We start from the raw sequence: 144179 nt of genomic DNA, 5'->3' as shown, positions 1-144179 counted from the left end.
GGGAGAAGGCTGTCAGCCTGAGGCCCAGAAGGGGGCTATGAGCCAGAGTCCACTGGGAAGCACAGAACTGACCCAACGACACAGAATCAGAGCAGGTCAAGAATCACCCTGCTGTGGACTGTGAGGGAGAGTAGTTGACAGCAGAGATACCCCCTTTTCATTCCAGATCTGTAAAGCAGCTATTCATTCATTCCTTCATGTTATTTTTTAATTTTTTTAAAGATTTTATTTATTTGACAGAGAGAGGTGCAGCAAGAGAGGGAACACAAGCAGAGGGAGTGGGAGAGGGAGAAGCAGGCTCCCCGCAGAGCAGGGAGCCCGGAACGGGGCTCGATCCCAGGACCCTGGGATCATGACCTGAGCAGAAGGCAGACGCCTAACGACTGAGCCACCCAGGCACCCCCATTCCTTCATTTTAAAGAAAGCTCTATGCTCAGCGTGGGGCTTGATGAAACAGCCTTTTAAACTAAACTGCCAAATGTTTTTTTTTTTTTAAAAAAGGTTATTGAGTTCTTCTTATGCAAGTTTACAAAACGCATATGGCAGGGCACCTGGGTGGCTCAGTTGGCTGGGCATTGGAATTTTGATTTTAGCCTGGGTTGTGGTCTTGGGGCTGGTGGGATTGGCCTGCCTCAGGCTCTGGCAGGGAATCTGCTTCTCTCTCTCTCTCCTTTTGCCCCTCCCCTCCACCCATGCTCTCGCTCTAAAATAAATAAATAACTCTTTAAAACAAAAACAAAAACAAAAAACCCAAAGTGCTTATAGAAAGCCAGACTTGGTGGAGAAGCTCGACACTGGAAATATATCCAGTTTGTTTTTACTTTTTTAACTGTAATTTATCTATCAAGAACGTACCATGTAGAAAATGACGTTATTCAAAACTTAATGTGAATTGGGAGATATATACCTAACTAAAGGCAATTGAAGCGATCAGACAGGAGTAGGAACACATAGAAATCATGGGACTAGCTGTGACTATTTAAATTAATTAAAACTAAATAAAATTAAAACTAAAAATTCAACCCCTCAGTTGCACTAGCCACATTTCAAGAGCTCAACAGCTACGTTTAGCTGATGGCTACCATACTGGCCAGCACAGATTATGGGCCATTTCTATGATCACAGAAAGTTCTACCAAACAGCACTGGACTGGAGTCAAAAACCAGGGAGTGGGGCGCTTGGGTGGCTCAGTCGGTTAATCAGCTGCCTTCAGCTCAGGTCATGATCCCAGGGTCCTGGGATCGAGCCCCGCATCAGGATCCCTGCTCAGTGGGAGGCCTGCTTCTCCCTCTTCCACTCCCCCTGCTTGTGTTCTCTCTCTCGCTGTGTCTCTCTGTCAAATAAATAAATAAAATCTTAAAAAAAAAAAAAAAAAAAAACCGAGGAGTGCTGCCAAAGGAAAATGTGGGTGGTTAAAAACAAACCCTCCCTGTAATACTAGGTATTGTGATAATAATTCCAAAGTGTGGCAGGAGTTTCAAATAGAGCATTTCATATAATCCCCATGGCAATCCACAACCACAACAATAATGCTACCGACATTTGTTGAAATCTTAGAGCGGGCCAGGCGCTAAGGACTCTGTTGTCAGCTCACTGGTCTTTACAAGAACCCGGTGAGGTTGGTATTCTTGTCCCTATTTAACAGATGAAGAAACTGTGGCAAAGGGCCTTTGTAACTTACCCACTGTTACCTGGCTTGTAAGGAATAGCTGGGATTCAAACTCAACTTTTTCTGGATTGTAATAATTAGAAAGAAGGCGTGGAAAGTACCTAACATACTCCATACGTGAGTAAAATTTGCCTTTAAGCCACTTTCTCCTAAGGCAGGTCTAACTCTTGGATTCTGTCACATAATTGTCTTTCTGGCTTAAGAAGGCGCTATGCCAGTTCTGATAGAGAAACAATGATACCCTGTTAGCCAGGATATGAGCCACTTCCTTCCCTCCAGAGCAAAATCTGCTGTCTGCACAAAGGAAATTGGTTTCTCAGAAGCACACCTTTGTAGAAACAAGTCTATTTGGGTGAAAATTTTGAAGTAAAATATTCTTAAGACAAAAATGAATACTAGCAGTATATATGGGAAAATGCTATTTTCTGTAGGTGGTGAGATTATGAAAAATTGTCTCGTTTTGTTCAGCTGTATTTTGCAACTTTTCTACATGAATATGTGTGATAAAATTTAAAAAAATCCAAAAGCCAGATACTGGCTTTTGAAAAACCAGTCAGATACTGTATCGTAAAAATCGTTACTTGATTAACAATATTTCAGGCTGTTTATTTTTAAAATTTGTTATTTTTTTAAAGATTTTATTTATTTATTTGACAGAGAGAGTGAGAGAGGGAACACAAGCAGGGGGAGTGTGAGAGGGAGAGGGAGAGGGAGAAGCAGGCTTCCCGCCGAGCAGGGAGCCTGACATGGGGCTCCACTGACCGAGCGGAAGGCGGTTGCTTAACTGACCGAGCCACCCAGGCGCCCGTTTGTTTATTTTTAAGTACTCTCTACACCCAACCTGGGCCTTGAACTTACAACAGCAAGATCAAAAGTCCCATGCTCCACATCAATTGAACCAGCCAGGCACCCCATTAGGCTTTTGATAATATAGCAAATACTTTAATACTAATAGCCAATAGAAACCTTTTGGTTGAATGCTAAATACTTGAATCAATAGCAGAGGCAGTGTGGCATTTAATTGTAAGGTTAAAAAGGGCAGTAAACAATGTACAGGTACTCACAGCCGCTCTGCAGGTGGGGACTCATTGTTTTGTATTCCAGGGCCCTGTAGATGGCTGCCTTATGTCCTCCAGTTCAAGACGAAGCAATAGTCTGGGCAATAAAACAAGAAAAGTCTATAAATCACACTAAAGCTTTTATCATCCTCAGCATCAAATGGTCTCTAAACATGAATAAGTTTGGTGTGAAGAAAGAATGAGAAAGAGGAGCTTTCCAAGCTATGGTATAGATGTTTGTCCTTCTCAGGTGGGACTCCTTATGCCGAAACGTTGTTACTGAGTATGTTGCAGGGGAGGCAGAAAAGAAAGAAGCTGAGATCATTGATTGTTAAGGTTCTTTTCTCCTATAATGTTCTAAGAATTTGTGATAGTTTTACTTTAGTAGTATATCGATATATAGTTTTAAAAAGTTATATTCATTCACGCATACATACATTTTAGAGTTTTCTTTAAACTTGGCTAGCTGCTGAAGGCTATCTTGATGTACTTTCAGTGAAAGCTGCAGGTGAGTCTACTGTCTCACCTGTCTATAGCCAAATAAAATGGTAGGCAAAAAAAGTTTTCAAATAACTAAGTATCCTGATGGAATACATTTTATAGACTTATTCCTTCTAATGGCAAAGAAAGGGGCTTTTTAAGTACAGAGATAACTCAGAGGCAGGATCAAGTGATGGTGTAGCACTAAAGAATCAAGAATTCACTCCTCATTCTCTCACTTCCCCACCCCTCAGGATTTTACTGGAAAGCAGAATCTGCTAACTTTAGAGTGTCATTTAAGTTAGTTGGCTACAATTTTAAAGCTAACCAAAAAGCCACACACACAAAAAAAAAACCCAACAAAACCCAAAACAAAAGACACGTGAATTCCCAGCAACCCACTGTCTAGGCAGGCAGTTGAAAATGAGAAAGAATGAACTGAAAAAGGGCAAACTGATTGATTCTGCAGGTGGTGTATGCAGTCCTCAGAAACAGAGAAATACTCAGGCTCGTTCGCTCTCGTTCCCTTCAAGAGGACAGACCTGGCAGGTTTAAAAAGGTTCAGGAGACTGAGTAGCTTGGTCAAGCAAAGAATTTTGTCAAAACATCAACAGAACCAGGGCTGTTTCCTGTTTGATTGCGGGCATTTTGAAGCAAACAGAATCCTGAAGTCAATTCACTTTAAAAAATTTTATAGGCATATATGTATATGAATTTTTTTGGTGCCTGCTGATGCCACATTTCCCCCCTTTGCCAACTGAATTGTCTTTGCAGATGTCTGGGAGCTACCTGTTTGTCTCCTCTATTCTGTTTTTCATAGTTAAATAACATCTCAAATAATTTTTCTCTTTGCTGGATGGAAATAACCAAGTTGGGTCACTGATTTGCTACTACAGCACGTTCATTATGGGTTTTGCACTGTGCTTCTAGTTTCATAAATAAGGCTGCATTTAGGCTTTGGTTTCTAGAATTCAGTTTACAGGTGCATCCTCCACACTGTTCTCACCCACTGGCTTTTCAGAAATGTCTGCTTTTTTTTTCTTTCAAGATTTTGTTTATTTATTTGAGAGAGAGAATGAGATAGAGAGAGCATGAGAGGGGGGAGGGTCAGAGGGAGAAGTAGACTCTCTGCTGAGCAGGGAGCCCGATGCAGGACTCGATCCTGGGACTCCAGGATTATGACCTAAGCTGAAGGTAGTCGCCCAACCAACTGAGCCACCCAGGTGCCCCAGGGATGTCTGCTTTGCTCAAATGTGCCCTGAGACCTGGGAAGCCTGGCTAGATGGATAAGCTACTCACACAGCTGTTTACATGGATTACCTAAAAAAGCAAATATCACATCTCATTTGCAAAATGAAAGAACTTCAAGAAATATAGGATTTAGATTCTTTTTTTTTCTTTTGGACTTTGCAAAGACTTGAGTTAATCACCATCTAGAGCTCATGGTACACAATCATCCATGGGAGGCCTTTTCTTGTTTTCCTTTATTATTTTCTTGTTTTATTTTTTCATTTCCCCACTTCATCTCCAGCATCAGCAGCCATTCTGTGCTTGGAAATACATGTATCCCCAAGTTGGATTTTATAATGCTGTTTTATGAATGTATGTGTATTCAGTCTGTATTGTTCAATGGCTCTTATTCTGTTTATTGCTTTTTTTCTGGGGGGGGGGGGTGCGGAAAGAGAGAGAGAGAGAGAATCTTAAGCAGGCTCCATGCACAGCAGGGAACCCGACGTGGGGCTCGATCTCACTGCCCTAAGATCATGACCTGACCGGAAATCAAGAGTTGGACACTTAACCAGCTGAGCCACCCAGGCGCCCGTGTTTATTGCTTTTTTTTACACAATGCTGTTTCTAAGTTCTTTCCATGTTCCTTTATGCACATGTAGCTAATTTCTTTGAACTGCTGCATAAGGTTCCATATTAGGTGTTCAATACTTTTAACACATCCACTCCTCTAGTGATAGATACCCAGACTGCCTCCAACTCCCTTGTATCACAAACAACCCTGTGATAAACACCTTTATACACGTCTCCTAATGAACCTGACTGAAGAGGGATTCCCGAGTCATCCATTGCATGTGCACATGTATGCAAGCACGTGTGCCCACAGAATGCTCATATCTAATTACAGTCATGCCTGCAGCACATGAAGGTTCTTGCTTCCCCACATCTTTGCCAAGATGGCCAAGTCATTGTCCGACTTTCTAATTTTTACAAATCTGTTGGGTGTGAGAGTAATTAGTCTTAATATGCAGTTCTCTGTTTACTTGTAACATTGAACGTCTCTTCAATTCTTCCGGGTCATTTGGCTTTCCACTTCTGAGAACTGGCTATTCATGGGCTCTGTTGATGTTTTGACAAAATTCTTTGCTTGACCAAACTACTCAGTCTACTGAACCTTCTCCTAGGCCCATTATATGCACTTCCTCGTAAAATCCAGTTTTAGCAAGGCTTCCCCCGCACCTCCCCCATATCTGATCTGGTTCCTCATCCTCCACTGCCCCCAGGTGATGTCTGTCTCCCTGGCCTGCCTTCAGCAAGAATCTTGGGACCTGGGGTTAGCAAGATGCCCCCTTACCCCTGACGTTTCCTCTTAGCAATTTTCCACCCCGACCCCACCACCCCCCCCCGGGCTACAAATTCCCACTTGGCCATGCTGTATTCCGAGTTGAGCCCAATTCCCCTTACTGTACAACCCCACGGCGGTCGTCCTCAGTACAGTCTGCCTTACTGTTTTTAACAAGTGTCACTGAGTACTTTTCTTTTTTAACAGTTTCTATTGGGTACTTTATTTGATTTGCCAGAGCTCCTTATATATGCTAGGTTTAAAAAGTTTTTATTTAAATTCCAGTTGGTTAACAGTGTAATAGTAGTTTCAGGTGTACAATATAGTGATTCAGCACTTCCATACAACACATGGTACTCATCACAGGTGCACTCCATAATCCCCATCACCTGTTTAACCCACCCCCCACCCACCTTCCCCTCTGGTTGCCATCAATTTGTTCTCTTAGAGTTAAGAATCTGTTTCTTGGTCTGCCTCTCCCTTCCCCTTTGCTCATTTGTTTTGTTTCTTAAATTCCACATATGGGTGAAATAATATATATGCTGGGTTTTAATTCTGTTGGTTTGAAATATAAATATTTTCTAAATATTTTCTTTCTGTCTGTCCTCTGTCTGCATAAGCTTGTCTACAACAGCCTTCACTGAACAGAAATCCTTAATTTTGGTGTGGCCAAACCTGCCAAAATTTTGTGTTATGGCTTGTGCTTTTTGGGTCTGATTTACAGAGTTCTTTCCATCCCAAAGTCTCAAATATATTCTACATGTTCTTCTATTAGCGTTATCATTTTATAGATTTCTAAGGGGTCACAAGTTACTTAAGAACGTGTGGTTATTATTATAGAGTACCCCTAACTTTGGGTAACATAGTACTGGCCGCCTGGTAGGAGCTTACCAAAGAAAGACTTTTCTATCTCCATCTTTTCTATCTCCATCTCAAGTCCTGCCTCTTTGGTGGTTAACCGAACGGTTGCTCTGGTACAGACTAGACAGCCCCTTCTGCTCTGGGCACCGGTGAGGCTGCTGCATACCCTCTCTCTCCCTTGTCCTGGCCACCATCACCTCATGCCGGGACTTGTGTGGCGGTTTCCTAACTGACCTCCTTGCTTGTAGGCTGGGCTTTTTCCTAGCCATTCTCAGCCCTCTTGTCAGAGTGACGGAGCTTAGTAAGTACCCAGTGAATGCTGGCTCTCATTACTATTACTATCATCATCGTGATTATTACAGAGTTTGGCACTTAAGAAAATAGTCATAAGTGAGAAACATGTTCAGCAGCGATGGTATGTGCGGTACCCAGTTAAGTGCTATCCAGAAAACCCGTGTTGCTTCAACCATGGTTTTTACCAATCTTTTTGCTTTACCAAGTTCAGACTAACAGCCTGTCTTTGCTCATTCTGTATCTGTTATGGTCCCAAGATCAGCATCCTGAACATATATCCCTGCTGTACAAAATATGAGTAGCTGGACATTAATCTCTGCAGGTTCTAGAAAATATCTTGAAAATTTTTTTTAATTCAGCCTCCGATTTGCTTTTTTTTTCATAGAAATCAAGTGTACTGTATCAAACTCCAGTTAGATGACAGAAACCATACAATAACTGGGACAGGGAAAGTTTAATATAAATTATATTAACTAAAAATGGAATTAACTACTATGGAGTAAAGAGGAGTCTAAAGAATGCAGGGATAGTGGGTATGGGGAGCTGTTGATGCTTTTAGGGCACTGTTACCTAACTCTTTATTTCATTATTGCTCCCCTATGGAGATTTTCTAGACTTTTTTTTCCTTTGTGCCTCCCTTCCATTAAATTTTAATACTGCAGATACACTGTATCTGCACACACCATGGTAATACCTGAGATTATTTCACACAACCCCCCCCCCAGAAGCACTTTTCACCCCCCGCCCCCTGAGGATGCCTGCTCTGGGGCTAGGGCTGCAGGCCCAAGGCCCAAGGAAGGAACACATTTAAAAGAGCCCTCCCACCCCCCCCCCCCGGAAGCCGGAGATGCTGAGACCTCACTGGAGAGGGTGTAGCGAGGTGCTGGAAGGCAGGTAGGGAAGCAGGAGATCACCTACTGGGGGTGCCTGTGAGACTTGCTGGAGGGCTAAGCACACCTGGAATTCTGGTGCCCATGGCTGCCACGCACCACAGGGGAAGGAAAGCCACCTCAGGACAGGGAAGAAAAGCACTTTTCCCTTGCAGTGGCCCTCCAGTGCTCTTTACTCACAAACCATCAGGCCAGCTACACAGGAGAAATGTTTACAGTTTCAGCTGCAGCATCACAAAGCAGGGCAGTGAAGGGTGGATTTGGAGCTGAGAAGAAATAGTTAACTAGAATATATATCAAAAGAAATTCTTTAAAAAAACCAAAACCTTTAATTTATTATGTAATCTCTGCCTCCAATGTGGGACTCGAACTCACAACCCCAAGATCAAGTGTTGCATGTTCGACCCGACTGAGCCAGCCAGGTGTCCCCAAAAAGAAATCCTTTTAAATTAAGGGTTCTAATTAAGTTCTGGCTATGATGCTTATGATGCCACGGTTTTACTATGTCATCATATATACACATAAAAAACACCCAGGAATTTGTAAAAACGCAGGGCATATCATCAGTAAAGCAATTTATTAATAGTATATGTTGTCATTTACGTGTGAATTTATGTCTTTGACCCACCATCAGTGGTATTTACAATTTGAGTTATTTTCTTGAGAATGAAAGTGAATGTCTGATCTATGTTCTTTCTCCAAACAATTCAGCCACAAAATGTTGACCAGCTGACACCAGTCTTGTCTTTTTGACAATAACATTTCTCAGGGTAATTCAATGGACATTTTGATTTAAACCTGCAGAGAGGTTGGCAAATGTATCAATTCATCAGGACCTTATTACTCTTAGGTGAACAGATGAATGGAGTTTCTGAATCACAAAACTAAGGTCTAAACCTCAGAGCAGAGGTACAAATCATTGAAACAAGGAAGCCTGGCCTAGCCAGTAAGACTTCCCTATTCACCATTTACTGTACCATCTAAGGGTAATGCCTGCAGCCAAAAGACAGAAAAATAGTGAATCAATGTCTTTGACCTTGTTTGAAATTTGCCCCCGTGCTAACTGCCTATGTAAGCCTGTAGCTGCATATCCTATAGATGTCATAAGTCATACTTCTAGTTGGGATTTGGCTGTGAAATGGCTTGCCGAAACAGAGTATGGCAATCAAGCTCTCTGGCATGCGGTTTCATTACCTTTTATAAAGGGAAAATGTTGGTAAAGATGATGTGAGTGATATGCTGAATAAGCACAAATTTCTGACCTAACCAAAATGCAACCTTATTTATTTTGGTCCCCACTGACTTTACATATATATAAAGTCAGGTGGTGGTCCAGGGGGAGAGCAAGGTCCTCTTTGTCTGCTCTGGGATGAAAATTCTGTTAGGCCCTTAAATTTTACAGCCACTCTGATGTCACAGACTATCAATTTCCATTATAAACACAGTCTCCATGCAGAAATTAGGTAAGTCTGAGCTATTAATCAAAACTCCAAATCTGATTTTAAGGACACAGCCTTTCCTCTCCTCCAGCACCCCCAGCAGCTTCACTCTGAAAGATTGCAGTGGGAAAAGGGAGGGATGTTGGCTGGCTCTTTCTCAGAACTTCTTGTCAAGTGAATGGAAGCCTCATTATGCTGGATGTCTTCTACATGCTCCTGAGACCCTCTCTCTACCATGGCCTGCCTTCCTCTCTGCCCAGGGAGGCTGGTCCTGTAGGAATGTGTTCCCTTCCCTTTAGCTTCCAGTTGGGTTTGGCTAATCAAAGTCTTCTGGGGGAAGACCAGAGGAAGGGAGAAGGGAGAAGAGCTGTTCATCCATTAGCTTTTTCCCAATGGGCTTGCCTCTGGCTGGCTGTGTCAAGGTCATTGCTCCTCTTACTGTGGTCTGCTCCGAATAGCTCTCCCTTTCCAAGCTCTGAAAAATCACTCCTTTAGGGCCAAAGGGTGTCAACCACGCTGCAGCTTCTAACTCCTACTTCCTAGACTATCCAGTGGGTTTCCACTATACCCCAGCAGCCCTTTGTAAATAGCCTCTTTGAAAAGAAACTCTCCTGAAATTATCCTAATTTAAGTGTGCCATCTGTTTCCTGTTGGGACCCTAACTAGAAAAAAACCCATCAAAATTCATATTGCATAGCAACACTTAAAGTCTAAAAAATCCATTGTCTCAGATGAACTCCCATCACAAAACTCACTCTCAAATCATTTGCCCCACAATATCATCCTCCAAAGTAGTTCAACAGCTACTGTACTGTACTGGGTCCATTCTCTGTTCAGAAAAGCCAGAGTTGGTGCATCTAGTGTCCTCCCGTGCATCTTTGCCTTTCTCTTTCAGGGTCTCTTACTGGTATCTCTCCCAGTGGAAGGAACACGGATCTGATTAGTTCCAGTATCTTCATGAATCAGTCTCCTGTATTTCCAGGAATACATGCATTGTAAAAGCGAAACCCAGGATAAAAACAGAAGCTCTGAAGGTAGACATTTCAGACTTTGACACCAGGGTAGGAGAAGGATTTTGAACTCCTCTATTCTGACCAAGAGGAGGCCTAATTTTCTCCTATCTTTGTTCTAACACGTGTCACCTGGAGCGGAACTTTAAAGTCCCTGCTTCAGCTTCGTTGCAGCTCTTCCAAGACTTTCCAGTATATCCGTTTTTCAAAATTCGTAGCCTGTATCAAGGAGAGCCTAGTGTTCAGTTCTGAAAGTACAAGAAATACCTAAAGATTGTTGGTCATTGTTTCATAGTGGCTGAGAAATCTTTCCTGTTGCCGCTTTTCTCACATCTTGCCTCTGATCAGCCCTGTCTCTTCAGCTGTACTTAAATGAAAGAAATCAAGACAACAACGTTCAGCAATCAGCGACCCTAAAATAGCAGGCTGCCGCCAGCCAGTTAAGCACACACTCGCACACAGGCAATCATTCAAATTTCGTACCTGGCAAATAAGGCTAACAATTTATACTTTGATCTGACTTAATTATTTGAAAAAAAACTGCTTTTCTGTGGCATAAATACAGATGCCAGTTCTGTCTTGTGGCCACATTTCTCACTAGAAAGTCACATTAATTGTAGGATTCCCTTACAAAGAAACTAGTAGAATGATTTCTTGTAAATGGTAAACTAACGAAAAGGTATCCACTAGTGCCTGTGGAGTTAAAAAAAAAAAAATATTGCCTCTGATTGAAATTAGATGGTTTCAGTCCATAAATATTTACTGAGTGTTCACCAGGTGCCAGACACTGTTTGCTGCAAAAAATAACAGTATTGAAGAAGGCAAACCAAGTCTCTGTCCACAGTGGTTGCATTCCAAGTGAGAAGGAGATAAGTAATAAACATGTAGATAAATAAATACAATTTCAGGAACTAAGTGCTATGAAGAAGATTAAATAGGGTAATATGGCAGATGGAACCTGAGGTGTGATGTGGTTACTTGGTGACATCTGAGTTGAGACCTGAAGGCTGAGAAAAGGGCAGCAGTGTGGCCTTCTAGGGAGGAGCTCTGCTAGCAAAGAAATAGTAAGTGCAAAGGGTCTGGGGTAGAAATGAACCTGGTATAGGGCACCTGGGTGGCTCAGTCAGTTAAGCGTCTGCCTTCAGCTCAGGTCATGATCTTGGGGTCCTGGGATCAAGTCCCACGCTGGGCTCCCCTGCTCTGCGGGGAGTCTGCTTCTCCTTTTCTTTTTGCCGCCCCACACCCCTTGTGCACTTTTTGTCTCGCTCTTTCTCAAATAGATAAGTAAGATCTTTAAAAAAAAAAAAAGAAAGAAAGAAATGTACCCAGTGTATTTAAGGGCAGAAAGATGGGCAGTGGGGCTGGGGCAGAGCAAGAGGTTGACTTAGAAGGGGAGGAGGAGATGAGGCTGAAGAGGGAGGCCCAGCCAGGTCAAAGATGGAGAGGAAATTTATGGAGGATTTAAAGCAGGGAAGCTGGGAAGTGATATAATCTAAATGATATTTTAAAAAGATAAGTCTGCTACTTTGTAGAGAATGGACTGTAGGAGGTTAAACATAGAAGTGGGGAGACAATAGCCCAGAGGAAACAATGGCAGGCGCCGCTGGCTTGGCCCAAGGTTTCAGCAAAGAGGACATACTGGCCCATACAGTGCTTCTGTGAAGATGAGGAAGTCTCCCCTTCCCTTTAGTGGCCCCAAATACCAGGTGGATTAAATGTGGGGTGTGGAGAAAAGAGGAGGCCAGATGACTGAGGCTTGCACCTGCATAATGGGGTGGACTGTGGTGAAATCACTAGCTCAGTTTTGATCACGCTCACTTAGAACACCATGAAGCGGGTGTACCCAGTTCCCAACAGGCAAACATTTATCACACTGACAAAGTCAAGTAGTTTGGCTAGGGGGGAAGTTACCACTTCAACCAGCACCGGAAACCTTATGCTGATGTCATGGAAATAGCATTTGTGAGATATCCAACCAATGTTGCCTTCCCAGTAAACTCTTGTACCCATGCCCCGCCCCCTCCCATTGAGTCAGTGGCATGCATTGAGTCACACAGAGAGAGAGAGAGAGGAAAAAAAAAAAAAAACCAAACAGCCAAGAATGGGTAAGTCATCATTTAGCTTTGAGTTTCAAAGTAGGATTTTAAAAAATTCATGGCAAGACAACAGTTTGAAATCAAGTGCTTTTGACTAGCAAAAGCCAGACTGTGTTGAAAGAAAAAAAAATGTAATTGTATCTTCCAATGAGGCAGAGCTTGGAGAACTGTCCCTGAGCAGATTGTAGATAGTGCCAGGAAGAACACAGGATATGACGTCAGAGTTGTTTTCCCATGAGAGGAAAGACAGATCAAGTTTAAGCAGCAGATGGGAAGTTGGAAGATTCAGAGGGTAGAAGCACAGGGTTGCCCCAGGTGAGTGGTGGGGGAGTCTTAAAGCTGAAGAGGTGTGTACCCTGCCTTCCATTTGGAACCAGGCCAACTACAGAGAAGTGGAAAGGCCGTGGTAGGCAACAAGAGGCCTTGTGATCATGCTTCCAGTTCCTGGGGTCTGTTGTGTTTTCCCTGGGAGAGAATGGCGGAAGGCTAACAGGAGGAATGCGCTGGAGGATGCCTGGCTTTGGGCCAAGAAGGTGCGAAGGTCTTTATCCCCACAGGCTATGGCAGGGACTGTGGCGGTCGGTAGAATGTGGAATCAGTGTAGGCCCAAAGCCTGGAGAGACCGATCTGACCAAAGGAAGCTGGGAAGGCCTGGATATTGGCAGACAGACTTTCCCTGCACCTTTCCTACAGCTTCCCTTCTACCTGGGAAGGGGAGAAGCCAGGGATGAATGACAAACCCTGAGGAAGGACTGAGTCGTTTACCAAGGGGGACTGTTTTAAACCTAAAGGGACTGAGCTGTGCTTAAGCAGCAGCATCAAGTGCTTTCCACCTACACCAGGAACAGGGTTTTTTTTTTAGCAAGAAGTCATTATAGACAATAAAGTGTTTTTGTTTTGTTTTGTTGGTATATCTAATTTTTAGTGCATACATTTCAAGACTGCTACATTAGGAAAGTCTGCATCTTTTTACTGAATGAGGAGAGCTCAGCTTGATGTACCTCAGCCCATAATGGGGAGAGGGGGAGACAGGAAAGAAGAGGGCAAGGGTTGACTGTCAACACTGGTTGTCTCCAGGGAAGGTAATTGGGGGACAGAGGAGGGAAAAAGACACATTTTTTTACTGTACACTTTTTGTACCTTTTGCATTTGTACCAGGCATGAGCATTAACTTTCAAAAAGTAAATTAAAATGGGAAAAAGAAAAGTTTCTGAAATGAAAAAAAAAAAATGCAGGGGTGCCTGGTTGGCTCTGTCGGTAAAGCATGCAACTCCTGATCTCAGGGCTGTGAGTTTGAGCCCCACGTTGGATTCAGAGCTTACTAAAAAATAAATAAATAAATAAACCAAAAAATGCAGATGCACAGAATCTGATAGTGAATGCTTGACAGCTGACATTAAGTATTTTTTAGCTTGCCAAGAATCTTCTCCATGCACCGTGTGGTTGTTCCTTTCATTTGCACTGATGCTGGTTTTGTAAGCTGTCCATCTTGGCTCTCCAGCTTGCCTATGCCATCCCTGCTTTGTACCCCAAACACATATCATACATCCAGTAGATAGGCCATCACTTCTAAAGGGGAAAACAACCCTACTGACCCAGTCTTGCCTAGATTGAGGCATGGAAAGGATTGATGAGGGGTATTTGTCCTCATGCTGGACATTTCTATTCCTTTGGCATCAAATAACAGTGTGGAAGCAGTGGAAAGAATTTGGGTACTGGAGTCAAACTCACCAGGACTGAGCCCTGCCAGCTTCGTTTTCTTGGGTGAGTCTTAAGTTTCTCCTTCCACACAGTAGAGTTGATACAAACCTCATTGGGCTATCTTAACACAATGCTACCAACCATTCTGATTACTCCCCAACCCCAGTCCAAGAGAACGGAGATTAATATTTGAAAGATCTTGCATCTGACCAGACTCTGCATACCTCTTCTTCCTACCCCCATTCTGTTGTCCCTACCTTGATAAACCCTATTAGTATCTCCTATGGTCTGGGCTCAGGGCTTTCATTTAAAATGAACTGGGCTATAATAAAGTCTGTTTGTCAGTGTCCCTTGCAACTAGACATTCCGTGTTCTATGGCCAATGGATTTCAGTATCAGTAGGGTGTGAGCCTCTCCTCACCCTTCCTTCTTCCCGCTGACTGCAAAGCAAACAAAAAGGGTGGAATTGGAGAAACTGCTGGACCAGGGTATGGAAGTCAAATCCTGAGGCAAGTAAAACTAGGAGCTAGAAAGAATCTTGGCTCTTGACACCTTGGTGCTCTATTCTAGCCTTATTAGTTTACCTGGATTTTTAGGTAAGAGAGCAATCAACCTGTTTCATGTTTACTGTTACTTGGACTTTTCCATCATTTGCAACCTAATCTAACGAATATAACAAAGTTGGATCATTCTAACTTCTTCCCCATACCAGTCCTGGGGGCTCTAAATGCTGGTGGTCAAATTACATGACTAAGCAGATCACGGCCAATACCTACTACCTTCTCCAACCTCACCTCGGTCCTCAGTGCTGCTTAGCAGTATGTCCAGTTCTTTCCAGTAGCCACTTCAAATCTTCGTGCTCTTCAAACTTTTCTCGCTTCCTTTTCCCATTTCCCTCTCAGCAGTTGACCTCTCCTTATTTCAGAGGGAAAAATACAAAAACCCATTAGATAAGACTTCCCCCCTCAATCACCCACCTCCAAGGTTACTCATGTCCGCACCCATTTTTTTTTCCTTTCCTCCAGTTACCATGAGATTAGCTTCTGAAGGCTAATTCCTCCCCTGTGCGAGGGATCCAGTCTCTTCCATCCTCCTCAGGGACTACCCTCCTACTGTCCACGATCTTCCTCCCTTATTCCACTGGCACCTTCCTTTCAGTTTCAAGCATCCTCAAGTAGTTCTCCTCTGCAAAACAAACACACAAAAACTTTCCTTCAGCCTTGCATTCCTGTTCAGGTTTCTCTGCTTTCCTGCTCCCCTCCCTCTTCCCTCTCTAACTCCCTTCCTTCACTTCTCTCCCTCTCCCTTCCTATCTCCTCCCCTCCACAGCCAAACTACTTGACGTTTCAAGGTCTCCACCTCTTCCTCCCTCAGGATCTTCTCAAACCTCCAGAGCATGGTCTCTGCTCCCACCACTCCATAAAAATGCTATTGTCAAGGTTACTAACACCTTCCTTGTAGCCAAATCCATGGATATTTCTCAGTCCTCAACTTGCTTTGCTCCTCAGTAATGTGACAAGGTTCACCACCCTTCCTTAATGCATTCTCTTCTCTTGGCTTCCATATCATTCATCTTTTTTCCCCCAGTGACATCTCTTTCTCAGTCTTTGTTATGTTTTTTTTTTTCTTTTACTCTACCCCATAAATGTTAATCTTCCTGTCTGTCTAGGTCATGGCTTCCTGGGAAGTTTCATTAACTTATTGGACCTCAGGCTGGTGATCCCCAAATCTTCATTACGCTCTCCAAGGTGGATCTCATTTTGGGGCTTTAGAGTCATACATTCAACAAGCCACAGAGCAGCATCATGGATATCTTATAGTGATCTCAAACTACCTTCATCCCCCACCCCCAGACCTGCTCTTCTGTTATTCCAATTCGGTAAATGAACAACCATCCGTCTAGTTGCCCAAGACAGTCATGGGTCCTCTTTAATCAATCATAAAGTCTTGCCAAGTTTACTCTTCAATGTGTTAAATATGTTTCAGATGCATCCACTTCTCACTTCTCTCCATTCTCACTGCTAATTCCCTCATGCAGTTCCCCATCGTCTCTCCCTGGGGCTATATTCTAAAACTTTCGCTCTGCTTCCAGTCTTGCACACCCGTTCTCTGCAGTATAGCTGAGTGATCTTTCAAAAGTGCAGATGTGCTCTTGGCATTCCCTGATTCCCTATGGCCATTAGGATAAAGCTTAATATCTTGGCTTTCTTACAAAAGCTGTCTGATATGTCTCCAGCCTGTGGCTTTGGCCTCTTCTCTTGCCATTTCCCTCCTTTTATTCTCCACTCGGCCACATTCAACTTCAGTTCCTCAAATACGTGCTACTCTCTATTGGTGCTGAGCCTCTGAACAGGCTAGGCTGTTCCCTCTGCTGGGAATCCTATTCCCACTGCCCTTACCTGTCACCCTCCCTCATCCTTGGCTACCTCCCCCTTCTTTCAGGTCCCTGATTGTTATCACTTTCATCTAGAGAGTCTTCTCTGACCTCCCAAGTTTGGTTCAGTACCCCTCCTATATGCTCTCTGCCAACCACAAAGACTGAGATATTTTTTCTGTCATAGCACTTACACATCACATTGTAATTGTTTATTTATCCACTTCCTTTTACTAGATTTTCGGCATTGTGAGGGTAGGGACTATGTCTATTTTACTCTTTATATCCCCAGTGTTTCTCGCTTACTAGATGCTCAAAATATTTTTAGTGAATACATGAATCCAAAGTAGGTACCTGGTATTCAATACATGTGTTCTTTTCTCAGTGGCTAAACTCATCTGACTAGTTAGGCAATTAAGAGATCTTCAGTGAAACAACTCTCATGGTGAGTGAAAAGAAAGAATCCCTCTCTTTAGACATTTTTATAATTACTAAGTTTAACAAAGCTCTGTAAATTGTGATGCTCATTCAGAGAAAAAGATCAAATTAAAATCAGCTCTTGCTTTCCAATTAAGCTGTCAACAGGCTTCCTTCTTTGAGGTTTCCCCAGGAGTCCCACAGAGTAAGGAGATACACAAAAGGTGTATCTTAACTGTTAGCATAGACCCTTATTACTTTCCTACTCCACTCAGGAGTGGAGTTCCTATCTCCTGTCTTGTGATCTTAAGTTGCTAGAAAATTAAAAAGAGCTCTCCATCATTCATGAAGGATGAAGGGTCCACTTCTGTTCAAATATTCAATGAATATTTAACTGCATGCTGACTATATGCAAGACACCCTCTTATTTGTCACAATCTCAGGTTTTATGAAGGATCAAACTTTTGTCTCCTGCAAGTATTTTATTCTCTCGCAGACCTCCCTTCAAGAGGGGAGCCCTTACTCTATTACCAACGGCCCCCTGGCCTTCAAGAAGCAGAATGAAATCAGAGAAATAGTTTCAGTCACGGTCATCCAAGTCCAAACCACATTACAGAGTTAAGACACCAAAAAGAATTTTGCTCTGAGCTGTTTTTCTAATCATATTGATCATGATGCATTGCACTACTTACACGCTCTGATCCAGTCATTCCAGATGGTCCCTAACTTACAATGGTTTGACTTAACAATTCTTTGACTTTATGATAGTTCAAAAGCGATATGCATTCAGTAGAAACTGTACTTTGAATTTTAAGTTTGGATCTTATTCCAGGCTATTGATGGACAGTTTGATCTCTTGTGATGCTGGGCAACAGCATCCCAGTCAGCCATCCCAGTCAGCAATTAAGAGGGTAAACAACCAATATACTTACAACCATTCTGTACCCATTCAACCATTCTATTTTTCACCTTCAGTATAGTATAGTATAGTATTCAATAAATAAAAGATATTCAAGACTTTATTATAAAATAAGCTTTGTTTCACCCAACTGTAGGCTCATGTAAGTGTTCTGAGCACATTTAAGGTATTTAAATACTAAATACCTAAGGTAGGCTGGGCTAGGCTAAGCTTTGATGTTCAGTAGTATTCAATGCATTTTCAACTTAAGATATTTTCAACTTATGATGGGTTTATTGGAATGCAACCCCATCGTAAATCAAGGAAGATCTGTATATATTAGCCCCTGATACATGTTTGCTGGTTCTAAAATAATTTTCTTCATGAGAAGATAACTGGTTCAGAAAGGACCAGAAATTTAGAGCTATTAAAAAACCAATTCCACTATCTCCAACTTCACTTAGAGAACTCATCTCCTGGAATTCTCCAAAAACATGGCATTACTTTGTTGGCACCCATATAAGTTGAGTTTGCTTAGAATTAATACCAGAAAACAAAAAGCCAATGTTGGCATTTCAGAAATGCTGTGTTAGCTGGAAATAAAGCATGCAAACAGAAGTAAATGAAAGAGGGCCTTAAAAGTCACGGAGTGTTTGCCAGCCAGGAAGATGATGTCACTGTGTAAGATTCCATTTTGTTTAATTATACCTAGTTCTCCAAATAAAGACTTCTATCACCTTTTCACATTAAGAGAAACTGTAAAAAAAAAAAAAAAAAAGCAAAGTCACAAAACATTTTCTGGAAAGGTTCTCTCACTTGTTTGTGTGTAAATCTTCTCTAGTGAATGCTGGGTCCTGTGATTACTGGTGTACTTCCAAATCAGACCAAGGGTATTTCAGAATCCAGCAGGTTGACTGGTAGCTCAAAGTGTCAGCCATTATGAGCAACGATAATGGCATATATCAAATTAATGTAATATTCTTAGTAAAAATTTAAACTACTACATGTCCTGCCCATTCTCTCATTCATGTCTCCCATTTTGTAGTATATCTCATGGGTGAGCAGGCTTAATGCATCATAATGAAGAAATACATAAAAAGGTTAAGATCAACTGTCTATTCAAATTCCCATCACAACCAAATATTTTTGCAGATCAAAAAGATATTCAAACTGTTGTCACAGATCAACATACAACTAAATTGCAATACAGGCTAATAGGGATAGTTCCTTGGAATCTGTTAGGGGATTTCAAATGTTGCATCACTGCACTGAATCTGTCCCCTCAAACTACATAGACCCTTTTCAGAAGTGTTTCAGCTATGAATAATTTGAAATATCCTTTTCATTAGCCATTGAATGACTTAAAAAATACTTAAACTGAAGATAATTTCAGAATTTCTTCAAGATTCTCTGGTTCTGTTATATTTCAAAGAGGCTACTGAGCTCTTCAACTTAAGTTTTATTAGTCTGGGACCATCTGCTCTGACAAGTCTCATTCCACACAAAGGACCAGCACCAAAGTCCTAAGGGATTAAGATGAAGTAGAATGAGTATTAATTCATTGATGCCAAAGAGTCGGATTATCTTGTTCCAATAGGTTAGCAGGTAATGAGATTCTTAACCACAGTAGAGCCAAGAAGCTAAACATAAAACTATGTTGCAAAATTGCAGGAAATGCTGGCTTCAGTATAAACGGGATCCTCTCCAAAAGCGGACAGCTTACCTCAGTATTTTTGAACTCCCCTCACTCAGTCTCTAGTTTATTTACAGCGAATAACTGCTCATTGTTACCTACTCTGATAAAAGAACATCTAAGGACTGGTATCTGGGGCCAGACTGGATTAAGGCTTGGACTCATGCCTTGTCTGAAGAATTCCTTGTGTTTGTGAAATTCCACCCAGACATTTTCAATCGTCCTTTTGTACTTAAAGAGGAATTAAAACACTCTGGTAAATAAATATGGCCATATTTGAAGTCAGTAGTAATAATGAAACCATAAAAGCACCTTTAAACAAACTCTTGATTATAAACTCTCAAACTTTTAACCTCCTATAGCACATGCCAAAGCAGTAAACGTTCTTTTAGTGCTTGTCTGCAAAAGGCCACGTCTCAAGAGTAGTGTCTGACTTTCGTTTCATCACATCACCGATATCATTTCAGAGCTATATTCGTTACCTCTGCAACAAGATACCAACTTTGCATAGTACACCTCATTCAGGAATTCTTGCTGTAGTTCTTCGAATATATTCAAACAAAAATATAATTAACATTTGCATTCATGCAGTGTGACTAATATAGAAATTACACTAACAAACTTGTTAGAATTTACACAGTCAACTGAACACTGTTTCTTTCAAAAAGTCATCGGAAGCAGTTTGGTGTGTGTGTGACAGAGAGGGACAGAGGGCTCCAAGAAGGTGCCAATCTCTTGATGTTGTGACTCCTTCCTATGGTTTCCACACCTGGACATGTGGATAATTACTATGACTTCTCATGAGGGATGCACACTAAATACTGACACCCCACCCCATCCCCAACCCTTATTTACACTCAACTCTGGAAGCAATCACTTTAGGGATCCTATCATGTTACTAAGATCCTAACATATTACTAAGGATTCCTCCCCTTACCCCTTTTCCCCTGTACCCGAGTCCATCCCTGCTGTGGGAGCTCTTACCTGCTGTAAACCCTTGATAGCCATTTTGTGGGAAATTCCTTCTTTTGTCCTTGTACAGCTGGGTACTACTGTCAACTCCCGTTTCTCTACCTAGGGACCTCTCCTTTGTGATTCAAGCTTTGGACAACTTTACGGGCACTTAAGAGTTTAGGTTCCCTCGTGGATTAAAAAAGATTTTGAGTTGCTTGGCAATATAGTAATTTTAACATTTTAATGAGATATTACAATCACCATTTCAAATAACTCATTTTCCAAAGGTCATTTGACAAAGAAGCCAACTGAAAATGAGGAGTATCTGAACGTGCTGCATTCCCACAGAGGTGTGGTATGGCAGAACAACTGTGCTAACTTGTTGAAAGAATTCTGAGGCAGATCATCCCCTACAATTGGGAATCAGTGTTTATAACACAACGATAGTTGATGTTCTGACTCTATTGCCACTTGTAATTTAAAAATAGTTGAAACTATTAAAGTGCAACATCGTTATCTCTGCTTCAACAAACAAAACTTGGAAATTTAACGGAATCTTGGTGACTTAAGTCCCTGAATTATGTGGACATAGGAAACAGAGGTTCTAGTATCAGATTTATCAGTCAGGAGCGACTTTGCCTGACTAGGCTTTGGTTTCTCAACTGTGACTTGATTGCCAAGATCCTTTCTAGTTTCATATTCTGTATTTTTATTAATAGTTACACAGTAACATGATATAGTGGAACTTCAGGAAATTCCAAGGTGGACAGATATTAATTTTCCCTTTCAATCTTGAATTGCTTCTTGCGCCCTTCCTACCAATGACAGGCGCTCAAGTCTGGATGACATACTTTTGGGCTGTAATCAATATTCCTTCTCTTTTCTCCAGGAGAATCCTTTTTGTTCTCTTCTGGCATCACCCCTGGGTTTCTTCTTGTTGCCCAGTCACCTACTTATTGTCACTTTTTGTGATGTCTCCACGTTTTCCATTTTTATCTTTTCAGCCAATAAAAACCATTTTCTGATCAAATAGCTTCTGGAACCTTCATTCTTTTGACTGTTTTTGTTAATGCTCCTACTTAGAAACTGTCTTGGTAGCTTAATGGTTCAGAGTTCTGTTTCCTACAATTGTCTAAGAAATAGTTTTTGAGCATCTATCACAGGCCAGGCACCATGATAGCTCATCAACTTGGGAAAGAATTCTTTCAGTGTGTTCTATCATTACAGTGGGGAAGGAGCAGATAGGACACCAGGAGCACAGACAACAAAAGCAAAAATAAACAAGTGGGACTATATCAAACCAAAACGCTTTTGCACAGCAAAGGAAAAAAATTAACAGACTGGAAAGGCAACCTGTGGAATGGGAGAATTTATTTGCAAACCGTATCTGATAAGGGCTTAATTTCCAAAATACATAAGAAACTTGTATGATTCAATAGTTAAAAAAACAAGTCGATTAGAAAATGGGCTAAGGACTTGAATAGCTATTTCTCTTAAGAAGATACACAAATGGCCAACAAGTACATGAGAAATGCTCAATGTCACTAATCATAGGGAAATGCAAATCAAAACCACAGGGAGATGTCATTTCACATCTGTCAGTTTGGCCTTTTTTTTTTTTAAGATGTTTTGTTTGAGAGAGATGGGGTGAGCAAGAGCACAGCAGTGGGGAGGGACGGAGGAAGAGGGAGAAGCAAGCTCCCCACTGAGCAGGGAGCCCAATGCAGGGTTCGATCCCAGGACCCTGGGATCATGACCTGAGCCGAAGGCAGATGCTTAACCGACTGAGCCACCCAGGATCTCCAGTCAGGTCGGCTAGTTTCAAAAAACAAGACAACAAAGCACTGGCAAGGATGTAGAGAAACTGGAACCCTTGCACACCGTTGGTGGGAATGCAAAATGGTGCAGCCACTATGGAACACAAGAAATTAAAAAAAAAAAAATTCCTCAAGAAATTAAAAATATAACTACTGTTTGATCCCACAATCCCATTTCTGGGTATTTACCCAAGAGAAATGAAATCAGGGTCTTGAAGAGATACCAGTACTCCCATGTTCACTGCAGCACTATTCATAAGAAACAAGATGTGGAAACAATCTAAAAGTCTAACAGGTGAATCGATAAAGAAAATATGGTATATACATACTCTGGAATACAATTCAGCCTTAAAAAATGAAATTTTGCAATATGCAATATGGATGAACCTTAAGGACTTATGTTTAGTGAAATAAGCCAGTCACAGAAAGACAGTCCTGCATGAATCCACCTGTATGAAGGAATGGTTCTATTTCCTGGATGTGAACTTCTCTGGTTGCAGGACTAGAAATGATCATGAGTTTTTGCATCAGTGAATTTGCTGCTACTTTCTAAGCAGCTGCCTGGAACTTATAACTGATCATGTTCCCCTTACTGAATAACCTGCTAAACACCTTTGTGCTAAACTGTTTGTGACTCACATTTAGCAAGTTTATAGGTCTTCATTAAGTCCATTCATGTACTCACACCACTTCTGGTTCTATCTTACTTTGTTATAATACCAAACCTTTGTTTTGTTGTTGTTCATTTAAAAAATTTTGCTATTGATGTTTTAATCTTAATTATAATTTTGGTTAGCTACCTTAAATCATTTTTTAAAAAATTATTAAAGAAATAGACTCCAAATCCCACTCAATGAAAAAGGGGGAAGGAGCAAACATGGTGGCTGCATACACAGGAATGGAGCAAGACTTCCAAGGTTCAAATTCCACCTCCTGTAGTCGTGAGCATGTGAACCTTGGGCAAGTTACCAGATAACGCTCTACCTGGTTTTTGTCGTGAAACGGAGACAAGAATTCCTACCTCACAGCGCACGTTTCAGCTTTAAATAATATACTTAAAATTGTGAATTTATAACAGTGCCTGACACATAACAAGTAGTCATGTTAGCTGTGAGGAATTTATCTTATGCTGTGGTTTAACTTTAACATACATAGCTGAGTTTACAATCTAATGTCAACCAAAACAGACCAGCATTCCCATCGTTATCATCTAACAGAATGTTTGGACATGATGCTTTAGAACAATTACTAGGAAAACTCTGATACTCTGAGATTTACTCCATTTTCTGCTGACAATATTATCAAAAATACAGGCATATTTCTTTAAGGGAAGCTGAATATTGATATCTGGACTTATAGGTTCAAGAATTCTTTGTTTTCCATAAACATCTGAATATTCAAAAAATTTTTAAAAATAAAACACAACTTGTGCTTTGCCACTGCCAGAAAGAATTTGAAGCAGCAAAATATTAAGATTCAAAGGACTTTTTTTTTTTTTTAAAGGCAAGAGCTACAGAAAAAGATGTACATGAAGAGAAGGGAGAAAAACTGAATCAGAATACATTGGTTAAAGGAAGTTACTGTAGTTGAAATCAGAACTTCATTTCCTCAGAGGGCAGCCAAACCAAAGAGCGAAACATGAGAGGTGTCCCAACTCTCTATTTAATGACAGGAAGTTTGCCATTCATCAGGAACACTTCTTGTTTCTAAGCCAACAGAGCGTGTATGGAGAACTTTGTTCATGACGGTTAAGAACTTTGACAGCAGCTTAAAAAAAAAGCAGAGACAGCTTACCTTTGGCAAGTACCCTGTCTAATAGGGGAGTCTCAACCTAATGTCCAAGGCTACGTTCCTGATTCCACAAGCAGTGCGCCCTACCCCTCAACTTTTCTTCTCATATCTCCACTTTAAATGGCAATTCTATTCTTCCAGTTGCTCAGGCCAAGTCATTCTTGACTCCTCTCCTTTGACACCCCATATCTATCTGCCAGCAAATATTGCCAGCTCTGTCTTCAAATATATCCAGGTTCTGGCCACTTTTCAAACCAGCTCCACCACCACCACTTTGACCCATGTCTCCATCATTTCCTTTTAGGGTTCCTGCAAGGGTCTAACTGGTCCCCCCATTATCACTTCAGTCTATTTTCATCTATAAAAACATGAGTTGGATCATGTCACTTCCCTGCTCAAAATCCTCCTATAGCTCCCATCTCACCCAGAATAAAAGCCAAGCCTCAGGAGGCACTCCATGATCTAGTTTCATCCCTTTTCCTCTCTGGTCTTACCTATGAACTCCTCCCTTTCACACTACATAGCTACACTGCCGTTTTGCCATTACAGCAATATTCCAAGCACACTTTTACTTCAAGACTATTGGAATTGCGATTCCCTCTGCCTAAATGTTCTTCTCCTAAGTGTGGCTTTCCCTTGCCCTCCTCTTTAATATTGCAAACATTCCACACACATCACCCATGATATTTTGTATCTCCCTTTCCTGCTTTATATGAACCTTCAGTGCTGTTCACTATCCATCATGCTGTGTCTTTTATTTTTCTTACTCACTTCTATCTTCCCCACTAAAATATAAGCTCCACGAGGGCAAGGATTTTTTTCCTGTTAAATCACCAAGTGTGGCTTGTTGTGTAGCAGATATTCAAATACCTGTTGCAAGAATGTGTAGATAAAATTTGAGGGCATGGTCTTAAAGTATACTTATTTCTGGAAGTGGGAGTGGGAGACAGAATAGTATAGTTCACTAAGCAGTATTTTGGTGATCTGATATGCCACAGGGTTAATGCTTGGAACATAAATATGAAAGAACGGATCATAGATCTCTTAGCCAGTGGTCTCTAAAGTGGGATAGCACAAGATGATCCATCAGGATGAGGGGCCCAAGTGTTTAAATTGATATGATAAATATAGTCCTAAGAAGTAACGGATGGATTTTCACTGGTGCCCTCACTCACTCAGTCTATGTGTCAGAAGATCATGCATCACCCATGGTTCTGGAGGTATCCTGAAGGAAGAGTAGAGTAGGAGTATTCATGTTAGATGTAATTATATACTTATTTACATTCTTATATATTCCTATCCTATTTTACATATACCAGAATATTCTTAAAATGGTAGAAGTGAGCGATGACAGCTTCAAGAAGATAGTCTGGTAGGACTCCTCCTTCTGGGTCTCTGCCCTGTCTCACTTCATGACCCTAATGTGTTTGATGAAGGGAAATTCCCTATACAAATTAAGGAACACTTAGATGGTAAAATCACTTTGATAAATGAGTTAAGCCATAAAGATGATCTTTCTTTCGAGTACATTTGGGAGACCTAAATACAACTTTTTCTCCTTGGCCAGAATACTGATATTCCCTCAATACAACTGAGTAACTAAAAGTGTTCCATTAAGCATCAGCAAAATGACAGAACCAATATTCAAAATGCTTGAACAGAAAAACACCTAATGATTTAAATTACCTGAGTTTTCAAAACTTGAATTTGATAGAAAATGAACCAGACTTTTCATAGTTGGGAGGAGAGGGGAACTGAGGCACTCTGGGAAGAACATGAACTTTTCATGGTCAGTGAAGCACTGTTTCAACGGTCTAGTATCCCACTCTTGCAGAGAGCCAACTCCCTAGCAGGACTTTACCAAAGCTTCAATTATTCAACCACTAAACAAAGTTCCTTTATTAAGAGGTAAGAGATGCTTTTTCAAGAGAACCAGAGATTTAAAGTGTTACATTAAATGCAAATTCTTCATCTATTTCAAGTGAATATTTTTGAAGTGGAGGGGGGGTAGATTTGTCCAAGAGTTTTCATTTCTAGTTTCCCATTCTCAGTTATGCAAAAACGAACTCACGGAGACAAATTCAAGTATCTATTTTGAAAAGTATTTACTTAGTTTGAATAAATTAATTGCAAATAAAAATTAGCTACAATATATAGCCTGAATAGAAATGACTAGAACAAATACAACACAGGACTTGATTTCCTTGCATTAGTCACAAAGCATGTGACTATCTAGAAAACTTCAAAATCAATTATATTTCTTTGAAAAGGGGATAACAGCAGTTACTGATACATCACAACTAGTAAACTTATAATACAAGTTTCCTGACATGCATTTCCTGAGTGAACCCAAATGATCATTTTTAAAAACAAGGAAATTTTGACAAGTTGAATTAAAGTAAAATAGTTCATGGCTTCTAAGCAACAGGTTTTGTTATTTTTTTTTAAACCAAAAGAAAATTCAGAACAGTATAGTAATAGTTATGATAAATTAAAGCTATACTACCACATACAAAAATTTGCTACAGTCAATTATTACACAACTTGTGAACTAAAGGAAAAACAAAAGATTAAAAAAAAGATTCTGTCTAATCTAAAAGTGTACTGATTTCTACAAGTGTCACAAAGGGTTTGATGTAGTGCAACTGTCTATACTTCCTTTGTGGTGCATTAAAAAAAGGGGAGGGGAGGGAGTGAAGAAACGTTTTCTTGCTTCTTTAAGCAAAGAACTTATTGGAATTAGAGAATAAACATACCATGCAAGTATGTTCCCCTACTTGGCTGTCACTAGTGCTCATCTGCCAACCAAACATTTCCTTGAGTCACATGGTGGCAACTCTCCTTAGGATTCAAAGCCCACAAAGTTAAGGCTGGTCTGTTAGGTTAAAAAAAAGGGGGGGGCACTATTGTCACTGAATCCTTTATATCTCTCCACATTTCTTAATGCCTGGAGAAGACCACAAACAGAATAATCAATTAAGTATTTCTTTTTCTAAAAGCAAATCAAGTCACTCTCCTCCTTGTTAATTTATGCTTTTCCTCATGAGAATGATTTTTTTTTTCCAGAAACAGTGAACAGATGAACCACAGTTTATATCTAAAAAATAAACTTGCCAAATGTTGCTGGTACTAAAAACAGATTAGTTATCATGGGAGAAAAATAGATAATCTAGATTAAATTGCATATTCAAAGGAGCATATAAAATGTTTCTTAGCATTAAGTTTTTGTTATATACTACACTTGAGAGAACATTAAGAAAAAAAACTTTCCTGATTATATTCAATGTGGTTAAAAACAAACAGCTCTTACACAATAATAATTAATATGAATTTGGTTTTACAAAGTATTTTAATTTACCAAATTCCATATTTAGAAGGGGGCAGGGAGAGAGGCTCTCTTGTCCTTCTAAGCTTGTAAATCCTTGAGCTATGCTCGCTAAACTACCATTCACACCGAAAGTGTGACACCATCGTTACCATGCTACTCTATCAAGAACATTCTAAGATTTTTCTATAATAAAGATAAATAGAAAAAAGTTAATATACATGTTGCTGTATTTTACAATGTTTGCAACAAACTGTAAACTAACATAGTTTGAACCAACAGTACCCTCAGTTATATAAAAACAATTTTCCAACACTGAGGATGGGTGATTCAAAAACACTAAAAGGAAGGCAACAAATTATAGATTGCATTTTTTATCCTCAAAATATATTTTCAAAACTCAGAATTCAAAGTCTGGTACTTTCAGAAATTCTTTTTCTTGAGTTTCCCAGATTTTTTGATCAGAAATTGTTACTACTTATTATAAATGTTTAAAAAAATTCTTCATCTTAATGCAAATGACCAGAGCAGAGAAACTGTGACATGGACAACAGGTTGGAAAACCCAACTCACTTAGCTTATAAATTTATAATGTAGTCCTGGAGGACAACTGTCTGTTAGTCTAGAGGTCCTTGGAAAATAAGTCTGATGTAGCCTTGTTCACCAGCCAACTGATGTGCACAAAAGGGGCAGGCTGCATGAAAAGTATGAGTACCATGAGGAAGCGGGATCTGGGACCAATAGGCAGTTGTCTTTTCTGAACACACATGCCCACATGGGCTGAACGCATGGGTTGGAGGGCCGGCGTCCACATAAAATCCAGCTTCACATCCAAGCCACAGAGGGACATAGGGACCAACAGACCTACACATGGGACATTCACGATCTTTTCCATCACGTTCTTCTTTGTTTCCCCAGTTATGATAGCCATGCACATGGCCGCAGTTTAGATACACCCATGGTTGTTTTTCATCGACAACATCTTTCCTCTTCATACTAGGAAATGCTAGGGTGTTGAACCCTACAGGGCACTGAGGTCGTGCTGCATTGATTTCCTGTCTTAAAGCTTCTAAATGCTTCACTGTAGGAGTGTGGGAAAGGCCTTCTGCAGTACGCCACAGCAATGTTGCACCACAGAGGTCAATTAATGAGCCATCTTGTAACTGATTGGTTTCAATTTCCACCTAGAAGAAACAAGGATCAAAAAACATTCAACACTGTGTTTTCAATTTTTACATGAGAGTTTTGGTCTTACACGTTCCTTACTCAAGAATCGAGATTTCCTATGATTGTTACTAAATATAAGAAACTCTAATGGCAGTCATGAAAAATACAAGTTTGAAAATCAAGGATAAAATATGGAGCAGGAACATATTTCTTTTCAGCCTTATAGTGAAGACTATTTATGATTAAAACATCTGGCTGCTCAGTAAGTCTAATATTTCCCATATACATCATGGTCAAAGAGATATAAATAGAAACTACACAGTGCTATTTAATTTAGGAAAGCTTAGGTTTTAAAATATATTAACATAATATGAAAGAACAAATTTTTAAAGTGTCCTGATTGAAACATTAAGATATTACCCTCTAGTATAATATTTAGCGATCAGTGTTTCTGATAGTCAGACTTAAGCACTCTGTGTCAACATTTGAGAGTTTTTGGAATTATGTAATTCATTCAGTCCAACTCACCCAATGTGTTTACTGGAGCTAAATAAGAGGCTACATCTCAATACTTACCATTTTTCCTCTCTGCTGAGCTGATCTGGTTTCCCGCAGGCTAAATACATTTCCACACACTGATATTTCTCTCCATATTCCAGGCTTGGAGTCTTCTGTGAACCCATTGCGTGGATGCATAACAAGAACGCCATTAGTGGTCAAACCATCCATCTGCCCATCTGATGTCTTCCACTTGGCAGCCTTCTCCTAGTAGCAATAAGAATAGTGAGCTTCTAGTTCTTTGTAATTTGGAAACAGAAGTGGTTAAAAATAATGCACCAGTTAGGAAAAAAGCTTTTTACCCCAAGAAAGATATTTTTTGATGAGTCAAATCCTGCAGCATAAATCCGTGCTGTAAAGGGGGGATTCCGTTCACAGATGATTCTACAGGCAAATCTTGATATAGTGCTTTGCACTGACTGTGTATCAGAATTACTTTGGCTTCCAGGAACTGTGTCAGTTACTACAAAATCAATGGGACTTTCAGTCGACCGACCAATCTAAGGGAAAAAGAAATATCTATAAACCTATTGAAAGGAACACAGTGGAAAATTCATTCAAGAAAGGTACAAGAAGATGAAATCATTAAGCCTCTGAAATTTCTAAAGCTCAAACTTATACTTAACTCTGAGAGCATCTACACCCTAGAAAACTAATCTGTCAAACTTGTTCTGACATAATAATTATTTAGAGCATAGGAATAAATGGGAACTTACCATCCAGAATATATGAAACCCTCAGGGAATACAGAGTTTAGGATGGCCGAGATTTCTAGATGGCTGCAGATTTTAATTTTAACCCCTTTCGATGGAAATATGCCTACCATGTATTACTCTGCCTTCTTTAACAGAATATAGTGAACATACAAGTAAGTCTTTTATGATGTCTCCAGGACATTAAACTGTAAGTACCATTTATATTACACTGAATGCAGTGATGTCTTCAGGTGCTATAAAGGTGTACAAGAAGGCTGATCCTTATGTTATGGGCTTACATAGCTTTCTTTGAGGTCTTATATATACTTTATATTCTCATGTGTTCTGTCAGGTTGTCAGCTATCACTTCTTGCTGTTGGGCATACTTGACTCTAGCAGCATACCCCTCCTCTAACTAGTCACTATTATTCTGCTGTGGGTTGAGAAATCAAAAAAACTAAACTTTAAAGAACAGTATTTCAAAAGTTCTTGTTAAGTTCCTAAAGGATTCTCCCTGGAGCAAAGAAAAGGAATTTTAGTGCGTGGCCTTATGTGGCCTTTATTTCATAGGCCTAGATGTCCTTTTTATTTTCTTCCTGGTTCTGGGCCATATTTTAGAGAAAAAAGGTTCCCAGATAAGAGTTCTGGTGGATGGGTTGGCAAATTAAAACATCTTCAGAGGTACTAGCTAGGAAATATATTAATTTTCATTTTGAAAGATGAAAGTTGAGAAGAAAAAAGGAAATAGGTGACAGAACTGATTGTCACAGGGTTTTAAAGTAAACATTTAAAAATGAAAAGAAAAAAGGAAATCTGTGGAAGAGATGACAGACCTGACAAATGCCACAGGGTTTTAAAGTAAACATTTAAAAATGATGAGTTCATTCATGTATTTGTTATAAAGTAGTATCATAAAATTGAAGAAAGTGGATACTGAGAAAAAACACTGACCCTCTACAATGACGACGACACTTCAAAGTCATTCTTTGCATAGCTGAGCCTCAAGAATTCCTCATAACTGCACACTTTCGGATAAAATCCTTTTAGCATTTTTGTCCTATCAAGTATAAGTCTTTCTTTAGTTTGGATAGTTTCAGAAGAAAACTGGCTGGTTAACAAACGTAAGACTGGATGTCCCTTTTCCTGCTTTTTAAGATAATGATATCCAAAGAAAATGGTCTCAGACTTTTGAAACTAAAAATATTTCTAAGAATAAAAGGCTATTTTAGATCCAAAAGATGTAGGCCCAGGAATGGATTGAGGATTGATTTTTTGAATCAAGATATTCAGAAGTGACTTATTTGGAAGGAGAGATTATTCCAAAAGAGTTGAGATTTGATCTGGGTCTTAGAGGAGATTTAAGACATCAAAGCAATATTGGTCAAGACAGGTAAGAAGGAAGAAATCTTAAGTATCTATAAAGAGAAAAAACCTATGTGATCATGATCAGATGCCAAAATATAATTGTGCCTTAAGATAAATTTTAGTAATTCCTCTTCTAACTGCTACTATTAGCTTTAAAAATATAGATCTTATCATGTCATTCCCTCCCACTCTCATTAAAAACCCTAATGGTTCCTTACAGACTATCCAAACTTCTTAGTTTCTTATTTCTGTAATAATTAGAAACTGACTTCACAATTTGCTTCCCACTGATCCAGCTTAATTTCCTATCATTGTTAATCACACGAAAAGTATATTCTACCTACAAGCAGCTCACTTGTCAATGTTCTACCACACTGTGTACTTTGCCATCTCTTTTGTCAGAATGCCTTTCTACTGGCTGGACTGACAAAATCCTACTCAACTTGATTAAAAAAAAAAAAAAAGTCTGGAAAAAAGGCACTGCTATGAAGTCTTTCCCTCACCCTTCTTCAACCCAATCAGAAGCTTGTACTTCATATTTAGACTGCCAGTGTAGCACCTATGAATACAATCAACTTGTAATGTCTTTATTTACTTCATAGTGTTAACCAATGCAGAGTTGGAGTTTGAACAGCTGATGAATTGAACAATAAATGTTCTTGTTCAGTTTGGAAGGCAGGCAATCCCAGAATGATTATAAAACCAGTTCCTCAAAGACTGGCTAATTTATCAGGGTAGTTTTGGATATATCTATGGTTTTTAATGTAGAAATGTTTGGATTTTCCATTGGTATAATGCTTTATAGAAGGAGCATCATGACTACTACTTAGGAAAAACTCTCTATTCCTTTATGAAAAGGAAGAAAACAAAAATGGTGCAACTTATTTAAGGACCTTCATAAGATGGTAAAGACACTGTGCTATAAATCAGAATGCCTGGTTTAATCCCTATTCTGCCCCCAACTAACTTTGTAACCTTTAACTCACAAGATTTCAGTAACTTTACTGACAAAAAATAAGGGGTAAACAAATTAATTCAAGGTATTTTCTGAAACTAAAATTCTAGTCTGGGGTCAAACATCTAGGTAGCATCTTGATTTTAACTGGTTGTCAGTGAAATAAAATGTGGAAAATCATCCTAAAGCTTGTGTTAGGTTCTCATTAAGATCCCAACCTTCATCTTCATTAAGGGTGTTATTTATCTTAAATTTTTTTGGCAACAGCAAGAAAGATAAACATACCTCCATATTCTGATATAGAGACATTATTCTAAAAAATTCAGTATTCTACTAGAAGGGCTCGGGGGAGTGATAAGTGACCTCAATGAGAAATACTTTGCTATTGGTTATAATTAAAGACATCTCTAGGCCTTTAGATTTCAATCTTGATAAAAAAAAGAAAAATTGAAAAGTCACTGGGACAGTAATTATAAGAGCAACATTATCAGGTACTTTATGTCCTATTTGTTTCCAAAAAATCCAGGGCTTTACAAAACCAAACAAGGGAGAAGACATCATGGATTCTGTCTACATCTTTGGGTTTGACTGTTCTTTATCTATCAAGTTTATAAAAACATCAGCACTGGACTGGTACAAAAAGGAGAGAAAAAAAAAAACCTTTTACCGCATTAGTAGCTTGGAGCAAATGTGTGCTGAAAAACAAGTTTGATCACAAACATGATATAGACAATTAGAGACTGCCTGTACATTTTCCTACTTATAGAGGAAGGTGGGAAATAGTGGCAAAAATGGTCATAAATATATGCAGAGTATTTCCTGGTTCTTTTTTTTTTTTGGATAATAGCTATCTGAGATATTATTATAACCACTATTATTAATAGCTAAGTGTTTACCAGCTCCCTGGGCCAGCTTTGAGCACTTTACATGTACTAACAACACATTTAAGCCTCCTAAATGTCATATGAAGGAAGCTCTATTATCTGCACTTCATAGGAGCAAAGTGAGCCATAGAGTGGTTAAGTAATGTTTACCAGAGCCCATTTCTTAACCATGCTACGCTGACTTCTATATATGAGATTTGGAAATCAATATATATTTTAATGTAATACATGACTAAAATAGGATAATCACGAAACTGACCACAGCAAAAGTCACTGACAATAGGTTTTCAACTTCTTTGTTTTTTTTTTAAGACAAAAAATAATTCAGATGTTATAGTACCTGAAACATATCAGTGTTGCTGTCATGAGTATATTCAACCACCACCGTCTGGGCCCGAGATAAGGTATATGATATGCTGTGCTGGTCTTTGTTGCTTATTGCCTAAGAAAGAAAAGATTAATAGCAAAAATTAGCTGGTAGGCCAATCAAATCAAATTCAGAAAAGTAATCTATCACATCTGACATATTTTCCTCCCAAATTTAAGGTAGACACTAATAACTCTTCTGTAACCTCAGCTGTGACAGTAGTTACTCAGGTTGAGTGGGGTTTCAAGAATACCTTGAAGATGTTATACAGTAAGAACATAATTTCATTGTATAAAAACACTGTAAAATCTAGGTCTCCCTTACAAATATTTTAAATTATAAAGTAATCAAAATCAAAGCCCATGCAGAAACTGAAAATAGTACTCGACCATGCTCTAATAAGGAGGAAATACAGAATTTTGCAAGATAAGACGATTCTTATTTTTAAAGTAACTCAAAGAGTTATAAACAAGTTACCAACAAGCAGAGTTAAATGGTCTTCTTAATCATTCTGACTCTATAGGTGACAAACATTTGCCATAGGCTGGGCAAATACAGAAAAATTCATAGAATGATTAAACATTACCAAAGGAAATGGACACAATGCTTACGACTGTATTTTTGATTTATCCCAAACTAAAAATATTGCTAAAAAGAACTTTTCGGTTTTGTTTTCAGGCATTTTCTATGTATATGAGTTGAAGATAATATCAGAAAGGGGGGAAACCTGCACAAAGGAAATGGAAATAGGTTGCGTAAAAGGAAAACAGATACAAAACAGATACAAAGACACAAAAGAATGATTATACAAAGCAAAGAAGCTAAATTCAAAATAGGTTTCTTTCTTTTTTTTTTTTTAAGATTTTATTTATTTATTTGACAGAGAGAGAGTACAAGTAGGCTAGCAGCAGGCAGAGGGAGAGGGAGAAGCAGGCTCCTCACCAAGCAGAGAGCCCGATGTGGGGCTCGATCCCAGGACCCTGGGATCATGACCTGAGCCAGAGGCAGATGCTCAACGACTGAGCCACCCAGGCGCCCGCAAAAAAATGTTTCTTAATTAGAACACTGGCATTATAAAACCTTACTTGGTTTTAATTTGTAGGTAATCTGTAATAGATAAAGCCTTAAAATAATAGCTTTAAAATTAGTTAAGGCTGTGGAATTTTCAAATATTTAAAGAGAATAAATAAAACACCTGGGTACCAACTACCCAGCTTTATCAAACCATAACAATGCCATTTTTGCTTCTGGTTTCTTAAAAGAAATTAAATTCAACAGCAGTGTCAAGGCTGCTTACATGTTTCTCTCACTCCCCTATCTTCATGGAGGTATCCAACACCTCATTAACACAATGTAGATCATTCCCATGCACGTTGTTGATGTTTTTAAAATAAACATTATATAATTGTTTTATAGATTTTAAAAACTATAATTACTTTAATTAGCATAAAGCATTGATTTTCTAATCAAATAACTGCCCATAACCTTGGAAGTAATGTATTTTTTTTTTAATTTTTATTTATTTATTTGACAGAGAGACACAGGGAGAGACGGAACACAGCGGAGGGAGTGGGAGAAGGAGAAGCAGGCTTCCCACTGAGCAGGGAGCCTGACGCGGGGCTCAATCCCAGGACCCCAGGATCACGACCTGAGCCAAAGGCAGACACTTAACAACTGAGCCACCCAGGTGTCCCGGAAGTAATGTATTCTTAGTGGCTAAAGTGATTTAAAAACACAGGTTTTTGTGTACTTTGAGATTGTAATCTCTGGCTTTTTAGCTATTAAACCTAGTCTTAGATTATGAATAAGAACTATGTCTAGTTAAGTTCTCACTGGACTGAAAGGCGGGGTTTAACCTTATCCCAGATGACTGCCAGAATAGGGTATTTTAGAAATAGGGATCATAACTATTTTCCCTCTGCTAGTGGTTCTCAACCAGAGGTAGTATTAGCTGTGAAAGGGGCACTTGGAAATATGTAGCTGCATTTTCTGGCTGTGATTTGCAGGCTTACATGGCATTAGCGGTTGGGGACAACATGGGAGACAACCCTGCACAGAGAAGTGGCGTACCCCAAATGCAAGAGCACGCTGCAGGGACAGTTCTGGCACAGAGCTCCTTGGCCTGGGTTACTAGCTTGCACTCACTCTCACCACCTGCTTAGCACAACCCTTCTCTGCAATGGAGCAAAAAAAAAAAAAAAACTGTCCTATATTCACTGGGTCTCAAACAGTAATAGAGGAGGCCTCATCAAGACATGAGGACTGTTCTAGTCACCATGCTGGATACAAAACAAATTCAATTAACTTCAGGGACTGGAGCTATGACCTAAAACAAGTCACCATATGCCAATTTTTCTGTTTCTTGTTTAACTTACAAAGATATACCTCAGATGGTAAAATATTAATGCACATCCTGGGGCTACCTAGCTAAAGATACAATTACTTCCAGAAGCTGAGAGACTCTTTGTAATTTTTATTCACTCAACACAATATCAAATACAAATTTTGTGTTACAAAATTGGAAGTAGAGGAATTCACAGAAATGGAAAGATTTAAAATTCCCTATAAATTGTCTTTCATTCCAGGAAAAGCCCAAGTGTCCCGAAATGATGGCTCAGGTTCTGGAGATTTTGGTAGGGAGAGAAAAAGGAGCTAAAAGCATTAAATATACTGGGAGACTGAGAAGTTATACTGGAGATACAGTTGGCTATTTGCTTTTATAGTTTTGGTTCAATTTAATAGTTAACTGAGATCCATTTTGTTCAAGGCACTATGTTAAAAGCTTTGAGGGTCATAAAACAAGCAAACAAAAAATAAGAGCATACACAGAATCTTTGATAAGGATCTCTTATAAGAACCACACAATTAAACCCTTAGTTTAAAAAAATCACCTCATCCAAACAATGCTTCTAGTACCTGAGTACTCTTATTATATACTACATTCCTTGCTCAGCCCAGGCAAGGCCCCTCTAGTAACACTGGAAACTCCCTACTTCTCAGGGTAGACAGTTGTATAATTCTAAATACTAGATAAAGCCCTGGTCCCAACCCACCTTTTTTAAAATTTCTTATTAAAAGGGAATGTTTCCTTCTAATTTCCACCCACTGATCCTGATTTGTCATTTAAAAAAAAAAAGTTTGATGCCCTTCCATATGGCAGTGCTTCAGATATTGTCTCCAAAGTGTCTGCTCCTATTGAAACAAAAGGAAACTTCTGGTACAGAATGTGAAGGGAATGCTAGAGAACAGAAACAACATGTACAAGTCTTTCAATTTCTCAAGTTAACTTATTTAGTTTAATTTGGGTTTGTTTGCTTTTTACCTTTGCAGCCTGAGGAGTACAAGCAATATGCACAGTGCTGGGCTTCACCCCATTTGCCTTAGGTCTTTTAAACAAAGCAAACCTACTTTTCCTTCTTCCTCTATCTCCGTTTGGGAGCGATCCATTATACCTGATGGGAGGGAAAAAAGTTTAGGTGATATCTTGTAAGAACCACACAATTCTGAAATAAATGCTTTATTTTGCTTTACAATATGGATCAATCTTCAATTAATCATCTTATTAGCATACTGTAAGTATCTCAAATTCCCTTCAGTAATTGTTGATCCCTAGACCAGCTGTCTAAGTATGAAACAAAATGAGATTCTGGTTACACTCCAAGTCACAAAGAAGTATTTTTTTGGATTATAAATAGCCTTAAATTATCTGTATTTTTCTTTCCTCTTTTATTCAAGATAATCAAGAGCTGATTAATGGCATATCTGATTCCTTATGACTCATTCTATGTTTTTTAAAGGTGAATGTTTGTGCTAATACAACCTTTAAAAGTACAGTATGAATTGTCTAAAGCAGAATCTCCTTTAATTGTCAACTAAATACTTTAAATAGCTTAACTTCTGAAATTTTTAGACTCATTTGGTAAGTCTGATAAGTCTTAGGACTTGAATGTGCACATACACATTCACATTATGTTGGCAAAACTTATCCAACTGAGATGCCTGCTAAATAGTGACTAAACATTTTTGTTGTTCAAATGTTATGACCACTTCTCCATGATACCATATACATGTGCTGAAAATACGCAAGTAAGCGAGGAGTGGATAGGAAAGAAGTTCACAACAAAACATTTGGGTGTTTACCATGTAATAGGCACTATTGTGTTCTCTACCATACAGCACCTCATTTAATTCATCCTCATAACAACTCTTGAGATTGGCATCACTCAGCTTTTACAGTTTGGAATTTAAGTTATTCCCCAGGGGAATAAAATTCCTTAGAGCTCAGAGAAATTAAGTCATTTTCTGAAGGTCACACAAGTGACAATGGAAAAACTAGAATTTGAATCCAGGTGTTTGTGTCATGCTTTTTAAAATTCTTTATTGCTTCATTTTGGCATAAGCAATGGCTTAATAATAATCTCTCCTCATTCACTGTTCCCTGCCCCCTGACAAAATCTTTGGTTTGTTTCCTGGTCTCTCATTTATAGTTGGTCAATCTGAGGGAAAACGAGGCACGGACCAGGGACAATTTTGAGGTTGGAGGAGAATGTGATTATAAAATGGCCTACATCAATGGCTGACAAGGAAAAGAAGGGACTTTACTCACACTGCCATATACAGAAATTATACTGATTCTTTATAAAAAATAAAACACACTGATTTCTGTTGGAGAAAGCCCTTGCCAATCTTGCTAGCTTTGGTAAGAGTTCAGAGTCACACCCCTTAGTTAATACAGTACTAATTCTAGGCTGTGTGTTGCCACCAGCCCCACTTTGGGCCCTGACTGTTCTGTCTGCCTAGTTATATGACTTATTTCCCTCCTGGGGATATACTCTCTATTCCCAAACATTGTGTTTCTGTAACTCAAAACTCTATTCTAAAAAAGTAGCAACAACATCAAACTGACAACCTTATCCAGCTTTATTTTTCCTAGGGGGCTGGAAAGAAGTATTATTTGTATTTTAAGACACCAAGTGCTAGACACAGAGACAACCACTATTGCCAAGGATTAACTGAGAAACTGCTGGGCTAAGAAAGGCAGTTTAAACCATATACTAAATTTTAAATTCCAGTCTTCAAATGACTCAGATTTCCTGGTAGAAGAATTTAACTTTGAATAATTTTTGGTAGTTAAAAGCTGTTTGTCATTAATACATTAAGATCTATGTGATGTGAAGTTGGTAACATTGTAGTTACTATATAAGTTTCTAATCTTTTAAGTTGTTTTTGAGAAAAAAGATTTTTAGCTCTCAAAGGGCCTGAGATGATCTTGTCTGTCATTTTACCAAAGAGGAAACCAAGACCCAGAATGGTGAAGTGACTTGCCCAAGGTCATATAACTAGCAATGTTGGAATAGGCACTGGAATCTAGCATTCCTGACTTCTAGTTAAGCTCATTAACTCCATATTATCTTCCGACTTTCTCTTACTCTCTGCTCTGAAACAAGGGACATAGTCTCACTTAAACAAGACCTTGTACCAACCTAACTCTAAAACATGTTGTTTTAAATGTCTAAAGTCATATAATTGTTCCTAGAGCTGTTTTCTAGACAGAAGAAAAGAAACATCAAGGGGAAAGTAAAATCTGCAATTTCTAGTTTCTGAAATTTCTAGCTAATATATATTGTGTCTCTGTTTTGACAGTTAATGCAAGTTTAGACTGAATAAACGAAATCATCTGTTCCTCATTCTTCAGATTGTGTCTGTGTTAAATTATATGGATGAGAATACGTTGGAAGCAAACAAGTAGTGGGATTCTGGGCTTCAGGGTCATCGTATCTTTAGCCTGTACAACTCTATCACACGAAGAATAGGACCATAAGCACAAAGCAACAACTACCTCAGAAGGACAAAGGAACAAATAAATACTAACCTACATGAAATGACCTAAACGGGGAAGGGATTTTGGTAAAGTCAGGTGAGGCAAACTTTTCTAAAAGATGGGATAGGGAAGACAAATGGAAAAATTATATGACTTTAGACATTTAGACTGTACATTTTTCACCTTTAAGAAGCTTTATTCTTTCTGGGGATAAGGGTGAGGCAAAGTTTATGCATATGTGAGCACTTATAAGAGACGGCATAAAAATGAGGATTAAAAGAGTTTGATTTTTTTTTTAAAGATTTATTTATTTGACAGAGAGAAACACAGCAAGAGAGGAAACACAAGAAGGGGGAGTGGGAGAGGGAGAAGCAGGCTTCCCACGGAGCGGGGAGCCTGATGCAGGGCTCGATCCCAGGACCGTGGGATCATGACCTGAGCCAAAGGCAGACGCTTAACGACTGAGCCACCCAGGCGCCCCAAGAGTTTCTTGATTTAACATTATCAATATTATTTTGAGGTAATATTATCCTGTAGCTTTAAATCATTTTTGGACATAGATAGGATATACAATCTAAAAAGTAATTTTAACCTAGATGTCAAAGTTACTATATATTATTCAATTTTATGTGTCATCAGATGGAGAAAACTTACCCTAAGACAATGAGTTCACCATATTTTACTGGTGCTTTGGATGGATGATTTTCTTGATCAGGAGAAAACATGAGCTTGGCTGTCTTTCTCAAATCTTTGTTCACTGGTCAGGAGCCTTGGGACACCTTTTGCATTATCTCCTAGAGGGAAAAAGTTTTCATTAATAATGTGAACAATGAATTTCAGTTTAAATAAAGATGTTATTTTCTAGCAGTCCTTGTAAGCACAATATTATGCAAAGTTATCATATAATATACAAAGTGTATGACATTTTCCCCAATAGTGGTTATATATTTGGTCCAACTGTTTAAATAGTTTAAAAATGTAAATTTGGTAACTTCTACTTCTAGGAAGATGCAGTAGGAGTATTTTTCCCTATTATTTCCACTAACTACAACTACAAACTCTGGATATTATATATAAAACATAAGAAGACTCTGAAAAGTAGAGAGAAGATAGACCAGCTAGGGACCTTGGGGCACAAGGAATGACACGGCGCTGAGTTTCTCTGGGTTTTCTTTATGCTTAATATATCCCAGATTAAGAGCTGAAGAATCCAGCAACCTGGAAATGTCAATCGGCAGAGACAAAAAAAAAAAAAAAAAAAAAAAAATCCACCCAAAAGCTCGCTCTCTCTAGTTAAAGGAATGAGGAAGGGGCTGCCTTAGTAAGAGAAATAACTTTTGACAACAACCACTCTAGTGTAGCCAAACACCACAGAAAACACTGGCCCTACCACTGCCTACACAAGCAAGAGCCAAGTGGGGAGCCTAGATTTCCACCTCATGAGGCCATAAGGAAGAAGCCTAGCCCCTGCCCCCAACCGGGGTATTGTCAGGGCAGCCAAGTAGGGAGCCAAGACTTCCACCCTGCTGGTTGGTAACATGCCCCCACCTCTACTCTAGCAGTGTCAGGGGAGCGTGGACTTCCACACTCGCAGTAACAAGGATTCCCTTCCCTTTGGGTGTCAATGAAGCCTGACTAGGGAAACTGGACTTCTATGTCTATCTGGCAGTAATAAGGAGGCAGCCACTATTCCCGAGCCAAGGCAGTGACAGAAAAAGACAGTGGAAACAGTAGGTGTAGATAACATCCAGAGTCTCAGAACATAACACCAAAATGTCCAGGTTTCAACAGAAAACCATTCATTGTATTAAGAACTACAAAGATTTAAGACAATGCAAAAAGATAATAAAGACAAAAGCTGAGATGGCAGAGATCAGAATTACCTGAAAAGGATTTTAAACCAATCATCATAAAAATGTGAAATGCTTTAATGAACAACTGCAAACATATTTAGGACCAAAAAAAAAAAAGTCTGGACAAAGAAACAAAAATTTAAAAGCTCACTTTTTAGGATGGGCTTACCAGCAAAATAAAAGGGACATTATAAAGAATCAGTGAACCAGAAGAGAGAAATTACTTAATCTGAATGACAGAGGGAAAACAGACTAAAAGAAGAGGAAGGAGGGGGAGGAGAAGAGAAGAAAGGAAAGGAAAGGAAAGGAAAGGAAAGGAAAGGAAAGGAAAGGCAAGGCAAGGCAAGGCAAGGCAAGGCAAGGCAAGGCAAGGCAAGGCAAGGCAAGGCAAGGAAAGGAAGAAAAAGAAAATGAAGAAAGACCAGAGCCTCATGGACCTGTGGGACCGCAGCAAAAGATCTAACATTTTTATCACTGGAACCCAGTAAGAGAGGAAAGAGAGTAGAGCTGAAAAAGTATTCAAATAATGGCTGGAAACTTGCCAAATTTGGAAAGAGAAACCACACAACCACAGATTCAAGAAACTGAACAAATCTCACAGAGCATAAACCTGAAGAATTCCATGCCAAGATACATCATAGAAGCCAGAAGAAAGTAGCATATATTTTTCAGGTGCTGAAAGAAAAGAACTGTCAACCAGAATCCTATACCCAGCAAAAATGGAAGGGAAATCAAGACAGTTTCAGGTGAGGGAAAATTAAAGAGAACTTGTCACCATAGATCTACTCTATCAGAATGGCTAGCAGAAATTCTCTAAGAAAAATGATAAAAAGAACCCTGGAACATCAGAAAAGAAGAAAGAACATGGTAAGTAAAAATACAGGTAATACAATAAGCTTTCCTTTTCTTGAATTTCTACAGGATGTCTGAAAGTCAAAGCAAAAATTATTAACACTGTCTGATGTGGTTTCAAATATATGTAAAGGAATATTTAAGCCAATTATATATGGCACACCTGGGCATTTATCCTAGAGAAATGAAGACTTATGTTACAAACCCTATACATGAATGTTTATAGCAGCCTTATTGATAATAGCCAAAAACTGGAAACAATCCAGATGTTCTTTACTGAGTGAATGATTAAACTGTGGTACATCCATGTTGTGGAATAGTACTCAGCAATAAAAAGGAACACACTACTGGTATATACGAAATAACATGGCTGAATCTCTAGAGAATGATGTTGAGTAAAAAAAGCCAACCTCAACAGGTTATGAAAATGATTTTATTTATGTAACACTCTTGAAATGACAGAATTATAGAAATGGGAAACAGATAAATGCTTGCTAGGAGTTAAGGAGGGGATGGGAGTGAAAGGGAAGTGGGCATGGCTACAGAAAGACAACAGAAAGGATCCCTGTGGTGATGGAAATGTTCTGTATTTTTACCAATGTCAGTATTCTGGTTGTGATATTTTACTATAGTTTTGCAAGATATTACCATTGGGGGAAACTGTGTAAAGGATACACAGAATCTCTCTCTGTATTATTTCTTGTGACCACATATGAATCTACAAAGATCCCAAATTAAAAAGCTTAATTAAGAAATATAAATTTGACACACATATGAAAAACAAAATATTTCTGATAAGCCAGAAAAAATGCTACAATAAACAATCCCCACAATACTATCATGTTTATTTCATCAGCAGCTTAATGGGACCAGTTATTTCCTACACCTGTTCTCTCCACGGTCTTCCTGTTAGACCTGTTACAAAGGTTTTTCACAACAAAACTCTTACTAGCTAACCCATGACAGTCTCCTGATTTTATACTTCCATCAACAAGTTCCATAGGAAACCAATGAATGAAAAATGCCTATCTGTATTTTTCTATAGTACAGCGAAATACAGCCTCTATAGCAGCACTTTTGGAGAGAAGGCAACACAGACTATTTGTAGCCCAATGAGTAAGAACAAGTAAAAGGAAAAAGCTTAGCCATTTTGACCTCTTTTATCCGTTGTAACTGACATACACATTTAAACCAGCAATTCAGACACACTAATTTTTGTTAGTAAATTTAAAAAACACTTATTTTAAATAAACAAAACATGCTTAAGAATTATTTAAAAAACACATTTCCTCCATTCAAATACTCTATAAAATCCTCTCATCTCCCCAGAGAAATGTTTTATTTCAGGAAAATAAACTATACTGATCATATCTTCCATTTAGAAAAAGAAATAATACGAAGCTAACTAAAGCCTTCAATGTAAAAATTTAAGAGTTTTAAAACAAATTAATTCAGGGGCACCTGGGTGGATCAGTCGTTAAGCGTCTGCCTTTGGCTCAGGTCATGATCCCAGGGTCCTGGGATCGAGCCCCAAGTCGGTCTCCCTGCTCTGCGGGAAGCCTGCTTCTTCCTCTCCCATTCCCCCTGCTTGTGTTCCCTCTCTCGCTTTGTCTGTCTCTGTCAAATAAATAAATACAATCTTTAAAAAAAAAAAAATAGACTGTTTGGGGCACCTGGGTGGCTCAGTCATTAAGCATCTGCCTTCGGCTTAGGTCATGATCCCAGGGTCCTGGAATCGAGCCCCACATCAGGCTCCCTGCTCCATGGGAAGCCTGCTTCTCCCTCTCCCACTCCCCCTGCTTGTGTTCCCTCTCTCGCTGTGTCTCTCTCTGTCAAATAAATAAATAAATTCTTAAAAAAAAAAAAAAAATTAATTCAAATTAACCAAAGAACAATTTTGGTTCCATATTACAAGACCTTCTGATCTATATTAAATCAGATTTTACTATACAAACAAGAATTCATACCCTCTTATTCCCCCCTCAAAGAAGCATCCCATTACAAAAAGCTAAGCAAAGCTTAATTAGAAGCTTTAACTGTGCTTTTCTTCAATTAAGGTACTGTCATCAAACACAAAAACATTGCTTTGATACATTTCTGACCAAGAACAGCAAGAATTAAAAATGTAATAACAAGAATTAAAGTTTAAATTAAATTTTAATAATGGGGCTTTGTCTTGATTTGTACTCCCATTTAGAGTTACTTTCTATTTTTAGGAAGTGATAATTTTCCATTTATAGTAGTAAAATGTTCCTTTTAAAAACACTTATTTAAAGAGGTAAGTCAATTTAATAGTACTAAATAGTATCAATAAGTACACAGATACAGGTGAAATCTGAAAGTGATAAATGTGAATGCCCATATTTGGCTGATACTCGTGTATAGCAGGGCTAGCAAATATTAGCTTATGTTCTAGTTCTGGCTCTCTTTGAACAAAGCAATGTTCCCTCATCTCTAAAAATGATGGGACTAAAGTAGAATGAAGAGAATTTTGGAGCTGTAAAAAATACGAGACCATCTGGTTCTAACATAAGAATTTATAAGTAATGTACATTTAGGACTATAGATTTAGTCCCATCACCTCGATAGCAAAAGGAACAATTTTTAGCTTTGACAAGTAACTGGAATAGGGCTAGCATATATCCACCATACAGACCTTGGCCAAATTAGCCAAGAAAAACAATAGATTTCCAATTACACTTATTTTTACTCTGCTTAGGTCCCTTAGAAGGCCTGATTTTGGGATATTTTATCAGTGAAATCAAAGTCTCAATACAGGAACACACTCAAACTTGGCTTTTATTTCTGTATCTAATAATCTGAAAGCTGTAATAAAACACTTTAGTAGTACTGTTTATACACTTAAATGACCCAAGATAAACAGTTTTCTTAAATTCAAAATGGGCATATAACCAGTGATATATAACTGGCATTCTTAAACTATGAATAATATATGCTATGACAGCTACTTCTCCTGGAATCTTTCATTGCAATTCTAATACATGTTTACATGTGTTTGTCAGAAAGAACTGTTAGAATCTTTACATGTTCTGAAGAGTCATGATTTTTACAGTGGTTTAGAATCTTTAACAAAGCCAAGTTACTAGGTGGTGCTCCTGTACCCACCCTCCTTGTATATTCTCTATATTTAAAATCTGAATAAAATATAGAATTCTTCAAAATTAATTCCTAAAGTCATTCCTAAATTCACTTGAGACCGTGAAGTGGGTATCTATATAAAGTATATTCTAATGCCTCAATTACTGGCTCCATCTGTTGATACTCAATTGAGTTAGTTGGTCTGACCTCATAAATTCAGTTCTATCCCAATGTGATGATCTAACAAAAAGATATTAAATAGCACCATTAATTCTACCTGAGACTGGAAAAAAAGGATAGAAAAAAATCCTGCTAATAATAAGGCTGTTTTCTATAATACCTATTATTTTAAAACTCTGCTTGATCCTTAGAAAGTAAGCATGTTCTCATCAGCAGGGACCTTCCCAAGTTAAACAAATTGTTTTAAAGAAACACATTCAAGAATATTGTTATTTTCGGTGTAGGCTTGGAAAACATAAAAAACGAGCCACAAAATATATATTTCTTAGAAATAGTCTCATTAAATTTGACTGATAAAGGATTCTAATTGAAGAGTTGATACAAAAACAATTGTATCAACTCTTCCCAAAGGAATGACTTTCTGTAACATATAATTGTCAGTTTCACTTAAAGAAGGAAAACTGGGAAATCAATCTTTGTTCAAATTGCTCCCTCAACAAACATGTTTTTTTCTTTTATTTACATTGCACACAGCCTTCTGCTTACTACCTACTAAACACAAGTACAAAATTCCTGCCCTGAAAAATAAAAAGCAAAACAAATACTAAACAAAGAACAAAACTGATCTTACATAGATGTTTACATAATCTTTTGAACACTTCTATTTTGGTGGGGAAGTGAGTAGGCACAAAGGGTTGCAGAGGAAAAAAAAAAGGAAAATGTTTTAAAACATGAAATGCTTCTTTATGGTGAAAAATGGTGTGGACTGCATATATTATCTCTAATGAAACAGATTCCCATCTACACTAGAGTTTCCCTTTGGCTGATTTCAAAAGGATGACTCAAACAACTGTTTTGGTATATTTGTGGTGGAGCCGTTTTATGAAACCAATTAAGCTACGATTGAAGGGAGGTGAATTTATAGCAGTTTCTTGAAAATAAGAGTGAAAATCTAATCACCTTCTTCCTTTTTTCACAATCAGCAGGATTAATAAGCAGCATTCTTCCATAAAAAGAAAGGATAGAAGAAACAATGGAGCCTGCAGGAATATGAGGTTATAATACTGCCCGTCAGTGACTTTAAACTTTTTAATACAGCAATGGAGGAAGTGAAGTCCATGTTCCCCTTCCCAAAATACAGGGCACCCCCTGTTAGAACACCTAGTCTTTCCCATCAGGACAGCCCAAAAGACATGCTGATATTCTACTACTTATAGGGACAACATATTTTCATCCTGATGGGAAAGCAGTTAACATCTTTCACACGGACAGTATTTGCTCCTCAAAACTAGGGTTTCTCAACCTTGGCACTACTGATATTTTGACATTGTGGGGTAGCTGGCCTGTTCACTGCAGGAGGTTCAATAGCACTCCTGGCCTTTATACCCCAGAGGTGCCAGGAGCATCCCTAGTTGTGATGATCAAAAATGTCCCACCTTCCCACCCTTCACCCTGTGAGAACTGTTCTAATCTCAAATTGAGGATGACAGCTTGTTCTCAGGAGGGGAATTTCCCCTATTTTTGGCATAGTGCTTGGCACATAGTAAGATATTTAATAAATGTTTGCTTACCTCATCATACTGATGTCTTAAATGGTTATTACCAAGCCTTGTGTTAGTGAAGGCAATGGCTTTGAAGGTAGCTGCAGTTTCAGCATTTTATTAGAATCGGTAAGAGTGGCTGGAAGTGAAAATTGACGAACTATCATCTTACCTTGATGGTGATTACTTATTAATATTTCTGTGCATTTAAAATATTTTAATATTGTAGCAACCTCTCTTAAGTGGTTGAAGGAAAGGGATTGGAGCTGGGGTGGCCACAGTAGTCTAATAGGCCAGTGCTGGATAGTCTGACATTTAGAGAAAGGCTAATCCGTGAAGGCCAGATAAGCAAGTATCTTCTTGACCTAGGGGGGCCGTATCTGGAGAAATGAAAAGCAAGCTTTGTAAAGCATAGGGGAATCTTTTTAAATCAAAAGGAGTGTCAACTTGAATCAACCTTGGATTAAAGTCTATCTTGCACTTGCACAGAATGTTAATTAGCAAAGAGTTTTCACATAAGGTTATTTTATTTGACCCTCACAATAGCCCTGTGAATTAGAAAAGTCTTATTAACTCCATTTTCCAGATAAGGGAACTGAGCGTGTTAGTCAGAAAGGCCACTGACTGGGTTCAAGGCCAAACAGGTAATATCTGGCAAAGCTAGAACTGAGACCCATATATTAATTCAACATATATTAACTCATTTATCCCCATTTTATAAATGGAGAAACTGTGGCTCCTAGAAGTTAAGTAGCCTGGGTTTTCTGATACCACAAATCAAATCCCATACATGATTGGGTGGGGCTAATTCCTAAATAAGAATAGGATGCCCCTACTATGGGATCATTTAGGAGAGAGACTAGAAAGTATACCTGGGTAAAATAAACTAAACAAGTTACACTCCAATATAGACTAGTAACAACTATGCAACTATGACTAGTGTTTTTTGAGATTGTTGGAAACTGTCACGTCCTCACTGCTCACTGTATTTGTCAATCCTGTTTCCTGGTAGCGACCAACAATAAAAACTTCAGTAAATGAAGTGGATTTTGCATGGTTGTTTAAAAAATGGAAAGGGAGAAAGGAAGCCAAGATGAAAAGCAGGGTATTTCACTAAGGCAAATTCCTGGTACCATCGGAAAGAAAAACATGTATTGGAAAGTGAGTCAAAACAGCTTATGGACAGAAGCCTTCATGTACTCCCTAAAAAGTAACAATCAAGAAAAAACTGCAGGTCCTGATCGGCTGACCTCAAATGATGACTTAATTCCCTACACACAGAAATGTATTTTAAAAGACACAAATAAGGCCTCAAACATTTTTACTGTCTCTGCCCATACTTGGCCTGTGTGCAATCCTTTCAGATTACCAAAGTTCCTAAAATGAGAATATGCTTCTCAAAAAGCAAGACTAGAAATTCCCTTAGGTTTAACCACTAAAATCCCAAACAAAAGTCTGCAGAAAGCAGCAAATTCAGTGGGATTTGACAGCTATTTGGAACAAAAACATTGGATAAGAGTATATTCATGGAAAAGTCTATCATTTTCTAAAGTCAGCACTCAACACTGGCAGTCAACTCATGCTTATGCTACCTTTTTTTTTTTCCATAGTGGCTAAAACTTACTGGGTTCTGTCCCTGTGCCAAGCACTGTTCTAAGCACTTTACACGTATTGACTGATTTAATCCCCAGAACAACCTTAATGAGGTAGGAACTATTACAACCTTTACTTTATAGATAAGAAAACTAAGGTTCCAACTCAAGCTCGCTATTACAGGCTACATGTTACATGCTATTGTCCAAAATGGGAATAAAGTAATACTGACTAGCCATTTTAATTTTCTCAGTAATTCAATTAATTGTTTAAAGCTGAATTAAAAGTCTCTTGGATAAAATTTAAACATGGAAAAATGAATAAAATGGTTTCTTTCCCAAACTTTATTTTTTTTTAAAGATTTTATTTATTTATTTGACAGAGAGAGACACAGCGAGAGAGGGAACACAAGCAGGGGGAGTGGGAGAGAGAGAAGCAGGCTCCCCATGCAGGGCTCGATCCCAAGACCTGGGGATCATGACCTGAGCCAAAGGCAGATGCTTAACGACTGAGCCACCCAGGTGCCCCCAACCACTTTAAATGTATACTAACCCATGAAATTAAAAAAATGGAACACTGAGCCTATCGTCATCTTTTTATATTCCAGCAGTAAACAATATTAATCTTATGTAGGTTATGGGCCCTTCCAAAAAGAGTATTATGTAATAATTATTTTGGAAAGTTAAATTACTCCCAGAAAGAGAATAACCTGGGTTTTCTCTAGTCCTTATTTTTATTGGAACACTGACCAAATTACATGCATTTTAAAAAAGGCAACAACAGGGGCGCCTGGGTGGCTGAGTTGGTTCAGCAACGGACTCTTGATTTCAGCTCCGGTCGTCACCTCAGGATCTTGTGGGACTGAGCCCTAAGTCGGGCTCTGCACACAGTGGGGAGTGAGCTTGTCCCTTTCCTTCTGCTTCCCCTCCACTACTTGTGTGTGCATGCTCTCTCTCTCAAATAAATTAATAATAAAAAAGGCAATAATAATAGTCTCAAAATATCTCCCCAAGACATTAATTATACAGGAGAAAACAGAAACTTCCCAGTGTAAAAGCAGGCAGACACCATTTTAACCAACTGATCAAGGATAACATTATCTGTAATACAACATTTTGATATCAAGTATCCTGTGATTAGGATGCACCAAAAGACACATTGCTTCCGGGCGCCTGGGTGGCTCAGTTGGTGAAGCGATTGCCTTCGGCTCAGGTCATGATCCTGGAGTCCCAGGCTGGAGTCCCACATCAGGGTCCCTGCTCAGCAGGGAGTCTGCTTCTCCCTCTGACCCTCTTCCCTCTTGTGCTCTCTCTCTCATTCTCTCAAATAAATAAATAAAATCTAAAAAAAAAAAGACATATTGCTTCCATGGTATGTTACCAAAAAATGCATAACCTCAATCTAATTACCAGAAAACGTCAGACCAACGCAAACTGACAGACATTCTACATAATAACTATCAGTACTCTTCAAAGTGCCAAAGTCATAAGAGACAAAGACCGGAAAACTCCCAGACTGGAATAGATTAGGAGATGAAATAACTGCCTGGGGTATGGGATCATGAACTGGATCCTAGAGCAGAAAAAGGACATTAGTGGAAAGCTGGCTAAATTTGAATATGGTCTATAGTTTAGTTAATCGTATTGTACCAACCTTAATTTCCTGGTTTTGATAAATATAATCTGATTATATAGATTGTCGACACTAGAGGAGGCTGAGTAAAGGATATATGTAAACTAGCTGAATTAGTTTTCCAATACTTCTATAAGCTAAAATTACTTCAAAATCAAAAGTAAAAAAGAGACAATAAAAACAAAATACAAAAAATAGCCCCTTAAATTAATAAAAGGCATTAAAATGAATTCAGGATTCAAAGTTGGCCTCCTTTCAGCCTTCTCACAACCTAAAGGTACAGTATTTCCACGTTGTGCTGGTCCTATCAAGTCACAGAGCCACCCAGGCCTCCCATCCTTTCTCTGATGTGAAACTGCCCATCCACGGCCCGTTGGTCAAGAAGGTTGTTACTACAAGTATGGCCACTCAACAGACTGAGTGATACCAAACCCAAAGTGATCCATTTCCCACACTGACTAGAATTTGCAGAACCATGCTTCATGGATTTTTAAGAAAAAAGAAAAAGAAAAAAAAAGTTATGACACAGAAGGGCAACTTTATTATTAATCTACTGTAGGTGGCTTTATTAGAAAACACTCTGTATATGCAGTAATATCATAGCTTCTGAATTAATGTATTTACATTTATTTTTCTTATCTATAAAGTCAGGGTTATAATAGTGCCTACCTCATTAGGTTGTTCTGAGGATTAAGTCAGTTAATACGTATAAATTCAGTTAATATATGTACATTTACATGTAACTGAAATCTTTAACAGTGTTTGAATCTGAGTTCTGTCCACCTACACACATGAATCCTCGTCTTAAATAGTTTATGAAAAGGAATAGAAGGGGAGCTGGGAGGAAGAAGAATTAGGAAAAAGCAGCATCAAATTGTAATTCTGATACATTTCACTAAAATAAAATCTTGAGGGGCGCCTGGGTGGCTCAGGCGTTAAGCGTCTGCCTTCGGCTCAGGTCATGGTCCCAGGGTCCTGGGATAGAGGCCCCCCCATTGGGCTCCCTGCTCAGCGGGAAGACTGCTTCTCCCCGCCCCCATTCCCCCTGCTTGTGTTCCCTCTGTCGCTGTGTCTCTGTCAAATAAATAAATAAAAATAAAAATAAAATAGAATCTTGAAAAGCTAGAAAGTCAAGGACTTTCCTGAGTTATTCACTAGATTACTTCATTACAATAGTGTTTTCTTCAGACTAGAGAAGACACTGTGAAAGTCTAAGCTGTGACTGTGTAGGGCCAAACCTGAGCATTCTGGCCCTTGACAGTCATGAGGGCAATATCCAGGGTCCTTCATGAATTCTCGAATCTACAAAACCTATTCTGCAGCACATGATTTTCTCTACCTATGGTGACAATATTTTCCATACTTCATAGATTTTGTCACCAGCGCTGAATGAAAACAACAAAGCGGCTTTGAGATTTGGACGTTGGACAATCCGCTTGGTTCAGTCACTATATACGTAAGTCATAGACTTTTGGGTCTCTTAAAATTCTTCAAACTGTGAGGGTTAAACCAGGGATTCTCAAGGACCTAATGTAATATAAAAAAATTTTTTTTAAAAGTACTTGCTAAATACCCACTATGTATTTAGTTAGGCATACAAAGTAGGTCTTACTAATACTTAATAATACTGCTCCATCATTTTAGATTTATCTTCTCAGAGATTCATCTTTATTTTTTGGTATCTAAACAAATGTTTATAATCTATTATTGGTAGATAACTTTGACACCACACAAGTTCTAGTTTTCTACTACTCATAATATGTAACAGGCCCTGAAATACAATCAAAGGCCTCAAAAATCACTGCAGTTAGTGTCAAGGTTGAATGTTGTATGTTTGATTTTCAAAATGGGGAAAAACTATACACCTAAGTCAAGTCAGAGTTAGTATATGTATTCCCTGCTCTTATAGGGAAGTTAACTTTAACTCTTTTATAGTTTCATAATTCCATTATAAATTCTATTAAAAAAGGAAGGGAAAAATGTACTTGAAAATTCAAATTACAAATGAATCTTCAATACTGTGTCTAACAGTAAGGTTAGAAAGAGATCATTATTAAAAGATGACAACTATTAATCATCTAACGAAAAGAAGTTTCATCTTATGAGAATTTTAGTTTTCTCTTTGGTTCACAAAAAGTTCTCAAAAGTAGCAGCTGATCTTTCTTTGACCAAATCATGTTTTCCCCATAAATCTTTATAGCAATAATTTAGAGACATTGTGTGTGGGAGGCTAAGAACATCTATTTTTTAGCAGAGTGATTATTTTAAATCACTCAGTGTGGTATTCCTACTTAACTCTTTTCATTAGGAAAATGATACATACATACAGCTGAGATATTTTTACAAATTTCCTCTCTCTACTCTGTTATTGTTATATTATCACATTATAAATACCCCAATTATGCAAAATTACTATGATCAATTTTTCCTCCTAATTTGCAACTTTTCTCGTTACTTCCATTTTATACATGTACAAGAGAGTGAATACTTCCCCCTCACAAACAGATTAGAAAATTTGACAAAAAATGCACACACATTACTGGGTAGCATGTCAATATTCTAGCAAAAAGATTCAATTTTTAATAAATTTCTTATAAAAAGAAAAATAAAACTCAATTATAACCCTTTCTTTTAATGAAAACACAATGCTTTAGAAAAGAATACTGAGAACTTATGATTGTTGATTTTATAGCAGAAAGAGTCCCATCTCATCAAACATCAGATCTAAAATTATTAAATCTCTTCCCATCATATCAGAAGAAGAACAACAAAACATTCAGGGTAGGAACACTACTTAAAATCTTTATAAAGCAAGACTCTCAATATTGTAAAAAATTTTTTATACTTTTTCCCTACCTTATGAAAATGTCTAAATAGTAAATTGTAGTTATCTCAAAGGCCTAGATCTCTTTGAGAGAACCTCAAGAGGAGATTTATGGTCAAAAAGCAAGATTCTGAATAAGCTGTCAATAGCTAACCAAAGTACAATGACAGCACCATCATTCTGGCTTCCAAACAATTTTCTTCAGAGAGCAACATAATTCACAAATTTAATAATTCAAAAGAAAACAATGGACAACATTAAGTTCTAAAGCATGTAAAAAAAAAAAAAAACACCTACATACACTAGCTTGGATTGGGAAAATATTACACATGAAGAGTTTTCAAGTTTCTGTTGACCAGCAGTCAAGAGGCAATAAACACCTGTAGATATTTTTCTTAGGACTGATGGAGGTGAGATTAACAGTGTAAAGCCTCCCTAAAAACACAGAAGCCTCAGAGCTAATATTTATTCAACCCTTTCTCTAAGACAGAAGGAAATGTAATTCATACATAACACTTCTAAAGCTGAATGTGAAAAAATTAAACATAAGCAATCTGATTATGATTCAAATCATTCCCCTTACAACCTTACCTCTAACCTGAAGCGCTGACAATGTGACACTTAAAATAAGCTACAGAATACCTACCTCTTTATTCCACTGCTATCAGCATTAGCTAGATAAACAATCTTCTCACCAGTAGAAAAAATCCAGACAGTATTAAAGCATCTCCCAATCACACTTGGAATCACACACTGAATAGCTGTCTGCTCAGTGTTCTTTCACTTAAGCACCTCATAATGTGTGTGGGTGGGCCTGCGTTACGCAAAATAGGTAAACACTATAAAATTCTAAATTCTATTGGCTGAAGTGAGAACTCAGTTCTCCCTCACGTCCTCCCTAAGGAAGCTTGTAGCCCAAAAGGGAAGAAACGGAAGTAAGAGGGAAGCACAGAACAGTTTTTAACACAGGCTTAATTTGAAGTTATGGAATAAGGTACCTGAAAAGGCAATACTCTATTTCTTAAATGGCTGACTGAGGTAACTATATAAATGCTCTAGAAATGTCAGAGGTATAACTAAGATATTGAACTACCTTCTCATGATAGTGTAATATCTATTTTTAACAGATTTAGTATAATAATCTGTTAAGAACATTCCATTAAAAAAAACCAGAAGAATCAATGCAATTCACATATAAAGAAATAGTGTCCATTTAGCTTTATCTAATGAATCAGATTTTTTTGGTCTTGTTACAAAACACTACATTATCACAGGCATAAGAACAGGTGAACATTCAATCACATTTTCAATTGATCATGCTTTTTTATTTCTAGCTTTGTATTTTAAAATAAATTAGATTCATGTGGTGCTCATGAACAGGGACAATCGATAGCAATACCCAGTGGTGAGCTGGGATTGTTTAATATTCATCAAAGAGCTACTGAGGGCACCCTACTTATTGACTTGTAAACTTCATTTGAAGAGTTAACTCCCTGCAGCTCCAAATTCCCCCATTCCTCTTCTTAAGAAATGTATTTTCTTAAGGTAAAGGGTTGTGCATGGAACTCATCTATTTTTTTTTAAAGCATGCTAATTAAGTCACAAGAGTAAAGGCTGGTTCATACCTGATCAATGAGCCGCATAGGCAAACCATCTACACCCTCCACCCATTAAACTCTTGCCCTACTCCAGATACTCCCTTATACAAAAATGCTTTTGATTGGCCTAAGTCTAATAATACCTTGTCACCTAACACCCTGGCATAAAATACCCCCTCCCTCCCATGTCATTGCTGCAAGTTTACTTCTGTTGCTTCCCAGCATTCCATATCTGTGTCATATCCCCTGAAGCTGTTCTTCAGTAAATCTGCATAATGTTTCCTCTGCCCATTCAGCTGGCAGCAGGCCCGCTCTGGTTACTGTGAAGTAAATCTGCTCCAGGAACCAGTGTAGATGCATGTCCAGTTCAGGAAATACATCTGTAAAAATGACCTGGGCATATTCTAAGATTTTGCTATTTGGTAATCCTGCCTTGTCATGTGATTCTGGGCCGATGAAACTGCTCAAGAAGCCGGACATGACAGGTCCAATACTCATACTAAATAGAATGTAGTTGTGACTATTCCTTAAACTTGAGTCTACAACAAAACCTGAGGATCTGACAGTCTTTAGACCAACATAACAACTCTCTTAAAATTTGCGGAGTGTGTTTCTTGCTCAAAAACTAAAGTAACTGAGATATCAGTAGCTCAGGAACTACCTTAATGATTAAAATTAGAGCATTAAGAGTATAAAAGTTCCTTATGTATTTCAAGCTCTGTGTTTATACCATATAGTCTCCTGAGGGAATATAATTTTCCCAAAGAACTCTAAGAAAACATTAAAGACAAAACCTCCGTATTTTCTGAGTATGGTTGAGTTATTTTTATAATGGGACAAAGACCCATATTCATAAGGGAGAGAAGGCTAGAATTAAAACTCCAAGCTCTTCTTTCCCAGTCTGAATTCTACTTTTTTCTATTCATTCATTCATTCATTCATTTATAAAGATTTTATTTATTTATTTGACTGAGAGAGACACAGGGAGAGAGAGAACACAAGCAGGGGAAGTGGGAGAGGGAGAGCAGGCTTCCCGCGGAGCAGGGAGCCCAATGCGGGGCTCGATCCCAGGATGGGATCATAACCTGAGCCGAAGGCAGATGCTTAACAACTGAGTCACCCAGGCGCCCCTCTTTTCCTTTTTTTAAAGTTCTATTTAAGTGATCTCTACACACAATGTGAGGCTCGAACTCATGACCGCGAGGATCAAGGGTCAGATGCTCTACCTACTGAGCCAGCCAGGTGTCCCTACTTTTTGCTTTTCACATGTGCTTTATTTATAATAATGTCTGATTAATAATATCATGTAGACCAGTCAAATACAAAAACAAAAACTTTAAGCACTTTTCTTAGGTTGGTGGGAATCAAAGTTCCCAAATGTTGGCAAATGGACCTGAATTTCAGTGACCTTCCCCCTCTCTTCTTCCATATCTAGCTTGGTTTACAGGTGTCTTAAACTTCCTGGTCTCTATCTACAGTGACTGAACTTCTGGCAAGTACCTCAGTTGAGCTTTGGGACCAATGATAAACTTTTAGTACCCTGAAAACTTTTAAAAATCATTCTGGAAAAAGGCTAAACAAAGCAAAGTACACTTACCTCACAATTTCTAGGCCTTTTCAGATGTTTCTTTTCTTATGGTCCTGTTTTTCTTATTAGTTGTAGTCTAGGTTTTGATTTCCCCTCTGGACACAACTAACCTCTGAGAGCGTGCTTCTTCTCTAATGATCTCTGAAAACTTCCGCGGAAGGAATCAAGGACTTAATCTTCATAGTCCCTTTACCTCTAGCCACACCCACAGCAGGTGTGTAAATTATTTCATCCTTTAGTTCTGCCTCACTGATGATGTGTAGGTCATGTTCTTCTAATACATAAGCAAATTCACACAGATGGCATTGGCTACCCTATAATGTCTTTACTGAGTATCTACATGTACCTGGTTTTTTACTTGCCAAATCCATCTATCTCCAATCCTTTTGAGAAAAAGATATATTGGGGCCTAAGATTTTTCAACAAGGGGAGGGGGAAGGAAAAAGGAATAAGAAGGAGAAGGAGAAGAAAGTCACTGGTATTACTGCACCACAGAATCACATTCTAAAGCTGGAAAGAACCTTAAAATATATCCTTCCTATTCAACTTGCACAATTTTCTTTTCAATTCCCTCATTTTATAGATGAGAAAAATCTATACCTAGAGAGGCTAGGTCATTTGATGAAGTTATAGGGCTAAGTAGCGGAGCTAGACAACAGATCTTTGACTTCCTTTTTTCCCCCCAGATCTTCTGACTTCTGTTAGTCTGTTTCATTAGTTTTGGAGGCAAGACTATAAGCACTAAAGAACAGAACAGTCAGCCAACAAGTAACTCATACCTGTGCTGTGCAAGTATCATCATATGACATAGCCAAGTATTCACCTTTAGCTTTATTATTTGCTGTGTTGGTTGTTATAATAATTTATATCATAAAGAGAAAGCTGAAAATTAGATAAATAAAAGTTTGATGACAGGCATACCATGGAGATTGGTTTCTTTTTGCTCATCAGAGGGGCTATGCCTCCCTGAACTGTCTGTTCACTCTCCCACTCTGTGGGCTTTTGCTAACCTAGAAGTCTCCTTAAACAAACCAAAGAAACCTAGATATCAAAAGTACTGCCATAGATAAGCCACAGAATGGGAAAAAATATTTGCAAATCACTTATGTGATATAGATCTATATCTAAATACAGATATATAAAGAACTCTTGCAATTAAATGATAAAAATATAAACCCAATTAAAAATTGGTAAAGGATCTGAATAGACATTTCTCTAAAAACAGATAAACAAGTGAGCAATAAGTACATGAAAAAATGCTCAACTCACTAGCGTTTAGGGAAATGTAAATCAAAACCACAAAGAAATAGCACTTCATAGCCACTAGGATGACCACAGTAAAAGACAGATGATAATAATAAGTATTGGCAAGGATGTGGAAAAGGTAGAATCCTCAATCACTGCTGGTAGGAAAGTAAAATGCTGCAGTCATTTTGGAAAACAGTCTGGCAGTTCTTTAAAGGATTAAACATTAAGTTATCATACAACCCAGGAATTCTACTCATAGGTATATATCCAGGAGAAATGATAACATATGTCCATATTTAGACTTGTGGATGAATGTGCATTGGGCAGCATTATTCATATGGTCAGAGTGGAACAACCCAAAAGTCCATCAACTGTTGAATGAATAAACAAAATGTGGTGTCCATACAATAGAATATTTGGCAATAAAAAGGAATAAAGACCTGTTAGAATCAAACACAGATGGTGACCAGACTTGAAAACTCCCTGAGCAGTCATACAAGCAAAGTTTAATTTAGCTTATTAAGCAAGATAAGTGAAGTTACCCTGACCTGGGTCACTGCTAAAAATCATAAGCAAAATAGTTCCCCAAACTGATAAGGAGTGAGCAATAACCAGTTCTCTTTCTTTTAAGAAAATTTCAATATTGCAAGTAACCACCATAAAGAATAAACATTCATGCCTTCACACTATATAAACTACTTTATAACAATATACCTCTGAGCCTCATTCCATGTTTTGATTTGAGTGCTCCTGGTTTGCAAACTGTCTTTTTGATATGCACTCAATAAACTTTTACTAATTTCTACTTAAGTGACTGATTTTACTTGTTTTCTTTATGAACTTTTGACAGTACTGACAGATGCTACAACATGGATGAACTTTGAAAACATCATGTTAAATGAAAGAAGCCACTCACAAAGGACAACATATTATATGATTCCATTTATATGAAATGTCTAGAATAGGCAAATCCAGAGACAGAAAGATAGGTGGTTGACCAGGGTGAGGGTAGGTAAGTGGGGTTTGAGGAGTGATGGCTAAAGGCTATGGGGTGTCTTTTTCAGCTGATGAAAATGTTCTAAAATTGATCATGATGATGGTTGCACAACTCTGTGACTATACGAAAATCCAGTGAAGTATACACTTTAAAGTGGGTAAACTGTATGGTATATAAATTATATCTCAATAAAGCTGTTACAATAAATAACAAAGAAACAAAATATTACCACATTAAAATAAAATCCTGCCATACTTGAGATTACTGAATGCTGGCATACATCTGGAATTCAAATACTAATGTTCTGAAGAATAAAAGATCAGAACTTACGCAACCTTAGAACTTGCAAAAGTTAAAAAATTCTAAATATTTTGGGCGCCTGGGTGGCTCAGTCGTTAAGCATCTGCCTTCGGCTCAGGTCATGATCCTAGGGTCCTGGGATTGAGCCCCGCATCGGGCTCCTTGCTCTGCAGGGAGCCTGCTTCTCCCTCTCCCACTCCCCCTGCTTGTGGTCCCTCTCTGTGTCTCTCTACGTCAAATAGATAAATAAAATCTTAACAAAAAAATTCTAAATATTTTAACTCCTATTACTTGTTGAACCAGAGAACTGGAGAGAAGTAATTATTTGAACATTCTACAAGTTTTCACAGAGCTTAAGACTTTCCCAAACCAAATGTTTTTTGTACCAGAAATCACAAAATTGACAATTAGGCTTGGAATTTCTAACCTCATTGTTTCAATCTAGCTTTAATTGCAGACCTGAGTTTTTTTGGTTTATGTTTTGCTGACATCTTACATCACCCTTCAGTGAATGCAACTGAGCATGGTGTTTCCTCTAACACCAATCAATTCATCAATTCTCTGACACCAAGTGGGTGTCCAATAATTCAATTCAATTGATGCTACCTATCTGGAGTTCACTCAGCTCCCACAAGTTAAAGAGCTCAGCCCCAAAAGACCATCCCATTTCTAATGCCAGTTGCAAATCCCAGGCTCTCTCTACTTCTAACAGGCTATAAATTGGGGGTTTGCCCCACTCCACATGTTCCATAATTTATTAATAGGACTCACACAACTCAGGAATACACTTCACTTACATTTACCACCTTATTGTAAAAGGAAATATTAGCTACAAATATTAGCTTACAGTCCTATTTGGTTAAATAACTAAAAATAGTTTAAAAACTATTATTTCTAGGTTACCAGATAATGATATCTCTACACAACAAGATTATAAAGAGCCATCCCTTTTCCAATATTCTTAGATTGGTATTTTCCATTAAATGATTATTAATGATTTTTTCTACTAACAACAGCAATTGTAGGCTTCCCTTGCAATTTAATTAACTTAGATGTTTGAGTAGTTTTCAAACTGAGGGCTCTGGTCTCCTTACTTTTTTTTTTTTTTTTTTTTAAGTAGGCTCCACACCCAGTGTGGAGCCCAGTGCAAGGGTTGAATTCACAACCTGAGATCAAGACCTGAGCGGAGATCAAGAGTTGGATACTTAACTACTGAGCCACCGGGGCGCCACCTCCTTACTTTTAATTTTGTGCACCTAGAATAACTAATAATGCAATTACTAATCCAACAAATTATCAGTGAGCATTCACTATAATACCAGAAGCTACGGGAGTATTCAAACGAATGCAAAAGGTGTGATTCCCTATACCAAAATTTATTTCCTTACTGTTAGGAAAAGGGGTATAAATCAATCAGCCCAACCCAAATCAGTACAGGACAGATACCATATTAAAGCAAAAGACCATAGGTACTGTAAAACCTCAAAGAAAAGTATTACCACTTCAGTGGAAGAGGATCCAGGGAAATCTTCATAGGAGGGGTATTTGAGTTGGGCCTCGTGAGACAAACTAGATTTTGATAAGCAGAGAAATGGCAATTCAGATGGAAGAAACACATGCATCAAGACAAAAAAGGCAAGGAGTTAAAACTATAGTGTGTGCTCAAGAAAGGGTAAGTAAGTAGGTTCCCTGAAATAAGGGACTGGTTAGGAGACCAATAAACAGTAAGTCTGTGGAAATCAAGGAGCATGTCTCTGTAAGCTCAGTCACTATCAGCAAGCACTGAATAAATGTCTAATAACTGAATGAGATACAGCTGAAAGGTAAAAAGTGCCCAATATAGTGGGCCTTAAGGGTCAGGGTAAGGTAAAGAGACTGAACTTTATTCTGGAGTTAATCAAAAGTCTTTAAACAAGGTTTCAGAGAGGGAAGAAAACAAACGTGTTATCTGCTGGGTAGCAGGTATTAAGAACTTAATACACATTAAACTCAAATTTTGTAACTGTCTCATAACAGATGAGGAAAACAGGCTAAATAATTTGCTCAAGGTCATTTTGAAACTAACTGGCAAAAGTTATGATCTGAACTTAAGCCCGTCCTTTCCACCATTCTACACAGCAAAGGTCAATCAATCAATCAAACCAGGGCCAGAAGCTGTCTGCCAAAAATGTCTGATAAAAATAATGTATTATGTCAAATTCATATTTTTAGTCTGGATTATTACCACATTATGGAAAAATGGGTTTTTGCCAAGTTTAGGTGGAATTTTGGGATAGTATGACCCAAAATACAGGCTGCAGTAGCACACATAAAACTCACTTTAGGGATTTTTGGGAAGTCATCTCAAAGAAAGTTACCTTTCAGAATACAGTAAACCAAAATGAGAAGTTAATCTGAATATGGAGAGGGAAATATATGCCATATGCATTAAGACAAAATGGAAAGCCCCAAAGGCACAGGCACGTTACTGATTCTCCTCACATGTCTTGTCAATTTTCCACTATTTAGGAAAATCTATATTGATGAATATAGGGGACTGGTGTGAGATCCGTCAGCATTTGTGTACTGTTGTGTGTTGCTGTGTGTTGTTCAACATCTCTCAGAGGGAGGGCTCTTTTCCTAAAGAAGGTTACCAGAGAGGGATGGGTTTATATCTTTATTTTTTCTCAGGGTGAATGGATTAAGAACAGGCCAGTAATGTGGCTCCCCAAGTGAGATGAGTTACATAGATGCTTCTGCAATGCAAATATGTAAAAGGAATAAGAAACTGTATATGCAGCTAGAAGATGTTTATGAAACTATCTGAAACCAGCCAGGTCAAAACTGATAAAAAAAATCTCTGTTCTGTGTTGGACATGGTCTTCATATTAGGTACTGAGAACCAGGACAAATTTGACTAAGTCTGAGTTTACTCACAGGAATGAGAAGCTGGGTGGGGTAGGTTGGAAGAAAACCAAAGAAATCACCAATTATGACTTTTAGTATTGTACACCAAAATAAAACACTTCATTTTAAAAAATTCAGTTCAGTGCAAACAAAAAGTATGATAGCAACTGATTCCCCTTTATAGCCTCACAATAGAGAAAATTCTTGACCTCATATTTTTTCAATGATGGACTACCAAGACCAGAAAAAAACATTCCCATATTAATTTGCGAAAGCCCAGGTTGTTAATAACCCTTTTGCCGATGCTTATTAAACAAAAACAACACAACAAGGTAGAATGAAAGCATAAAACCCATCAAATTCCATGCTATTAAGAGTTGATTTGAGGGGCACCTGGGCGGCTCAGTTGGTTAAGCCTCTGCCTTCGGCTCAGGACATGATCCCAGGGTCCTGGGATCCAGCCCTGCATCAGGTGCCCTGCTCAATGGGAGCCTGCTTCTCCCTCTCCTCCCTATCAGTCGCTTTCTCCATCCCTCTGTCTCAAATAAATAAAATCTTAAAAAAAAAGAGTTGATTGGAAAACTTTTCAGAGGCATGATTCCATATACACTTGTTGGGAGACTATGCTTTAGTAGATTACAACACCATAGCAATGTTTCCTAAACAATGTTAAGTGAGTTGGGTTTTTAACATTGGTGAATAAGGCTTGAATTGGTAGTGGGTATCTTCTGGAACTTTGCTGTGCTATATTATATTCATTTAGTGCTGTTTTAACTGTTTTTCTCAAACTCTATTTTCAATGAGTGCTTGACTGAAACAACTGCAACTTTGCTAATCATAATCCTTGTTGTCAAAGGATTACTGTACCTGAAATTGGAACTAACCTGGAAAATCTAGGCTTTTGCCTTAGTTAACATTTGAAAGTCAGAATTTAGCTTACCTTTAACTACATTTATTAGGACTGACCGCTAGATAGGAGTAGATCCTTTTGGCAGAAAGTTTCTCTACCTTTGGTTGATTGACTTTTTTCCATCAGGCATCTCAGATAAAAACAGACTCTTCCCATTCATATAATTTAGAAACTATATTCCATAGACACCTGAAAAGATGGTATGCTGTTAAATCTAGTTCCCTTTTAAGTAATTTCAGCTCAAGCTAAGATTGGGGAGATGAAAATATCAACCAGTTTTCTTCACACTCAAAACTGAGAACCTATCTGTACCAAAATTGAGATACAAAAGTGGGTTGTGTGGGGAGGGGAGAAGTATAGATTTAAAACCCAGAAAGGTAACACTGTCCTATTTTGGAATTTCTAAAATTGAGGTTAGTTCATTACACATTTACATGGTGCCTACTATGGTTCAGCTACTGTGCAAGGAGTTACAGATTCAAAGATTAAATGAGAAATATTCCTCTCCTAAAGGAACTATTAAAATTAGGAAAAACATGTTTTTTTGCAGCTAGAATTTTTCTGAGATATCCTTTTAAAATCATGTAATAGTCTTATAAGCAAATAAAGTTATACACGATATACTTCTATGCTTTTAAAACTGTAAAAATGGATTAGCAAATGTACTTTTTAAAAGTACCGTAGGGGAGCTAGGGTGGTTCAGTTGGTTGGGCATCCGACTCTTGATTTTGGCTCAGGTCATGATTTCAGGGTTGTGAGACTGAGCCTGGTGTCTACTCCATACTGAGCATGGAATCTGCTTGGGATTCTCTCCCTCCCTCTGCCCCTCCACCCCCTCATCCTGGGCTTGTGTATACTCTCTCTCTCTCGCTCACATAAATGAATGAATGAATGGATGGATGAATAAAAGTACTGTATGCATTTTAATTGCCATCAACATTTCTTTCTTCTCTTCCTCTAAGAAAAATTTTTATAGGACCTCAAAAATTTCCTAAAATTTTACATTTTTAAAGAGTTACAGACTGAGCTAAACTAATGTGACATCTATAATGAATTTTTAAAAAATTCTTAATTTGCTTCTATTGTCATCTTTAATTATTTGTCCTAATAATGATTCCTGCTTTTACTGGAGTTTTATTGTAGAGTATATGACAGTTTGTTTAAATGTCTACACACATCTTTAAATTTCATACAGCTTACAATTCTCAGCAAGGCTCTCCTCTATTAATATTTTCACATATTAACATTTGTCAAAAAATTGGGTTTTATGTAAGTTAACAGTTATTTTTCATAATAGAAATTAACATATTGTTCTTTCTCTTTGAAGGCCCTGACACAGATATAAAATTGCTGATATTTGGATCAGTAAAGTTTACTGGATTGTTTTTTTCTTAACCTTTGACCATAAAGTGTTTGGTCTATCACTGTGTTTACTGAGCCAAATATCTACAAGGACAAACAGCAAAGCTTCCTATTCATTCCAGCTAAATCAATTAGGTTATTCACACATTTACTGAACACTTGCCAAAAGCCCCCCCCCCCTTTTGGTATCAATAAAAAGCATTCTTATAATAAAGGTTTATTTTGTTTTGGAAAAAAGCCAGGGTTCTTAAATTTACTGTGTTACTTTGCAACTCCTGCTTCACTTGCCTTCTACATTGTGTAGGTGGAAGAAAGAAACCAAGACATTCAGAACAAAATGTGAAGTCAAGAGAAATTTTTAGACAGCAATAAATTGTGAAAATGACTTAAACTTACTGTCAGAACAATCTTTTGTAGAGAAACATAAATGTGGGAACTTTAACATACCCTTAACATTCAATGAAAAAATACTAGGCTCAGAATACGACAGATTCAAATCTTATTTGTTTAAACTAATTTGGGCTCTTTTTTATGTAACTCAAACTGCAATTAAAATAATATTTGAATAGGTTTTGTCTAATTATTCCTCTTAGTACTTCAAAAAAAGGCTTAACTTCTTAATAACCTATGAAATATATTATTCTCTTTGTGGTTATGAAAATGTTCTTCAGTAAACATTTAGAGTATTTATAAATTTTCCAAGACCACTCATTTAAAGTCACGCTGTATTTTGGAAAGTCCACTTTAAACGAATGATCTTACATTTGTAAAACACATTAATACATGTATAAAAACCAAGCAAATTGATATGTTGTTGATTCTAGAAGATGTAGAGAGTACAGACTACAATTGCTAATACTGCTGATCCATATATAATCACAGGAATTTCTTTAATGACTGTTAGAACATTAATCTAGAACCTTCTAAGCCAAGGTATGTACTATTTTTTATTCAAATCATTGATTACCTCTTGAGAAACAATGTAATTTTTGTTAGAAATGATTTTCAACTTTTATTTATACTACAAAGAGTTATTGTGGTGGCTGAAATAGAAAGCTTCTCACATGATGTGTCCCAATAAGCTCTATTACTTTTGGTTTTTAAGTTTTAAACCACGTTTCTTTAGGATCCACCACAATTCAAATTCTTCTAACTTTTCCCCAGATTTAAAATGATATATCACATATTTTTGACAAAAAAGTGAAACTGAATATAATAAATGCTCAGTAAGTAATAGTTGTTTTAATGTTATCACTATTTACCTGTAATGTTTCAAGACCCATTTGATATGCCTTTTCCAATGAGGAAGTCTTTCCTTACCTCCTAAACACTTATCCTTATATCCAGCTTTGCATTACAGTAGGTATGGATCTTGTACCATCTCCTATTAAAGCTGAAAACATCTATAAAACTGAAAAAATTGTTTTGCTCATTTTGCTGACCTTAATAATAAAAGGAAAGAAAATGTTAAATATATGTTTAAGTTAGATTTCATGAGGTCTTCATTTTATTTTATTATTTTTTAAGATTTTATTTGTTTGAGAGAGAGTGCATGAGCAGGGGGGAGGGGAGAAGCAGGCTCCCAGCTGAGCAGGGAGCCCCATGTGGGGCTCCATCCCAGGACCCTGGGATCATGACCCAAGCCAAAGGCAGACAGACGCTTAACCGACTGAGCCACCCAGGCACCCCTGAAGTCTTCATTTTAATTTGGTGAGTAAAGCATAAATATTTCTATGGTGTCAAGAAATTTTGGGGCATCTGGGTGGCTCAGCTGATTGAGTGTCCAACTCTTGACTTCGTCTCAGGTCATGATCTCAGGGTCCTGGAATCAGTCCCTGAGTCAGGCTCTGTGCTCAATGTGGAGTCGGCTTGGGATTCTCTCCAGCCCTCCCCCTGCTCTCTCTCTCTAAAATAAACAAAATCTTAAAAAAAAAAATCTAAAAGAAAAAAACCTAAAATTTCCTAAATACTATAGGATAGTAGAGCCTTAATGGGATATTTGTACTCATTCACATATATATGAATGTAATGTAAAAAATGGAAGAAGTGGGACATCTGGGTAGCTTAGTTGGTTAAGCATCTGCCTTCAGCTCAGGTCATGATCCCAAGGTCCTGGGATCGAATCCCACATCAGGCTCGCTGCTCAGAGGGGAGCGTGCTTCTCCCTCTGACTGCTGGTCCCCTTGCTTGTGCGTTCTCTCTCTCTGACAAAATAAATAAAAGCTTAAAAAAAAAAAAAGAAATGAAAGGAGCTATCTAAATGATTATATTAGAGACTGAAATGTAAATATAATTTTCCACTTCATTTCACACTTTTGATGTTAAAAAGAATAAAAGTACAATACAATACAAGTACAAAACTTTATTTTCCTTTTCAGTAATAACTTCAGTTTCCATTTTCAGACTAAAATCAGTTACAGTAATGAATACAGAAAGCCTTTTTAGTGTCCCTCATCACCCATCACTGCTCCTCCTCTCCCCAAGGCCCTGAGTGTCTAGCAGAGAACCTTAGATTTCATGGTTCTTTATGAACTTCTTGGTCTAAAAGCCCAGTCTGCTTAAGGCATTAAAGAAGTATTAACCTAGAAAAACATGTGAATCCATAAAGACACTGTTGTATATCATAAGAACTAGTTATCAGCAAATGTGATTACTATAGCTAATAGGAAAATTAATAGTATGGAATTTATTAAAGTAGCACCAAATTTTAAAATTTTGATATTCTCAAAGCTCTTCAAAATTGAAGTCCTAGCAATTCCCATTTATATATTGCTTTAAAACAGTCATGTGAAGGGAAGTCATACAAATTCCAAATTAGCACTTAATACCAAATGAAAAAAAAACCAATCAGGCTGGTCTTCTTTAGTTGAGACCTAACTCTTAAAATGGAAAAGATACAACAAGAGTTAAGGACATCTATTTCCTGTTGCCCAGCACACATTCATCCTTCCTGTAATATAATGGTATCCTCATTTCCTTTTTGGAAATTACAGTTTATGTATATCTGGTGGAGTTGACTATGCCCTCAAACTCGATGGCTGGGCATATGGCTCACTCCTAGACAATCCAAACTTCACATTCCTGTGGCTACAGAGTGGGCCAGTCTGAGCCAATAAGATGCAGTGAGACTTTTGCTAGGGCTTCTAGGAAAAAGATGGTCACTCTTTCCAGATACAGATGACCCTGCAGGGATTTAGGGGCTGAAGGGATTAAAGTTATCTTCTACTCAGATCAGGCTGGAGAATACAGCCAACAAGGAGGAAGTAGTGCCAGGAAAAAGCACAGAAATTGAGTTTTAACATTATTAAAGCCTTGGGTGGAGCCAGTCCTGAAGCCACACCTATCCGGGTCCAGTTTACACAAACCAGTAAAACTTTTCCCCTCTTAAGCCAGTTTGAGTGGAGTTTTCTGTCATAATAGAGTTTGTTTCCCCAAGAGTAAACACACTAGGCCACAGAATTCAGTTCCAAAAACATGGTAAAACAGACTCTTCTTCATAAATGATTGTTTTTCATAGTCTACTCTCCTTCTCAAGATCCCCTACTTGCTAAGTTTAAAGGCTATAGAAGACTTTTTATCTTCTGCCTTTATATTGTCTTAACACAAAGGAATTTCTTTTTTTGCCACAAAAAAATAAGAATGAAAAACCAACAATGGAAAAAAGAAATAATAGGCAACCGGGAAGTGGGGGAGTAAGTCATCTATAGAAACTGTAACCAGATGTACTTTTTTTTACTAAAGGCCTAGATGAGAGTCAGGGACTAAAACTTATACAATTAAGCAGATTCAACTACATACAGAATCTAATACAAAGACCTCAAAATACTAAAATTAAAGTTCCTATTCCAAAAGCAGCTGAAAAAATTAATAGGAAAACTTTTCCTTGGGAAATTGAAATGTCTATGACTTTTAAAAATAGGCAAATAACTACATGATTTCAAAAGAGATAACAGTTAATCATAAGCATAAAAATTACTGATTTTAAGCATACTGTGTGAATATGACATGCTATTGACTTCCAAGTCATTCTGAAAATATTCAGCAAAAGAAGATTTAAAAGAGTAAGTAATTCACAACAACTAAAGACACTTTAGAGTGATATATAAAATTAGTACTCCCACTTTCTAGGGATTTTGGTGACTTAACTGCTAACAAGAAAAAGAGAAAAACAATGCATGTGGAATAAAATGGAATTAAGATGTATATCCTTGTGTTTCTCATAACATATTCAAGTGAGCTCTTAACTGCATATTTTAGATCTTTTACATTTTAAACACCAGGTATGAGTACTAGAGTGAATTATAATACTCCTATGATCACAATGAGATCATTAATATGGAGTCTTGTGTGCCACAGGATGAGATACATTATTATTAGTTGAGATGATATAAAACAGACTGGTTAAGGGAGTTCTGGAGTCAGACTGTCTATGTTGACTCGTGGCACTGTCATTTAAAAGCTATAAGTCTTGGACCAACCCTACTGAAGCTCAATCCCCTCACCTGTAAGTCCAAGATAATAAGTAATAATATTAACATGTATGCAGTGCTTATCTTAATAGGTGCCAGGTATTTTTGAAAGAGCTTTACATATTAGTTCTTTAACTCCTAATTATGTTCTTGGGAGATAAATAATATCTTCTCTGTTTTATCGATGAGGAAACTGAGGTCCAGATCAGTAAATTACCAGAGGTCATACAGCTAACCTGAGAAGTCTTGGTTAAGAGTCAATACTTATAAACACTACAATCTATTTACCTTTCAACAACAAAATATTACCCACCTCAAAGGGTTGTTTTGAGAATTAGACCAAGTGTTTAGCACATAGTAGTAGTTCAATAAAGATTTATTGTTATGGTTCTTTTGATAGTCAATTTCTATTTACTTGGATATTTATTTTGTCAATTAAATAATTATTTTAGTATAGAAACTATTTTTTGTTAAAGAGAATTTGGTGGGGAGAAAGACAACCCCGGAAATTAATTTTTATGAAGGGTAATAAATCACTCTTCAACAACTTTTGTAGCCAGGAGGCTCCCATAAGTTTGACTTCGAGCATGGGAATCTGAGGTGCCTTTGAGACATCCACGGAGCATTAGAAGCAATTATATATACAGGTCCGGAGCTTGGGCTGGAAATATAAGCCTGGAAATCTTCAACGTACAAATGAAATTACCTAGGGAATGAGTATAGAGTATAAGAAAAAAGCCTAAGATTAAGTTCAAAAATTTAGGAATCTGAAAGAACAGTAGCACCTCCTAAAAGAGATTTTAAAAAGCAACAGCATCAAAGTGCTGGTCTATGGTGTATGGCATCCTGGAAGTGAAGAAGAATGCTTCACAAAGTAGGAAGTAGTCAGCAATGTCAAATGTTGCTGAGAGGTCAAGTAAGATAAATAAATGAAAAAAGTATCATTGAATTTAAAAATATGGAGATAGTAAGTGATCTCCATAGCCATTTCAAAGGAATAATAGGATTTCATTTTATTTTAAACACACTTATGTATCTTTTTATCAAGAACAGCAAGCAAACATTTGAGATATGTTGATAATTATATTGGGTCTGCCTTCTTCCTACCTCCAGCCCCCATAATGCCCATCCAAGGAAGGCTATATTGGTGAGATATTCTACAATGAAACTATAGTTTACTGCAATTTTCCTGATTGCACATTAAGCACAGTATCAGGATAAATAAGGAAAACCAAGACTTAGTTCTTGTCCTTAAGAAATGTATGTAAAACAATTTAATGTCAATGTAATATGGTAAAAGTGTCTGGGCCCCATGGAAGCAAAGAATACTCATCCCAGTTCAGGGGGTAGGGTCAGACTGCTTTGTATAAGATACATATCCACTCATTCATTTTGAGCAGCTCCTATGCACTAGATCCCAGGAACACAAAAACAATAAGCTTAGATCTCTGGATCCACATAGCTCATGGTTTAGTGAAACGTGTCCAGATATGTCAAAAGAGAAATTCTAATACAATGTGATCAGTGCTATAACAGTGGTATTAACCAAATGTTAACCAAATGAAAATAAAAAGTAAAAAAGCCCGAGACCCTAACCTAAACATGGAGAAGTTGGAGAAAATTCTATAGAAGAGTAAAATTCAAGATGGGCTTTGAAGGATGAAAAGGCCTCGCCAGAGATGTTTATTCTATGCAATAACATGTGCAAAGGTTCAAAACTGTTTTGAGAACAATGAAAATTTCATTATGACTTATGCACAGTAATGAAGGGAAGTGAGAGATAAGCTAGAGGTAGAGGAGAGTCAACAATTTAAGGACTTTGTAAGCCAAGACAGAATTTGGAGATTTATTTATTTATTTATTTGAGAGAGAGGGAGTGCCTGCACACACATACACAAACTGGGGGAGGGAGGGAGGCGCTAGGCGGAGGGAGAAGGGGCCAGGCGGAGGGAGAAGGGGAGAGAGTCTTAGGCAGACTCCACCCCAGCATGGGGGCTTGATCTCACCACCCTGAGATCACGACCTGAGCCGAAACCACGAGTCAAATGCTTAACTGGAGAACGAGAATGGACTGACATAACTATATTTATTTTTTTCAGACTCTCAAACCTGACAAACTAGAGTCATGATCCTACCCCCTGCTCTAACCTATCCTATCCCTAATCTATTTCAGTAAATGGCACCACTATTAACCCAGTAATTGCTCACACTGGAGATGTGGAAGTCCTTAATAACTCCTTCTCCCTCATTTTCTATATTCTGTCTACCACCATGTCCTACCATTTCACTTTTAAAACATACTCAGCATCTTTGCTCATGCTGTACCCTCAGCCTGGAGCAATATTCCCTGCTCTTTGCCTAGCTGGTTCCTCATTCTCGAGATAGCAGCTTAAATGTTAGTTCCTTAGAAAGTGTTCTCTGACCATCCAATATACAGTGTAACACAGGTCCCCTCCTATTATTCTCTCTCAGCACCCTGTTCTGTATTTACCTGTATATTTACTTGTTTTTAATATCTACTGCCCTTCCTAGTCTGTAATTTTCATTAGGAACTGTCTCATTCTGTTCTCTCACCATATACTCAATGCCTGCACGGTGCCTTCTACATAGTAAGCCTTTAAGAAATACTGGTTGTAAGAAAAAAAAATTTTTTTAGGAAAATAATTTTGAAAGCACTATGGAGGATGTGTGAGGAGAAGGAGGATGTGGAAAACATGAGGAGACTAGAACCAACAAGATAGATAAAAAGAGCCCAGGTGAAAGGATAAAGAGCCCAGGCAAAGGGGAATGTGGAAATGAGGATAGAGAAAAGCAGTACTTGAGGAAACCAAGGCAGAACTGACAAATTCCTGGCTTGGGCATGTACAGAGTGAAACCTTAACTTCCATCAGGATTGAAGGAGGCAGAACAGATACTGAAAGAAGAATGAAGAGATCTCCTTGACAATGGTAAGTTTGAAGAATTTGGATTAGTAGGTCTGTTAGGCAGCTGAAAATTTAAATGTGGCACACAGGAGAGAGGTCCTGGGTTGGGGAACAGATCTTTTCCTCTCTTCTTCCACCTCTACAAATCAAGATGCCAGGAGGAATAAAAACAGCTTCCAATTTTTGATCACCTACATTATGCTTGACATTGTGCTGAGGACTTTATATATTATTTCTATTCCTTTCAACAACCCTATTAAGAAGGTATTCAAAGCTTTGAGAGGTTAAGTAAACTAAGTCAACTGCCCAAGGCAAAAGAGCTGTTAATCAATGGCAGGATTTAAATCCAGTTTTCTAGGGGCGCCTGGGTGGCTCAGTCATTAAGCATCTGCCTTCGGCTCAGGTCATGATCCCAGGGTCCTGAGATCGAGCCCAGCGTCAAGCTCCCTGCTCAGCGGGGAGCCTGCTTCTCCCTCTCCCACTCCCCCTGCATGTGTTCCCTCTCTCTCTGTCAAACAAATAAATAAATAAAATCTTTAAAAAAAAAATCCAGTTTTCTTTATAGTAAAGCCTCTTTTTATACACTACCTTACTTATAACTTGAATGACCACCTATGAAGTTGGCTCTGGGAAGGGAAAAACAGCAAACTAAAGGAGCTATCAGACTGAGAAAATAGGGAATGAACCTAGACAAATGAGGCTTCAAAAACAAGTTTAATAAAATTTCATGTGAAGGAGTCGGAGAAAAAGAAGTAGAGTTAAGATTTAAAGACCCAGCCAGAAGAACATCAAACCATCATAATAGTTTTATAAAATATGTTCCATGGTATACAGCAGCAACACATTTGGGAGCTTGTTAAAAATGTAGAATCTCAAGGCTCATCCAGACTTATGGAACCAGAAAATGAATCTTAATATGACCCCCAGATAATGTGCATAATACATTTATGTCTGAGAAGCAATGGTCTGATACCATTACATAGATGAAGACACTAACCAGGTTAAAAAATAGTTTGCAGAGCTAGAAGTCAGGCCTTTTGCCTCTCAGGCTAGTATTCATTCTGCTTCACTATGTGCCCTTCAAACAGACACATCACTTTGAACCTCACTGACTTGAAGTTTTGCCACTGAAACATTTAGGAGTTGAACTGAGCTTAAAACAAGTCATCACTAACCATTTTGAATGTTTCCACTTCATTTGTAATTTTAAGTGTTCCCATGAATTTTCTCCAGTATTTGTTTTGTTTTGTTTTTAAGATTTATTTATTTATTTTAGAGGAAGGGGGAGGGAGAGAGAGCGAGAGCAGTGGGAGGGGCAGAGGGAAAGGGAAAGAAGCAGACTGACTGTTGATTGCAGAGCTGACCTGGGGCTAGATCTCACGACCCTGAGAGATCATGACCTGAGCCGAAACCAAGAGTCAGACACTTAACCAACTGAGCCACCCAGGTGCCCCCTTCAATATATGTTTTTAACATCACAATATATCTTAGCCCATTTGGGTTGTTCTAACAGAATACCACAGAATGGATGGCTTATAAACAACAAGAGATTTATTCCTCACAGTACTGGAGACTGGGATATCCAAGATCAAAACTAGCAGATTAGGTATCTGGGGAGGGCCCGCTTCCTGGTTCATAGATGGTCATCTTTTTACTGTCCTCACATTGACAGAAGGAGTGAGGGATATCTGAGTTCTTTTATAAGATCACTAATCTCATTCATGAAGGCTGTGCCCTCATGACCTAATCCTGTCCCAAAGTCCTACCTCCAAATACCATCATATTAGGGATTTGGTTTCATGTGAATTTTGGGGAGATACAAACATTGACTCGATAGTATTACATGAAACACAAACATGCTATCTCTGACTACAAAGAATTCTTAATTCACAAAGTTTCAACTCTGATCGTTCAATGTGAAAAAACAGTAAAGACTAAGAAAAAGACTTTCTATTGGCAAGTCATTTAAAATCATGGAATCATGGAGTTAGAAGAGACCTTGTAACGTTGAGGTGACAGATTTCATCTAGAATGCCAACTATCTAGTTGCTGACAGTGTAGTACCAAAAAGGGAGTATGAGCTGATGTGGGGTCAGCTATTAGGTATATCTGCCATGGGATGGTTCCAAAGAGGGCTACCATAAAGTTGTTAACCTTGTAAAGATAAGGAAACTAAGGCCTAGAGAGGTTAAATGAAATATCTGAGTCACATACCAAATAAATGGACTAGAACTTTAGGTCTCTTGACTCCTGATATACTGGTTTTTATCCAGAATCGTCTTGCTTTTCCTCCTGATACATTTATTCAATAAAAATAGAAAATCCTTTTCATGTAATAGCAAAAATCAAGCCAATTAAAATTTAACTGAGAATAAACAAGTCCTCATAATTTATAAGTCCTATAACAAAGACTTACACTGTAAGTACATTCAAAGATTTAAATGAAGCCCACAATCTCTAGGTTGTGATCAGTGAATGATCTCTGACTCAGATTGTTTTCTGACAATTTTACTTCATGGTGAGTTTTTCCATGTGACAATTCTTTAGAGTTTAGCCAGGATGACTCAAGGCACCTAGATGCTATGAAGAAGCTTTCACTTTAAGAAGTAGGAGGAGAACGAGGGGGCATATTGAATCATTAACAACCTACTCAGTTCTGAAATGTAGCAAATCCTTTTGGAAGCCATTTTACAGACAGCTTCAGAAGGCAGATTCTGGCTAAAGCCTTTAAGGACTGGTCTTTAAGAGCTGAACTATATACAAATAATTTGGTGTACCATTTCTAAAAGAGACACAACCAACAAGTTTTAACAAAATGTGACTTTCTTTTTGTTAACAATCAGTGATGAATTTAAAAAAAAAAGGTCTGGTGTCACTGAAGTTACAGACATGATCTAGGTTGAACAGTTTAAGGGCCTAACTGAAAATTCATTGCTCCTTTGGTGAACCAATAGGACTTAGTTCAGAGGCTGAATCATCCCACTTTAAATGAAAATTACAGTAAAGCAGTAAGTAAATTTAAAAAGCTTTCAGATACATGAAGTTTGTCTATATGACTGTGGTTTCTTATTAGAAGCAACCACTACTTTATGAAACAAACACACATTTAAACACATTTTCTCATGAAAGATAAACTTAACTAGTTTTGGAATGTGGATGTTTTGGTCCTTTGTTAAATTTAAAGAATAGTAGTGAGAAACAATTCAAAGAAAAATCTATTATGTTATCTGTAGTCTAAATTAAAGAAAATCAGCTTTTAGCACTTCCGGTACATGCAGTTCATTAAATCTGGCATGGACCCAGAGGAACGTGAAGTACTGTGGATATAATCTGCCAAGAACCAGGAATGCAACACTAAGGTTTTTGAGGAACCAACAAAGCACCTCCAATTGTTTTAACCTATTTTTAAAAAATAAAATTAAACTTTATGATGCCTTCTAAGGATTAAGCCAACTGATATGTTGAACACTACAACAAGCATCTAACTGGCAAAAAATCAGGGCCAATCACTTTATAATTTATTCCATGAAAGGATGGAGAAGTTATAAACTTCTTTACCATATTACTGGTCTTTCTATCCTTTCCTCTTAACTGTCAAAAAGCGCCTTATCAGAAGTCCAGACACAGTTTTTTTCCAAGGCCATTTATTACTACAGTAATGATGAAGTCCCTGATTGATGTTTTTGGAAAAGACAACATACACCAAGAGCTGAAAATGGCCTTTGAAATTCTACTAGGCTGTTAATTCTACCAAATTTTGCTAGTTTAGGTATAGTTCTGGATGGATGCAGAACTCATGAGGCTTTCAATTTAATGAGTTTACTACTACTCCCTACATTATTCAGTTCAAAAAGTACTATATCCTCTGGGTCACCCAGTTATCTCTTAGTGCCTAGCTGATGGAATATACTATCTCTCCACTAGAACACACACCAAAAAAGGGGGGCAAGAAAAGATAAAAAGAAGCTAAGTAGGTAAGACACAAATAGGACAAATGTTTTATTTGTCATCTACCTGTTACTTCTTTAAGACCCTTCATTCATTCCAAGCCCACTTTGTAAGTATAAAAAATGGCAGACACGTAGAAAACACGGTGGAAGAGCAATGGGCACTAAAGCAAGCAAAGGAAGATAAACAGAGCCAGTGAAAAAGTGAGGAAGAGATGAAAGTAAGAGAGATGAAGTGAGAGCTGCAGGGATGTGGAATACTAATACCCTGCAAATCACAAGTTGAAAAGAACATCCTGGAACTTGATGCTGCAAAAATCTAGAGTTTAAGTAATAGAGTAAATTTTCTTTTTTTGCAAAAGGTTTATTTACTTGAGAGAGAAAGTGCAAGTGCACATACACTAGTAGAGAGCAGGGGGACAGAGGGAGGGAGGGAGGGAGGGTGGGAGGGAGGGAGAGAGAGAGAGAGAGAAGCAGACTCCCCACTGAGCACGGAGCTTGACTCAACTCATGACCTGAGACAAAATCAAGAGCGGGATGCTTAACCAACTGAGCCACCCAGGTGCCCCAACAGAGTGAATTTTCAAATAATTCTTCATTACTGTTAATTATCATCACCATCATTATTAACATTTTTATCAATTCATTATTGTTATTACTTCCCAAAATAAGTACAGGCTTTATCATGGTCACAAAGTTTAAGCCAACACGAAATTTAAGATGTCCTTTTTGCAAAGCAACTTTTTTTCCTTGAAATGGAAACTGTATTATTATTACTATTCTCTACTTAATTTATAATTTTGAGTCTTAGAGCTCATTAAGTCATGGACACTTAAGTAGATCCAAGTTACAAGAATTATCTATGGACATGTTTACTATTTTGTGACAGCCAATTTTTTTCTTTCCTTCCTTCTCTTCCCCTCCCCCTCCTTCTCTTCCTCCTCCACCACAAGTTATTTATTTATTCCACAAAAATGTAAATGAGAAAGAGATTCATAATCCTACCACCAAATCAAGAGACTGAAAGCAATTTCTAAAATGAGCCACACATCATGATGGTCCCACCACAGAATTTCAAAGTCCTTCTTGAAAAACTATTATTCTTTTTATTGTATTTTACAGATGAATCAAAGATAGCTTGTAAAGACCTTCAGAGTTAATGGAAAGCATAAGAATTAAACATGGGCTCTGTGTTCCATGCCAGTAGGCTAGTGTTTAAAATACGTTAAATAATCCCGTCTAGCATCTAAATCCTGAGAGTATAGACAGTATATGAAGAAAGGTTCTATCTATATATACATACACCTATGCATATATACACACTAAAAGGACCAAAAACTGATTGAATTAAAGAAATTAAAGATTTTTCTGAAAAATGTTTAAAATAGGGAGCTTTGTTAAAGTATTCCTTATACTGTTACATACTTATATTCTTAGTCACTTTATGCAACTCATTTTGTTATTATTTTTTTTAAGATTTTATTTTTTTAAAGTAATCTCTATACCCATCATGGGGCTCAAACTCACAACCCTGAGATCAAGAGTGCATGCTCTACTGACTGAGCCAGCCAGGTGCCCCTGCAATTTATTATAAAATAAAAGTTCACAAATTCTACTTAATCCCATTAAATCCTACATATTATTGATTAAAAATACAAAAGAAAACACTGTGCCCCCCATTATGCATAATTAACTAGAAAAAATGGTTTTTTAAATTCAATGTTATCAACAAAGTAAAAATCATTGAAATAAGTTTAGTTTCTCAGGTTGGAAAACTTATCCCTACAAAAATGAAAATCATTTGTCATTTTAAATCTTTTAGTGTACAATCATTCAAAACTAGTAATCTCCACATGTATATTGTCCTATGAATAGATGATTTTAAAAATCCGTATTTATGGAGGGTTTTATTGAGGGGGCCTCTCAAACATTTGGAGGATGAGATCAATTTTTCTATAATAATAAAAGATTTAAACACAGTTCTTTATTATGGCAAATCATCATGTTCCGGAAGCAACTACTAATCTGAGAACTGAAGCATGAATATAAGACTTAAGAGCCAGATTAGTCTCTAACACTAAACGTGTGCTAGTCTTTCAATGCCCCAAGTATATGCCATAGCAACAAGAAAGTTATACAACTTCATTACATTATACGTGCCATCTCTTCAGTCTTGAATACCTAACACGGACACTTATCTGCAATGATTGTTTTGAGTACTTAATTATTAAGAAGTGTGCACAGTCTTGTGTGTATATGTGTATGTGTTTTAATGCATCAGACAAAACTTAAATATCTCAGTGAGTATAACAGTCTCTTCCATATTAGTCACTCTCAGAGGTTAGATCCTTATTCTAAATGATGCTACAATTGTCCACAACATTATTAAAACTCCCTTTCAGTCTATGGGAAGATATGATTTTTAGAAATAGTAATTGCCTTCTCAGAGTGGATGTGAATTTTAGAAACAGCCTGGAGTTATTTCCTATCTTCTTTCTGTCCAAAATCCTTTGAGTCATATCTGATAAGTGAAATGAGATATCATGTGGCTAATACCCCCTTTTTCCCCTTTATATTTACAAGGAGTAAATATAAAGTACTGAGCTATTTTCATGTGTGGCTCCTAAACTGGCTTAGAAGGCAATTACCAAAAAAAGGTAGTTCCAAAAATATTTTTAATAATGCTAGTATTCTTGAAATAAGTGTATAGCTTTCAGGGTGACTAAAGTAGACTGACTTTAGTTAAGTGTATAAAATCAATGTCCTTACTTTAAAGCAAGGATGGGTAGCCAACCAGGCCCTGGCACCTCCCTGTACCTTTCTTGCCCAATCACCTTCTACTCTCTCCCTCTAACCCAGGCACACTGGTCTTCTTGTAGTTTCCTGCATTCTAGTCAAGATTCTCTACCTCAGGGCCATCATACTTGCTCTTTGCCTATGTCCTGCCCAAGGATTATCTGCAAGGTTTACTCCCTCACCTCCTTCAGGTCTTTACTCCAATTTCTATCACCTTCTCAATGACGTCTGTTCTGCAACTTCCTCCTATCACATCCCACCTATCCCTTTTCCCCCTTCTCTGCTTTATTTTCTCTTGTGTGTGTATAAAACTATTCATTACAGAAATTTTCAAACATACACAAAAGTAGAGAGAATATGAAAAATCTCAGGTATCCATCATCTACCTTCAACAACTTTTCTTTTTATATATATATTTTTTTTTATTTGACAGAGAGAGACACAGCGAGAGAGGGAACACAAGCAGGGGGAGAGGGAGAGGGAGAAGCACGCTTCCCGCGGAGCAGGGACCCCGATGCGGGGCTGGAGCCCGATGCGGGGCTCGATCCCAGGACCCTGGGATCATGACCCGAGCCGAAGGCAGACACTTAACGACTGAGCCACCCAGGCGCCCCGACCTTCAACAACTTTCAATATATGGCCAATCTTGGTTCATCTATGCTCCTCTCCCCTCCAAATTATTTTAGAGCAATAATCCAGACATGATATTTTAATTCATAAACACATTAGATCTCTAAAAGGACTCTTGTTTAAATCCCATAATACATTATCACACCTACAAAAACTAACAATTCCTTTTAATCAAATATCTAATGTCTAAATTTCTCCAATATTTCATAAACATCTTTTTACAGTTAGTTTGCTCAAAGCAGGATCAAAGGTCCATACATTGCATTTGGTGGCTATGCCTCTGAAGTCTCTTTTAATCTTAGAGCTTCCTCTCCCTTTCTTATTTCTTGTTATTTACTTCTTGAAGAAATGAGGTCATTTGGGCACCTGGGTGGCTCAGTTGGTTAAGCATCTGCCTCTGGCTCAGGTCATGATCCCGGGGTCCTGGGATGGAGCCCTGCATCAGGGCTCCCTGCTCAGCAGGGAGTCTGCTTCTCCTTCTCCCTCCACCCCTGCCCTTCATGGTCTCTCGCTCACTCTCTCAAATAAATAAATAAATAAATAAATAAATAAATAAATAAATAAAATCTTAAAAAAAAAAGAAATGGGATCATTTATCCTTAAAACATGAAATATTTTACTTTTTTATTTTATTGCCTGTGTCTTGGTTTAGAATGTAAACACCATAAGGCAGAGCTTTTACTTTTAGTCTGTGTGAGTGATATCAGCATCTAGACCAGTGCCTGACACATAAAAGACATCCAATAAATACTTACTGAATGAATATTTGGCGTTCATCTCAAAAGTCCATTGCCCACCCAAAAGCAGAAATTGCTAATCACAGCACTCCCAGTTTTCTAAATATAGTGCAGGGAGCCACCACCAAGAAACCGGTTTGGTACCTAAAGTGAAATTTATTTGCTATCCCTGCTTTACCTCTCCCCGTTTCAAAGTAAGCATACTTTTATCTCCAAAACAAATTCAATGCACCCTGTACAATGAAATTTAGCTGAAGTTGAACATAATTAGTAACTGTATTTCTTGTCAAGTATGTGTAAACATTTCTTAGCTTATTTTAGACAATTTAGGGGAGAAAGCAAATTGTAGCCAAAAAATGATAGGAAAAGAAACTGCAGAAGATGGTGGGAAACTAGGGGTATTACGTATTTTTAGAATTAGCAACATCCCAAGGGTCCATTATAAAAGAAAAATCAATAATAAATTCTTTGAAAAGGAAGTAAATTACAAGTGTATTGAATTTAGAATTTTTTTTTTTTTAACTACATGAATGGTCAAGATTAACGGGAATGACAAATGTCCGGATTTTCCCATTTATAGGCAACAGCAACACATTCTATTTTTCTGTAAATGGTATTTTGAGGTTTATAAAAGTCTTACAGGAGTAATACAAGGAGTATTATATCGAATTCTAGTTCTTTGAAACAAGAGTTTACTGCAGCAAAGAAAAAAATCTAAAACATCGTCTACACATTCTGAAAAAATAATCACATTTTCTTAGACTCATTTACAATTCATTTCTCTTAAATTACCTGATGAAGCTTTTCCTCTAAATTTATTTCTGAAGGAAGCTATGCTAACTGAAAGGCTCCAATCAGACATTCATATGTTTCGATTACTTATTTCTATTTAAAAAGGATAAAAAATCACAAATTCCCTGATATTCTCTCAAAAAATCATTGCTGCTTCTTTATTAACTGCAAATTAATTCAGCACCAACAACAGAAATTATGTAGGACCTACTAAGTGTAATATGTTAGGCAATTATTTTCAACCTCTGAAAGGAAAGTTAAAAGTGGTCTTTCAAGATAACGTAAGAAAAAGCTAGTGGCATAACTTGAAATTATATCTAGTTGTTTCAGTGACCAATATTTCTTGTTTTGAGATTCCCACACATTAGTGTGGGGAAAACCTTCTCTGGCAGAGGTCAAACTTAAAGAAAAACAATAATAGCCCACCCTCCCCCTTACCACATGTGTAAAAACAATCTCCAACAACCCAAATCCCTTGAAAGAATGATTTCTGTTTACTTTTCCTGTGTAATATATTTAGAGGGAATCTGGAAAAGATGGCTAGAAATCTATAAACAGAAAGTGCTAAGTGGAATTCACTGTTTATAGATTTCAGCTAGAATTCTGTCCCTTATATAATGTTGCCAGGAATCTTTTATATTATACTCTTTAAAAACATCTTCATCAGGTTTCCTTCTTTCTGTTGTTTTTCTTCTTCCTTCTTTCCACTGGCTCTTAAATTTGTTTCATTCTTTTTAATTAAATGACATAAATGTAACTTTTGGAATAACATGATTTTTCCAAAGAAACTCCTGGAACTATCTTAATACCATCATATACCTGTCATTTTGAAATTTTAACATATTATGTACTGTACAGTTAAAATATATGTAAAAAAATAATCCATATAAATCTTTCAGGTTTAATAAATACTAGGGTAGGTCTATACTGATGTGCAATGGTAAAATGTATGTGTGTGAGAATGTTAGATAGTTTTCAATTCTAAGTGTGGGCTTAAAATCTTCATCAGCCCCAGAAGTTTCTGTCTGCAAACAGTTGTTCACAAAGCAGGATTACTATAGTATAGTCCTTATCATCTGACCCACTGGACAACTACCATAAGGCATGTTTTGAATTACAGGATTCTGAATAATAACATTGTGACATTATGACAACCTGAAAAGAAGCTGAAACAAAGTCAAATAGCAACCTACTGGAGGCTTCCCCTTGAAACTTGCCTGATTAGCATTCAGAGGTACCAGACTCCGTTCCCTGACCTGTGCTTTTCAGTCATTTCTTTAAGGGTTCCCAAAGATACCAGGACACTGCAGTGCAAGCCTTTTTCAGTCAACACTAACTTCCGCCTTTGGACTCCAGTGATTGAACAAAGATGTTGTGTCAGTAGCTTCCTTAAAGTACAAATGCCTCTGGCAAATCTGGTTTGTAAAAGCTACAGAAAAAGTTCAACATAACCAACTAACTGCAAGGTCACTGAAATGACAATTTTAAGGAGAGCACAGCTTCTATCCCTTCACCCCAAATCTGTCACTAAGACACAATGTCCAGCTTTTTTTTTTAAGTCAATAAATACTACCATTATTGCATTATAGCACCTCTAACACATTAATGAAAACCTAGGTGACAGTATTCTCTTTAAAAGGTGTAAATTTATTAGATTAGGCATTAAAACCACTTCACTACATGCAACTTTCCATACACTTAACTGTTCTATTTCCAATTGTTTGTTTTAAACTCAAGACCTCTTTAAACAGGAAGGGGACAGGTTAGAGAATTGGAGAGAAATATGAAAATAGCAAATGTCTCACTTTCCTTTTCTGACGGGACGACCAGAATCTAAAATCTGGGGGCAATTATATTACACAAAGTTAAATTCAAGAGTAATTAGGATAAGTGAAAGTACTCACTGTTACTATAGTTCTGATCATCATTCACCTCAGGAAATAACTACTAGAAATGATGCTTGATTTAAATTTTTGGTACCCACCAGTTTGGTTCAACTACCAAAATAAATAAGCTTGTTCTCAGAGTTAAGCATTTTCCTCCAGAAGAGGTTGTTGGTGTGAATAAAAAACAAAAGGAATTCATATATTTATACAATGAGGACAATGTTTTGAGAGATGTAAATCTGATCACTCTGAGAAAACATTTCCTGTTTTAAAGGAAACATCATAAACTGAAACGGAAGAAATGAAGAGACTGAACCTTCTCCACAATTCAAAAATTGAAATTCACACTACAGTGCAAAAAAAAAAAAAACAAAACAAAAAACCCAGCATCTTATATCCCTCTTCAATTATAATACATATTCAATGTAGAAAAAGACAAAGCCAGTTCTGAAACAAAAGATCAGCTGCTACAAAAACAAAATAACATTTTGCAGAGGAGGAAAAGTATACAGCCTTTGAACCAAAACAAACAGATGACCTTTTCAAACTTGAAGCTTCAGTCCATGGCACAATCAGCACCTTATGGATAAAATGCTCCCTCAATTATTTGTTAACATAGTCTTTGATGACTACACGATGGGAAGGTTGTTGATGCTGTTAAAACCAAGACAAATTTCCTTGTGTGTAGTGATTAATATCTGTCAAATCTACATTAAAAAAAAAAAATCTCTGCCCTCCTGCTCCCCATCTTGCCTCATAAGAGACCCGAGTGTACAAAATTAAAAGTAGATGGTGAGGTGAGTTTATGATTTACAGCATTTTCCATACTCGAAGCATTTTTCAAGAGTCCTTGAGGTGTTAAGATTCAAATACTATGCAAGAAGAATTATTGTTTGAACTACCTAACAATTACCCAGACTTCTTTTAGACTTCAGTTAACCTGTAACTAAAATGAGCATCTTTAACTTTTCCACGGGGCATTGGAGAACGAGTTCTTACTCATAAATGCTTTCAGGTCCTCAGACACCAGGCGAGGCGGAAGATCAAGAGTATCCATCAATTAGAGAGCTCTTCCGGACCTCAGTTTACCCACTTAGGAAAACGGGCGTATTAACTTGTTTCGTAGGGACCCCAGAGGTGTAATTAATTAGTGTTTTTAAACGCTCTGAGATCCAGAGATGAAAGGAAATGCGAGAGACACGCAGAGAAGATGACAATAATCACAACAATAAAAAGAAATGACTAACTTGGAAGTCTGCGTTATATAAGGAGAAATAAGTTAGCAGATTCGCACAAACAAAAGAAAAGCCCACAGCCCCCTTTGTTTCTCTTTCATTTCTTCCTCCCCGCCCCCGCAGAGCTCCCCTCCCGCAGTATGCGGCCGGGCGCGGGGCGCGGAGCTCGGAGTTGGCCGCCGCGCGCCGGGCTCCCGGGCGGAGGGGGAGGGAGCGTCGGGCCGGCTCCTGACAAAGGCTCTTCCTCCTGCGAGGGCGCGGGATGCCGGCGCCGCAAACTCCGCTCCCGGCCGCCTCTAGCGCGGGGGCGCGCAGGCGGGCGGGGAGAGCCGGCCGGTCGCCCCGGGCAGCCGCCGAGGAAGTTGCGCGCCCGCCTTGCCCGCACCCCTCGCCAGCCCCGTCACCATCCCTCCCGCGGTGCGCCGCGGCCACACTCACCGGACAATTGCTGGTGACCGCAATCCCAGCACGGCCCCGAGATACGGAGCGAGGGGGTGAAGTGTGCGTACGCGAGGAGCGCGAGCAGAGAGCCCAGCGTTCTGCCGCCGCCTTCCTCGCCAGCCAACCAAGCCCCGCGAGGGAAGTTGGCCTCGGAGCCGAGTGCTGAGGGGCCGCGGGCGGACGGAAAGACGCGGGGCCCGCTTTGTGGTGCGCTCTCGGAGGGCTCGAGGCAAATCCGAACGCGCGGCGCGGCTGGTGCTGCTGGTGGAGGCGGCGGCCGCGGCGGCGCCCCCCGACGGTCCCTCCGCCTCACACCGCCTCTGGGTCACTGACACACACTCGGAGGGAGGGGAGGGGACTAGGAGGAGGGCGGGACAGGAGGGAGGGGACCGGGCAGGGCCACAGCGGGAGGCGGTGACGCGACACCGAGTGGTCTCTTGGGAGTTGTAGTTTTCCGACTGAAGAAAAAAGGGAAACATCGTTGAGGATGCTGCCCGGCTCTCTCTGCACTGCGCATGCTCGGAGAGGGAGCGCGCTCGGGCGCGCGGGCGCGCGTGAGAGAAAGAGGGGAGAGAGAGAGAGAGAGAGAGGGTCGGCCCCCACTGTTACTATGGTCACCGACACACTGAGAAAGAAAACGTGTTCTTTGCTGCTGCGGGCTGAACAAGGCCCTTCTTGTCTTAAGGTGCTGTTAGGGATCCCGCCCTCAGCGAGTCCTTCCTACTTCGCTCCACCCCCAGCTCCTAGCTTCACCACTACAAGTGCCCGGTGAAATCTGACTTCCTGTCGGTATTTCGGTCTTCCCTGTGGCTTCATTTTCTTTCAAAATTCTGGATCAGAAATACCCATTTCCTTCCCTTCCCTCAAACGAATCCTCTCTGCTTTAAATTCAAGGTTGTTTTGTTTTGTTTTGTTTTTTACTTAAGACTTGTAGAAATGTAGTTCCTTCCAGTAACTTAACAATTAAGTGATAAAACTATTAGGAACACTGTCGAAATCCCATAGTTAATTTTTTCACTTAGTCACATCAAACTTTAAGACCAGTAAAGGTAAAAGTTCAGGATTAGGACTGGTATTTTTTACTTGCCCAGTGTAAAATAATCCAGGTTTGTTTATTTTAGGGTCTACAGTTTTTAAAGAAATATACATAAATTCAAACGATACATGGGAGGTTGAAATTGTTTACTGTACTTATATTGGCAAACTTTCATTTGGCAATAACAGAAGTCTGAACCAAGGTCTGAGTATGCTGTTGGGCTGGTCAGCTAAGTCTACACCCATATTGGGCACCCAGGTGTGAACTGGTGTTGGAGGAGGGTGGTGAAAGGCAGGATACAGTTACTGGATCTCTAAAGGACTAAAGGCAACCTGTCCCAAGCTCTTTTGTTTTCCTTCTCTGCCTAGCTAGAAACCCATACCCTGGAGGAAAAAGATTAATGTTTATAAATCAGAAACACATGTCACGGAAGAGAAATTAGAGGTTTTCAAATAGAATCTCAAGAACAGAAATCCTTATGTTTGTAGAGCACATAATTACTCATTCAAAAAAAATTTATTGAGTATACTATGTCTCAGTCCCTTTATTAGTTCTCAGAAGTAGAGATACAAGAATGTAAAAGAAACATTCCTTGTTTTCAAAGTGCTTGCTGTGCATAGAGGAGACCTGTAAATAAAGGGACTCAGTGTGATAAATACTGTAACAGGAAAGCACACCAGGTGCTTTGGTACATAACTGCCCCAGACTCAAGCAAGGTCAGGAGATGCTTCCAGGAACATTTGAGCTTGAAGATGACTACCTATCAGCGCGTTTGTGCACTTTGGTGGAGGAGGGGGAAGAGAGAAGTGGGTGGGAGCATTGCAGGTGGAGGTGGAGGGCAGCAGGAGCAAAGTGCTAGAGGCAGGAGACTATAGTATTTTGGTTATGCCAAGAGTTCAGCATTGTCGGTAGAACGGGGTTGAGGGAGTAGTGAGAGGAGATGCAGAAAAATTAAGGGGAACTGCTTAGATCATGAAGACTCTTATACAATATGTTAAGGAATGTGGACTCTTTTCTAGAAGCAATGGAAACTCATGCTAGGATGTAAGCAGATGAAATTTTGGTAAGATATGTATTTTAGAAATGCATTTTATGCATTTAAAAAAAAAGGAGAGCCTGAACTAAGGCATTCACAGTGGCAGGAGACAGAACTGAAGGTACTCAGACACTATTTAAAAGAGAGAATTAATAGAACCTAGTGAGCAATTGCCTGTGTTTGGGGGTGAAAGGTGAAGGAAAGTTACAATTATGATGCTTTTGGTTGCAAGCAGCAAAAACCCAACTCTAACCGGCTTAACCAATAAACCAATATTACCTATCTAGATAGAAAGTCCAGTGAAAAGGTGGGCTACAGAGCTGAATGATTCCACAGTTCAAAGATGTCATGTTTCTCTCTTGTTTCACTGCTTTTCCTTACTTAGTATTAGCCTATGGTCAAATGACAGTGGTTTTAAAAATTCCTGTTGTTTTAAGTTTCACCATCTAGGCACATGAAAAGAAAAAAAAGAATAAAATTTTTGAAAACTCTCTGAGAAAGGAGAGAAAACACCTTTCCCAGAAGCCTCAAGAATTGGTTCATGTGTCTGTACATGGCCAGGGGATGACATGAGTCTAATTATCTTAGGATAAAGACATATGCCCTGCCCCTAGACCCAAAGGAGTCAGATTCCCCCAAGTTGTGATGAGGAGGTGTGGATATTCCAATGAAAACTGAGGTGATTGCCCAGAAAACGAAGAACAAAGGCTGACAAGGGGGGAGCCACAATATCTATTACAAGGAAGAAGAAGGATGAGTCACAGATTTTTGAGCTAGTGATGCCATTCACTGAGTTAGGGAATATAGGAGATTGAACAGCTTTTGAGGGGGAATTTGATGAATTCACTTTGGATATGTTGAGTTTGAGATAATTCTGGACATCTCTGTGGAGAAGTGGAATATATATATACGTGTGTGTGTGTGTGTGTGTGTGTGTGTGTGCGTGTGCGCACGCGCGCTCTGAAAAGAGATCTGAACAGCAGAAGTTATAATTGGAATATACCATCATATAGATGGTAGTCAAAATTATGGGAATGGATGAAATAACCCCACAGGGAGCATGTACAGCAGAAAAGGAAGAATCAATAATAGCATCCTGGGGAACACCAGCACTTAAGGAGTAGTCAGGAAGATCATGAAAATGCCTGGGAACTAGCAAGGGAACTAGAACGTACAAAGAAGTAGGAAAATGTAATCTATAACCAGGAGAAAAGTCAGTCAGTGTAAACAAAGCCAGAAATGACAAAGATGGTAGATTTAGCAGTCAACAACATTAAAAATTATTATAAATATGCTCCATATACTGAGGGAAATTAAAGATATAAAAATACGGAATTTCAATGGACATAAAAATTTCACTGGGTGGGATTGACACTCAAGCAGATTAGACACTCAGAAAAAAAGATTGGTAAACTTGAAGACATAGCAGTAGAGTCTAGCCAAAGTAAAGCACATGAAGAAAAAAAAAAAAAACTAAAACAACAAAAACTAAAAAAAGAAAAACAGCCTCAGTGATCTGTAGGATAATACCAAGTATTCTAACTTTTGTGCAACTGGAGTTCCAGATAAAAGAAAGGTGAGAAGAATGACAGAAAAATTATTTGAAGTAATATAGCTAAAAATTTGATAAAAATTATAAACCCAGAGACTCAAGAAGCTCAATGAGCCCTAAGCAGAGTAAGCACACACACTCACAAAACCACTGCAAAAGACATCATCATTAAATTGTTGTAAACTTGTGATAAGAAAATATTAAAAGCAGCCAGTGGGAAGAAAGGCACATTATGTATAAATAAAGACAAAAATTCAATAAACTTCTGATCAGAAACTATGCAAAAGACAATGAAAGGGCATTTTAAAAAGTGCTGAAAGAAAGAAAAATCTGTCACACAGAATCCTATATTTAGAGAAAATATCTTTCAAAAAGGAAAGCTAAAGAAAACAAAAGCTGAGAGACTGTTACCAGCAGAGCTGCACAACAAGAAATGTTAAAGCAACTTTTTCAGCATTAAACACACATACACACACACACAAGCTTGGATTTATACTAAAGAATGAAGAATTCTGGAAATGGTAACTATATAAGTAAATACAAAAGGCTTCCCCCCACTTAAAAATTAAAATAAATGATAATTGACTACTTAAACAAAAATATAACACTGTTTTATGGGTTCATAACATATGTAGAAGTAAAATGCTTGACAATAATAGTACAAAGGATGGAAGGGGGAAATGGAATTATATTGTTAGAATTTATATTATGTGAAATATTGTACTATTATTTGAAGGTCAGTTGTGATAAATTAAAAATGTGCATTCTAAATCTTAGAATGCCCATCAAAAATAAAACAAACGGGTATAGCTAATAAGTCAACAGTGGAGATAAAATGAAATCCTAAAAAAGTATGCTTGAATGTAGAAATAGAAATATGAAGAAATCTGCATCCTTAATGACCATAGAGCTGACATAAGTTCTGGACTTTCTATCTCTTCACCTCTTTTTTTTTTTTTTTAAGATTTTATTTATTTGACAGAGAGAGACACAGCGAGAGGGAACACAAGCAGGGGGAGTGGGAGAGGGAGAAGCAGGCCTCCTGAGGAGCAGGAAGCCTGACGCGGGGCTCGATTCCAGGACCCTGGGATCATGACCTGAGCTGAAGGCAGACACTCAACAACTGAGCCACCCAGGCACCCCTTCACCTCTTTTAAGTGAGAGAGAAATAAACTTCTTTCTTATTTATAGGCATTATTATTTTGTATTCTATGTATGTACAGCTGAATATAATCAGAATAGCTACATGCTTATAGTAGTTTCATGAAATAAAGTATATTTCCCACAATCAGGCAGACACACACGTTGCTCAAAATTTGGTCTCATTGGCAGCAACTTCAACATACTTCTGGAGTTTGCATGCTTCTGGAGTTGCAGGAATAGTTTATCTTTTGTATGAACATCCCTTACTATTAGTTCAATCAACTTTTCTTAAAAGAGGAAATACATGTAAAGTCCTTGGGATAGAGTAAATGCTCAGTCAATATATACTACTTTGAAGAAGCCACCATAATAAGGTTGAGACAGCCCAATTTAGACATATTATGGGGTTCATACTCCAAAGTTGGGTAGAAAATCAATGTGGCATTCATTTATCTATGAAAATCAGTGACTCTCTTTTTTGAAATTGTGTTCACCATACACTCCTATATAGTTCTTCAAAATCTGCAGTGCTTTGAATTCAGGAAATTTCAGTCACAGGAAATGAAATGAGTGTACCTTCACTTACCATCATCTACTCAGTCTATGTATCTAGTTTAATACTGAACATTTCCTTGACCAAAACAGCTATCCTTTTGTTGCTTATCTGCACTTTCAAATTTGGTATACTCAAATATCTAGTCATTTCAGTAAGAAAGTGGATCCTGGGGGATTAATAACTTAGGTTTTGTTAGATCTCTTAAATTCTAAAAAATTCTTGATCTTGGGACTTTGCTCAGTAAATTCCAATGTTTCCTCCACATCTGACTATATAAAAGTTACCTAAAACTACCCTCTACCCTCCTTCCAAACATACATGAAAATGGTATTTAGAATATGAATATAAGGAAAAGATCACAACATTGATACCTTTCTCCAAAACATCATGCAATTAATCTAATTTGCTAGTAAATGATGTAGAGGGAATTGGATATACCAATCTTTTCTTATGACTTGAAAAAACTTACAAACTTATTTTTCTCCTTTTATTGCAAATGTTTCATCTGCAGCATATGAACATACCTTTTCATATTTTGTCCAAATTTCTCATATTTTATACTGACAAACGATTATATCCTGTTAGTTCATGTATGTTAAAAGTTGTTTTTTTTTACTAGAAACACAGGCAGTCTTCTCTTTGGGATCAGGAAGACCTAGACTGCATATTGAACTCTTGCTAAGACTCTCGGATTTGAAAGTAATAATGTGTGTTGGTGGGGGAGGGAGGCATGCATTTTAATATTTATAAATTATGTAGGTTATCTCTTAAAACTTCTACTTTCTGATAGTCCTCCCTAAAATAAAATTATTCTCTTTTAATGTTCTCAGAGTCTCCAAATAGCTCACAGTCAACATGGAACATGTTCCTATTTTAAACCTGTGAATGGCACACAATTTGAAGGCCTGGGCTTTCACTCAAAAGATTTGTAGGCCCCAAATGCTGTCTCTGACATTTTAGATATATTTGGAAAATGTCAAAGACAAGCTAGTTAAGATTTTAATGTTTTAAAGGAATGTGCTTATATACCGAAGAATGCAGCCTGTATATTCTCAGTATTAGGTCAACCAACACATATGCAAGTAGTTATTTTGAAACTTTAAAAAAATACTAAATAATGAGAGAAGTGGAAAACTCATTGAGAGAAGATTTAGATTGTGTTTCCATCCCTATTGATTAATCTGCTCGTGGAATAATTACTTGTATTTTTATACCTCAAATTTCATGCATTAATTCTTTCATTGAATACTTATTGAGCATAATGCCAAGCTATTGATGTAAAGATTAATTAGTCATGTTTCCAACCCTCAAAAAGCTTATAAGCAAGGGGGTAGATAAGTACAACAAAATTTTATAATCACTTTTCTAGAAGTATATTTTGGAAATAGTGGATATGTAGACAAGGGAATAATCAATTTTACACAAGAATACAGTCAGAAAACACTTCAAAGAGGAGGTAGTGGTTGAGCTGAGTCCTGAAAAATGAGGAGGTACTCACCAGGTGACTAAGGACATTTCAGCAGAGCTTGCACTATAAGAGAAAACATGGAAGTTGAAATAGCATGGCCCACTTGCAGAACTATAAGCAATTCAGGCCAGATCATAGGGTGTGATGGGGGCACCCTGAATCATGAAGTTAGGTAAATTTTCTGGGATCAGATCACAGAAGTCTTTGTATGCCATGCCATGCCAAGGAGTTTGGCAATGAGAAACTGTTGGAAGAATTTAATCAGAGGAGTGATATAAATCATATTTGTGTTTGACCAGGGCGACCAGTTAAAAGAATATGTAATAATTCAGGTGAGAGATGATGGACAGACTAAGTAGCTGTGGGAATGGAAAGAAGAGAACAGATACCAAAGACATTCAAGAGATAAAATGAATGGGACTCAATTGCTGATTGGATGTGGGAAGTGAGGGAAAGAGGAGAGAAGGATAATTTTGAGGTCTCTGGCTGTATAACTGGACATTATACACTGAAGTTACTCATTAATATAGTGAACACAAGAGGAGAAGCAACTTTGTAGAGAATAATGAATTTCGCTTTGGACAACAGAGTTTGAAGTGAATGTGTTGATATCTAGCAGGCATGAGATAAATATTGAGGACTCATGCCATCCTGAACCTGAGAGTGGGTAAGATCCCCCAGGGACAGGGGTGCCTAGGGGTGGCTCAGTCAGTTGAGTGTCCAGCTCTTGGTTTCGGCTCCAGTCATGATCTCGGGGTTGTGAGATTGAGCCTCGCTTTGGGCTCTGTGCTCAGCGGGGAGTCGGCTTCTCTGTCTCTCTCTCTCTCTCCCCCTTTGCCCCCCGCCCCACTCTCTCTCAAATAAATAAATAAATAAATAAATAAATCTTAAAAAAAAAGATCCACCAGGGAGAGTGTGTAGAGTAATAACGATAACAACCATTAACATTTATTGCATTATTAAGATCTTACTTTGACCAAGCATCCTGCTCTATGTTATCTCATTTAATCTTTGACACAACTCTATGAGATAAATACTAGTGATTGTTAATTTTATGTGTCAACTTGACTGGGCCAGATATTTCCTTAAACATTATTCTAGGTGTGTCTCTGAGGGTGTTTTTTGGATGATACTAACATTTGAATCACTAAACTCAGTAAAGCGAATTGCACTCTCTAATGTGAGTGGGCTTCATCTGATCAGTTGAAAGACTGAATAGAACAAAAGGCCTGATCCTTCCACAAATGAGGAATTTCCTTCTGCCCGACTGCCTTGAGCTTGGATACTGGCTTTCAGCTATTTGAAAGTCCTGGTGTTAGCAGGGATCCCAGTTCTAATCTCTGCACTGCCAATACCAGTACAGATCTCCTGTCCCTATATGGGCATTAAAATCCTGGCCCCAGGCCCTTAAGGCTGAGATTTAGGTCTCTAGCTTTGAGTCCCCTTCTCCTAATACAACGTTTTTCCCCCCTCTGGCAATAAGGATTTCTCTTGATTTCTCTCAAGCTCAGCTATGTTGTTATATTTACCCAGGATGTCTATGTATTTGTATGAGAAAATGTGGCTACAATTAGCCCAGTCTGCCATGTTATGGGAGCCTATTTTTCATTCATTTTTGAAAACGGTTTCAAACACTTTGCCATAACTACCTATATTCCTCCTTTTCTAAAATCTTTTACTGATACCTTTAAGAACATACCTGACTTTCTAAAATACTACTTTCTTAGCATTCGAGTACAAAAGAAATATACTAACTGTGAAGCATTACCACTCTATACTACTGGAGTGGTAGTATAGACACTTTTGAGGCATGGTTAGGGAATGCTGGGGAGCCAGGCTGGGGTATGGAGGGGGTTTAGGGTAAACAGCCATATTTAAAGTTGGCAGTACATGGTGCTCACTCTCATTCTCCTTGTTTTGCCCTCCCAGCTATGTTGGTGCCCCATAACCCAAACCCTCCTTGGTAGTCTTCTCTAGTCTACTCTCTATATCAGTTTTTGTTTTGTTTCATTTTGTTTTAACATCTCTTTGTAGGCCTGCGTACAGGAATCCTGGACTTTGCCAATAAAATTTTCCTAGTTAAGTTCTGCCTTTTTCAGGATTGATTCCTCCCAGCGAGGTCTCCTGAACTGGTACTGCTTTAATCTTTTCTCAGATAATTCCCCCATTCAGTTTCCCTGCCTTAAGCATCTGTCTCCTGCTGGTCCTGCCTCCACAGTTACCTCTCAGAGATCAGTTTCTTCACAACCCCACCCTGCTGTGTCACTGTATAAAACTCCCAGCCTCCCAACCTGAGTCACCACATGCGCCGTCCTACTGTTACCAGCCGGGGCTCCTGCCCCCAGCCTGTCTCTTCTCTGATAAAATCAGCATTGCACATTAGAGGAGTCACACATTTCCATCCATTTGACCAGACTTAGCTGCCTGGAGTTTTTCAGTTTATGGGAGTATGTTTTTAATGCATTATTTATAGATCTTTTTATTATAGGAAATTTCAAAATATACAGAAGAACAGAGAATAGTCCAATGAATCCCATGTATCCATCATCCAGCTTGAAGAATTTTCAACTCCTGGTCAACCTTGTTTTGTCTCTACCTCCACCACACCCACTGGTTTATTTCAAAACAAATCCCAGATTCCATATAGTTTTATCTGTATATCCATATGTGTCTCTTAAAAACTGGGTATCTTTATTTTAAAAACAAAACTATAACGTGATTATCACACCTAAAAATAATCCCCTGAATATTTCCTTAATATCCTCAAATATCCAGACAGTTTTTAAGAATTGAGAGCCAAAAATGCAATTGGTTGTTATTATCTCTTAATTCTCTCTTTTTAAAAAAGTTCCGTATTATGGAAATTTTCAAACATATACAAAGTAAGCAGTATAATATATATGCGCACCACCCAGCTTCAACCATGACCAGCAGTCCATCTCCTTGTATCATCTCTACCTCCACTCACTCTCCAACTTCCATTCCATTATTTTTTTTCAACAGTGTTTTGAGGTAAAATATATACATATATTTAAACATACAAATCTTAGCTGTATAGTTTTGACAAATGGATATATCAATATAACCTATATCCCTATCATCACATAGGAATTTACATCTCACTAGATGGTCCCCTTGTGTCTCTTACCTCTTCACAGGAAACTTCTATGTTGATTTTTTTTTAACCTTAGATTAGTGCCTGTTCTAGACCTTTATCCTCTTTTATGTCCAGCTTCTTCTTAGTATAATGTCTGTGAGATTCATTTGGTCTACTTCTTATAATTGCTATCACTACTACAATATGTGTATCCTTTCTCCTGTTGATGGAAATTTGGTTAATGGAAGTTTTCGTTATTGAGAATAAAGCTGCTATGAACATTGTTCTGTAAGTGCTTAAGTCTCTTTTAAGGTCTCAGTGGTCTAAGTGGTGTTTGTGCGTGTGGGTGGGTGGGTGGGTGCCTGGGTGTAGGGGATTGGTTGTTGTTGAGGAATTCAGGTCATTTGTCCAGTAGAATGTCTAATCTGGATTCCACTGCTTGCATCCACATGTGTTTTACATATTCCTCTGTCCCTTGAATTTTCCATAAATTGATAGTTAGATCTAGAGGCATAAAAGATTCAAATTCAATTTTGTCAAGACTGTTTCAAAGGTGGTGTCGTGTGTTTCCATTAGAAGATTCACAGTGATGGGTGTTCTTTTATTTGCCACTATAACTTTGGGATAGATTTCTAGAAATAAGATTGTTGGATCAAAGGGTAAATGTATATATAATTTCACTAGATTTAACTTACAGGATTTTCAGGGGTGCATTATAAACTATAATATGCTGTTCAGTGAGGTATTAGCAAGTTGCAGTAATTTTGCTACATAGAAATAAATACACATACACACACGCACAGTTGAAACTCATTATTCGTAGTAGTTATGATCTATAAAGCTGCTGTGAACACTGAATTAGTGAATACTGAACCATGCCTCCTAGAGGAAATACAAGATTAAGATCCTGTGAGCATCTGGTCACAACATCTTAGTCAACTGAGCAATAGATAACCATATTTTATGTGTACTTCTGTTGAAAGACAAATTATTTAGTATATATTGTATTGAGCTCACAGTCAACAGCACTATAACTCATACCTAAATGAAGTTTATCTAACACACATATTTTCTCTGAGGGCAACATCACAGCCTTCTTATACTTAGAAACACTAGACAGCACCTCAGCACCATGTTTGTGGGCCATTTTAAACATTGAAATCACCAAAAAAAAAAAAAAAGAAGAAAAAAAGTCACAAAAATTTGAACAATGTGGTGCTAAATGACCACAAAAAGGACACTTATTTATACTATGAGAGCTGAGACAAGAAGGCAGAGCATTGCCTTGTTCAGCCTCAGCTAGGTATGCGAGTGCCAGGTGACTCAAATTTTTGGCTACTCTTCCCGTGTCCATGAATGACCTGCGAAAGCACTATGAGCATTGATTTGGGGGTTACAAATAAATTTTAGCTAGTAGGCAAATTCACGAATACATACTCCATGAGGAATGAGAATCAACTTTATATGTAAAACAGGGTTAGCATCTCTTTCTAATCCCCCAGAAATTGGGCAACTAAAAAGAAGAATAAACTTATTCTTTTTAGCAAGCTCAATGGGACTATACTCCCGTTAGAGCTAGGCTTGATGGGGGTATCCTGCCTCAAAATATGTGTAGATTTAAGTGTAACCATAACTCATTGTGGTAGGAGATGTAGATAAATTAGGTTTTAGATATGCTAACATTTTTACTAAGAAAGAACCCTGCTTGGGTGAGAAAAATAATATCATATGTAGACGTGGAAACAGCATGAAGTCTAGAAAGATAAATATAAAAGTGTCTAAGAAAACTAGCTTAAAATCTAACTAGAAAGAAAGAAAAGACTGAGGACTTAGTACATAATAAATGCAAAGAATATAGTTCTAACATGTTTCAGTGAATGGGGAGTGAGAGACATACTACCTAATGAAGATGTGTGGTGATGAAGAATCAATTTACCTGGAAGCTGAGAAGTAATAGAAATAGAAAAGCCTTTGCCTCACTAATGAAAAGTAAAAAAGTTCTTACTTGGACTTGAGGGTATATGTATAAGAAAATACATAAAATAGTATTCCAATAAAATATATGGAAAAATAGTAAAAATAGACCAAGTGAGTCCAGAATATGGAAAAAAATTGTCTTATTCTAGGTATGAACCTCAGAGAACAATTTATAAAGAGTCTGATTAATTGAGTGACATCAGATCAGTAGAATAAGTAAAACTGAAAATGCCTGGTGATTTACATATTGAGTTAGATTTTCTGTTCCCCAAGTCCTCGGTAAATTATAGTCATGCATTTGGCTCTCCACATATTAAGCAAATGCTGGTGTAAAGAATTATCAGAGATACTAGAGGCAACACATAGGATACTGGCCATATTTTCCAAATATACCATAATAATTACTTTCCCACCTCTTATCCCTGATACTATTCTCTTGAGTGGCAACAGCAGAAAATATAGCACTACATTTTCCTTCAGACTTACCCTTAAAACTTCTCTCTAGGTCAGATATCGGGCTGAAGATACTTCTTGAAGTCAAGTCACAGAGACATTCTATAGTGCTTGACCACAACACTTATATCCCTATGGTGAGAAACTCCAGCCTCCTTCCCAGACCCAACCAGGATTCCCATAAAACTCTCCTATAATTCCCTCTCCTAAGACGCTCTCATAAATAGCATATTCTAAACCATGGGTCACTAGCCTGGGTCTCCCTTTGCTTATTGAACATCTTGCCTGCACTCACAAGTTTCTCTCTGGTTTTAAGAATTTCAAAGATCATCTCTAGGAAGTGGGAAAAAAAAATCCCTTGATGCAGAGGGGGAAATGGTACTGGAAAAACCCATTAGTATTATATACTTTTAAAGAAAGCAACTTGGTTTATATGAAGATTATCATTACTATGACAGACACCTACATTTTAGTTTCTTACTGACCATACTTAATAATGTTTAGGAAAATCATGAAAAGTAATTCTTATCTCCCAGAAAACTAGAATTCAGGAAAGCTCTGCCACTCAGAAGTGGTCTTGCTGATTCAAAAGAATAAACAGGAAATTCAGTAAAATCCTTGTCCTATACATATAAAGTAGTAGGATTGATAAGAAATAAAACAAAATAAACCCTTTCATAATTGCAGGTTCAGTTTGAACTTTTGTTTACTCAATTTCTAAATTTCATTGTTCAATTAGAACCATATAATAACATGCATGAGATTATTTTGGTATCCAAAGCAATTTGTTGCTATTCATTCCTTAACCACAGCTCTCTACCCTCATCTTTCACTCTCCAATTCCAAATTCCAACAGATTATTCAACTGGAGGATTAGCCTGAGCTAGGAGTTGAAGACAAATAGGTGATACTTAACATAAAGAAATGGAATACATAATGTAAGCATCCCATTTTGAAATAAGTTAGATGTTAAGGTTTAGAAATATAACTGCTATGAATTTTTACTGATGACATACCCAATTGTGACTTAGGCTATTGATATGGTTGGCCACACGTGAATAAAAGGCAAACATTTCTATACCTGAACACAGGCAAACTGGTTAGCTTAGAAGAAACTTCAAATCTATCTTCATAAATGAAACAGAGAAAATGGAACCAAATGATACTGGAGGAAAAAAAGAAATAAAAAGATAGGTTATCTCATAGTCCTATAGGGTAAAAATATAGGGTATTTTTAGGGTATAGGGTAAAAATCCGAATTATCTTGAGATCATTTATCCAGCAATCAAAATAGGACCCAATAACCCAAAGGTAAAACTACTGAGCTGCTTAAAAAAAAGGAAAAAATGTTTAAAAAGCTATATACTAAAGATCACAAACTTTATTAGTAGAAAATGTTCTAATATTAAACTCATCTAAATAAACTTGATATTTCATTCCCCTAGTCACAGAAAATTAGAAGCAATAAATTTTTTAACCCCCAGTTATTATAGACTCTAACATTTATTGTGTGTTTACTATGTGTGAGGGATAGTTACATAAATAGCTAATTTAATCCTAGGAGGTATGTATTATGATTCCCCTCATTTCACAGACACGGAAACGGAAGTAGAGAGAGGTAGTTAAATTTGCCCAAGATCACGCAGTAGAAACCAGAAGGGTCAGGATTCAAATACAAGCGTTTTACCAGAGACCACACTTTTAGGCATTAAAAGCAGACATCAGGGACTGTGAATACAGCAATGAACAGGTTGGGGAGGCTCCTGCTGTCAAGGTCTACAAGGGCCAGGGAACTGTAAGAGGAGTGAGCTGGTAGGAGCTGAGGCCAACAGCACAACAGCAGGGGGCTGAGGGTTGGGAGCACCAGACTCTTTACAGTTATTATTGAATTCATTCTTTGCAACCATGCTGTAACTTAGAAGCAGCCCCTTTTTAGATGAAGAAATTGAGGTTACTAAGCATTAAATAAATTTCCCCCGAATTGCGTAGTTAGTAAATAGTGGACCTGGGATTTGAATCCAGGTCTGTCTGACATGAAAGCTTAATTTCTTGCTCCTACACCTCACTACTCTAACAAAACCCCAGAAACACAGGAACTTATAAAGCGTTTTGTCTACAATTCTGTATAAAAGGAAAGGGCCCTGAAAACACTACACCAGCCTGTGAGGGTTTTGTTGAATACATAAAGTGGTTGAAGGTAACAATGGTACAATAAAATATGTACAATTAAGACCCCAATAATCAAGAACTAGTGACATTATGTTCATTACTCTCTGTTTAAGAAAACAGGGGAAAGTATTACATATTTTAAAAAGTCAAAAATAGATATGGTTAAAATAAAATGTGCATTCAAAGGGATGAGCTTCAAGTACCTGGAAAATTTTCCTATGTGGAATACCTCTTTTCTAAAGATACCAGATAAATAAAGTTTCCTATCTTGGGAAACAGTACAAATAGACATATTAAATAAAGGTTAACACTATTTTGTGTCATAGGGCCCAACAAAAATAGTCCCAGCACTTAATACCAACTTGGATTATGTGTTAATACTGAATCATACAGTATCTAAAATGTGTTTCTACAAGTTATAAGAAATTTTAATTTATCAGGAATTCAAGCTATTAGGAAAGTAAAATAATTGGATTTATCCCCATTCTATACTTCTGTGAGAAAAATAGGACACCAGATGTTCTTTAAAGATCTCTGAACTTAAAATTCAGGCATTCAGCACCAAATAAACCAACGGTTTACTTTAAAGAGCAGTATGTCTTACATACAATGTTGAACTGGATTTCCTATACTTACCCTATAGTGCTGTATTGATGATTGGTCTCATGATGATAATCATGATCCATAGTGTGCTCTCTGAGCTACAAAAAGACAAAAAAAGCTAAAAACTACATTCAATGTAATTTGAGAGCAATACATTCAATTACCACTTTTAAAAAAATGAGCCAACTATTGCTTAGCTAGTATCTTTCAGATGACTCAAATACTAATCACAAAATTTCACTCTCCAGTCTATTCACGGGAACATTTGAAAAAACTATTTATGAAAAGTATTCCTAGAAATATAAGAAAATCATGTTTTCATCTACGGTACATTACTTTTATTGACATGCATGTTCTTTTAAATTCCCATGTCCCGCTTAGGTGTTTGATGTATTTTTAATGAAAAATGTTAATAATTTTAAAATAGCCATTAAGAAATTTTCAATTGGTTAATGATCATAGACAACATTCAAAAAACAAAAAATACCATTCATTACTGAATAGCTTTAACATTTTATTTGCATTGCAAGAAAACTTTGTGTGGGAGATAATTACTTAATTTAGACATATATATTTGTTCACTCAGAAGTGGTGCTTTATGTCAATGACAAAAACATAATTATGCATAAAGTTAGTTTTGTTCAAGCCCTTTTGCTAATTTTTTAAAAAAAATCAAAGAAATGGATGTAGTTTAAAGAAAAAGGAAAATATTTTCTTGGGCAAATTCACAGATGGAGGATGTGTAGCTATGACTACTTTTTGTAGAGTTTTTAAGACAGTTCCAATTTTAATATTCCATTTAAAAACCATGCTAAACCATTCATTTTGATTTTTGTTTCAAAGTGTTTGGACACCATAGAGGGTAACGATCTACTATTTTTACGAAAATCTTACTTTGGCTTTGTTTCTAAATGGTACTTAGGAACATCAGAGAGTTTTTATAGGTGGGTCCCACACTCATTGAAGACTTAGAGCATTTAATTAATAAAGAGTAACTGATTGTGAATAGGTCTTCTGATGGGCTTCAAATATTTTATGAAAGATGATCTGAGTTTATAACAACATAGAGAGATCTATTTATGAAGTTTTATTATGCCAGAGATACTCTGAAAATTCTTTCTTCCAGTTTAAGGCTTCAAATAGCACATATATACTGATTAGTCTGTAAGTTGGGAAGAGTCCGTCTATTATTAGGACAGCATTTCAGCCATGTAAGAGAATATACTTCTACTTTTAAAAACATTTCTCTTATTTTATTTTCTAAGAATCATTTAAATATTGAATCAGTATGACAGGATTTGTCAAAGCAATAACTGAGCAATTGGCCTAGAACAGTCCTTTACACACCTAGATGAGGCTCAGATAGCAGATTCATTAAAAGAACACAATGCCCTGTTTTCTTCCCCTTTGAAGGAAAGGAAGCATTCTAGCAGCAATAGTGTAAAGACAGGATGTATCTATTCCTTGCTTATTAAAGAAAATGTTGAAAGGGAATCTTATCTCGACCTACTTGACAGCTTCTCAAAAAAGACTAATCCTTTAATTTCCTTTCCTTTTTCTCTTTACAGCTTTTAATTGGTTCACATGTTCCAGACCTCAGGGGACAATGTGATCTCTCATTTTTAATGTGGTGTATCCTCAATATCCAAATGCCCATGCACACACAATGGGTGTGATATTGGCAGCTCCTAAGACATACTTGTTTTTGTGTCATACTTGTGTTACACATGCTTTGTGATGGTTATGACATACTTCTTAGCAAATAAAGATTTTAAATTTACTTTATTTTTTGAGATTAATGCATATAGTGGCACAGAAAGTTCTATTTTAGTGTCATTATTACCACCTCATATTGTGACCCTGAAGGTGTTTTTTTAATGACAAGTTCATACACATGTACCCAACAGGAGAGCTCTTATGACCATCTACATATTCATATAGATTAAATCTAAAAACTGCCACAGAAAGCGCAAGACTCAATTCACATCAGAGGACTGGAAGTGAGAGAGCATTTCTGCTTGTATGCGATTTCCTGGTGCTGTGTCTTCATATAACTAAGAAATGATGCAAATTCACATAATCACGGCCAACAGCCAGATCTTCCCCAAGCACTTGCAAGTGTATATGTATGTTCACAAAAAGGTATATCAAAGATTTCTACCTTTGTAATTTATAAACATTTATGTCTAGACAGAAACAAATACAGTGCAATGTTTGAGCATTATCGCTGATGTGTAGGAGAATAATTGGCACAGACCATTTAGACAGACTAAAAATCTACGAATTAAATGTGGTGCTTCTAAAAAGACCCCTCTGTTTTTCACACTGGAGAAAACAATTTGCTGTTTTACTTTACTATTTTTTTTCTTTGTGACTCAAGTGAACCCATGACTTGAATATATTTTTCTTGTAGGTATTTAAAGTAACATACTATAAAAGTATATAGTATCTTACAAATTTAGTGAAAAGGGGAAATATTTAAGAGTGTAACGTTCAGACAATACTCTTCCTTAAAATTTAGACAATACTCTTTTTTGACATTTTAATGAGCTTCAAAGTTTGTGTATGTTCTTGCCCTTTATTGGATAAAACATCACCCAACATGTAATGGGAAAATGAAAACTTACATATCACAATACTATCATTGTGTCTACTCACTGCATATGACACAATATATTTTGTGATTGACCAATTTAATCTGTAAAAGACTGTGTGGCCACTATTAGCTGCTTAAAACAGTCAAATGAACTAGATATTGATTTTTAAACCTCAAGAGAGCATTAATCATTTACTGAATTTTCTCAACTGAAGATCATCATCTTGGCAGAGTAAGACCTTTTTTTATCCTTCATGGGCCAAAAGTCATTCTTCTGTTACGTTACTCCACCTTTCTCAGTGCTCACCAGAATGAGATTCAACTGTTGCTCTCACAGCCCCCATTTCACCATCTTTCTGTCTTGCTCAGCTCACAGAACTGCTTCTCTTTGATGCACCTCTGATATCTCCAGAGAGCCTCTCTACTGGCTCTCGCCTCAAAATGCCCCCCAGGACCCTAAACCCTCCTTTAGCTATTACTTTCTCTCTCTCCTTCTCTTCCCAACCAAACTTCTTCAGAAAGGGCTATAGTCAGTCCCTACATTTTCTCATCTCTCATTTAATCTTTTCATTCTCTCTTTTTCTTTTAGTAAAATATACATAAAACTTGCCATTTTAACTTTTAAATGCATAACTCTGTGGCATTAAGTACATTGACATTGCTCTACAACTGTCACCACCATCCATCTCCAGAACTTTGTCACTTCCCAAACTGAACTTTCTATACCTGTTAAACAATAATTCTCTATTCCTTTTCCTTGCTTGCAGCCCCTGGTAATCACCATTCTACTTTCTGTCTCTGTGAGTTTGACAACTCTGTGTACTTCATGTAAGGGGAATCATAGAGTATTCATGCTTTGGTGACTGACATTTCATTTAGCACAACATCCTTAAGGTCAGTCATGTTTCTTTTAGTCTCTTTGTTTTGTCTTTTCCATGTCATTGAACTGATTGAACTGTTCCTTGCCAAGGTCTCCAGTGACCCCCAACTTACTCAATATTCTGGAAAATTGTCTTTTTTTAAATCTTTCAGTGGCATTCAACTGCACTTGGAACTTCTTAACACTCTCCCCTCTTTTCAATTCCAAGACATCCCTCTCTCCTGATTTTCCTCCTACGTTCTTAGCAATTCTTTGTTTGCTTCTCTTTACCTTAAATAATGTTTTTCTTCTGTGTCTATGTACATTTTAGAACATGCTTTTCCATTCCCATACCTTCTATTGTCATCCATACGTGGACTCTGACTCTGTCATCAACCTAGACTTCTCTCCTGAGCTCCAGAGGGCAGAGATCCCCACATGAATGCTCCACAAATGTTTAAAACTGAACTTACCATGTTTTCCTCTGGATTTATATCAATAATACATGGAACCATCCTCTGAGTTACTCTTGACTTTAAAATTTTCCCTACCCACAACACATAATTGATTTCTTGAGTTTTCTCAGTTTTGCCCACTTAATATCTCTGCAATATCCTTAACATTCACTTTTATCTATCCTCACTGCTACTGCTACCTGTCAATTCAAGTATTCTTCTCTCTGGGATCACTGTCACAGCTTCCTAATGAGTCTGCTTCTCTTCCTTCAGTTTCATCCCCATCTGATATATTCTTCACCTGTTGTCAGAATGATCTTTCTACAAAGCAAATCTGATTATATCACTCCCTGAATAAAAGTTTTGAATGCCCTCCCATTGCCTTCAGGAAGAAGATCAAACGCCTTAGCATAGTATGTCATGTTCTGCATAATCTGGCCTCTACGTCTAAACCTCAGCATTTGCTGGTTTCCCTTATGCATTATTTGTTCCCAAGGGCATGATAAACTGTCCTAAATGTACTCTCCCCAGGCTGTCATATCTTCATATGTGCCGTTCTCCTAGATAACTCTTACTTGTCCTTTAAGACTCAGCTCCAGGGCCATCCTCTCTGGAAAACCTTCCACAAAGGTGGCTATGGTGGGTCCAATGGTGTGCTGTTTGGATTCCTCTACCGCCTCAGGAATGAAACATTCATTCCCTAACTGCTGAGAGTGTTAGTAACAGATAGATCTCAGCTAAGTCTCATTTTGGAGATTGACCTTGGTTGAAGAGAGCCACTTGATTAAGGTCATGCCTTCCTTCCTATGGGCAGCCCATATGCAATGACTAGTTGATACAGAAGTATAGAGGCCTGGTCCTATTGCCCCCGTTGAAACAATTTGCAGGCCATCCTAGCCCTATAATTCTCCTGTGAAAGGTCTAAGGACCTTGTTGTGACTGCATCATAGTCCAACTTCTTCTTCTGTTCAGTTCAGTTTCTTTCACTTCCCCTATAGGTGATTAATCCTGAAAGCAAGACTCCTGTGCATAAATCTCCATCTTAGAGTCTATTTCACAGGGAACTAAGTAGCAACACTGACTTAGGACCCTCAACACCACTTGCTTATTTCTACAATAACTCTTATCTCACTATATCATCATAATTGTTTGTTTACTTGTGAGGCTATGCCTAGGTACAGTGAGCAACTTGAGAACAGGGATTTTCCATTTTGTCTTTTTATCTTCACTTCCTTTTAATCGTCATTTATTACACCTTTTTGAATAAATGAATGAGTATATAAATGCATAAGATCACCATCTTCAAAATCCTCTGGGATTTTTCTAAGATCAATTCAATCCTTCCTGAACTTTATTTCCTCTAGCAATAGCCCCCCAAAATCTGGATTGTTTCTTCCAGGATGTATTTGAGGTTTGCTGCTACTTGTGTTTTCATGAAATTGTGAGAAGCATGGATTTGAAGATCTGGATTTAGAAGACTCGATTGAATTCTCAGTCATCATAGCTGTGTGACTTTGGGCAAATCATATAATCTCTTCATGTCTCAATTTTATCAGCTGGATGATAGTAATATCTAGCCCATAGATACTGCTTGGTGGTAAATAAATTAGGTAATATCTGTATGAGATAATGGCACATAGTAGATACTCAGTAAATTTTAGCCCCATCCCCCCCTTTTTTCCTTTTCAGATTGAACTTACTCTTCTTAGAGAAGAAGTAAATTACAGAATTACAAAGAAATAAATTACAGTAGTTGGTCCCACTGAGATGATCTCAGTAACTCTCATTATCTTCTCACCCCACGCCCCTGCCTTCCCCAGCACATGGCAAAAATCCATCATTCTCTGCTACTGTTCTTATTTTAGAAGGAAAGAAAGCATCTACTGAAAGCATCTGAAAGCATCTACTCGACAATGCAAGTCCCTGCTTGCTACAAGTTTTGTTAGATTTATTGTGAAGCATCAAATTTGCTAGTGAATAGAGAGGCATGACTAGGTGTGTCTGACAGTGATTCAAAGGTGAGTTAAATGACATGAATGTAACACTACCTGATGGGTTTCAGTGAAGCATAGGAAGGGTAAAATGATTAACACAAAGCACCAAGAAAAGGTTAAAGATATGGTAGCAAGGTATCCCATATTTAGGTACCTGATTCACTCGTATTTCTAGTTTTCTTCTTCCTACTACTTGGAAAATCACATTTCTCAGTGTCTGTGTCATCAACTGCACCATGTGATAAGCTTTGGCCAATTACTGGGAGCAGAAGTGTTAACATCACATGTAGGGAGAAGTATTTGAGTCAGTGATCAGTTCTCAGCTGGAAATCTGGGATTTTGAAGAACATATATATGCCCTGAACAGTCTTTTAAATCTGGAGCAAATTCTGCAAAAAGTGAAATAAACTTTCATTGTGTTAAACTGCTGAGGTATTCATGTTCTACATTACCTTAACCATTTGGTTAAAATTTAACCATTTCTGACCAAAGCACTGGGGCTCAGGAGTACTCAGGATAAATATGAATAAGCAAAATATCTCAAGAAAAAGAACCATGGCCCGCTGCCTCAGAAAATAGAACTGGAAGGTTGTTCACGATCCTTGTTGCCCACATCTACTCTACTGTTCTACGCTAGAGTAACTTAGTTATTCCCTTTCATTATGCTCTCTTCTGTGTCTGTCTTCTCCTCCCACTTCCAATGACCATTTGTCTTTCTCTGCATCATTGTATCTAGAGGCACCCCTAAATCATTCATCTTTCAAAGAGAGAACTTGGTTGGTCCAAGTTCGGCAACCATCAAAAAGTGCTCTTGAACCAGAATACGTAGGCTGCTGAGTAGTCTACAAATAGGCTTTCCTTGAATTAGATGCCTTCCCCTGGTCCAATTAGCAACAACCATGATGTTGGGTCATGAGATACAAAACATAGCCACCCATGCTTAAAGAAAAGGAATTGTGGGTTGAAGTCCATTTTGGCTTACCCAATAAACTGGGATACAGACACTTTAAGCCAGTGAGAGGAGAGTACTCCATCCTGTGCCCACAGGGCATTGAACTGGTTGCACAAATGCATTGGTCTTGACCTGGAAATTGATCTGGGACTTCTGGGTCAGGACAAAAAAAATCTCTATTTTGAGTGTATTTATTTACCTTCTTTAAAATGTTTCTTTCATTTTAAACTCCACTCCTTCACCTGTCCCTATTGTTTAAGGTCCCTGAGGAACCTTCTTATCTTTCCCACAGTACCCCACTGTCCTCTCAAATGGTATCAACTCCCTCACTGCCCTCCACTCCATTCCCAATCAAAACCCTCACTGCCTCTGAGGTGATCTCAGTTGAGGTTAAGAGGAAATTAGCGAATTAAACTGCTACTAACTAAGCTAAGAATTTCTGATAGTTAAGTGACAAAATAAAAATAATGCAGAAAAGGATTTTGATCAGATCTGTCTTCCTACAGTTCTTTAAATTATTGCAATTAGGCTCTTTCAGCTTTCTTGTGATACTACAAACAGACTAGAGGCCTCTAATACTAGTTTTTGGTCAGAGGTAATGATACAGGATAAAGATGGTGAATTCAATATTTTTTGAGACACCATTACTACATTTCAAGGAATTTTAAAGGCTATCATTTATAAAATGCATTCCTATTTCAGAGATGTTAAGCTCTGAAAAAGGTGTGCCATAATTTCTACCAAAATATGGCATTGGGTTAGTACACTGTGGGGAAATGGCAGGGGACTGGAGTGAGTGCCGAAATTTAATTGAGACCAGGTTCAGCTTCCAGTCGTGCCCCTTATTAGCTGTGAGACCCTTGGCAGAGCATTTAACTTCCTTGAGCCTAAGCATCCTCATCTGAAAGATGGGGATAATAATAGCTACATGGTTATTAGATGTTTTACATAAGCTATTGTACATGAACTATCTTGACACATAGCAGGTTCTCAGTGGGTGTTAACTGAATTTGAATCTGCTTTTTAAGCACCCTGTATCCTTGAGGAAAGAAAATCTGTCCTATCAAAAGGATTGATAGAGGACTGGAAAGAACTCTCTGGTTGGAGAGAAAAGACTTCATCTGTGAATGCCCAACTTCCTTTGGACTATTTTTGACTTGATAATAATTTGCTTGTTGCTCCTTTATTCACTTATTCCTTCACTCAGTCGTTATTTTGGGGGTCCTTACTTTTTGTCAGGCAGGGCGAATGAAAAAGATGAGTAAGACATGGTGGTCTCCACAGATCATAGAACCTGGGAGAGAAAGAAAGGCATGAAACCAAATAACTGAGAACCATTAAACTATCTATTTTTTAAAGATCTGCAAACCTTTCCATTAAAGAAGCAATTTAAAAACAACAAGGTAGAGTACCAAAATATTCTATGATTTATAAATTGTTATAGAAGCATGGGTGATCCAAACTAAACTCTATCAAAAAGAAAATTTCCTCTTTCAACTTTTCTCTCTTGTTAGAGTTAATTTTGACTTTGGCATCAGGACACATTTTGTTTCTTTTTTGCTCTCACACTACATCTGTTACCTTCTCTGTCAGGCAAGTATAGAAAGTAAATCATCAGGCAAGAAACAATAAGCTCAGCACACATGTAGAATCTGAAACAAAGTTGGTAGACATAATTTTAGCTCTACCTGTTTTCACAGTGCTTTGCATATGGAATACTGTACCTATAGAACTTTTAGTTTGTTTTGTTTTGTTTTGTTTTTTGTTTTTTTGTTTTGTTGTGTGCTTTTGTTTTTGTTTTTGTTTTTGTTTTTGGTGAGGCAGCATGGCACAGTGGGAAAATATAGGCATAGGAATCAGAGTAAGTTCAAATTTTGGCTTTACCACTTACTAGTTGTATAGGGAAGTCCTTTATCCTCACTGACTCTCAGTTTCCTTATTTGTGAAAATGAGTGATAATAATACTTATAGGATTATAGTGAACAATATGCCCACACATATGACTTCAATAAATATAAGTTATTACTCAAACCTTAAGACAATAGAGAAAATATTTTCTGAGCCCTTGGATAACTGTATAAAATACTCAAATGCTTTAATATAAATTGTGTATATTAGGGGCAGAATTTGACTTGATTATATGAAGCAGCAAATAGTTATTAAGATTGTCTTAACTTGGGACACCTATAGTGACAAGGTCATGACAAGCTGTAAATGCCTAGCTAGAATGGGGAGCTGTGGGAACCAGGCTGGGCATAGGTTGGAGCCAGTCAAGATGGGAGTGTGGAGTGGGGGATTAAGCTCTGCCTCCTGGAGGGGCAATGTCCATATATAATATTTGGAGTTCTTTTGTAAGGAAGAGTTGTTTTTTCTTCTTAATTAATTATTATTCATTTATATTAGTATGGGCTCATGTATGTTTTATATTTTAGGTAATAATCTAATGCTATGTTATTTATTTTGCTGTTCAAATTGCTCCAGTTTTGTCCATGGGGAGCCCTTTCAGGGTGTTTCCTGTGCCCCTTTGACATATTTTGACCCTTTTGTGTTTTTGAGCACTTCTTTGCTTTCTGGTACTATAAGATGCTCTAGGCTCATCTTAAATTTTCTCTGCTCCAGTTCTAAAATCAGCCATCTCTCCGAAGAGCCCTGGTTCCTTTTATTAGGGAACGACATTTAGAAACCCAAATCTGGGTCCTATGTGAGCTCAACAAATATTTTCTGAGAATTTTCTATCAGCCTGGAACTGTTCTGGGCACTGGAGATAGAACAGCAAATTTCTCTGACTTCATGGAAGTTACTATGGATCATGAAATACTAGGAACAAAACGATGCTATGTTCATGATACTATGAACAGAATGCCTAGAAGAATACTTGGCTTATAACAGGGGCTTAATAAATGTTAGTAACTCCTTCCCTCTCTCTCTTACTATACTTGCTCTAAAGTTGCTCAAATCCCTTTCTTGGGGATTGGAGCTAACTGGACTGGGCTGAGGGCTAGAGTCCCATGCAAGAGTGGGTGTAGGGATTATTGCTGTTGCCCAGCTACACAGCAATGTGTTCTACAAAGCATGTTTGAAGTGTTCCTGAGAAGGCAAATCAATGTCTGTAATAGAGGATCACCATCACCTTCTAACCCTAACCCAAGAGGTACAGCTTGAACCATTGCCAGTTGAACAAAACCAAATGTGGAAGCTGAGTACAAGTTGAATCCAGTAAGAAAAAGTCCTGACTGAAGTCTATGAATGAGGTAGCAGAGCTGGATCTTTATTGGGCCCTGCCTCCTTGGTATAGGAAAACTTTACTGATCATAAGCTCTGGCAAGGCAAACATGCTTGATCTCTGAATGTCCATCTCCCTGCTTTGCAATCCCCCCATATTTTCTGTCCACTGCTCCCCCACTGCCCTGTCATGTATTCCAGGGTTCAGGTAGAAGAAACCTTAGTGCAGGTATAGTGTTGACACCACAATGGCCCCACTATCCCCCAGAGCCCCAGTGCAGGGACTAGAGCAAGCTATTAATAGCTACCCCCAGAACTGAGGCTTACCTAAGGGAACACCATGTCTCTCTGCTTTCTACCTTTGTGTTCAAGTCCCCCTTGCTGCTGGGTGAATTGGTAAGTTGCTATTTGGAAGGGTTTGAGGTAAGGAGTGGGAACCCATGGTCTCACTGGGTATCCAAATCGTGAACAGAGGGAGAGGCAGATGTTAGCACCAGGGAAGTGGTCAGCAGAATTATGCCTGCGGCGATAGACAAGGAAGTAACCCAGGAGGCTAGAATCTGGAAAGGCTGAGAAAAAGTAAAGAGAAAAGATATGAGAGGAGGCATACAAAAAGGTATAGGACAAAGGCTGAAGGTGTTAGGGCTCCATGTGCACAGTTGCACGTGGTGATGGCTGCTGAATGGGTGAGCTGGATGGGTTCAGGTGGTTTCCAGGCCCGGCCCCAGAAGCTCCAGGGGACTAACTTTGCCCCTTCTTTTCACAGTGATAGCAAATAATGAACAATTTATGATAATGATAATTATAAGATAATTACTTCCTATGTTAGTGGTTTATAATATAAGTACTATATAAATAATAAATGGAAATTTGCCTTCTGATGTCATTTTGAGGTTGTGATAACATTTTAAGAGGCAAAACTCACCAAAATCCAGTGAAATGAATCCGGTATTTTAAAAAATTTTAAAAAAATATGTTGATTCGAGCCTGCACTTCTTAACCTCATCTTGGGGCAGGAAGAGGGCAACCAGTTGTAAAAGCAAGTTTGGCATCCCCTTGTCCCTTTATAACCTGGTCCCTTGAGTGGACTATGACATCATGGAGCTTAGGGGAGGACAAGGCCCCAAGGAGAGAAGGGATGGTTTTAGGGCAAGATTATCACATCTTCTATCACTGTCCTCTCATAAAACCTGTTCTCCTGGCACAGTCTTGCCAAAAGCATGCTGACCAATGTTTAAAATGCAAGTCAGGAGCAATGCATGGGCAATCGTGCGGGATGATGGCGAGGACGAGATGATTTGTTCTCAAAGTCAGGCATAATGTCCTCTCACCTCTATGCACATCAGGACACTTGGAGAGCACGTTCTGTACCCTGAACAGGGTATTTTAAAAGTATTAGCTGTTTCAAAGTAGAAAATAAAGTCCAACAAGATTCTAAATTAATTTCTATGCCTCCTTGGCGGCTGTAATATTAAACATAGTAAATGTCTAGGGTAAACCAAGTAGTCACAGGGGAAAATGATATTTCACACCTCTATTTTGGAATTATGTGCAAAGTTTGCCACATCCCTCATGTTGAATATCACATAGTTAAATTGATTATCACCCCAGTTGAACATGATGATCTGTAATTAAATTATTAGTCATTGTTCTGTTGCATAAAACCAATTGATTTCTCAACTTATGGACAAAGTCTATAACAAAGGTTGCTGGCTTACAAGTTGATATTTACCAATGACTGATGCAAGGTTGTAAAAAATTAAAAGAAAGAAAAGAGTGAGTAATTTGAGACATTATTAGGTCCTCTGTTGGAAAAGAAAAAAAACCCTTATGAAACTTTAGATTCAGTTTCTAATAGAAGAATAAAACCAAAAGGGCATTTGCTTCCTTAACAACTGAGCACTAGAACTGCAGTTCTCTGGCATATATTAGCCGTGCTTAAAATTCCCTCTTTGTGCTGAGGAGGATATATTGGCAGAGCAAGTAGAGCTGGGAAGGCTGCTACCCTGTCCCCCCTTTGTATGTGTTTCCTCTGCACTTTCCTCCCCCCTCCCCATTGCTAACTATCTAGTTCTCATCGGTTCCCTCCTGCTTCCTTCTCACCCCTTCTAGCCATGTTACCTCTGTTTCCTTCCCTCCTAATTTATAATCCTCTTTTCTTTCCTCCCTTCCTTCTCCTTCCTCTTTCTAGGCAATGCTGCATAGTGGTGATTAAAAGTGTGGGCTCCGGAGGCAGATTATGGCTTCCAATTCTGGCTCCAACATGCACTGAGCGACCTTGGGTGAGCTACTTAATCTTGCCCTGATGCCACTACCTTGTATCAGTCGAGGTTTGATTAGGGAAACAGAACTGCTGGTGTGAGAGACCCTGCGGAAGTGAAGATCAGTCCCTCTGAGATAACAGGCATGACCACCTGCTGGAATGGGCTTGTGAGTAGGGACCTGTAAAGAAGTCCACGGGGAGCTGCTGCCTTGGAAGTTTTGCATGCAAGCATCTGGTGATGCTGCATTTCATCAGCAGGGCCAGAGGTCCTCCAAAGAGCAGGATGTGGAGTGGAGGAGAACCTACTGGCATCCCTGGGTCTCCACTGCTGCATCAAACCATGGTGACCTCCAGAGAGTAACGGCTGCTGCTTGACTTCTGCATTCCAAATCTCATGTGAATTGCACTTTTGGCCAAATCAAACCCAGAACCATACAAGGAAGTGGCTTCTGGGAAACCTAAGTCTAACCTAACCAGGTTTTTGTAGTACAAATCACCATATGAGTCATTTTCAAAATGCAGTTATTAAAAGTTCATACCCCATGGAGATGTTGTGAAAAGTAGATGAGACTTAATACATATAAAGAAAGCACTTATCATAGTATCTGACACATTGTGAACACCCAATAAATAAATTCTCCTTTGTTTTCAATCCATTTCCTCTTATGTTGTATCTTCTAACTAACCCCTATACCAGCTTTCTCACTGTCATTGGCATTGTATCATCAATGTTCAGGATTATTAGCAAATGGTGTGGGAAGTCTTATAATAAAATAGATATTATTTACTGAGTACTTACCAGGTGACATGCACTGCACCTTTATATGCATCAACACATAGGATGCTGACAACAACCCTATGAGCTTTATATGCATCAACACATAGGATGCTGACAACAACCCAATGTTCAGGATTATTAGCAAATGGTGTGGGAAGTCTTATAATAAAATAGATATTATTTACTGAGTACTTACCAGGTGACATGCACTGCACCTTTATATGCATCAACACATAGGATGCTGACAACAACCCTACCATCATCATTCACATTAAAAGTTGAGGAAATTGAAGTAGAAAGATTATTTTCTTGCCCCAAATCTCACAGGATTTGAACACAGTACCTGTTTGTTTATAGTGGAATAGTGAAGCCCAACCATTTTAAATACTCTGTTCCCATTAGAAGTGGGAATACCACCTGTCGGAGGATCATCTTCAGGGATACAGCACCTTCAAAACTTGCAAAGGATCTCAGAATTCCCTTTCTGTTGTTATTGTTTCACACAAGATTGGGGCAAGCTCTAAATCTGCTCTCCATGATATGGATTACAACACCAGTGGTCAGAAAGGACTTGGGATGTGGCTGTGTTGGGTGAAGCAGCTTTGATCAAGCCAACAGAAGGTTGAGGGATTTGAGAGATGGAGAAAAGGTGAAGAAAGGTTAAAGTTAGTTTGTAATTAGATATAATTTTACAACCTAAAACTTGAAAAACTTGTTCTAAATGGACTCTCTGGCCCCTTTTAAAGCGTGGCCTTGTGACTTTTATTGGAATGCAAAGTCCAGCAAGGAACTCTGGTATCTACCCTAAGCTCAAGTAGAAACTTCATTCTTTTTTTTTTTTTTTTTTAAGACTTTAGTTATTTATTCATGAGAGACAGAGGAGCAGAGAGAGAGAGAAGCAGAGGGAGAAGCAGGCTCCCAAGGAGCAGGGAGCCCGATGCGGGACTCGATCCCAGGACCCTGGGATCATGACCTGAGCCGAAGGCAGACGCTTAACCATCTGAGCCACCCAGGCGCCCGCTCAAGTAGAAACTTCAAATACGCACCTCCATAGATTGTACTCAATGGGCTTGTGCTATCTTTTACATACTTTAAAAAAAATGTAAATGTTTTCGGGTGGAGCTTATCACAGTTCCCACTCATCCCTCCTTATCTGTCAAGTAGCCTTATTTCACTCATCAAATATTACATCCCTTAAACTAGAAGACATTTGAGTGTCTAATTCCTGCAAAATAACAGTTATTAAGACAGATTTCTAAGGAGTGGGCTGGTCTCGGATTTCCACATGGAAATCAGAAGAGATGAGGGGCATGAATCCTCGCAGTTCTTTTCTCTACTCATCTGGCCTCTCACCTCCAAACCCATTCTTTAAAGTTCTTTATTGATAAACTTGCTGTGTGGCATTCTGACAACTCCTAGGTGTACCTTCTAAGAAACAAGATCTGAGTTGCTTAAAAGCCCAGTGGTGGAACCAAACAATTTCGTCTTTGCCAAACGTGACATGCATTTTGTCAACAAAAAGTCCTGAGACATAAAGGCTAAGAGTGAAGCAGAGAATCTGAGGCTGTTCATAGGTAGGCACAGTTGCAATCCCCACAAATGTGCCTAAGAAAAAGTTAATTGTGTACTTTTCAGTTTGTAGGGCTTGAAGCATTAAAGTGTGGTATTAGGGAAATATTTGATTTCCTATGGTTTGGAACACCTGTGGTTCCAAAAATTTGAAGTTATCAGAATACAATAAATGATAGTGTTTTAGCTATGTTGACAAGCATGTTTGGCATTGAGGTTGTTGTCTGTCAAAAATAGTGCTAGTATTCACTGAATGTATTAACTGTCACTGAAACCTGGGACATGATAATGATGGTGTGGTAAAATGTATTTGGTTCAAAAGCTGGTTTTTGTATTTTACGATGCAGATTGACAAAAGTTTGTGATATATAATTTAAAACATGTGGGTGTAGTTAAGGTAACCATGGTATTTATTGGAGACCACCTGTTTAATAGGGATATGGAGAAAAATGGGACTATATAGAGTCTAGCTTGCTAAAAGGAGGCATAGAACCTGGTTTTTTATTACAAGAGACAAAGCTTCCTAGAAATTTGCGTACTTCTCCCAGTGTGCTCGGTTTCCTGGTTTGTGTCCCTGAATCTGAACATCATATCATCTTCACCAGTCTCTTACCTTCCTTCTGGCACTTGTACCATCACTAAAGATGCTTTTGTTTGTATGGGTACTTAAATCAAATTATTACTTTTAATTAATTATAAATGTTATAGTTTTGTTATCCTACCCCCTGGCAACTTTCTAGTCTCTGGTGTCAGAGACAAAATATTTGCTTATAGTGTATGGGATAAGATGGCTATAAGTACAGTCGTAACGTTTTTAAAAATGCTTAATTGTGGAAATAAAAAAAATCTCGGTAAACATATTGAATATTATTCATTTGGAAGGCTATACCAGTTTAACACATAATTACAATTTCAGAACGTGTGCAATCATGCACTTAACATAAGTAAATTAATACAAATCCAAATTCCTTGTAGACTAATGATGACTTCTAGAGCACATTAGATCTTTCCCATTCTTATTCTCAGTATAGCACATAGAGACCTGCCCTGTATAATAAATGCACTTTCAGAACAGTGGATTTTCTCAATTTCAAGGATTCTTTTGGGTACTTGGGAAAGTATATAGAACCACATAGGTCCTTGGACTCTCACAAATCAAAGCAGCCAAATGGTTTGTTGATGATTCAAAAGAAAAAGAGGTGAAGATCACGCTCAATCATCAAGTGGAGAACAGTTTTATAGGAAAGGGGTCTAAGTCACCCAGTTAATATTAGTGATAGCAGCAATAATAATGAGCTGATTGGGCCTGGAAGAATTAATACTCCTTTTGGACTAGAATTTTAGCTTTATTTGAGCTGTGCTGTCCACTAGAACTTTGTACAATGATGGAAATGCTCTGTAATCTGCGCTGTCAAATATAATCTGTACTATCCAATAGCCACTAGTTGTGTGTGACTGTTGAGTGTTGGAAATGTGGCTAGTGGAACTGAGGAACTGGATTTTTAGTTTTATTAATTTTAATTAATTTAAGGTTAAATTTAAATAGCCACGTGTGGTTAGTGGCTACTGAATGGAGAGTGAGGTTATAAAGTATTACGGATAAAGCCTCTTTGAGCAATTTCGTTACTTCACTTATTTATCAATGCACACACATATATATCTATTTTTACATTCATTAATTCTACAAGTATTTTTTGAGCTCTTTCTTTGTTTCAGACACAAGGAGTATAATGGTGTGCAAAACTAACCCAGACTCTACCCTCATGGAGTTTATAATGTCCCATGGAGTAGATGAACACCAATCAAATGATCACACAGCTGGTGGGAATTAGGAAAACATGAAGGTTGTAAGACAGTCCCTTGTGGCCAATTTCTGTGAGGAAACCCAGGCTTTTCCACTTCTTTAAAGTCTTCTGATTTCCCCCAAAGAAGTGACCACTGACCTAGGATCTGAAAGCTGTTTGGCCCTATGAAAGGGACAGATTTTGTCAGTTGACACTACAGAGATCAAGCAGGGTTAGTGGAAACACATTTAGAAAATTATCATACTGACTGTATGTGTAAATAAAATCACTGTTTCTCTTTAGAAAGAAAGAAGAAGAATATCAGGAGCCTGGTGTTTTAAGAAGCATTATAGCTGTCAAAATTGCAAGGAGAACAGTTGATCAGAGGATATCCAGGGAGTTTCTAAGTCATTTTGTCTCCATGTATAAAGGCAGAGCTCCAAAGGCAGAGACCCTCTGAAGAGCTCCTTTCTCTTTTATTAAAATAACGTGTAGAAAACACACACAAAAAAAACTCATGTACACACCTGGGTATAATTAAGAAGTTAGAGGTCACGTGAAATGTAATTCACTGAATGCTAAGTTTCTGTTATAGACAAATTATGTCTCTTACATATATGCCATATGAAATAGTACTGATCATTTACATTTGAATATTTCCCAGTGTCATGGGATGGTTATCTGTGAAACAGATGATCTGAGGGTTCAGGAAATAAAGCCAAGCAAAAGGAGCATAAATAGTGATCAGAAGAACCTAGTTTGCATGTAGAATTCCAATCTCCCTGAAAGTTCTAGCTGATAATCTAATTTAACCATGAAAGGATAAATGATAATTTGAAAATAATTATGGACTCTTAAAATGAGGAGCCACTAAAGAAGTGCAGCTCAGAATTAAAGTAGCATGTGACACTCTAATTTTACTTGCTGTAATTTTAATTTGGGGTTTGGAGTCAGGGTGGCAATGCCTCTTCAAAACACCCTGATCCTGGTAAAATATCCAGGCAGAATCTAAGGGAAATACACTCTAACATCCTCAAAAGCGTGTAAAGTTGTATCTACCACTTCCCCCAGTGCCATATTTTATGGTAAATCTGTTCAGTTTTATGGAATGTTGCCAGACGGCTGAGCTCTATCCTTCCCCCCACCCTTTACCCGATGTGCCTGAGAGCATCTGAATTAGGCTAGGGGCAGGCCTTCATCAAAATTATAACACATTTAATTAACAGAAATCACTACGTGACATACTTATGGAGCATTCTGGGGATGTGCGTTATATGGAGCCATGGAGAACTCCTGGGTCCATGCAGTATTGAGGGTTTTTATCTCACCTACAAATACTGACACATATCCCTCCCTGAGCCTATAGGTAAGATCTTCATGAGTGATCAGAGGGATGAGATACTGCCTCAAAATTCAAGTCTGCAGATATCCTGAAGCCCCTGAGCTTTATTGATTGTGTTTTCAATTTGCTATAAAGCCCACACTGACTGCTTTCATCAGGATATGTGCTCATTCTCTCCCCAGAGGTAGGCATTGGTTCGAGGGGAGTCCTAGGTTGTTATTACCCTACACTGACTCTATCTGACCTACCTTTTTTACATGAAGGAGTTCCCATTGCACAGGTTTCTGTGTGTGGAGGGGGAGGCAGGGAAGAGTGGTGGTTAGGGGAGCAGACTTCCCTTCATTTCACCAGTGGTCACTAATTGTCTACCTGTCCAGTCAGTCCTGTCAGTTACTGTCTTTTTTCAATGAAAATATTTAAAGGATTTGTTCTTCTAGAAAATGAAGCCTAGCCTGAAAAGCTGTCTTTAAGGTTGAGCTGGAGTGGCTGGTCCCTACAAGTTTCCATGTTCCGAACACAAATTTACTGTAGTAAAGAAAAATGCAAGTCAAGTGTCTGAAGAACAGGGTGTGATTTAGCTAAAATTGCCAATTTTGTTACAGCATGTTTGGAAAAGTTGCCCCCGAACCGGCTGTCATGAGTATTTCTTAAATTAAAATAATTCCCACTGAATGTTTTGAAAGTAAATAGTTGATGTCCAAGAATCCTCCCAGAACAAGCCATCGTAAAGTCTCATCAGGACAGGAAACGTTGTCTATGGCCCTCACTTCTGAAGGCCCAGGGCCTGGCACCTGGCAGGTGCCATAAATCTGTGTTGACTGTGGAATGAAGAGAAATTATTCATGCCAGAGTTCAGCCATACCAGGAGCCTGGCTTTGTGCTTCCTCCTACTTTTAAAGCTCTCCCTAAGTAGGCTCTAAAACTCCTGGATGTTAGAGGACACATTCCTCAAATAAGTTTTGGAGGATAACCTCAATATGGTCCAAGTCATATGTGGCAAAGATAAACCCGTTCTAGTATGGACCCATCCTAAAACTCCCCATAGGTTCGGATGCTGGCAGAGATAAGGCAGACCCCAAGATGGTCTCAAGTGGACAAACGTTGAATGGAACAATTGTGGTCTCCAGCTGCTTTTGACACAAGTATTTGGTGGGGTGGGGTGCAGAGGAGGATGACATGTTTACTATTCATGGACAGGCTCTTTTCTTTTTCATCCTGTCGACTTTGTCAGCTAACGATAATTAATACTGCAGGGTCCTTAAGATAGGACACACAGGTCAGATACCCCGTATCCACTGCGCACTCATATAAGGGGAGAGAGGAAGGAGCAGTAGTCACCTGCCTTTATTAGAAATGGTGTGGTGCCCTGGCAGTGCTCTGCCAGTCCACTTTGGCTTGGATGTGGGCTGGGCAACTCTCCACCCAGAAGTCCTCAGGGGAGAAAGGCTTGAGGGGAGGGGCAGTGTGGTAGATGAGCCACCAGACTGAAATGTAAGTCCAAATATATCCATCTCATCTTTGCCTCATCTGCCAAGCATTTGAGGAATTAAGTTGCTCCTGCACTGTTAGTGTGCCTCAGTTTCCCCAAGTTTAGCCATGGGCAGGGTACACGATACCCTAGGGGCTGCTGCTTGCAGCAGAAGATAATGCTCTTGTATGCCTCACTAAGCACAGTGTGAAATTAGTCCCCAAAGGGAGGAGGCATGACCAATGTGTGTCAGATGTTCAGGCTTTCTGCGTGACTCCAGCCAGGGGCAGGGATGTGGCTAGGAACACAGGACTTGGGGAGACAAACGGGCTTGGAGGCAACTGGGGCTCCAGGCTAACCCCACAGTAAAAAATGCATGGGGTGGGGGTGGGAAGGAGGGCTAGTGCGAGGCAGTGAAGGAAGAGTGAGGGAGGGAGAGATCTTTGCAAGCGGCATATTAGAGCTCTAGTGAGTTGGCTTGGCCACCCCCCAGCAGTGTGACCTTGTATAAGTTAACCTTTCTGGGCTTCACTGTCCTCATTTGTAAAGTGGGGATAATGAGAGCACCTATGTCATCAGGATGTTAAGAAGTGCAAATTCATATATGGAAAACATATAGGTCTGTACCTGGCCAAAAAAACAAAAACCAAAAACTAAAAAGGTCAATAAACATTAGCTCTTATTATCTGTAGCTCAAACTTGCTTTTATGATGTGGTTTGACTCGTTTATCTACAGTTTGTACCAAGGCACCTATGTGGGAGCATAGAGGTTCCACTGGATATCATCACTTCATAGTTTGAATAAAATCAGGTACACCATGAGGTTGGTGATCCTTAAGAAATGTCCTTAAGGAGGATTACACCTGCTATTAAGTGTGTATTAGTTGGCTAATTCGGTGTTACAAATAATAAAAAGAATGCAAAAAAAGGCTTTCCTTACACTTGTACTCACTTGATAACATAATAGAACATTTAGTGACTCACTGTCTCACTTGTTCAAAAAAAGGCAATTAAAGAACTCACAAAAGAGTGCACATTGCACGAGGGGTTCTTTTCTTCTGCAGGAATACATTCTCATTAGGTTGTTGGTCAGTCTGCATCTGGGGCTTGGGAGTGAGCGCTGGCTTGGAGGCAGACCTCTGTACCCAGGTATAACAGTATCTGGTTAAAAGCCCACAAGAAGAGAGATGCTGTGAGCTTTCAGATAACTGCACAGATCTGAAATTCAGTGTGTGATCTAGGCCAGGATGAGCCTTTGAAAAACATGGGGGGAGAAGTTATTGTAAAAGTGATATGTCACCTGGCCCAGTAGGAGAAAGGGGGATAACAATATAAAAAAGAAATCCTGGGTGTAAATGTAAATTTAAATCCTGGAGTGCAGGGGAAGCCAATAACCTTCTAGGTTAATCCTCACTACCCCCTTACCATGGGAATTAAAACACTTGATACAAGGTCATTTTAGATGTAAACCAGGGATAACGTGGAGGCATAATTTTTATATCCTAAACATTAATCACAGCAAACAAATTTTTAAAGAAAAAAAATCCTTGGTGTATTTTCACTGGAGTCCACCCTCATAGTGTAACTTGGGGGAGGGACTAATACTGGAGTGGCTGGTGGAAAGTCCTCATTCTTTAGAGTTTCTTCTATAATCAGTCTGTGATTAGCAGGTCCCTGATGGAAGTTAACTCTGAGAAAAAGCATCATCAGGAACCTGGGTTTTAATATAGGGTTTTGCAAGCTCATACAATATGCAGGGGCCTAAGGAGCAGAATGAGCCAAATTCAAGTCTGTTGTTACCAGATTATTTGCATTCAACCTTAATTTACCTCTTATTAAAAAGGCAATATGTTTTCAGGACAAATATTATGAATGTTTCATAAATAGAGCAAATAAAGTTATACATTAAATTGCTATAGTTTATAAAGAAGGAAAGAATTAAAAGGGAAAGAAAAAATTGAACTTGATACTTCGCAAGTTTAGAATCAGAATCTTGGAGCTTGGATCTTGCCCATCAGTGATGGTGTGATCCTGAATAGGCAACTTAGTTTCCCAAAGTAGAGATTTGAGCAAATACCTTAATCTTTCTGCTATGAATTAGGAATACTTTATGAACATTTTGTCAATGTCTACATAGCAAAAAATAAAGAAGCGATTGCTGATTATTCGGTTTGGGTGATCAGTGAAGATAGCGGAACCAGCCACATCTGAGATTTATTGTCCTTGACTTGCTTGCCTTGATTACTTACGTGGTCTTAATTAGCCAGCTTCGTGTAGACTTCCCTCCATTTTGTACTCAGCAAATATGACTGCAGAGTTGTTTTCCTTGCCTATGAAAATGAGCAATGTTTATATTAATCAGATCTGAAAGAAAATTTTAAAAGATGACTAAAAAGTAGAGTGTAGAACATTTTCATTTACTGAGCCCCCACTTTGTACTTCCTTCTATCACCTGAAGGAAGGCTCCACTCCCTTGGGTCACCTGCCTCTAGCTCAGGGGCTCTCAAATTTGACTCACTATAGATCACTTGGAGGACTTGTTAAAACAGATGGCTGGGCCCCACCTCCAGAGTTTCTGTTTCACCACGGTAGAGAATTTGAATTTGCATTTCTAACAAGTTGCGAGTGATTACTGATGTTGCCCATCTTGGGACCATACTTTGAGAACAACAAAAGCAATTGGCCTCCTGTCAGCTCCTGAATTGTCCCATAATATTCTGCCCCCGCCCTCCCCACCAGCGTTTATCTCTGCCTTGGGCCATTGCTTCTATCACTGCCTATCCCCAGCAGGATCCCGGGTCTCTAGCTGCTCCCTCTATGTGGCCCCTACTGGGAGCCCACGTGAAGGGGGCCTATTTCCCCCACATTCCCTCTAATACAAGACTTGTGTGTTTTTTAATGGAAGGATAGAAGTGACTAGAGGGAATTACAAACAGAAGTGGATAATGTGAAACTGAAGGTAAGTATGATTGTTCTAGTACTCCGTTCCTGAGCGTTTTATCACCCCCGAAGGAGACTTTTTAGACCTTTTTTCCCCTCTTACTTACACCCCATCCCATCCCTCATCCCTGCCCATGAAATTTAAACACCACAATACACTGTATATCTGTTTATTTACCGTAGCCTTTTAGAGGGCCCCAAACCACTGTGATATCTAAGATTTTATACCAAGATTTTATATCTACCAAGGACCAATTTTGCCCCCTTGGGGTGACATCACCCCTGCTGAAAATGCGTGTTCTAGCAGAGTAAGGTAAAATCACTGAAGCAATTTAAATTGTCCATAAGTTTTCTTTGTAGGCATACTTTAGTTCTTCACCTTGCTCTAGTGTTTCAAAGACTCTTCTTCTCTCCTCTCTCTGAGGGGGGCTCATTCTTCAGTTTTGCCAGTGCTTAGTCCAGCTTTTCCCTGACCCTCCTCTTTTTAGGAAAACCCATTCCCATTTCTCCCCCTCAGGTCTAAAAGGTATGAGATGGAAAGAGAAACAGTAACACCGCCTAAGAAATCAATAATCCTATGTTCTCCTTCTTAGTTTCTCTACCAGCTGGCCTCAGGGGTGAAACTTCCCGCCAAAGGGGGAAATTCAATTTAAACTCACTACCAGATGCTTCCTTTTGTCTGACCAGTAGTCTAATGATGGCACAACAGCATTTCCCAAGGTGTGAGTTATTCAGTTAAGAATAGCCCTGTAGGAACTTCCGTGGGACGGTCAATAGCAGGCCCTGGCCCTCCAGGAAAGACTCTCCACAATTTCTTCGCTGCTGGGATGTGCTGATGTTTTCTATTCTGCCTGCAGGTTCTGGGTGTATGAACAGGAGAGCATCTCCTTTTTGCCCTTCCTCCCCACAACACACACACACCACAAACACGTTACAAAAATGCAGGCACAGCAATTGTCAGAGACTGAGTAGCCTAAATTCAAATTAAGAGCAAGAACCATCCCCAACCCTGTTTCCTTTCTAAATACAACATATATGCCCAAATCCCTGTGCCCACAAGGGAGATAGAATTTTACATTTTTTATGCAGAACACTTTCAGTTCCTTTCTCCTGTTGCCAGATAATGCCCTAACTCCTATTGTGAGAAGCTCACTAGAACATCTTGCCAAACAACAGAACCCCCTGCTCCAACTTGAGCTCAGAAATTAAAGCTTTTTCTTTATTTGGGACCATTTATTTACTTTTGAGCTCAATGCAGAAGAGAGGAAGTTTAGGCCTTGTTATCGTTCCATCCGGAATAAACAGTTGGAGAGGTATTATCAAGTGGTGGTGCTGGGAAGGTATTGTTCCACTAGTCACATTTTTTAAAAAAAGAAAATCTGTTTTATTGGGATGGGATGTGTATTTTTGTGCTTCTTCTAAATGGAAAAATGGGAGAAATGTCACTTAATTCACTGGATACGATTTTACATCTAGCCCAGGTGATGGGTTGGCAGCCAGCATGCAAAGAGGCAGATGGCAGATGCTTGGATTGAAAACCACACCTCTGGTAGACTGGAGATGGTGGGTCCAGTATAATGGCCATCACCTGCCTAGTTAGTGTCTCCTACTTCCTAGCCCAGAAAGGACTGTAGAGGTACCCTAATGAGCTTGCTCATTATATACTGAGGAGTGAGATCCAGAAGGGTGACCTGGTTTGTCCAGGGTCAGCCAGATGAAAAAGAAAAGAGCCGGAGATCAAACCCAAAGTCCCTTCATTCCTGCCTAGATGGTTCTTTCCATCATGTCATTGCTGCTTCCCATGGTTCCTTACCTTTCCTTTGTTGTAACGTTGGATTCTGGTTTCTTCACAGATACTAGTGAGATGTGTAAAGTCTCACAGTAGAGAAGTTTGAAAGGTCTGTTTGGATTTAAATTCCAAGTTTCTAAAGAATTGAAGGAAACAGGATGACCTTTCCGGCTTCTGAATGTAAGGGTAAAGAGAGACCACAAAGGAGGCCCAGAGGTTTAGGAGGCTTCTCTACGTTTTCAGAAGACTTATACTGAGAACTCCAAGACATTTTCCTATGTTTGTTACACAACCAAAATGGAAACCAAGAAAGGAAAAAAGGAAGCTAGGGTGAGGTCTGGATAAAGATTTCCCTTTCCTTCTCAAGATCCTCTTCTTAGCACGTGAAGCTGTAGAGGCAAGATTCAGTGACATCAGCACCTTTGTTGAAAAGGAAGACAGAAGTGGAGGGTATGAGCAGCCTGGAGGCACTCAACCTAGCAAATGCAATGTGGGCGCCCAGCAGCTTAGTGGAAACACCATCTGAATGTGGCCTCGGTTGCAGGTTTGGGCCTGGATTAATCTGTAACTTGACCTAATTCACATCAACAAATAAAAATTAAGGATTGATTATGTGCCAGGTAAGTGTTGTGGGAAACAGGAAGATAAACATGAGTGGATCCTGCTTTCAAGGAGCTTGTTATCTAGAAGGAGATGGAAGGGTTGTATACAAACCATTAAGGTACAAGACAGAATGTGACTATGCTGTTAAAGAGGTAAAAACAAAGTTCTCTGGGAGTCCTGGGCTATGTCTGCAAAGAACTCTGGGCCAATATCGTGTGCATCTGGGTTACCATTAAGTTTGGAGAAGGCCAAAGTAGAGGGCTCATTAGAGAGTGAGTGGCAGTTAGTTGGGGGATTTAATGATAAAGAGATTATTGGTTGATGGCAGAAGCAACTACCTTAACTAGCTATTTGTGGTCTTTGAGGCCAATTTTCAATTTAGTCTATATATTTGCATCCCCGATTTTGTGAGGCCCCTCTTCCTACTCACCAGTCTTGTAAATAACCAATCAGTATTCTTTTCACTTGGGTAGGTAAGCAACTGAGTGATTGCATGTGCAAATTCAGGGGTTTGGAGACAAACACAACTATGTTAGTGGTTGTGTTACCCCAAAGTGATGATGGAAATTAGCAGGCAACCTGTGAAAATCATTACTAATATTTTCCTTCTGAACCAGCGAAACATAAAATTCTATACTGGTCTTTGGAACATGATAGATAGGATAAACATCTATCTTAGAAAAGGAACACAGCAATTTTCTAAGTAGCTGTTGCTTTGTTATTTGAGTAAGATCTGTATTAATAACAACAACAAAAATAAAACCAAACCATGAGATTCTGAATATTTTTTGGCCATTCCAATTTCAGCATAAGTGGGTCTAGAAATAAAGCCTAAGCATGTCCAGGATAGGGAGCTTGAAATTTTGTGTGGGAGGAATGGTGAAGAGATCACCAAAAATTCATCGTTTTTTTTTTAATTTTATTTACTTTGGAGAGAGAGAGAGAGAGAGAGAATGAGAGAGAGAGAGAGAGAGAGAGAATGAGAGGGGGGAGGGGCAGAGGGAGAAGCAGACTCCCCACTGAGCAGGGAGCCCGAAGCGGGACTCAATTCTGGGACTCCAGGATCATGACCTGAGCCGAAGGCAGTCACTTAACCAACTGAGCCACCCAGGCGCCCCCAAAAATTCATCCTCCTTCTTCCCTAGTGGAGTTGTTGTGGGAGGCGGCCATTCAGGCGGAGGCTACATTTTTCAGAGTGCACCACCTTTCTGACTCCTTGCATCCAGGTGGTCATCAATAAATGTGACAGAAGGGATATGTATCTCTTCTAGGGCCAGGCTTTTAAAAAGTGAGTCGAGCTTCTTCCCATTCTTTCTTCCCTATCTGCTGGCTGGATACACATGGTGGCACCACATGATGGAAATAGTCCGAGTCTGAATGATCTCAAGGAGGAAAGCTGCCTGCAAAGGGGGAACACTTGTACTGAACTGTCATGTGAGTGAGAAACAAAATTCTATTGTTTGATAGATTGTACTACTGTTCCCAACTATCTGCTGCTGTACAGCAGGGGTCTATGGTGGTGAGTTTCCCCGGAGAAAGGTTGTACTTCCTGTTCATTGATATTGGACTTGGCCATATGACTTGCTTTGGCTAGTGAAATGTCAGCAGAATTGATATAGACCACATGTGAGCAGAAGCGTCAAGAGCTGTGGCATGACTCCACTATTATTCTTTGTACTGCCCTGAGAACAGCAAGCTTCACGTAGAAGCTGCTCCTTTAGGCTGCAGGCTTTCAGTCTGGATTCCAGATGAAGAAGACATATGGGGCAGGGCTGCAGCTAACACATGGTCAACATACACCATGAGCAAAAAATAAGCCTTTGCTGTTGATTTGGGGATTGTTTGTCATGGAAGAAGAACCTAGCAAAGGCTGCCCAGTATATTGTACTAACCCATTGACATTTTGATAGTTATCTAGTATAGCATTAGCGTTACCCTAATTAATATACTCTGAAATTGAAAGAACTGAGTGTGTGGAAAACTGAAGAGTGGGGAACACTGAACAAGATATAAAACATTCTTTTAAAGTATGGTTAAACATGAAATACTCTAATGGAATTAAAAGTCTTACTAAATATTAATTGACAATTCACAATCATGTGAAACTGCAAACCAATAAATTAATTTCCAAACACAAATTGGATAACAAATCATTAAGCCAGTGGGACCACCTTCTGGCTCCACGGAGCTATCTGACTCCTCCTGCCAACTGAAAACTTTTGGCAGACTCTGAAGAGGTAGGTTGAGGCCCAAAGAAAGAGATGATACCATAAAGATTCCTATGTTCCTGCAAATCCAGGACCACCTCCCTCTGCCTGTTCCTCCTCCTTGTTGGTATGTCAGAGGAGAGGGATATGAGAGGGGGCAGATGGGATAGAAACAAAGGAACATTTCAACTTCTTGTTTTTGCATGAGGCTGGACCCTTCACATGGCTGGCCTCTTTGTATGAGGCTTAAAAAAAAAAAAGGATAATTTTGGAGATCTAAGGCCCTCAGAGACAGGCGTGCTGGGTTGGTGTGTGGGGACAGGGCATTGTGGGAAGAGGTGGAAAGGAAACCTTGTGACAGAGCTACAGTGGTACCATTGCCCAGAGGCCTAATCAGCTAATGCCTGAGCACCTCAGGCAAGGTACCCTATCTCTCTCTTGCTCAACAGGATGGTTAGGCTCCTGAGAGGTGAGTACTTTAAAAACATAAAAATGGATTGTGTCATAAAAAAAAATGAAATATGCTCCAGTAGGTTGAAAAAAAGTCTGTCACTTTTGTTTATCTCATTATCATGACCAGGGAATTTATTTTCACAAATGATAAATTTGTGGAAAATAATGAAGGCATAAAAATGATTATTCACAACCCAGAGAAAAAAAGGCCCATGGTGATGTCTGACTGAGTTGTAGAAGGCAGTAGGTTGCAACCATTAGCTCTGCTGTTCTCCATGCTCTCCACCGCATCTGCCACAGGAATGTGGGATGGGAAGTCTTGTCACACTCAGTGCTATGTGCTACTCAGGTCTTTTGAAAATCTGGTTGGCCCTGTCTCATCATCCTCTGGTTGTGGACTTGCTCAGGTGATACTGGTCATTCATTAAATATATTCTGTTTGGCAGATAACTTCCATTTTTACCCTGGCAGCCTCTTGGTGATATTAGTGGAAATGTTGTATAATATTGTGATTTATAAGAAATATGTATTTGGTCATTTGGATGACCAAAATATATTTGTCACATATATTTGGTCTTTGCCCATGGTTCTAGCTCACAGTTCCTAAAACCCCTAGATTTCCTAAGTGATGAGAACAACAAAGGTGTCTTTTGTTATGTTAATGATGTGACTTCTGGATCCTACCTAAAGATGGAGGCTGGTTGCCAGTGGAGCCAACCACGTGATTAGAGAGTTAAAGATTTCAGTCCCCTCTGACCTCCTGGGCCGCCAGCACCATCAGTTCCAAACTCAAATGTTTTGATGGATGGTTTAACTCTATTATTCCAAAACTAGTCTTAGCTTTTTGTTCTATTAAAAAATTAAATTAACATTATCTAAATATTCATGCCAGATGTTTATAAGGATGGTAGTATTGGATATGAATAAGTGCAGTGTTATTTCTTTTAAAGATGTGTTTGCAGCACTGTTCATGGATTACACTATGTAAAGTCACATAAATGAAAGGAGTTTAAAGTCAAATGAAAGGTGTTAATAATAAATACACAGTTTTTATATGTCTGGATATAGTTTTTCAATAATAAGAATGTTTTCAGCCCATGTAAAAAATTAAATTAAATGTGTGAAAGTTAGGAGGTTGGTGGTGTATTGCGTGAGTTGGAACTTTGGCAGCAGTGTGTGAAGTCTATATCTGGGAATGGTTGAGGCCAGGAGTTTAATTGCAATGCTTAGGATTGCGGGGTTCGGTGAATAAAATGGATATAAAATAATTAGGTATAACTTTTGCTTCTTCCTTTCACCTGAGAGTTAATCAAGAGTAAAGTCCACCTGGCTTGTACTGAAAGTACATTGAAAGGTTTGAAAATATATCGGCAAAAAATGTACTTAGGAAAAAAAAAGGCAAACCTTGGTGTTAACAAAGCACAAATATTGTGTGATCTAACTTTACGTTTTGTTGAAAGTGCTTTTATATTTGTATGACTATTATTTCTAGTCTGACCTTTTCATTTTCCCAGAAGAGCAATGTGGAGCTAGAAGTGAGGGAAGTGGCAGAACAGGAGGCCATGAATGTGATGGAATGCCCAGAAGGAACACAAGAAACGAAATATTGATCTTTGTTCTCTCAGCGAGGACTCTCGTGTTTCTAAGGATGTCATTACATCTCTGGTGGCATTGGTTAATCTGATCTGCTATTCAGCTGTGGTCCTGCTCGGCACTGAAAGAACACTTTGTTCATGGGCTTCAGCTGACAACCAGAGAGTTTTCTAAAGTAAGGGTTATAGTGAGAACATTCCTCTCCATGTGTTATGTAAGATATTTGGGGCATGCAGGACTCTGAGGCAATGAATAAAACTTGCTTTAAAAACAGACACAACTAAAAAAAAATGACACAATTTATACATTCAAATTAGTATTATCCTTCAGGGAGTCACACTGGGAGACATATACTTATTCTAGCAACGACACTATTGCTCAAAGCATTTTGGAACTTTTTATTTTAGCGTTGCCTTTAGAAGCAGGGGTAGGGTTTGGGAATCACGTAAAACTATTTAGTGTTTCACCTCAATTTTTAGCCATTTCACAGAAAGTTGATTACTTCTTTTTCTCCTCCATAGACTTAATGCCAAATAACTTGAGATATTAAAAAAAATCAGATCTGCTCAGTTATTCATTCATCTATTGATTCATTTATTCAATAAATATCCACTGACTGCCCCATGTGCCAGGCTGTGTATTAGAAGCTGAGGATTCAGTGATGCACAAGACAGAAACAGTCCCTGCTCTGTTGGAGTTGATGTGATTGGAAAGACAGACAAAAACCACCCCCATAACAACATGCTGACAAACAAATTTAAAAAACACTTGCCAGTTGGAATAAATGGAAAAACGGAAACAGATAAGGAGCTGAGCTGAGAAGTAACAAGAAGAAACCAGTTTGTTAGATGGGAAAAGTGACACCTAAGCACGAATTCAGCATTAAAGGGTGTCCACTTGCCACCATTGGGAGTATTCAAATGAGTAAGTTTTAAGCTTTAATTTTGGAGGACAATTTTGAAACCTGAATGGACTGAGCAGAACCCACTTTTCCCACAGGAAATTTTCTTTCTGTAGGATATGGGAACATGATCCTTGTCAGCAAAGTGGCCTCAAAAATGATAACAGGTGATATTGAATAGATTGTGTCTCACTTGGCAGCTCGTTTTTTTGCTTTTGTTGTTTGTTTTGTTTTGTTTTTCCTTTTGTGTTTTTGTTTTGCTTTTGGCTTAAAAACAAACACACACAGTTTCTTTTCTCTTCAGTCAGTAAAGCCATCTTGACTATATTATCTGTAAGGCCCTGAGATCTACAATGCTTCCTCTACCGAGGACCTCAGAGCCAACTGGGAGATGTCCTGGAGGCCCTCGTGACTGTTAGAAGTGGTACTACTTTATGCTGTGTTTATTATTTGCAGGCCAAAGTGGGATGACATCATCACCATGTTAGGTTCTCGAACTCCTTCTCTAGGAGGATGCCATCAGTCTTGAGAAAGATTGTGAGGCTGTACCCTGGCTTCCTGGGAAACCATGCTGAGAACCATCTGCCATGGGCATGGGATGAGGTCACATAATGTCAGTTTGCCCATTACTGACCATGACGTTTGATCATTAGGCTAAGATGGTGTCCATTATGCAGGTATCTTTTCCCCTTGTAATAAAGTACTTTATGGGGTGATTTTTTGAGACCATGTGAATATCCAACATTTCACTGCCAAAATGACTTGCTCAAGTATGTAGCTCTAAGCCACAGAATTCTGACTCCCTGTCCCAAGTACTTTCTCTCTACCATGCTTGTTCCATTCATTAGTGCAGGAACATTTCAAGCAGGACATGAAGACAGGGTTCCTAAAGACAAAATCTAGGTACTATGTAGACCTTTGCTGTTTATTAAATGTGCTGAATAATAAAAGTTTCATTAGAAACTCCTATTTTGTGAGAAATAGATTTCCCTGGATGTGGCTAAGGAAGAAATGGCAATATAACTAGGCAAATGAATTATTACTATTACTATTACTACTCAAAAGGAACAGACAGATGTTGTGGCCAATTCTCCTGCCCCCAAATATTCTTAAACAGATTTTTTGGGGGCCCTTCTCTTTGAACACCAGTGTGGATTTGTTGGACAGAAGACTCTGTGTTGGGTGTGAGTAACCATATCTTTCCTTAGAATCATTAACTATAACCCTAAGTCAGGTGTTTCATTTTTAAAACCACACTGTGGTGGTTTTTATATGAATTGAATCCCTGTTGTTGAGACTTTCTAAACACCAGGAGCTGTCCCAAAGACTTCCTGTGGCAGTGTAGCCCATGGGGTGATTATATTAGGATAATAGGGTTGAAACATTTCATAATTTAATGAGTTTTTGGATTTCTTATTTCCAGAATTAAAAAAGAACCTCTATGAGTGTCATATTCAGTAATTATCAAACTGAACAGAATTTGGCTCTATGTAACCAACTGGCACACTCTTCATAGACAACAACATGATTTGATATTTATAAAGGGCCTATTTCCCACCCCCTCCCCCCGCTCAGACACCAGAAATTCGTTAAACATAAAGCCTTACATAATTCTGTGAAAAAAAAAAAAAGCCCTCACTTCTCTGGAGCTTTCCTAACCTCTAAATTAGATATTTCAATAGAGATATTATTCCTTTAGTGCAGGTTTTCAGCTTTCCTTGAAATGGGGTGTCTAGTTACAGCCCAGCCCATAAACTGGCTTGGATCTAATGAAATTTAATGAATAATAATAATAATAAATGCAAAGCCCCCTTGATGTTAGAGTGACAAGCAATTAAATTCTGGGGAGGGGGATGAGAGATACCTCGGCCAGGCAGCTTCCTTCTGCCATTAGGTATACCCATTTGGGTTGATTTGGGATTGGAAACATAAAAGCATAATTTTTGCCTTTAATTAAAAATTTGTCTCCCATAGTTCCCTTGCCTAACAAAGAGTAATAGCTCACATTCATGTTCTAGGTGTTTCACATGCATATCATTTAATCCTCACAAACAACCCTTTACGCAGGTACAATTATTATTTTCCTTCTTTAAAAGATGAAGAAATCGGGGCCGAGAAAGTTGACGCAACATCCTGTAGGGTGATTTGTCTTGCAAACCCAAACAAACACCAGAGCTGCAGAATCAGATGCCGACAGACCACACCACCTGCCAAACTCTACTGCCTCTCCACGGAGGGGTAGGGAGATTTATTGTGCTTCTCATAGGAGGACTGCTAAGTGCTTCTCTTGAATGTAATGGTTACTTCCCATGGCAATCCTTTGATGCAGCTTATAAACCAAGAACTGGCAGTCCATCAGATGGGAAAGGGACTTGCGTAAGACATTCCCTGTGCTGCTGGGAGATCTGGGCACAAAATAAAGAGGCTCTTACCTTCGCTCCTGGGAGTTAACCAATGGCTAGTACTCTTCTCAACTCCTCATCATGAAAGACAAATAGCATTCTTCCCAGCTGGAGTGTACTCATCCAATACTTGATCTCCATTTCTCCCCAGGGATCAACATTCCTGGCAGAGAAAATGAAACCAGGATAATAACCATTATAGAAATTATGAAATTGCTTCTTATCTGCATTCATACTCCAACCCTTTTCTAGTGCTTTCATACACCACCCCAGACTGATAGAATTATTTTCTTTGTGACTCAGAGATATATTTTGCTTCCCCATTTTTATCCTCTTTACTTTTAAGGAGAAGATTAGATGATGAAGTAAGATTCACACTGTAGCACTCTGTGGGATTTTATTTAACCTCAACACATGGTCTGTGGCCCGAAAAAAAGAAATATGTTCATGTTTTACTGTAGTATTACATGTAAGTACTTCTAAAAGTTTTACAAAAACATAACCTAATTATAGAATTTCTTAATCTAACAATCATTTATTGCATTCTTTCTAAGTGTAAAGCACGACAATTGCTGCTGAAGATACAAAAGTAACTAAAACATCATCCCTGCCCTCAACATACTTATACTTGTATGTGACATTGTAGGACCGACTGTTCGTCTGGACCTGCCTGGTCTGTCTTGGTTTACATCTGTTTCCCCAGTGTAATTATAAATAGCCCCCCCTCTAAAAAGTGTCCAAGTTTGTGTGATAAGTTATATATACCCTATAATAATATTTCCCACTAGATGATGCTTTTTTTTTAAAGATTTTATTTATTTATTTGAAAGAGAGAGAGAGCACAAGCAGGGGAAGAGGGAGAAGCAGGCTTCCCACTGAGCAGGGAGCCTGATGTGGGGCTCGATCCCAGGACCCTGGAATCATGACCTGAGCCAAAGGCAGATGCTTAACTGACTGAGCCACCCAGGCGCCCCGCCACTAGATGATGTTTTTGAATTACTTGTAATACTTGGCTATAAATAAAAAGCACAAATGGTGAAGGCCCCAAAAATGTACTGACATGCTGTCTTCATCTCAGAATCACTATTTCTGTCACTGTTTGTCAGGTGAGGTAAGTTCTTTGGGAAAGTGTGGCATTTGGGTTTATGTTATTTTTAAAAATGCAACTACTGTTCGCCCTCCCATCAGGAGGATGGAGAACATTGGTTAGAACACTTAAGAAGATGAGAGAACACTGTGATACATGGAGGTAAGACCATGTATCATACCCTCAGTTCCAATTTTGGTAGGAGCCTGAGGTGAACAGGATGCGAGGGCCCTTGGCAGCAAGGGGTATGTCAGGTGAAGCCAGCAAAGCAATGGTTGGAGGCATTTAGGGTCAAGAGCCTCTGATCTTAGAATTCAAGTGTGCATCTGCCTTTCTCTCCTTTGGACTCTTTGGTCTCCTCCCCATTTCTAAAGGTATCGAACTCATTGGTTTTTAAAGCTACCTGCAGTATGCTTTTGTGAAAGGTTGGTGTCTGCAGAACTTCTAATTACACATCATTCTGTGTACTGTTGTCTGAATATGTATATGTATGTATTTTGATATTGAAGACAAGCTATTTTTAGTTTCCTTTTGGGTATGTTTGGAGAAACTCTTAACTGTTGCTATGCTGCTATGGAAACAGTATCCATGTATACTGACATGTTTACAATTGTTTAAAACATTATAAACTTTCCAGGGCAAAGGCAAACAGCTCACTTCCATCAAAGTTGCTCCATGCTTTCCTTTTTTATTAGTTTATTTATTACTCTCAGACCCATGTTGGAATCTGTTTCATTTGTGCCTGCACTAAAGGGCTGTTTTTCTCTTTTCTTTTCTTTTCTTTTTTGCTGATGTGCATCATCATTTAATTGATTTCACATTCATAATTACAGTAGAGCTGAGAGCACATGAAAATTTCCCCCTGAAATCAGGAAATATTCCCTGGTCTTGTTAGAACTGTGAATTCAATACCTCCTAGGCTCTCAAATGAAAAATGGAATAATACCTATTGAGGGCATGTTGATGATCTATCTAGAATTTGCAAGCACAGGAGACTTTGATAGTCATTTGAATGTAACTATTGTAATTATTATTTGTGTATATAGAATGAATATATATTTTTAAAGATTTTATTTATTTATTTGACAGAGAGAGACACAGCAAGAGAGGGAACACAAGCAGGGGGAGCGGGAGAGGGAGAAGCAGGCTTCCTGCTGAGCCAGGAGCCCGATGCGGGGCTCGATGTGGGGTTTGATCCCAGTACCCTGGGATCATGACCTGAGTCAAAAGCAGATGCTTAAAGACTGAGCCACCCAGGCGCCCCTACCAAAGACTATTCTAACTGCTTAGAAACATGCAAACCCGAGGCTGGAGTTTTCTGGCTCATTCCAAGCATGGGGAAAAGTAGGTGGCTGAGAATGTTTACAACTTTTGGAAAGAGAATCTTAACAAAGCCACATGAATTGAAGTGAGTAAGAACCATGTTTGTTTGAAGGTACCAGGAAAATGATTTCTGGCAGTGTTGTTCTCTAGGAGTCAAAAAATATTTGAAAGTACAATCTTGTGAATAATTGTGAATCACACAGTGATTGGTTCTGACTATGGATAAGGGCACACACTCTAACAGAACACAGTATTTTATAGGACTTGAATCCCAGGGTAATTTCTCCTTTAAAAACTCCTTTTTACCAAAATTTGATACCTATTTTGGTTAAGTATTCAGTAAAGGAAATTTCAGCTGTCACGAAGGAGACTACTTTCCTCTCTCTTTTACTAAAATCTCATTCTTGTCATCTTCCTAAAGTGGTCATTTTAAGTCACAGATCAAAAAAAAAAAAAAAAACCAGAACAAAAAAACCACACCATATAGAAGTCCTATGGGAAGGGAATGATTTGTGGAGAGCTGATTGACCTGGGCCTCAGTTGCATGTGGAGATGGGGGAGTCATGGAGCCAACATTTCCCCACCCCACTCCCCAGGTCCCCTTCTTACAGTGTTTATATACTTTCTCTGCTATGGCTCAGCAGTGGATATTCCATTCTCAGCCCTTCATAGAACAAGGTTTATGTGATTTTTTTTCCCTTCCCTGTGGGAAGGATTTCTCCCTGCCTCCTGGAGCTTAACAGCAGCTCAGAAATGTGACCCCAAGGTCACAATCAGATTAGAACTCAGTAAAACCTGATGGGAAACTTGCAGTATGACAACTGTGGCTTGATAGTCTACCATGGGGGTGGGGGCACGGAGAAAGGGAGGGAGGGCTTCCAGAAGGTCCTAACTGGAAGTGAATCTGGCTTAGCAGCAGCCCATGTCAAGAGGCTAAGAATTGTGCCATTAATTCCCCTGTGTTGGGAGCCTGGAGAAGAGTGGGTATCAAGTGACTCTGGCAACTGGGAACCTTCGGGGTTACCCTCAGGATCAGGATGAAAAGGAGGAAGGTGGGCAGGAGCAGCAGTGTGGCTTTACACAGAGCGCTCCCCAGGCAGCCACTGATTGTCTTACTCTGTTTAGATTTCTCTCAAGAAGCAGATTTCCGTTTCTGTTCTGTTGCCTCTGAGGGGATTTCCCAAATTAACCTTCGCTAAGCTTTCTTGAGGGACTGTTTTTGAGGGCTGGTGGGGAATTTCCCTCCTCTGACCAAACTGTGGTCTGGAGAGATTATTGCTGATCTTCATCTGGGGATTTTCTCACAGGCTTTTTGCTATTTCCTGTTTCCCAAGAGTCTTTGCTCCCTGGGAACTGAAGAGTTATCAAGAGAAGGGGGCAAACAGACTTTACGAAAAAAGGGAAGGAGGGTATATCTGATACAATGGTGGTGTTCTCCCCTCCTCCAGTTCTTTGCCATAGTGATGCTGGATTTAAAGATCAGGCCCAGGGACCTGGCTGAGGGCTTCAGGCTGATTACACTCAGCATTCCACAGGAACTGGGGTTGGACAGCATAATCACAAACTCTATTAATGATGGGTTTATCATCCTGTATTTGGGATGGACAGAAACTTCCATGTTAAAAAAAGCCATTAAAGAATCATTATTCTTTTTACTTAATGATAATGCCCTACCACTTCCTGAGTACTTTCTGTGTATCATGCACAGTATTGGAGGCTTTGTATACATTTCTCATTTGATTCTGGCAACAACCCAGAGAAGTAGACCTTATTAAGACTCATTTAACAGATGAGCAAACCAAGGCTCTGAGAGGTTAGGCAACTTAGCCAATTTTCTGTGCTGGTATTAGGAGAGGTCCAATTCTGTGTCACCGCAAAGCCTATGATTATATTCTTTCAGCTATAAATTTCACCCAGATTTGGGATTTGTCTCATAGTCTCTTAGGTGTTATCAGGAAAGTAGTGGGAAGGACCCTGAGAAGAAGCAGTCCCCAAGAGACAAAGGGTGAAAATATTTTCGGGGAATGTATTGATGTTTGTTAGCTTAGCTCTGTGCACCTGCCAGGTCCTTTTGCTCTATGTTCACCTTTTCTCATCACCTGGAAGGAGCTGCTGACCAAGGAGGTAGTAGGAATCAGTATATAAAAGAAGCTCCAGTCAAACCAATTAATTAGTTCTTTCTCTTAGAGAATCCTTCTCTCCAACCACTGTTTTCATGTTGCTACTTCCTAATCTAGCTTTGTACACTTTATCAAGGTTTTTAGAAATAATGACCCTGAAGATAGGTCCCAGAATATCTCTGACTCTGCTCTAGCCCAGGGAAAACAGTGTTCTAGAGTTGCCCTACCTTTTGACTCCTGATTGCTCTGAAGCCAGATCAGTGTCTGTGTGTTCTTGTACTATGGGGTTCTCAGGGGAATAGATAATTAGTCACTGTTAGCCACAGTTGACTTTCTCGCAAAGTTCTCCATGTATTTTCAGTTCCACCAGAAAAGTTACTAGCACAGGTGAGCGTGTTGGGGGCAGCACCGGGACTGATGTAGCAGTTCCTGGGAGTTCCCAAGGAACAGGAGATGCACCTGCTGCATCGACTCTCCTTACCCACTGCACACTTTGCTGCAGATCCTCCTGTGCTAGATCTATCTAGGAAGCCTCCTAACCATATCCTCTTCATCCAAATAGTGAACTCTGATAGCCACCAACGGTTGAAAGCTTACTGGTTACCAAGTGATTTACCTGCATTAAATGACTTGCTCCTTACCTATGAAGTTGGACAAAATGATTCCTATTTATTTTACCAGTGAGGAAATCATGACCTGGCTGGTTAATAATTGGCCCAAAGCTACCTAGCTAGTAAACGGAGGGGCTGGGATTCAAATACTGGACTGATTCCTAGTTGGGGCTTTATTGGGGGAGGAGGTAGTAAACCTTATTTATTTTTTAATGACTAGGAAAATATAGCATAGGCTTGAAGCATCAAACATACAGGCTATGTTATTATTGTAAGTAATAGGTAGTAGAAAGGGAACAAGATCCTAATCAGCATGATGCCAGTGCTGAGGAAGGATGATGGCGTGGCCCAGAGGCCTCTGGCCTGACAGGAAGTGGTGTTTGGTAAAGGGAATGCTGCCCCTCCTTTGAGCTGAGGGATCCATAGCTTCCTTATGGTCATTGTTACCAGGGCATCTTCACAGGGGCTCTGCAATTTCAGGGGGCTAAGTAAGCAATGCTTGCCCTGTTTAGATTCTCATTCCATTTGCTTGGGGAAAAAAAAAAAAACAGGTCTTGCCAAATTCAGTACTTTACAACTCTTCCTAATTAAGCAGCCAAGAATCCAACTTATACTGTGCGTTCCCAGACACTGATACGTATTAGAATTCAAATCCCCTTTCTTTTCAAGGGCCAAGTGTCACTGCCCTTCCCACCATTCTCCTGCAGAGGAAGACAGGCTCAGCGGCCATCATGGCAGTGGGTGAGAGAGAGCTCCATTTCCCAAACCCATGTGACTTGTGCCCTTCATGTATCATGTCGGGGCCAGGCTGAAAGATGTGAGGAGCAGGAACCTCAAAAAAAGCATAGCCGTGCCTCAGTGGCAAGAAAGGCACATCCATCAGGCATCTCTCAAAGCTCTAATCTTGACCCCTCCTCCCTTAGCTCCACATCTTAGTCAATTTCAGGCCCTTGAATATTAATATAAAACCAAGCAAAACAAAAATACCACCCAAATATTCTTTCTTTTCACATTAGATATAACCTCATGGCTGTTGCTTCCTGGCCAATGGAAAATGGTGTGGTGGTACTGCTGGGATATGGGAGGTAGGCAACAAACACAATTACCCCTCCTCAAACTGCACCAGACCAGTGGCACGTTAAGGGAAGCTGCCAGCCATTGCTATCCGTCTACCAGCAGCAATATGGTAGCTCAGAGGGCTCTGGCTTGGTGAGACAAGGGAGATCCATAGTGTCAAAACAAGCTCTCGTTACATGAAATTTGGGCTCTAGACAAATCTTGTGTTAGCCCTCACCTAAGATTTAGCACCACTTTCTTCTGTTTCCATTTCTAGGGATTAAAATGCATAATGGAGCCAAGCATCCAGTAGCAACCAACATATTATTTAAACTTACTGCAATTCTCGATTTTGTCATTTCTTAGTTTTGCTTAAAAGATAAGACATTTCATTCTTTTCAAGAGATTGCTTCTCCCATACCTGGTGGCCCTGTAGGCAAAATTTCCCATTCCCCAATGAATGAGAGAGAAGAACCCCTTTATATTTTTGATCATGGAAGTAATGTGGTTTATGTGCTCATCCTCATACTTGCTCCTGACATCCAACAAGTCGTTGGTTTTGTTGTTGTAATGCAGATGCACCAGGCTGGCTGGTGCTGGAACTTCTCCACCTTTGCAGGTCACCGTGACCTGAGCACGTAGCACTCCATGAACTGGAGCTTCTACTTCATGGAGTCCTAGTTGCCCCATAGCATTTGCACTGCATGGGAGTGCAAGGCCCTGCATCCTCCTGATGTTCTGTATTTCCAGACCCTCCACCATGGGAGCCACTTCCTCCTAGATAAAAACCCTGCACTGTGCCGGCCTCCACAGTGCCCAGGTGGACTCAGGAGGGGGAATCCACTCCTTCATTGCGCAGGTCATCAAAGTCATTGCGGGCCCCAGTGCTAGTGCTTTCTGTCAACCTGCCGGAAAGTTGCTGGCATAACAATGATGACAATACTATCTTCATAGTATTTTAGGACACCTGCAATTCTGAAACTTTAGTAGTTATTGGTAGTTTTAAAAAATTGCCGTTTGCTATAAATTCTTCTCTTAAGATAGTAAATATTATTTCAACATTTATTCTTATAAAATGAAACTGCTTATATAGCGAGGTGAGTTGAATGATTCACTTTAGTGAAAAGATATAAGATAAAAATATTCCTTTTACTTTACTTAGAGATGATCTTTACCTATGATTGTGGATGGAATATTCATATTATCTTCTCTTTTTGAGGATGCTTTCAAAGCTCCCTAATTAAATCAGGTTTTTATTTTTATTTATTTATTTTTTGTTATGTTATGTTCAAAAACGAGTCTCAGAATATTGGCTGTGACTTAGGTATCATAGTATATGGCTTAGACAGTGACAATAGTTTGAATGTGGTAAAGAGCAGAATGGCAAAGAATTCCTACTATTCTTATCCCTCCAAAAGAAAGGAAACATTTAAAATACACACACACACACACACACGCACGCACGCACGCACATGTGCATGCATATAGAGCCCTTTGGGTTTGAAGTTAGTCTTCGTTATTAAAACAAAACCTCAATATTGCAGGCAAAATTGGTTACCAGAGTTAGGTCTGACATCGGAGATACTATTTCTACCCCCCTCATCTTTGCAACACCCACAGTGCCTGCACACCAACTCACTCCCTTTTCGCTTGTACTATTATAAGTAAGGCATTGGATGCAAGGAGACCTTACCAAGGTCCTAGGTATGGTAACAAAGAGAGCTTTTCTCCTGCTTCACTGAAGTACTCCATCTGAGATGAATGGTAGCATTTTGAGAAGGGATGGGAGTAAGAAACACCAAAACATATATCAGTTGGAGAAGATCTCTTCTCATAAAGAACCTTTTATAGCGGAGGTGATTTTATAATCTCTGAAATGACCTTGTACAGAACACAGTATTAACAGTTTGTTAAATAACTCCATAGTAAATACCGTGTTTAGGACACATTTGTCTGCTTAAAAAAAAACAAAACAAAACAGGGCATTCATTTGGTAATTATTAATTTTTCATGTTTTTTATTTTTATTTATTTATTTAAAAAATTTTAAATCCAGTATAGTTAACATATGGTGTTATATTAGTTTCAGGTGTACAGTATAGTGATTCAATTCGATGCATTCCTCAGTGCTCATCGCAATAAATGTACTCTTAATCCCCATCACCTATTTCACCCATTCCCCCCCACAACCCTTCTGGTAACCATCAGTTTGTTCTCTATGGTTAAGAGTCTGTTGGTTTTTTTTTTTTTTTTTTTTTGGTTTGTCTCTTTTTTATTTTGTTCAGGTTTTTTTTTGTTTGTTTCTTAAATTCCACATATGAGTAAAATTATATGGTTTTTGTCTTTCTCTGACCGGCTTATTTCACTTAGGATTATACTCTCTAAATCCATCCATGTTGTTGCAAATGGCAAGATTTCATTCTTTTTTTTATGGCTGAGTAATATTCCATTATATTCCATACATATATATATACATATATATGCCACATATTTATCCATTCATCTATCAATAGACACTTGGGCTGCTTCCATAATTTGGCTATTGTAAATAATGCTGTAATAAACATAGGGGTGCATATTTCGAATTAGTGTTTTCATATTCTTTGGATAAATACTCAGCAGTGGAATTACTGGATCATATGGTAGTTCTATTTTTAATTTTTTGAGGAATCTCCATATTGTTTTCCACGGTGGCCACACCAGTTTGCATTCCCACCAATAGTACACAAGGGTTTCTCTGGTTCCACATCTTCACCAACACATGTTGTTTCTTGTGTAGTTTTTTATATTAACACAAGAAGAAAACATTTAAGAAAAATGGGGCTCTAGCCCCATTTCTTTGTTCTCTTCTAAGCAAAATTTTTCTAAAGGGTTATTTATATTTGCTGCCTCCAATTTCTCTCTTCTTCTCACCTCTTAAACTCACTCTAAACAGGTGTTTCTCCCATGAACACTCCATTGAAACTGCTCTCTCCAAAGATACCAGTAACCTATGCTTCCCATAGGTCCGTTCTCGGTCCACAACTTAGGTGAGTGTCAGGAACATTTGACAGAGCTGACTACTCCCTCTTCTTTGAAATGGTGTCTTCACTTGGCTTCCAGGACACACCCTTTCTTGGTTTTCCTCCTCCTCACTGGGCGTTCCTTTTCAGTCTCCTCGTTGGTCCCGCTTCTTCTCTCTGACTAAGTAATCTTGGAGGGACGCTGGGCTTTCTCCTTGGGCCTCTTCTCTTCCTTGCTCACTCCCAAGGTGATCTTACTCCATTTCATGGCCTTAAATATTATCTATAAGCTGCCAAATGTGTATCGCCAGCTCAGACTTCTCTCCTAAACTCCCACCTTTATCCAATTGCCTACTCGATGTATGAGACTTAACAAGTCCAAACTTGAACTTTTATTCTTCTTTTAAAGCCTGCTCCACCCCCTTCGATGGTGGTGACTCTATCCCTACTACTTCAGACCAAACACTTGAGAGTCTTCCTTGACTACTCTCTTTCTTTCCACACATCCAAATCTTGTTGGTTCCTACTTCAATATATCTGGAATCCAACCACTTTTCACCACCTCTACTGCTACTTCCCTGGTCTGAGCCACTGTCACCTCTCTCTTGGATTACTGCAATCACTTCCTAACCAGCCTCCCTGCTTCTACCCTTGCCCCTCACTTCTATGACAATCTAGCTGTAAGAATTAAGTCAGAGAGATACTCAAAAATGCAAATCAGATCAGGTCACTCCCCTTCTCAAAACCTCACAGTGATGTCCTATTTCACTCAGAGTAGATGTAAGTCCTTACAAAGGTCTATGTACCCCCAGAGACCTGCTCGCCCATCACCTCTCTGGCCTCAACTCCTGCTAACTTCACCTTCACTCATTCCACTCCAGCCATACTGGAGTGGTCTCTGGTCTCCTTGCTGTTCCTCAAACACCCAGGCATGTTTGTTCCCTCAGCCTGGAATGCTTTCCCCGGACAGCCACACGGCCCACTCCCTCACCTTCACACATTTGCTCAGTTGTTGCCTTCTCAATGGGCCCTACCCTGCCACCTATTTAAACTGGATTTGCCTTCCTTCTCCATACCTAACACTCCTGAGCCTCTTACTCTGGTCTAATATTTCCTTTTCCATAACACTTATCTTTTCTGATGTCTAGTGGAATTCCTTATGTGTTTATAGTTTATTTTCTGCTTGCTACTTAGAATGTAATTTCCATAAGGACACAGATCCCTGTTTGTTTTCTTCACTGATACATTCTAAGCACCAGATCATTGCCTGCCATGTGGTAGGAAATCAATAAATATTTTTGAATGAATAAAAGTTCAAATCTTCAGAGACAGGAGTGACAGAAATGAGAGAAGTCTGTAAAGATCATATCTGTGGTGATTCAGTGATTTTAAAAGGGATTTTTGTCTCTTACTTCCTGATGACAGAAATAAGCATACAACTTTGTAAATTCACATAGTAAAAGCACCCACAACAGTTTGTTCACTTCAATTGTTGCTTTTGAAGAACTTGATAAGCATCTTGTCCTGCCATCCCTTCTTTTGTGGTAAAGCCTCCTTTTAAATACTCAAATAACCAGGGTATTTCTGCTCTGAAGGCATCAGAAAGGCAGTTAGTTGAAAGGTTGAATTCACCAGGTTTCTTGGTCAAAACAACTCAATAGTTGTCCTCTACCATCTTTCATGAATAATACTCACAGCCCTGTCTGGATCATCCTCCTGGTATTCATAGCACTGTTAGGGGCCTTGAATTCATGTGACCTGCATCCTCAGCTGAAAGTGGGTAGGATTCTGACAGCAAGTTGGTTTGTGGGTAAAACCATCAACACCATCAGTCTAGGTCTGATGACCACCAGAGCTGTTATGTGTTTATATGAATACTTCTCTCTCTCAGACATTTCAGGAAGTACTTTTCTTGGTAATATAAGGTGGACTACATGTGCTAATGACAAAATTTTTGAGGCTGCTCAAGAGTGTTTTCTGGTAAACCCAACCAATGACATCATGGGCGCTTACTAAGTGACACATGCTTAGCAAAGAGGTTAAAAAGGGTCATTCATCTCACCGTCCTTTTCATCAGAAGGCCTAAAACAGTATAAGCTATTTTGTTCTCTAGTTTTCACCCATGCCCTTCTCTCTACTCCAGGGAAGCCTTAAGTGGATTTGCAGTAATAACTGTTATGCATAAATAGATAGAATTTGTTATTATGATTATATTATTATGTTATTATGAATATGTTATTATTACATAATTAATTTTTGTTTTTAAAAAGCAACTGATTTACAGTGGCAGTTCTATTACTTAGAGTAACTTTGGTTGATCAAAATTCATCCCTCAGTTTTTAACATTAGGGTTTGAAATTTCTGATGTATTTTTTATTAAAAGCATTAGAGGAGTATAATACCATTATAGGAATAGGATAACATTATAGGAAGTTTGGACAATTTAACAAATTACTTGTAATTCCATCTAATTGTTATGATCATTTGTAAATATTTTCTGTTAATCACTTTCTATAAACATGCTGATTATTCCTGTAACTGAAATGAATATCACTGTCACTGGATGGTAGTGGGAACCCTTTGAGATGGGACCCTTTCTGATCATTGTGTGTATATCCACAGTGTAGCACAGGGCCAGGTATAGACAGGTACTTGAAAAAATTATTGCCAAAATAATGAATTAATAAGTGAATTTGCAGAGGATCTAAGACTTAATTAAGTATAACCAACACTAGATTGATTATTTTGTTGATTTGCACTGAGAGGCCAAAATCCCAACACTTGGCAAACATCAGTTGTGCTATGACGTTCTTTTCTGCCCAGATCTCTAGGAGCACCACAGGGGGAATGAGACAGTCCAAGGGTGAAATGATTACTCTTCTGCCTTGTTTGAAAATAACAGCACTCATTCATTTTACTTCTCTACCCTTTGTCTGCAGATTACCTGGTCCTAGACTGGCCTTAAAACTCTGAAACAGACTGAGCACTAGTAAATGGATCGCTGATCCTAAAATAAAATTGCAGATCAGGTTTGGAGTTTGATGTAAAAGCTTGAGAGACACAGGTCTGTTGCTAATTTAGATTACAAATGTCATAAAAAATAGAAACCATAAAGGTTAGGTAATTTCTAAATTAAACACCCTTTCTTAGAATAATTACCCTGTTACGGCATCTGTGTACTTTGGTAGAATTTGAATAACACTTTATTGCTTAGAATAATGTTCTATTCTTGTCACCTAATAATACTTGAGTACATGTTCTTACACTCCCTGACTGTAGGAAGGGTGTTGCCCTGAACACTGACACACCCTCTGCAGCAAGGCCTAGTTTTGCTGGAACTTTCCAGGTGCTAAAAAATATCCCCTTCTCTACTCTCCATTCATTCACTGGTAAGAGACCTGAGCTTTACTATTTTTTCTAAATCCAAATGGACACAGTCAGGTTCGTGCAGTCACCTGGGTAGCATGGAGAATATTGTTTGAATCTTCTTTCCATAGCAAACTGGCTGTGAAAAGCGTAGGCCCATCAATCAGAATTTGACAGGCAAGTTACAAATCTTTTGAGGGAGCCTTTCAAGCTATCACTTTGGGAAGTAGAACTGAGAACAGTTTTCTTTTAGTTGAGCAAATATACCTGGTCATTAGGGACATTTCCAGTTTGATAGCTTAGCCAGTAGGAGAAGTTCTTGGGCTTAAATAATAGTTTTTCAGCATTTTGTGTTTCTGAGTCTGAATTTAAGGAATGCTAGTCTGTCTCTTTTTATACCACAGCAGCTATAGAATTCCACAGAATTTTGTCTAAAATGACACAAATGGGTTGTCATAGTCTGGGAGATAGTTCTTCACTAGAACACACCACTACCTTTATTTGAAGGCCGTACATGGTGTAAGCAAACAATGGCTGGGTTTTGTGTGTTTTTCTGTTACTTTAATGCACTTAAATTCTAATTATGGGAGTAAAAGACATGAGTTGTATTATTAAACTCTCCTTTAAATTCCTTAATGATGACTTTTTTTTTTTTTTTCTTTCAGAGTTCAAAGTAAACCCTTTCAGCTTTAAAGGGTTCTAAAAATGAATGATCACTATGCAGGGACTATGATCACTCTGCTATTTGTCACTTAATATGTGTTCTCCTTTCTTCCGTAGTAATAGAACCTCTGATTTTTAGACTGGACATTTAGCTGTCCAGAAGAAAAAGCCTACTTCCCAGTTTCCCTTGCAAAGGACTAGGTGAAAGTATTATATGGCAACTT

At 38.6% G+C, this 144179-nt stretch overlaps 1 protein-coding gene and 1 long non-coding RNA gene across 2 annotated transcripts in view; both read right to left on the bottom strand.

Annotated features, from left to right (window-relative positions):
- The window catches only part of LOC113937829, a 25711-nt gene extending 10464 nt beyond the window's left edge, over window positions 1-15247 (bottom strand). Inside the window, exons 1-3 of the long non-coding RNA XR_003524731.1 lie at window positions 15097-15247; window positions 14862-14982; window positions 2734-2824 (exon numbers count right to left, since the gene is read on the bottom strand). This is a non-coding gene — a long non-coding RNA (uncharacterized LOC113937829). The remainder of the gene's footprint in view (window positions 1-2733; window positions 2825-14861; window positions 14983-15096) is intronic.
- An 11828-nt stretch (window positions 15248-27075) lies between these two features.
- Window positions 27076-83786, bottom strand: PELI1 (pellino E3 ubiquitin protein ligase 1). The gene is made up of 7 exons (XM_027623047.1): window positions 83466-83786; window positions 39803-39942; window positions 36650-36779; window positions 33301-33402; window positions 29364-29561; window positions 29080-29268; window positions 27076-28520 (listed from the first exon to the last, which is right to left on the bottom strand). Exons 2-7 carry the CDS (start codon window positions 39871-39873, stop codon window positions 27954-27956), a joined length of 1257 nt encoding a protein of 418 aa, XP_027478848.1. The 5' UTR covers window positions 39874-39942; window positions 83466-83786; the 3' UTR covers window positions 27076-27953.
- Window positions 83787-144179: the final 60393 nt, after the last annotated feature.

The sequence above is a fragment of the Zalophus californianus genome, chromosome 8 (assembly GCF_009762305.2).
Source record: "Zalophus californianus isolate mZalCal1 chromosome 8, mZalCal1.pri.v2, whole genome shotgun sequence".
Classification (NCBI taxonomy): Eukaryota; Metazoa; Chordata; class Mammalia; order Carnivora; family Otariidae; genus Zalophus; species Zalophus californianus.
Note: the sequence above shows the minus strand (reverse complement) of the source record. Positions and strands in the feature narration are given on the sequence as shown.

Bases quoted from the DNA above. Each gene is read 5' to 3' on its own strand.
- PELI1 (XM_027623047.1), bottom strand. From the start codon at position 39,873: ATGTTTTCTCCTGATCAAGAAAATCATCCATCCAAAGCACCAGTAAAA. The intron at 33,403-36,649 runs GTAAAAAGCAAA...TTTCTTTCTTAG, and splicing joins GTACTCCTCAGGCTGCAAAG to GCAATAAGCAACAAAGACCA. The intron at 28,521-29,079 runs GTAAGTATTGAG...TGTTTCTTCTAG, and splicing joins CTCAGCAGAGAGGAAAAATG to GTGGAAATTGAAACCAATCA.